We start from the raw sequence: 144,179 nt of genomic DNA on the forward strand, positions 1-144,179 counted from the left end.
AATTGTAGGAAACATAATTCTCTACAAAAATCGTCTCTTAACATTTTGCCATAGCTCGCTTCGTTTCCGAGATATTTGCAGATATATCTCAAGGGAAGGGGCCTGACCGACATATTTCGAGATATTTCTTCTTCTTGTTGTTCTTCTTCTGCACAGCTAAGCTGGAAGTGGCATTTACAGCTCGCAATAGTGCAGAGTTATCTCAAAGAAAGGGGCCACGGTGTTTCTGTATCTCTATTATGTTGGTGCGGCTTTGGAACTTTTAAATATCTGGATATATCTCGAAAACTACGCTTCTGATCAAAAAATATCATAGAACATAAATTGTAGGAAACATAATTCTCTACAAAAAAGGTCTCTTAACATTTTGCCATAGCTCGCTTCGTTTCCGAGATATTTGCAGATATATCTCAAGGGAAGGGGCCTGACGGACATATTTCGAGATATGTCTTCTTCTTGTTGTTCTTCTTCTGCACAGCTAAGCTGGAAGTGGCATTTACAGCTCGCAATAGTGCAGAGTTATCTCAAAGAGAGGGGCCACGGTGTTTCTGTATCTCTATTATGTTGGTGCGGCTTTGGAACTTTTAAATATCTCGATATATCTCGAAAACTACGCTTCTGATCAAAAAATATCATAGAACATAAATTGTAGGAAACATAATTCTCTACAAAAAAGGTCTCTTAACATTTTGCCATAGCTCGCTTCGTTTCCGAGATATTTGCAGATATATCTCAAGGGAAGGGGCCTGACGGACATATTTCGAGATATTTCTTCTTCTTGTTGCTCTTCTCCTGCACAGCTAAGCTGGAAGTGGCATTTACAGCTCGCAATACTGCTGAGTTATCTCAAAGAAAGGGGCCACGGTGTTTCTGTATCTCTATTATGTTGGTGCGGCTTCGGAACTTTTAAAAATCTCGATATATCTCGAAAACTACGCTTCTGATCAAAAAATATCATAGAACATAAATTGTAGGAAACATAATTCTCTACAAAAAACGTCTCTTAACATTTTGCCATAGCTCGCTTCGTTTCCGAGATATTTGCAGATTCAGCTCAAAGGAACTGGCCTGACGGACATATTTCGAGATATTTCTTCTTCTTGTTGTTCTTCCTCTGCACAGCTAAGCTGGAAGTGGCATTTGCAGCTCGCAATAGTGCAGAGTTATCTCAAAGAAAGGGGCCACGGTGTTTCTGTATCTCTATTATGTTGGTGCGGCTTCGGAACTTTTAAATATCTTGATATATCTCGAGAACTACGCATCTGATCAAAAAATATCATAGAACATAAAAAGTAGGAAACTGAATTCTCTACAAAAAAGGTCTCTTAACATTTTGCCATAGCTCGCTTCGTTTCCGAGATATTTGCAGATATATCTCAAGGGAAGGGGCCTGACGGACATATTTCGAGATATGTCTTCTTCTTGTTGTTCTTCTTCTGCACAGCTAAGCTGGAAGTGGCATTTACAGCTCGCAATAGTGCAGAGTTATCTCAAAGAAAGGGGCCACGGTGTTTCTGCATCTCTATTATGTTGGTGCGGCTTCGGAACTTTTAAATATCTTGATATATCTCGAGAACTACGCATCTGATCAAAAAATATCATAGAACATAAAAAGTAGGAAACTTAATTCTCTACAAAAAAGGTCTCTTAACATTTTGCCATAGCTCGCTTCGTTTCCGAGATATTTGCAGATTTATCTCAAGGGAAGGGGCCTAACGGACATATTTCGAGATATTTCTTCTTCTTGTTGTTCTTCTTCTGCACAGCTAAACTGGAAGTGGCATTTCCAGCTCGCAATAGTGCAGAGTTATCTCAAAGAGAGGGGCCACGGTGTTTCTGTATCTCTATTATGTTGGTGCGGCTTCGGAACTTTTAAATATCTTGATATATCTCGAGAACTACGCATCTGATCAAAAAATATCATAGAACATAAAAAGTAGGAAACTTAATTCTCTACAAAACGGTCTGTTAACATTTTGCCATAGCTCGCTTCGTTTCCGAGATATTTGCAGATTTATCTCAAGGGAAGGGGCCTGACGGACATATTTCGAGATATTTCTTCGTCTTGTTGTACTTCTTCTGCACAGCTAAGCTGGAAGTGGCATTTGCGGCTCGCACTAGTGCAGAGTTATCTCAAAGAAAGGGGCCACGGTGTTTCTGTATCTCTATTATGTTGGTGCGGCTTCGGAACTTTTAAATATCTTGATATATCTCGAGAACTACGCATCTGATCAGAAAATGTCATAGAAGATAAAAAGTGGGAAACTTAATTCTCTACAAAAAAGGTCTCTTAACATTTTGCCATAGCTCGCTTCGGTTCCGAGATATTTGCAGATTCAGCTCAAAGGAACTGGCCTGACGGATATATTTCGAGATATTTCTTCTTCTTGTTGTTCTTCCTCTGCACAGCTAAGCTGGAAGTGGCATTTGCAGCTCGCAATAGTGCAGAGTTATCTCAAAGAAAGGGGCCACGGTGTTTCTGTATCTCTATTATGTTGGTGCGGCTTCGGAACTTTTAAATATCTTGATATATCTCGAGAACTACGCATCTGATCAAAAAATATCATAGAACATAAAAAGTAGGAAACTTAATTCTCTACAAAAAAGGTCTCTTAACATTTTGCCATAGCTCGCTTCGTTTCCGAGATATTTGCAGATATATCTCAAGGGAAGGGGCCTGACGGACATATTTCGAGATATGTCTTCTTCTTGTTGTTCTTCTTCTGCACAGCTAAGCTGGAAGTGGCATTTACAGCTCGCAATAGTGCAGAGTTATCTCAAAGAAAGGGGCCACGGTGTTTCTGCATCTCTATTATGTTGGTGCGGCTTCGGAACTTTTAAATATCTTGATATATCTCGAGAACTACGCATCTGATCAAAAAATATCATAGAACATAAAAAGTAGGAAACTTAATTCTCTACAAAAAAGGTCTCTTAACATTTTGCCATAGCTCGCTTCGTTTCCGAGATATTTGCAGATTTATCTCAAGGGAAGGGGCCTAACGGACATATTTCGAGATATTTCTTCTTCTTGTTGTTCTTCTTCTGCACAGCTAAACTGGAAGTGGCATTTCCAGCTCGCAATAGTGCAGAGTTATCTCAAAGAGAGGGGCCACGGTGTTTCTGTATCTCTATTATGTTGGTGCGGCTTCGGAACTTTTAAATATCTTGATATATCTCGAGAACTACGCATCTGATCAAAAAATATCATAGAACATAAAAAGTAGGAAACTTAATTCTCTACAAAAAAGGTCTCTTAACATTTTGCCATAGCTCGCTTCGTTTCCGAGATATTTGCAGATTTATCTCAAGGGAAGGGGCCTGACGGACATATTTCGAGATATTTCTTCTTCTTGTTGTTCTTCTTCTGCACAGCTAAGCTGGAAGTGGCATTTACAGCTCGCAATAGTGCAGAGTTATCTCAAAGAAAGGGGCCACGGTGTTTCTGCATCTCTATTATGTTGGTGCGGCTTCGGAACTTTTAAATATCTTGATATATCTCGAGAACTACGCATCTGATCAAAAAATATCATAGAACATAAAAAGTAGGAAACTTAATTCTCTACAAAAAAGGTCTCTTAACATTTTGCCATAGCTCGCTTCGATTCCGAGATATTTGCAGATTCAGCTCAAAGGAACTGGCCTAACGGACATATTTCGAGATATTTCTTCTTCTTGTTGTTCTTCTTCTGCACAGCTAAGCTGGAAGTGGCATTTGCGGCTCGCACTAGTGCAGAGTTATCTCAAAGAAAGGGGCCACGGTGTTTCTGTATCTCTATTATGTTGGTGCGGCTTTGGAACTTTTAAATATCTCGATATATCTCGAAAACTACGCTTCTGATCAAAAAATATCATAGAACATAAATTGTAGGAAACATAATTCTCTACAAAAAAGGTCTCTTAACATTTTGCCATAGCTCGCTTCGTTTCCGAGATATTTGCAGATATATCTCAAGGGAAGGGGCCTGACGGACATATTTCGAGATATTTCTTCTTCTTGTTGCTCTTCTCCTGCACAGCTAAGCTGGAAGTGGCATTTACAGCTCGCAATACTGCTGAGTTATCTCAAAGAAAGGGGCCACGGTGTTTCTGTATCTCTATTATGTTGGTGCGGCTTCGGAACTTTTAAAAATCTCGATATATCTCGAAAACTACGCTTCTGATCAAAAAATATCATAGAACATAAATTGTAGGAAACATAATTCTCTACAAAAAACGTCTCTTAACATTTTGCCATAGCTCGCTTCGTTTCCGAGATATTTGCAGATTCAGCTCAAAGGAACTGGCCTGACGGACATATTTCGAGATATTTCTTCTTCTTGTTGTTCTTCCTCTGCACAGCTAAGCTGGAAGTGGCATTTGCAGCTCGCAATAGTGCAGAGTTATCTCAAAGAAAGGGGCCACGGTGTTTCTGTATCTCTATTATGTTGGTGCGGCTTCGGAACTTTTAAATATCTTGATATATCTCGAGAACTACGCATCTGATCAAAAAATATCATAGAACATAAAAAGTAGGAAACTGAATTCTCTACAAAAAAGGTCTCTTAACATTTTGCCATAGCTCGCTTCGTTTCCGAGATATTTGCAGATATATCTCAAGGGAAGGGGCCTGACGGACATATTTCGAGATATGTCTTCTTCTTGTTGTTCTTCTTCTGCACAGCTAAGCTGGAAGTGGCATTTACAGCTCGCAATAGTGCAGAGTTATCTCAAAGAAAGGGGCCACGGTGTTTCTGCATCTCTATTATGTTGGTGCGGCTTCGGAACTTTTAAATATCTTGATATATCTCGAGAACTACGCATCTGATCAAAAAATATCATAGAACATAAAAAGTAGGAAACTTAATTCTCTACAAAAAAGGTCTCTTAACATTTTGCCATAGCTCGCTTCGTTTCCGAGATATTTGCAGATTTATCTCAAGGGAAGGGGCCTAACGGACATATTTCGAGATATTTCTTCTTCTTGTTGTTCTTCTTCTGCACAGCTAAACTGGAAGTGGCATTTCCAGCTCGCAATAGTGCAGAGTTATCTCAAAGAGAGGGGCCACGGTGTTTCTGTATCTCTATTATGTTGGTGCGGCTTCGGAACTTTTAAATATCTTGATATATCTCGAGAACTACGCATCTGATCAAAAAATATCATAGAACATAAAAAGTAGGAAACTTAATTCTCTACAAAAAAGGTCTCTTAACATTTTGCCATAGCTCGCTTCGTTTCCGAGATATTTGCAGATTTATCTCAAGGGAAGGGGCCTGACGGACATATTTCGAGATATTTCTTCTTCTTGTTGTTCTTCTTCTGCACAGCTAAGCTGGAAGTGGCATTTACAGCTCGCAATAGTGCAGAGTTATCTCAAAGAAAGGGGCCACGGTGTTTCTGCATCTCTATTATGTTGGTGCGGCTTCGGAACTTTTAAATATCTTGATATATCTCGAGAACTACGCATCTGATCAAAAAATATCATAGAACATAAAAAGTAGGAAACTTAATTCTCTACAAAAAAGGTCTCTTAACATTTTGCCATAGCTCGCTTCGTTTCCGAGATATTTGCAGATTCAGCTCAAAGGAACTGGCCTAACGGACATATTTCGAGATATTTCTTCTTCTTGTTGTTCTTCTTCTGCACAGCTAAGCTGGAAGTGGCATTTGCGGCTCGCACTAGTGCAGAGTTATCTCAAAGAAAGGGGCCACGGTGTTTCTGTATCTCTATTATGTTGGTGCGGCTTTGGAACTTTTAAATATCTCGATATATCTCGAAAACTACGCTTCTGATCAAAAAATATCATAGAACATAAATTGTAGGAAACATAATTCTCTACAAAAAAGGTCTCTTAACATTTTGCCATAGCTCGCTTCGTTTCCGAGATATTTGCAGATATATCTCAAGGGAAGGGGCCTGACGGACATATTTCGAGATATTTCTTCTTCTTGTTGCTCTTCTCCTGCACAGCTAAGCTGGAAGTGGCATTTACAGCTCGCAATACTGCTGAGTTATCTCAAAGAAAGGGGCCACGGTGTTTCTGTATCTCTATTATGTTGGTGCGGCTTCGGAACTTTTAAAAATCTCGATATATCTCGAAAACTACGCTTCTGATCAAAAAATATCATAGAACATAAATTGTAGGAAACATAATTCTCTACAAAAAACGTCTCTTAACATTTTGCCATAGCTCGCTTCGTTTCCGAGATATTTGCAGATTCAGCTCAAAGGAACTGGCCTGACGGACATATTTCGAGATATTTCTTCTTCTTGTTGTTCTTCCTCTGCACAGCTAAGCTGGAAGTGGCATTTGCAGCTCGCAATAGTGCAGAGTTATCTCAAAGAAAGGGGCCACGGTGTTTCTGTATCTCTATTATGTTGGTGCGGCTTCGGAACTTTTAAATATCTTGATATATCTCGAGAACTACGCATCTGATCAAAAAATATCATAGAACATAAAAAGTAGGAAACTGAATTCTCTACAAAAAAGGTCTCTTAACATTTTGCCATAGCTCGCTTCGTTTCCGAGATATTTGCAGATATATCTCAAGGGAAGGGGCCTGACGGACATATTTCGAGATATGTCTTCTTCTTGTTGTTCTTCTTCTGCACAGCTAAGCTGGAAGTGGCATTTACAGCTCGCAATAGTGCAGAGTTATCTCAAAGAAAGGGGCCACGGTGTTTCTGCATCTCTATTATGTTGGTGCGGCTTCGGAACTTTTAAATATCTTGATATATCTCGAGAACTACGCATCTGATCAAAAAATATCATAGAACATAAAAAGTAGGAAACTTAATTCTCTACAAAAAAGGTCTCTTAACATTTTGCCATAGCTCGCTTCGTTTCCGAGATATTTGCAGATTTATCTCAAGGGAAGGGGCCTAACGGACATATTTCGAGATATTTCTTCTTCTTGTTGTTCTTCTTCTGCACAGCTAAACTGGAAGTGGCATTTCCAGCTCGCAATAGTGCAGAGTTATCTCAAAGAGAGGGGCCACGGTGTTTCTGTATCTCTATTATGTTGGTGCGGCTTCGGAACTTTTAAATATCTTGATATATCTCGAGAACTACGCATCTGATCAGAAAATGTCATAGAAGATAAAAAGTGGGAAACTTAATTCTCTACAAAAAAGGTCTCTTAACATTTTGCCATAGCTCGCTTCGGTTCCGAGATATTTGCAGATTCAGCTCAAAGGAACTGGCCTGACGGATATATTTCGAGATATTTCTTCTTCTTGTTGTTCTTCCTCTGCACAGCTAAGCTGGAAGTGGCATTTGCAGCTCGCAATAGTGCAGAGTTATCTCAAAGAAAGGGGCCACGGTGTTTCTGTATCTCTATTATGTTGGTGCGGCTTCGGAACTTTTAAATATCTTGATATATCTCGAGAACTACGCATCTGATCAAAAAATATCATAGAACATAAAAAGTAGGAAACTTAATTCTCTACAAAAAAGGTCTCTTAACATTTTGCCATAGCTCGCTTCGTTTCCGAGATATTTGCAGATATATCTCAAGGGAAGGGGCCTGACGGACATATTTCGAGATATGTCTTCTTCTTGTTGTTCTTCTTCTGCACAGCTAAGCTGGAAGTGGCATTTACAGCTCGCAATAGTGCAGAGTTATCTCAAAGAAAGGGGCCACGGTGTTTCTGCATCTCTATTATGTTGGTGCGGCTTCGGAACTTTTAAATATCTTGATATATCTCGAGAACTACGCATCTGATCAAAAAATATCATAGAACATAAAAAGTAGGAAACTTAATTCTCTACAAAAAAGGTCTCTTAACATTTTGCCATAGCTCGCTTCGTTTCCGAGATATTTGCAGATTTATCTCAAGGGAAGGGGCCTAACGGACATATTTCGAGATATTTCTTCTTCTTGTTGTTCTTCTTCTGCACAGCTAAACTGGAAGTGGCATTTCCAGCTCGCAATAGTGCAGAGTTATCTCAAAGAGAGGGGCCACGGTGTTTCTGTATCTCTATTATGTTGGTGCGGCTTCGGAACTTTTAAATATCTTGATATATCTCGAGAACTACGCATCTGATCAAAAAATATCATAGAACATAAAAAGTAGGAAACTTAATTCTCTACAAAAAAGGTCTCTTAACATTTTGCCATAGCTCGCTTCGTTTCCGAGATATTTGCAGATTTATCTCAAGGGAAGGGGCCTGACGGACATATTTCGAGATATTTCTTCTTCTTGTTGTTCTTCTTCTGCACAGCTAAGCTGGAAGTGGCATTTACAGCTCGCAATAGTGCAGAGTTATCTCAAAGAAAGGGGCCACGGTGTTTCTGCATCTCTATTATGTTGGTGCGGCTTCGGAACTTTTAAATATCTTGATATATCTCGAGAACTACGCATCTGATCAAAAAATATCATAGAACATAAAAAGTAGGAAACTTAATTCTCTACAAAAAAGGTCTCTTAACATTTTGCCATAGCTCGCTTCGTTTCCGAGATATTTGCAGATTCATCTCAAAGGAACTGGCCTAACGGACATATTTCGAGATATTTCTTCTTCTTGTTGTTCTTCTTCTGCACAGCTAAGCTGGAAGTGGCACTTGCGGCTCGCACTAGTGCAGAGTTATCTCAAAGAAAGGGGCCACGGTGTTTCTGTATCTCTATTATGTTGGTGCGGCTTTGGAACTTTTAAATATCTCGATATATCTCGAAAACTACGCTTCTGATCAAAAAATATCATAGAACATAAATTGTAGGAAACATAATTCTCTACAAAAAAGGTCTCTTAACATTTTGCCATAGCTCGCTTCGTTTCCGAGATATTTGCAGATATATCTCAAGGGAAGGGGCCTGACGGACATATTTCGAGATATTTCTTCTTCTTGTTGCTCTTCTCCTGCACAGCTAAGCTGGAAGTGGCATTTACAGCTCGCAATACTGCTGAGTTATCTCAAAGAAAGGGGCCACGGTGTTTCTGTATCTCTATTATGTTGGTGCGGCTTCGGAACTTTTAAAAATCTCGATATATCTCGAAAACTACGCTTCTGATCAAAAAATATCATAGAACATAAATTGTAGGAAACATAATTCTCTACAAAAAACGTCTCTTAACATTTTGCCATAGCTCGCTTCGTTTCCGAGATATTTGCAGATTCAGCTCAAAGGAACTGGCCTGACGGACATATTTCGAGATATTTCTTCTTCTTGTTGTTCTTCCTCTGCACAGCTAAGCTGGAAGTGGCATTTGCAGCTCGCAATAGTGCAGAGTTATCTCAAAGAAAGGGGCCACGGTGTTTCTGTATCTCTATTATGTTGGTGCGGCTTCGGAACTTTTAAATATCTTGATATATCTCGAGAACTACGCATCTGATCAAAAAATATCATAGAACATAAAAAGTAGGAAACTGAATTCTCTACAAAAAAGGTCTCTTAACATTTTGCCATAGCTCGCTTCGTTTCCGAGATATTTGCAGATATATCTCAAGGGAAGGGGCCTGACGGACATATTTCGAGATATGTCTTCTTCTTGTTGTTCTTCTTCTGCACAGCTAAGCTGGAAGTGGCATTTACAGCTCGCAATAGTGCAGAGTTATCTCAAAGAAAGGGGCCACGGTGTTTCTGCATCTCTATTATGTTGGTGCGGCTTCGGAACTTTTAAATATCTTGATATATCTCGAGAACTACGCATCTGATCAAAAAATATCATAGAACATAAAAAGTAGGAAACTTAATTCTCTACAAAAAAGGTCTCTTAACATTTTGCCATAGCTCGCTTCGTTTCCGAGATATTTGCAGATTTATCTCAAGGGAAGGGGCCTAACGGACATATTTCGAGATATTTCTTCTTCTTGTTGTTCTTCTTCTGCACAGCTAAACTGGAAGTGGCATTTCCAGCTCGCAATAGTGCAGAGTTATCTCAAAGAGAGGGGCCACGGTGTTTCTGTATCTCTATTATGTTGGTGCGGCTTCGGAACTTTTAAATATCTTGATATATCTCGAGAACTACGCATCTGATCAAAAAATATCATAGAACATAAAAAGTAGGAAACTTAATTCTCTACAAAACGGTCTCTTAACATTTTGCCATAGCTCGCTTCGTTTCCGAGATATTTGCAGATTTATCTCAAGGGAAGGGGCCTGACGGACATATTTCGAGATATTTCTTCGTCTTGTTGTACTTCTTCTGCACAGCTAAGCTGGAAGTGGCATTTGCGGCTCGCACTAGTGCAGAGTTATCTCAAAGAAAGGGGCCACGGTGTTTCTGTATCTCTATTATGTTGGTGCGGCTTCGGAACTTTTAAATATCTTGATATATCTCGAGAACTACGCATCTGATCAGAAAATGTCATAGAAGATAAAAAGTGGGAAACTTAATTCTCTACAAAAAAGGTCTCTTAACATTTTGCCATAGCTCGCTTCGTTTCCGAGATATTTGCAGATTTATCTCAAGGGAAGGGGCCTAACGGACATATTTCGAGATATTTCTTCTTCTTGTTGTTCTTCTTCTGCACAGCTAAACTGGAAGTGGCATTTCCAGCTCGCAATAGTGCAGAGTTATCTCAAAGAGAGGGGCCACGGTGTTTCTGTATCTCTATTATGTTGGTGCGGCTTCGGAACTTTTAAATATCTTGATATATCTCGAGAACTACGCATCTGATCAAAAAATATCATAGAACATAAAAAGTAGGAAACTTAATTCTCTACAAAAAAGGTCTCTTAACATTTTGCCATAGCTCGCTTCGTTTCCGAGATATTTGCAGATTTATCTCAAGGGAAGGGGCCTGACGGACATATTTCGAGATATTTCTTCGTCTTGTTGTACTTCTTCTGCACAGCTAAGCTGGAAGTGGCATTTGCGGCTCGCACTAGTGCAGAGTTATCTCAAAGAAAGGGGCCACGGTGTTTCTGTATCCCTATTATGTTGGTGCGGCTTCGGAACTTTTAAATATCTCGATATATCTCGAAAACTACGCTTCTGATCAAAAAATATCATAGAACATAAATTGTAGGAAACATAATTCTCTACAAAAAACTTCTCTTAACATTTTGCCATAGCTCGCTTCGTTTCCGAGATATTTGCAGATTCAGCTCAAAGGAACTGGCCTGACGGACATATTTCGAGATATTTCTTCTTCTTGTTGTTCTTCTGCTGCACAGCTAACCTGGAAGTGGCATTTGCGGCTCGCACTAGTGCAGAGTTATCTCAAAGAAAGGGGCCACGGTGTTTCTGTATCTCTATTATGTTGGTGCGGCTTCGGAACTTTTAAATATCTTGATATATCTCGAGAACTACGCATCTGATCAGAAAATGTCATAGAAGATAAAAAGTAGGAAACTTAATTCTCTACAAAAAAGGTCTCTTAACATTTTGCCATAGCTCGCTTCGTTTCCGAGATATTTGCAGATTCAGCTCAAAGGAACTGGCCTGACGGATATATTTCGAGATATTTCTTCTTCTTGTTGTTCTTCTTCTGCACAGCTACACTGGAAGTGGCATTTCCAGCTCGCAATACTGCAGAGTTATCTCAAAGAAAGGGGCCACGGTGTTTCTGTATCACTATTATGTTGGTGCGGCTTCGGAACTTTTAAATATCTTGATATATCTCGAGAACTACGCATCTGATCAAAAAATATCATAGAACATAAAAAGTAGGAAACTTAATTCTCTACAAAAAAGGTCTCTAAACATTTTGCCATAGCTCGCTTCGTTTCCGAGATATTTGCAGATTCATCTCAAGGGAAGGGGCCTAACGGACATATTTCGAGATATTTCTTCTTCTTGTTGTTCTTCTTCTGCACAGCTAAACTGGAAGTGGCATTTGCGGCTCGCACTAGTGCAGAGTTATCTCAAAGAAAGGGGCCACGGTGTTTCTGTATCCCTATTATGTTGGTGCGGCTTCGGAACTTTTAAATATCTCGATATATCTCGAAAACTACGCTTCTGATCAAAAAATATCATAGAACATAAATTGTAGGAAACATAATTCTCTACAAAAAACGTCTCTTAACATTTTGCCATAGCTCGCTTCGTTTCCGAGATATTTGCAGATTCAGCTCAAAGGAACTGGCCTGACGGACATATTTCGAGATATTTCTTCTTCTTGTTGTTCTTCCTCTGCACAGCTAAGCTGGAAGTGGCATTTGCAGCTCGCAATAGTGCAGAGTTATCTCCAAGAAAGGGGCCACGGTGTTTCTGTATCCCTATTATGTTGGTGCGGCTTCGGAACTTTTAAATATCTCGATATATCTCGAAAACTACGCTTCTGATCAAAAAATATCATAGAACATAAATTGTAGGAAACATAATTCTCTACAAAAAACGTCTCTCAACATTTTGCCATAGCTCGCTTCGTTTCCGAGATATTTGCAGATTCAGCTCAAAGGAACTGGCCTGACGGACATATTTCGAGATATTTCTTCTTCTTGTTGTTCTTCCTCTGCACAGCTAAGCTGGAAGTGGCATTTGCAGCTCGCAATAGTGCAGAGTTATCTCAAAGAAAGGGGCCACGGTGTTTCTGTATCTCTATTATGTTGGTGCGGCTTTGGAACTTTTAAATATCTCGATATATCTCGAAAACTACGCTTCTGATCAAAAAATATCATAGAACATAAATTGTAGGAAACATAATTCTCTACAAAAAAGGTCTCTTAACATTTTGCCATAGCTCGCTTCGTTTCCGAGATATTTGCAGATATATCTCAAGGGAAGGGGCCTGACGGACATATTTCGAGATATGTCTTCTTCTTGTTGTTCTTCTTCTGCACAGCTAAGCTGGAAGTGGCATTTACAGCTCGCAATAGTGCAGAGTTATCTCAAAGAAAGGGGCCACGGTGTTTCTGTATCTCTATTATGTTGGTGCGGCTTCGGAACTTTTAAATATCTTGATATATCTCGAGAACTACGCATCTGATCAGAAAATGTCATAGAAGATAAAAAGTAGGAAACTTAATTCTCTACAAAAAAGGTCTCTTAACATTTTGCCATAGCTCGCTTTGTTTCCGAGATATTTGCAGATTTATCTCAAGGGAAGGGGCCTAACGGACATATTTCGAGATATTTCTTCTTCTTGTTGTTCTTCTTCTGCACAGCTAAACTGGAAGTGGCATTTCCAGCTCGCAATAGTGCAGAGTTATCTCAAAGAGAGGGGCCACGGTGTTTCTGTATCTCTATTATGTTGGTGCGGCTTCGGAACTTTTAAATATCTTGATATATCTCGAGAACTACGCATCTGATCAAAAAATATCATAGAACATAAAAAGTAGGAAACTTAATTCTCTACACAAAAGGTCTCTTAACATTTTGCCATAGCTCGCTTCGTTTCCGAGATATTTGCAGATTTATCTCAAGGGAAGGGGCCTGACGGACATATTTCGAGATATTTCTTCTTCTTGTTGTACTTCTTCTGCACAGCTAAGCTGGAAGTGGCATTTGCGGCTCGCACTAGTGCAGAGTTATCTCAAAGAAAGGGGCCACGGTGTTTCTGTATCTCTATTATGTTGGTGCGGCTTCGGAACTTTTAAATATCTCGATATATCTCGAAAACTACGCTTCTGATCAAAAAATATCATAGAACATAAATTGTAGGAAACATAATTCTCTACAAAAAACGTCTCTTAACATTTTGCCATAGCTCGCTTCGTTTCCGAGATATTTGCAGATTCAGCTCAAAGGAACTGGCCTGACGGACATATTTCGAGATATTTCTTCTTCTTGTTGTTCTTCCTCTGCACAGCTAAGCTGGAAGTGGCATTTGCAGCTCGCAATAGTGCAGAGTTATCTCAAAGAAAGGGGCCACGGTGTTTCTGTATCTCTATTATGTTGGTGCGGCTTCGGAACTTTTAAATATCTCGATATATCTCGAAAACTACGCTTCTGATCAAAAAATATCATAGAACATAAATTGTAGGAAACATAATTCTCTACAAAAAAGGTCTCTCAACATTTTGCCATAGCTCGCTTCGTTTCCGAGATATTTGAAGATTTATCTCAAGGGAAGGGGCCTAACGGACATATTTCGAGATATTTCTTCTTCTTGTTGTTCTTCTTCTGCACAGCTAAGCTGGAAGTGGCATTTGCGGCTCGCACTAGTGCAGAGTTATCTCAAAGAAAGGGGCCACGGTGTTTCTGTATCTCTATTATGTTGGTGCTGCTTCGGAACTTTTAAATATCCCGATATATCTCGAAAACTACGCTTCTGATCAAAAAATATCATAGAACATAAATTGTAGGAAACATAATTCTCTACAAAAAACGTCTCTTAACATTTTGCCATAGCTCGCTTCGTTTCCGAGATATTTGCAGATTTATCTCAATGGAAGGGGCCTGACGGACATATTTCGAGATATTTCTTCTTCTTGTTGTTCTTCTTCTGCACAGCTAAGCTGGAAGTGGCATTTGCGGCTCGCACTAGTGCAGAGTTATCTCAAAGAAAGGGGCCACGGTGTTTCTGTATCTCTATTATGTTGGTGCTGCTTCGGAACTTTTAAATATCTCGATATATCTCGAAAACTACGCATCTGATCAAAAAATATCATAGAACATAAAAAGTAGGAAACTTAATTCTCTACAAAAAAGGTCTCTTAACATTTTGCAATAGCTCGCTTCGATTCCGAGATATTTGCAGATTTATCTCAAGGGAAGGGGCCTGACGGACATATTTCGAGATATTTCTTCTTCTTGTTGTTCTTCTTCTGCACAGCTAAGCTGGAAGTGGCATTTGCGGCTCGCACTAGTGCAGAGTTATCTCAAAGAAAGGGGCCACGGTGTTTCTGTATCTCTATTATGTTGGTGCGGCTTCGGAACTTTTAAATATCTTGATATATCTCGAGAACTACGCATCTGATCAAAAAATATCATAGAACATAAAAAGTAGGAAACTTAATTCTCTACAAAAAAGGTCTCTTAACATTTTGCCATAGCTCTCTTCGTTTCCGAGATATTTGCAGATTTATCTCAAGGGAAGGGGCCTGACGGACACATTTCGAGATATTTCTTCTTCTTGTTGTTCTTCTTCTGCACAGCTAAGCTGGAAGTGGCATTTGCGGCTCGCACTAGTGCAGAGTTATCTCAAAGAAAGGGGCCACGGTGTTTCTGTATCTCTATTATGTTGGTGCTGCTTCGGAACTTTTAAATATCCCGATATATCTCGAAAACTACGCTTCTGATCAAAAAATATCATAGAACATAAATTGTAGGAAACATAATTCTCTACAAAAAACGTCTCTTAACATTTTGCCATAGCTCGCTTCGTTTCCGAGATATTTGCAGATTTATCTCAATGGAAGGGGCCTGACGGACATATTTCGAGATATTTCTTCTTCTTGTTGTTCTTCTTCTGCACAGCTAAGCTGGAAGTGGCATTTGCGGCTCGCACTAGTGCAGAGTTATCTCAAAGAAAGGGGCCACGGTGTTTCTGTATCTCTATTATGTTGGTGCTGCTTCGGAACTTTTAAATATCTCGATATATCTCGAAAACTACGCATCTGATCAAAAAATATCATAGAACATAAAAAGTAGGAAACTTAATTCTCTACAAAAAAGGTCTCTTAACATTTTGCAATAGCTCGCTTCGATTCCGAGATATTTGCAGATTTATCTCAAGGGAAGGGGCCTGACGGACATATTTCGAGATATTTCTTCTTCTTGTTGTTCTTCTTCTGCACAGCTAAGCTGGAAGTGGCATTTGCGGCTCGCACTAGTGCAGAGTTATCTCAAAGAAAGGGGCCACGGTGTTTCTGTATCTCTATTATGTTGGTGCGGCTTCGGAACTTTTAAATATCTTGATATATCTCGAGAACTACGCATCTGATCAAAAAATATCATAGAACATAAAAAGTAGGAAACTTAATTCTCTACAAAAAAGGTCTCTTAACATTTTGCCATAGCTCTCTTCGTTTCCGAGATATTTGCAGATTTATCTCAAGGGAAGGGGCCTGACGGACACATTTCGAGATATTTCTTCTTCTTGTTGTTCTTCTTCTGCACAGCTAAGCTGGAAGTGGCATTTGCGGCTCGCACTAGTGCAGAGTTATCTCAAAGAAAGGGGCCACGGTGTTTCTGTATCTCTATTATGTTGGTGCTGCTTCGGAACTTTTAAATATCTCGATATATCTCGAAAACTACGCTTCTGATCAAAAAATATCATAGAACATAAATTGTAGGAAACATAATTCTCTACAAAAAACGTCTCTTAACATTTTGCCATAGCTCGCTTCGTTTCCGAGATATTTGTAGATTTATCTCAAGGGAAGGGGCCTGACGGACATATTTCGAGATATTTCTTCTTCTTGTTGTACTTCTTCTGCACAGCTAAGCTGGAAGTGGCATTTGCGGCTCGCACTAGTGCAGAGTTATCTCAAAGAAAGGGGCCACGGTGTTTCTGTATCCCTATTATGTTGGTGCGGCTTCGGAACTTTTAAATATCTCGATATATCTCGAAAACTACGCTACTGATCAAAAAATATCATAGAACATAAATTGTAGGAAACATAATTCTCTACAAAAAACGTCTCTTAACATTTTGCCATAGCTCGCTTCGTTTCCGAGATATTTGCAGATTCAGCTCAAAGGAACTGGCCTGACGGACATATTTCGAGATATTTCTTCTTCTTGTTGTTCTTCCTCTGCACAGCTAAGCTGGAAGTGGCATTTGCAGCTCGCAATAGTGCAGAGTTATCTCAAAGAAAGGGGCCACGGTGTTTCTGTATCTCTATTATGTTGGTGCGGCTTCGGAACTTTTAAATATCTTGATATATCTCGAGAACTACGCATCTGATCAAAAAATATGATAGAACATAAAAAGTAGGAAACTTAATTCTCTACAAAAAAGGTCTCTTAACATTTTGCCATAGCTCTCTTCGTTTCCGAGATATTTGCAGATTTATCTCAAGGGAAGGGGCCTGACGGACACATTTCGAGATATTTCTTCTTCTTGTTGTTCTTCTTCTGCACAGCTAAGCTGGAAGTGGCATTTGCAGCTCGCAATAGTGCAGAGTTATCTCAAAGAAAGGGGCCACGGTGTTTCTGTATCTCTATTATGTTGGTGCTGCTTCGGAACTTTTAAATATCTCGATATATCTCGAAAACTACGCTTCTGATCAAAAAATATCATAGAACATAAATTGTAGGAAACATAATTCTCTACAAAAAACGTCTCTTAACATTTTGCCATAGCTCGCTTCGTTTCCGAGATATTTGCAGATTCATCTCAAGGGAAGGGGCCTAACGGACATATTTCGAGATATTTCTTCTTCTTGTTGTTCTTCTTCTGCACAGCTAAACTGGAAGTGGCATTTCCAGCTCGGAATAGTACAGAGTTATCTCAAAGAAAGGGGCCACGGTGTTTCTGTATCTCTATTATGTTGGTGCGGCTTCGGAACTTTTAAATATCTTGATATATCTCGAGAACTACGCATCTGATCAAAAAATATCATAGAACATAAAAAGTAGGAAACTTAATTCTCTACAAAAAAGTCTGGTAAGATTTTGCCATAGCTCGCTTCGTTTCCGAGATATTTGCAGATTTATCTCAAGGTAAGGGGCCTGACGGACATATTTCGAGATATTTCTTCTTCTTGTTGTTCTTCTTCTGCACAGCTAAGCTGGAAGTGGCATTTACAGCTCGCAATAGTGCATAGTTATCTGAAAGAAAGGGGCCACGGTGTTTCTGTATCTCTATTATGTTGGTGCGGCTTCGGAACTTTTAAATATCTTGATATATCTCGAGAACTACGCATCTGATCAAAAAATATCATAGAACATAAATTGTAGGAAACATAATTCTCTACAAAAAACGTCTCTCAACATTTTGCCATAGCTCGCTTCGTTTCCGAGATATTTGCAGATTTATCTCAAGGGAAGGGGCCTGACGGACATATTTCGAGATATTTCTTCTTCTTGTTGTTCTTCTTCTGCACAGCTAAGCTGGAAGTGGCATTTGCGGCTCGCACTAGTGCAGAGTTATCTCAAAGAAAGGGGCCACGGTGTTTCTGTATCTCTATTATGTTGGTGCGGCTTCGGAACTTTTAAATATCTTGATATATCTCGAGAACTACGCATCTGATCAAAAAATATCATAGAACATAAAAAGTAGGAAACTTAATTCTCTACAAAAAAGGTCTCTTAACATTTTGCCATAGCTCTCTTCGTTTCCGAGATATTTGCAGATTTATCTCAAGGGAAGGGGCCTGACGGACACATTTCGAGATATTTCTTCTTCTTGTTGTTCTTCTTCTGCACAGCTAAGCTGGAAGTGGCATTTGCGGCTCGCACTAGTGCAGAGTTATCTCAAAGAAAGGGGCCACGGTGTTTCTGTATCTCTATTATGTTGGTGCTGCTTCGGAACTTTTAAATATCTCGATATATCTCGAAAACTACGCTTCTGATCAAAAAATATCATAGAACATAAATTGTAGGAAACATAATTCTCTACAAAAAACGTCTCTTAACATTTTGCCATAGCTCGCTTCGTTTCCGAGATATTTGTAGATTTATCTCAAGGGAAGGGGCCTGACGGACATATTTCGAGATATTTCTTCTTCTTGTTGTACTTCTTCTGCACAGCTAAGCTGGAAGTGGCATTTGCGGCTCGCACTAGTGCAGAGTTATCTCAAAGAAAGGGGCCACGGTGTTTCTGTATCCCTATTATGTTGGTGCGGCTTCGGAACTTTTAAATATCTCGATATATCTCGAAAACTACGCTACTGATCAAAAAATATCATAGAACATAAATTGTAGGAAACATAATTCTCTACAAAAAACGTCTCTTAACATTTTGCCATAGCTCGCTTCGTTTCCGAGATATTTGCAGATTCAGCTCAAAGGAACTGGCCTGACGGACATATTTCGAGATATTTCTTCTTCTTGTTGTTCTTCCTCTGCACAGCTAAGCTGGAAGTGGCATTTGCAGCTCGCAATAGTGCAGAGTTATCTCAAAGAAAGGGGCCACGGTGTTTCTGTATCTCTATTATGTTGGTGCGGCTTCGGAACTTTTAAATATCTTGATATATCTCGAGAACTACGCATCTGATCAAAAAATATGATAGAACATAAAAAGTAGGAAACTTAATTCTCTACAAAAAAGGTCTCTTAACATTTTGCCATAGCTCTCTTCGTTTCCGAGATATTTGCAGATTTATCTCAAGGGAAGGGGCCTGACGGACACATTTCGAGATATTTCTTCTTCTTGTTGTTCTTCTTCTGCACAGCTAAGCTGGAAGTGGCATTTGCAGCTCGCAATAGTGCAGAGTTATCTCAAAGAAAGGGGCCACGGTGTTTCTGTATCTCTATTATGTTGGTGCTGCTTCGGAACTTTTAAATATCTCGATATATCTCGAAAACTACGCTTCTGATCAAAAAATATCATAGAACATAAATTGTAGGAAACATAATTCTCTACAAAAAACGTCTCTTAACATTTTGCCATAGCTCGCTTCGTTTCCGAGATATTTGCAGATTCATCTCAAGGGAAGGGGCCTAACGGACATATTTCGAGATATTTCTTCTTCTTGTTGTTCTTCTTCTGCACAGCTAAACTGGAAGTGGCATTTCCAGCTCGCAATAGTACAGAGTTATCTCAAAGAAAGGGGCCACGGTGTTTCTGTATCTCTATTATGTTGGTGCGGCTTCGGAACTTTTAAATATCTTGATATATCTCGAGAACTACGCATCTGATCAAAAAATATCATAGAACATAAAAAGTAGGAAACTTAATTCTCTACAAAAAAGTCTGGTAAGATTTTGCCATAGCTCGCTTCGTTTCCGAGATATTTGCAGATTTATCTCAAGGTAAGGGGCCTGACGGACATATTTCGAGATATTTCTTCTTCTTGTTGTTCTTCTTCTGCACAGCTAAGCTGGAAGTGGCATTTACAGCTCGCAATAGTGCATAGTTATCTGAAAGAAAGGGGCCACGGTGTTTCTGTATCTCTATTATGTTGGTGCGGCTTCGGAACTTTTAAATATCTTGATATATCTCGAGAACTACGCATCTGATCAAAAAATATCATAGAACATAAATTGTAGGAAACATAATTCTCTACAAAAAACGTCTCTCAACATTTTGCCATAGCTCGCTTCGTTTCCGAGATATTTGCAGATTTATCTCAAGGGAAGGGGCCTAACGGACATATTTCGAGATATTTCTTCTTCTTGTTGTTCTTCTTCTGCACAGCTAAACTGGAAGTGGCATTTCCAGCTCGCAATAGTACAGAGTTATCTCAAAGAAAGGGGCCACGGTGTTTCTGTATCTCTATTATGTTGGTGCGGCTTCGGAACTTTTAAATATCTTGATATATCTCGAGAACTACGCATCTGATCAAAAAATATCATAGAACATAAAAAGTAGAAAACTTAATTCTCTACAAAAAAGGTCTCTTAACATTTTGCCATAGCTCTCTTCGTTTCCGAGATATTTGCAGATTTATCTCAAGGGAAGGGGCCTGACGGACACATTTCGAGATATTTCTTCTTCTTGTTGTTCTTCTTCTGCACGCTATGCTGGAAGTGGCATTTGCAGCTCGCAATAGTGCAGAGTTATCTCAAAGAAAGGGGCCACGGTGTTTCTGTATCTCTATTATGTTGGTGCGGCTTCGGAACTTTTAAATATCTTGATATCTCTCGAGAACTACGCATCTGATCAAAAAATATCATAGAACATAAAAAGTAGGAAACATAATTCCATACAGAAAAGGTCTCTTAACATTTTGCCATAGCTCGCTTCGTTTCCGAGATATTTGCAGATTCATCTCAAGGGAAGGGGCCTGACGGACATATTTCGAGATATTTCTTCTTCTTGTTGTTCTTCTTCTGCACAGCTAAGCTGGAAGTGGCATTTGCAGCTCGCAATAGTGCAGAGTTATCTCAAAGAAAGGGGCCACGGTGTTTCTGTATCTCTATTATGTTGGTGCGGCTTCGGAACTTTTAAATATCTTGATATATCTCGAGATCTACGCATCTGATCAAAAAATATCATAGAACATAAAAAGTAGGAAACTTAATTCTCTACAAAAAAGGTCTCTCAACATTTTGCCATAGCTCGCTTCGTTTCCGAGATACTTGCCGATTTATCTCAAGGGAAGGGGCCTGACGGACATATTTCGAGATATTTCTTCTTCTTGTTGTTCTTCTTCTGCACAGCTAAGCTGGAAGTGGCATTTGCAGCTCGCAATAGTGCAGAGTTATCTCAAAGAAAGGGGCCACGGTGTTTCTGTATCTCTATTATGTTGGTGCGGCTTCGGAACTTTTAAATATCTTGATATATCTCGAGATCTACGCATCTGATCAAAAAATATCATAGAACATAAAAAGTAGGAAACTTAATTCTCTACAAAAAAGGTCTCTCAACATTTTGCCATAGCTCGCTTCGTTTCCGAGATACTTGCCGATTTATCTCAAGGGAAGGGGCCTGACGGACATATTTCGAGATATTTCTTCTTCTTGTTGTTCTTCTTCTGCACAGCTAAGCTGGAAGTGGCATTTGCAGCTCGCAATTGTGCAGAGTTATCTCAAAGAGAGGGGCCACGGTGTTTCTGTATCTCTATTATGTTGGTGCGGCTTCGGAACTTTTAAATATCTTGATATATCTCGAGAACTACGAATCTGATCAGAAAATATCATAGAAGACAAAAAGTAGGAAACTTAATTCTCTACAAAAAAGGTCTCTTAACATTTTGCCATAGCTCGCTTCGTTTCCGAGATATTTGCAGATTTATCTCAAGGGAAGGGGCCTGACGGACATATTTCGAGATATTTCTTCTTCTTGTTGTTCTTCTTCTGCACAGCTAAGCTGGAAGTGGCATTTGCAGCTCGCAATAGTGCAGAGTTATCGCAAAGAAAGGGGCCACGGTGTTTCTGTATCTCTATTATGTTGGTGCGGCTTCGGAACTTTTAAATATCTTGATATATCTCGAGAACTACGCATCTGATCAAAAAATATCATAGAAGATAAAAAGTAGGAAACCTAATTTTCTACAAAAAAGGTCTCTTAACATTTTGCCGTAGCTGGCTTCGTTTCCGAGATATTTGCAGATTTATCTCAAGGGAAGGGGTCTGACGGACATATTTCGAGATATTTCTTCTTCTTGTTGTTCTTCTTCTGCACAGCTAAGCTGGAAGTGGCATTTGCAGCTCGCAATAGTGCAGAGTTATCTCAAAGAAAGGGGCCACGGTGTTTCTGTATCTCTATTATGTTGGTGCGGCTTCGGAACTTTTAAATATCTTGATATATCTCGAGAACTACGCATCTGATCAAAAAATATCATAGAACATAAATTGTAGGAAACATAATTCTCTACAAAAAACGTCTCTTAACATTTTGCCATAGCTCGCTTCGTTTCCGAGATATTTGCAGATTTATCTCAAGGGAAGGGGCCTAACGGACATATTTCGAGATATTTCTTCTTCTTGTTGTTCTTCTTCTGCACAGCTAAACTGGAAGTGGCATTTCCAGCTCGCAATAGTACAGAGTTATCTCAAAGAAAGGGGCCACGGTGTTTCTGTATCTCTATTATGTTGGTGCGGCTTCGGAACTTTTAAATATCTTGATATATCTCGAGAACTACGCATCTGATCAAAAAATACCATAGAACGTAAAAAGTAGGAAACTTAATTCTCTACAAAAAAGGTCTCTTAACATTTTGCCATAGCTCTCTTCGTTTCCGAGATATTTGCAGATTTATATCAAGGGAAGGGGCCTGACGGACACATTTCGAGATATTTCTTCTTCTTGTTGTTCTTCTTCTGCACAGCTAAACTGGAAGTGGCATTTCCAGCTCGCAATAGTGCAGAGTTATCTCAAAGAGAGGGGCCACGGTATTTCTGTATCTCTATTATGTTGGTGCGGCTTCGGAACTTTTAAATATCTTGATATATCTCGAGAACTACGCATCTGATCAAAAAATATCATAGAACATAAAAAGTAGGAAACTTAATTCTCTACAAAAAAGGTCTCTTAACATTTTGCCATAGCTCGCTTCGTTTCCGAGATAATTGCAGATTTATCTCAAGGGAAGGGGCCTAACGGACATATTTCCAGATATTTCTTCTTCTTGTTGTTCTTCTTCTGCACAGCTAAGCTGGAAGTGGCATTTGCGGCTCGCACTAGTGCAGAGTTATCTCAAAGAAAGGGGCCACGGTGTTTCTGTATCTCTATTATGTTGGTGCAGATTCAGAACTTTTAAATATCTTGATATATCTCGAGAACTACGCATCTGATCAAAAAATATCATAGAACATAAAAAGTAGGAAACATAATTCTCTACAGAAAAGGTCTCTTAACATTTTGCCGTAGCTCGCTTCGTTTCCGAGATATTTGCAGATTTATCTCAAGGGAAGGGGTCTGACGGACATATTTCGAGATATTTCTTCTTCTTGTTGTTCTTCTTCTGCACAGCTAAGCTGGAAGTGGCATTTGCAGCTCGCAATAGTGCAGAGTTATCTCAAAGAAAGGGGCCACGGTGTTTCTGTATCTCTATTATGTTGGTGCGGCTTCGGAACTTTTAAATATCTTGATATATCTCGAGAACTACGCATCTGATCGAAAAATATCATAGAACGTAAAAAGTAGGAAACTTAATTCTCTACAAATAAAGTCGCTTAACATTTTGCCATAGCTCGCTTCGTTTCCGAGATATTTGCAGATTTATCTCAAGGGAAGGGGCCTGACGGACATATTTCGAGATATTTCTTCTTCTTGTTGTTCTTCTTCTGCACAGCTAAGCTGGAAGTGGCATTTGCAGCTCGCAATAGTGCAGAGTTATCTCAAAGAAAGGGGCCACGGTGTTTCTGTATCTCTATTATGTTGGTGCGGCTTCGGAACTTTTAAATATTTTGATATATCTCGAGAGCTACGCATCCGATCAAAAAATATCATAGAACCTAAAAAGTAGGAAACTTAATTCTCTACAAAAAAGGTCTCTTAACATTTTGCCATAGCTCGCTTCGTTTCCGAGATATTTGCAGATTTATCTCGAGGGAAGGGGCCTGACGGACATATTTCGAGATATTTCTTCTTCTTGTTGTTCTTCTTCTGCACAGCTAAGCTGGACGTGGCATTTACAGCTCGCAATAGTGCAGAGTTATCTCAAAGAAAGGGGCCACGGTGTTTCTGTATCTCTATTATGTTGGTGCGGCTTCGGAACTTTTAAATATCTTGATATATCTCGAGAACTACGCATCTGATCAAAAAATATCATAGAACGTAAAAAGTAGGAAACCTAATTTTCTACAAAAAAGGTCTCTTAACATTTTGCCGTAGCTCGCTTCGTTTCCGAGATATTTGCAGATTTATCTCAAGGGAAGGGGCCTGACGGACATATTTCGAGATATTTCTTCTTCTTGTTGTTCTTCTTCTGCACAGCTAAACTGGAAGTGGCATTTCCAGCTCGCAGTAGTGCAGAGTTATCTCAAAGAAAGGGGCCACGGTGTTTCTGTATCTCTATTATGTTGGTGCGGCTTCGGAACTTTAAAATATCTTGATATATCTCGAGAACTACGCATCTGAGCAAAAAATATCATAGAACGTAAAAAGTAGGAAACTTAATTCTCTACAAATAAAGTCGCTTAACATTTTGCCATAGCTCGCTTCGTTTCCGAGATATTTGCAGATTTATCTCAAGGGAAGGGGCCTGACGGACATATTTCGAGATATTTCTTCTTCTTGTTGTTCTTCTTCTGCACAGCTAAGCTGGAAGTGGCATTTGCAGCTCGCAATAGTGCAGAGTTATCTCAAAGAAAGGGGCCACGGTGTTTCTGTATCTCTATTATGTTGGTGCGGCTTCGGAACTTTTAAATATCTTGATATATCTCGAGAACTACGCATCTGATCAAAAAATATCATAGAACATAAATTGTAGGAAACATAATTCTCTACAAAAAACGTCTCTTAACATTTTGCCATAGCTCGCTTCGTTTCCGAGATATTTGCAGATTTATCTCAAGGGAAGGGGCCTAACGGACATATTTCGAGATATTTCTTCTTCTTGTTGTTCTTCTTCTGCACAGCTAAACTGGAAGTGGCATTTCCAGCTCGCAATAGTACAGAGTTATCTCAAAGAAAGGGGCCACGGTGTTTCTGTATCTCTATTATGTTGGTGCGGCTTCGGAACTTTTAAAGATCTTGATATATCTCGAGAACTACGCATCTGATCAAAAAATACCATAGAACGTAAAAAGTAGGAAACTTAATTCTCTACAAAAAAGGTCTCTTAACATTTTGCCATAGCTCTCTTCGTTTCCGAGATATTTGCAGATTTATATCAAGGGAAGGGGCCTGACGGACACATTTCGAGATATTTCTTCTTCTTGTTGTTCTTCTTCTGCACAGCTAAACTGGAAGTGGCATTTCCAGCTCGCAATAGTGCAGAGTTATCTCAAAGAGAGGGGCCACGGTATTTCTGTATCTCTATTATGTTGGTGCGGCTTCGGAACTTTTAAATATCTTGATATATCTCGAGAACTACGCATCTGATCAAAAAATATCATAGAACATAAAAAGTAGGAAACTTAATTCTCTACAAAAAAGGTCTCTTAACATTTTGCCATAGCTCGCTTCGTTTCCGAGATAATTGCAGATTTATCTCAAGGGAAGGGGCCTAACGGACATATTTCCAGATATTTCTTCTTCTTGTTGTTCTTCTTCTGCACAGCTAAGCTGGAAGTGGCATTTGCGGCTCGCACTAGTGCAGAGTTATCTCAAAGAAAGGGGCCACGGTGTTTCTGTATCTCTATTATGTTGGTGCAGATTCAGAACTTTTAAATATCTTGATATATCTCGAGAACTACGCATCTGATCAAAAAATATCATAGAACATAAAAAGTAGGAAACATAATTCTCTACAGAAAAGGTCTCTTAACATTTTGCCATAGCTCGCTTCGTTTCCGAGATATTTGCAGATTTATCTCAAGGGAAGGGGCCTGACGGACATATTTCGAGATATTTCTTCTTCTTGTTGTTCTTCTTCTGCACAGCTAAGCTGGAAGTGGCATTTGCAGCTCGCAATAGTGCAGAGTTATCTCAAAGAAAGGGGCCACGGTGTTTCTGTATCTCTATTATGTTGGTGCGGCTTCGGAACTTTTAAATATCTTGATATATCTCGAGATCTACGCATCTGATCAAAAAATATCATAGAACATAAAAAGTAGGAAACTTAATTCTCCTCAAATAAGGTCTCTTAACATTTTGCCATAGCTCGCTTCGTTTCCGAGATATTTGCAGATTTATCTCAAGGGAAGGGGCCTGACGGACATATTTCGAGATATTTCTTCTTCTTGTTGGTCTTCTTCTGCACAGCTAAGCTGGAAGTGGCATTTGCAGCTCGCAATAGTGCAGAGTTATCTCAAAGAAAGGGGCCACGGTGTTTCTGTATCTCTATTATGTTGGTGCGGCTTCGGAACTTTTAAATATTTTGATATATCTCGAGAGCTACGCATCCGATCAAAAAATATCATAGAACATAAAAAGTAGGAAACTTAATTCTCTACAAAAAAGGTCTCTTAACATTTTGCCATAGCTCGCTTCGTTTCCGAGATATTTGCAGATTTATCTCGAGGGAAGGGGCCTGACGGACATATTTCGAGATATTTCTTCTTCTTGTTGTTCTTCTTCTGCACAGCTAAGCTGGACGTGGCATTTACAGCTCGCAATAGTGCAGAGTTATCTCAAAGAAAGGGGCCACGGTGTTTCTGTATCTCTATTATGTTGGTGCGGCTTCGGAACTTTTAAATATCTTGATATATCTCGAGAACTACGCATCTGATCAAAAAATATCATGGAACATAAAAAGTAGGAAACTTAATTCTCAACAAAAAAGGTGTCTTAACATTTTGCCATAGCTCGCTTCGTTTCCGAGATATTTGCAGATTTATCTCAAGGGAAGGGGCCTGACGGACATATTTCGAGATATTTCTTCTTCTTGTTGTTCTTCTTCTGCACAGCTAAACTGGAAGTGGCATTTCCAGCTCGCAATAGTGCAGAGTTATCGCAAAGAAAGGGGCCACGGTGTTTCTGTATCTCTATTATGTTGGTGCGGCTTCGGAACTTTTAAATATCTTGATATATCTCGAGAACTACGCATCTGATCAAAAAATATCATAGAACATAAAAAGTAGGAAACCTAATTTTCTACAAAAAAGGTCTCTTAACATTTTGCCGTAGCTCGCTTCGTTTCCGAGATATTTGCAGATTTATCTCAAGGGAAGGGGTCTGACGGACATATTTCGAGATATTTCTTCTTCTTGTTGTTCTTCTTCTGCACAGCTAAGCTGGAAGTGGCATTTGCAGCTCGCAATAGTGCAGAGTTATCTCAAAGAAAGGGGCCACGGTGTTTCTGTATCTCTATTATGTTGGTGCGGCTTCGGAACTTTTAAATATCTTGATATATCTCGAGAACTACGCATCTGATCGAAAAATATCATAGAACGTAAAAAGTAGGAAACTTAATTCTCTACAAATAAAGTCGCTTAACATTTTGCCATAGCTCGCTTCGTTTCCGAGATATTTGCAGATTTATCTCAAGGGAAGGGGCCTGACGGACATATTTCGAGATATTTCTTCTTCTTGTTGTTCTTCTTCTGCACAGCTAAGCTGGAAGTGGCATTTGCAGCTCGCAATAGTGCAGAGTTATCTCAAAGAAAGGGGCCACGGTGTTTCTGTATCTCTATTATGTTGGTGCGGCTTCGGAACTTTTAAATATTTTGATATATCTCGAGAGCTACGCATCCGATCAAAAAATATCATAGAACCTAAAAAGTAGGAAACTTAATTCTCTACAAAAAAGGTCTCTTAACATTTTGCCATAGCTCGCTTCGTTTCCGAGATATTTGCAGATTTATCTCGAGGGAAGGGGCCTGACGGACATATTTCGAGATATTTCTTCTTCTTGTTGTTCTTCTTCTGCACAGCTAAGCTGGACGTGGCATTTACAGCTCGCAATAGTGCAGAGTTATCTCAAAGAAAGGGGCCACGGTGTTTCTGTATCCCTATTATGTTGGTGCGGCTTCGGAACTTTTAAATATCTTGATATATCTCGAGAACTACGCATCTGATCAAAAAATATCATAGAACGTAAAAAGTAGGAAACCTAATTTTCTACAAAAAAGGTCTCTTAACATTTTGCCGTAGCTCGCTTCGTTTCCGAGATATTTGCAGATTTATCTCAAGGGAAGGGGCCTGACGGACATATTTCGAGATATTTCTTCTTCTTGTTGTTCTTCTTCTGCACAGCTAAACTGGAAGTGGCATTTCCAGCTCGCAGTAGTGCAGAGTTATCTCAAAGAAAGGGGCCACGGTGTTTCTGTATCTCTATTATGTTGGTGCGGCTTCGGAACTTTAAAATATCTTGATATATCTCGAGAACTACGCATCTGAGCAAAAAATATCATAGAACGTAAAAAGTAGGAAACTTAATTCTCTACAAATAAAGTCGCTTAACATTTTGCCATAGCTCGCTTCGTTTCCGAGATATTTGCAGATTTATCTCAAGGGAAGGGGCCTGACGGACATATTTCGAGATATTTCTTCTTCTTGTTGTTCTTCTTCTGCACAGCTAAACTGGAAGTGGCATTTCCAGCTCGCAGTAGTGCAGAGTTATCTCAAAGAAAGGGGCCACGGTGTTTCTGTATCACTATTATGTTGGTGCGGCTTCGGAACTTTAAAATATCTTGATATATCTCGAGAACTACGCATCTGATCAAAAAATATCATAGAACGTAAAAAGTAGGAAACTTAATTCTCTACAAATAAAGTCGCTTAACATTTTGCCATAGCTCGCTTCCTTTCCGAGATATTTGCAGATTTATCTCAAGGGAAGGGGCCTGACGGACATATTTCGAGATATTTCTTCTTCTTGTTGTTCTTCTTCTGCACAGCTAAGCTGGAAGTGGCATTTGCAGCTCGCAATAGTGCAGAGTTATCTCAAAGAAAGGGGCCACGGTGTTTCTGTATCTCTATTATGTTGGTGCGGCTTCGGAACTTTTAAATATCTTGATATATCTCGAGAACTACGCATCTGATCAAATAATATCATAGAACATAAAAAGTAGGAAACTTAATTCTCCACAAATAAGGTCTCTTAACATTTTGCCATAGCTCGCTTCGTTTCCGAGATATTTGCAGATTTATCTCAAGGGAAGGGGCCTGACGGACATATTTCGAGATATTTCTTCTTCTTGTTGTTCTTCTTCTGCACAGCTAAGCTGGAAGTGGCATTTGCAGCTCGCAATAGTGCAGAGTTATCTCAAAGAAAGGGGCCACGGTGTTTCTGTATCTCTATTATGTTGGTGCGGCTTCGGAACTTTTAAATATCTTGATATATGTCGAGAGTTACGCATCCGATCAAAAAATATCATAGAGCATAAAAAGGAGAAAACTTAATTCTCTACAAAAAAGGTCTCTTAACATTTTGCCATAGCTCGCTTCGTTTCCGAGATATTTGCAGATTTATCTCGAGGGAAGGGGCCTGACGGACATATTTCGAGATATTTCTTCTTCTTGTTGTTCTTCTTCTGCACAGCTAAGCTGGACGTGGCATTTACAGCTCGCAATAGTGCAGAGTTATCTCAAAGAAAGGGGCCACGGTGTTTCTGTATCTCTATTATGTTGGTGCGGCTTCGGAACTTTTAAATATCTTGATATATCTCGAGAACTACGCATCTGATCAAAAAATATCATAGAACATAAAAAGTAGGAAACTTAATTCTCTACAAATAAGGTCTCTTAACATTTTGCCATAGCTCGCTTCGTTTCCGAGATATTTGCAGATTTATCTCAAGGGAAGGGGTCTGACGGACATATTTCGAGATATCTCTTCTTCTTGTTGTTCTTCTTCTGCACAGCTAAGCTGGAAGTGGCATTTGCAGCTCGCAATAGTGCAGAGTTATCTCAAAGAAAGGGGCCACGGTGTTTCTGTATCTCTATTATGTTGGTGCGGCTTCGGAACTTTTAAATATCTTGATATATCTCGAGAACTACGCATCTGATCAAATAATATCATAGAACATGAAAAGTAGGAAACTTAATTCTCCACAAATAAGGTCTCTTAACATTTTGCCATAGCTCGCTTCGTTTCCGAGATATTTGCAGATTTATCTCAAGGGAAGGGGCCTGACGGACATATTTCGAGATATTTCTTCTTCTTGTTGGTCTTCTTCTGCACAGCTAAGCTGGAAGTGGCATTTACAGCTCGCAATAGTGCAGAGTTATCTCAAAGAAAGGGGCCACGGTGTTTCTGTATCTCTATTATGTTGGTGCGGCTTCGGAACTTTTAAATATCTTGATATATCTCGAGAACTACGCATCTGATCAAAAAATATCATAGAACATAAAAAGTAGGAAACTTAATTCTCTACAAATAAGGTCTCTTAACATTTTGCCATAGCTCGCTTCGTTTCCGAGATATTTGCAGATTTATCTCAAGGGAAGGGGCCTGACGGACATTTTTCGAGATATTTCTTCTTCTTGTTGTTCTTCTTCTGCACAGCTAAGCTGGAAGTGGCAATTGCAGCTCGCAATAGTGCAGAGTTATCTCAAAGAAAGGGGCCACGGTGTTTCTGTATCTCTATTATGTTGGTGCGGCTTCGGAACTTTTAAATATCTTGATATATCTCGAGAACTACGCATCTGATCAAATAATATCATAGAACATAAAAAGTAGGAAACTTAATTCTCCACAAATAAGGTCTCTTAACATTTTGCCATAGCTCGCTTCGTTTCCGAGATATTTGCAGATTTATCTCAAGGGAAGGGGCCTGACGGACATATTTCGAGATATTTCTTCTTCTTGTTGGTCTTCTTCTGCACAGCTAAGCTGGAAGTGGCATTTGCAGCTCGCAATAGTGCAGAGTTATCTCGAAGAAAGGGGCCACGGTGTTTCTGTATCTCTATTATGTTGGTGCGGCTTCGGATCTTTTAAATATCTCGATATATCTCGAGAACTACGCTTCTGATCAAAAAATATCATAGAACGTAAGTTGTGGGAAACATAATTCTCTACAAAAAAGGTCTCTTAACATTTTGCCATAGCTCGCTTCGTTTCCGAGATATTTGCAGATTTATCTCAAGGGAAGGGGTCTGACGGACATATTTCGAGATATCTCTTCTTCTTGTTGTTCTTCTTCTGCACAGCTAAGCTGGAAGTGGCATTTGCAGCTCGCAATAGTGCAGAGTTATCTCAAAGAAAGGGGCCACGGTGTTTCTGTATCTCTATTATGTTGGTGCGGCTTCGGAACTTTTAAATATCTTGATATATCTCGAGAACTACGCATCCGATCAAAAAATATCATAGAACATAAAAAGTAGGAACCTTAATTCTCTACAAAAAAGGTCTCTCAACATTTTGCCATAGCTCGCTTCGTTTCCGAGATATTTGCAGATTTATCTCGAGGGAAGGGGCCTGACGGACATATTTCGAGATATTTCTTCTTCTTGTTGTTCTTCTTCTGCACAGCTAAGCTGGACGTGGCATTTACAGCTCGCGATAGTGCAGAGTTATCTCAAAGAAAGGGGCCACGGTGTTTCTGTATCTCTATTATGTTGGTGCGGCTTCGGAACTTTTAAATATCTTGATATATCTCGAGAACTACGCATCTGATCAAATAATATCATAGAACGTAAAAAGTAGGAAACTTAATTCTCTACAAATAAGGTCTCTTAACATTTTGCCATAGCTCGCTTCGTTTCCGAGATATTTGCAGATTTATCTCAAGGGAAGGGGCCTGACGGACATATTTCGAGATATTTCTTCTTCTTGTTGGTCTTCTTCTGCACAGCTAAGCTGGAAGTGGCATTTGCAGCTCGCAATAGTGCAGAGTTATCTCAAAGAAAGGGGCCACGGTGTTTCTGTATCTCTATTATGTTGGTGCGGCTTCGGAACTTTTAAATATCTTGATATATCTCGAGAACTACGCATCTGATCAAAAAATATCATAGAACATCAAAAGTAGGAAACTTCATTCTCTACCAAAAAGGTCTCTTAACATTTTGCCATAGCTCGCTTCGTTTCCGAGATATATGCAGATTTATCTCAAGGGAAGGGGCCTGACGGACATATTTCGGGATATTTCTTCTTCTTGTTGTTCTTCTTCTGCACAGCTAAACAGGAAGTGGCATTTCCAGCTCGCAATAGTGCAGAGTTATCTGAAAGAAAGGGGCCACGGTGTTTCTGTATCTCTATTATGTTGGTGCGGCTTCGGAACTTTTAAATATCTTGATATATCTCGAGAACTATGCATCTGATCAAATAATATCATAGAACATAAAAAGTAGGAAACTTAATTCTCTACAAATAAGGTCTCTTAACATTTTGCCATAGCTCGCTTCGTTTCCGAGATATTTGCAGATTTATCTCAAGGGAAGGGGCCTGACGGACATATTTCGAGATATTTCTTCTTCTTGTTGGTCTTCTTCTGCACAGCTAAGCTGGAAGTGGCATTTGCAGCTCGCAATAGTGCAGAGTTATCTCGAAGAAAGGGGCCTCGGTGTTTCTGTATCTCTATTATGTTGGTGCGGCTTCGGAACTTTTAGATATCTTGATATATCTCGAGAACTACGCATCTGTTCAAAAAATATCATAGAACATAAAAAGTAGGAAACTTAATTCTCTCCAAAAAAGGTCTCTTAACATTTTGCCATAGCTCGCTTCGTTTCCGAGATATTTGCAGATTTATCTCGAGGGAAGGGGCCTGACGGACATATTTCGAGATATTTCTTCTTCTTGTTGTTCTTCTTCTGCACAGCTAAGCTGGACGTGGCATTTACAGCTCGCAATAGTGCAGAGTTATCTCAAAGAAAGGGGCCACGGTGTTTCTGTATCTCTATTATGTTGGTGCGGCTTCGGAACTTTTAAATATCTTGATATATCTCGAGAACTACGCATCTGATCAAAAAATATCACGGAACATAAAAAGTAGGAAACTTAATTCTCAACAAAAAAGGTCTCTTAACATTTTGCCATAGTTCGCTTCGTTTCCGAGATATTTGCAGATTTATCTCAAGGGTAGGGGCCTGACGGACATATTTCGAGATATTTCTTCTTCTTGTTGTTCTTCTTCTGCACAGCTAAACAGGAAGTGGCATTTCCAGCTCGCAATAGTGCAGAGTTATCTGAAAGAAAGGGGCCACGGTGTTTCTGTATCTCTATTATGTTGGTGCGGCTTCGGAACTTTTAAATATCTTGATATATCTCGAGAACTACGCATCTGATCAAAAAATATCATAGAACATAAAAAGTAGGAAACTTAATTCTCTACAAATAAGGTCTCTTAACATTTTGCCATAGCTCGCTTCGTTTCGGAGATATTTGCAGATTTATCTCAAGGGAAGGGGCCTGACGGACATTTTTCGAGATATTTCTTCTTCTTGTTGTTCTTCTTCTGCACAGCTAAGCTGGAAGTGGCATTTGCAGCTCGCAATAGTGCAGAGTTATCTCGAAGAAAGGGGCCACGGTGTTTCTGTATCTCTATTATGTTGGTGCGGCTTCGGAACTTTTAGATATCTTGATATATCTCGAGAACTACGCATCTGATCAAAAAATATCATAGAACATAAAAAGTAGGAAACTTAATTCTCTACAAAAAAGGTCTCTTACCATTTTGCCATAGCTCGCTTCGTTTCCGAGATATTTGCAGATTTATCTCAAGGGAAGGGGCCTGACGGACATTTTTCGAGATATTTCTTCTTCTTGTTGTTCTTCTTCTGCACAGCTAAGCTGGAAGTGGCATTTGCAGCTCGCAATAGTGCAGAGTCATCTCAAAGAAAGGGGCCACGGTGTTTCTGTATCTCTATTATGTTGGTGCGGCTTCGGAACTTTTAAATATCTTGATATATCTCGAGAACTACGCATCTGATCAAATAATATCATAGAACATAAAAAGTAGGAAACTTAATTCTCCACAAATAAGGTCTCTTAACATTTTGCCATAGCTCGCTTCGTTTCCGAGATATTTGCAGATTTATCTCAAGGGAAGGGGCCTGACGGACATATTTCGAGATATTTCTTCTTCTTGTTGGTCTTCTTCTGCACAGCTAAGCTGGAAGTGGCATTTGCAGCTCGCAATAGTGCAGAGTTATCTCGAAGAAAGGGGCCACGGTGTTTCTGTATCTCTATTATGTTGGTGCGGCTTCGGAACTTTTAGATATCTTGATATATCTCGAGAACTACGCATCTGATCAAAAAATATCATAGAACGTAAAAAGTAGGAAACTTAATTCTCTACAAATAAAGTCGCTTAACATTTTGCCATAGCTCGCTTCGTTTCCGAGATATTTGCAGATTTATCTCAAGGGAATGGGCCTGACGGACATATTTCGAGATATTTCTTCTTCTTGTTGTTCTTCTTCTGCACAGCTAAGCTGGAAGTGGCATTTGCAGCTCGCAATAGTGCAGAGTTATCTCAAAGAAAGGGGCCACGGTGTTTCTGTATCTCTATTATGTTGGTGCGGCTTCGGAACTTTTAAATATCTTGATATATCTCGAGAACTACGCATCTGATCAAAAAATATCATAGAACATAAAAAGTAGGAAACTTCATTCTCTACCAAAAAGGTCTCTTAACATTTTGCCATAGCTCGCTTCGTTTCCGAGATATATGCAGATTTATCTCAAGGGAAGGGGCCTGACGGACATATTTCGGGATATTTCTTCTTCTTGTTGTTCTTCTTCTGCACAGCTAAACAGGAAGTGGCATTTCCAGCTCGCAATAGTGCAGAGTTATCTGAAAGAAAGGGGCCACGGTGTTTCTGTATCTCTATTATGTTGGTGCGGCTCCGGAACTTTTAAATATCTTGATATATCTCGAGAACTACGCATCTGATCAAATAATATCATAGAACATAAAAAGTAGGAAACTTAATTCTCTACAAATAAGGTCTCTTAACATTTTGCCATAGCTCGCTTCGTTTCCGAGATATTTGCAGATTTATCTCAAGGGAAGGGGCCTGACGGACATATTTCGAGATATTTCTTCTTCTTGTTGGTCTTCTTCTGCACAGCTAAGCTGGAAGTGGCATTTGCAGCTCGCAATAGTGCAGAGTTATCTCAAAGAAAGGGGCCACGGTGTTTCTGTATCTCTATTATGTTGGTGCGGCTTCGGAACTTTTAAATATCTTGATATATCTCGAGAACTACGCATCTGATCAAAAAATATCATAGAACATAAAAAGTAGGAAACTTCATTCTCTACCAAAAAGGTCTCTAAACATTTTGCCATAGCTCGCTTCGTTTCCGAGATATATGCAGATTTATCTCAAGGGAAGGGGCCTGACGGACATATTTCGGGATATTTCTTCTTCTTGTTGTTCTTCTTCTGCACAGCTAAACAGGAAGTGGCATTTCCAGCTCGCAATAGTGCAGAGTTATCTGAAAGAAAGGGGCCACGGTGTTTCTGTATCTCTATTATGTTGGTGCGGCTCTGGAACTTTTAAATATCTTGATATATCTCGAGAACTACGCATCTGATCAAATAATATCATAGAACATAAAAAGTAGGAAACTTAATTCTCTACAAATAAGGTCTCTTAACATTTTGCCATAGCTCGCTTCGTTTCCGAGATATTTGCAGATTTATCTCAAGGGAAGGGGCCTGACGGACATATTTCGAGATATTTCTTCTTCTTGTTGGTCTTCTTCTGCACAGCTAAGCTGGAAGTGGCATTTGCAGCTCGCAATAGTGCAGAGTTATCTCAAAGAAAGGGGCCACGGTGTTTCTGTATCTCTATTATGTTGGTGCGGCTTCGGAACTTTTAAATATCTTGATATATCTCGAGAACTACGCATCTGATCAAAAAATATCATAGAACATAAAAAGTAGGAAACTTCATTCTCTACCAAAAAGGTCTCTAAACATTTTGCCATAGCTCGCTTCGTTTCCGAGATATATGCAGATTTATCTCAAGGGAAGGGGCCTGACGGACATATTTCGGGATATTTCTTCTTCTTGTTGTTCTTCTTCTGCACAGCTAAACAGGAAGTGGCATTTCCAGCTCGCAATAGTGCAGAGTTATCTGAAAGAAAGGGGCCACGGTGTTTCTGTATCTCTATTATGTTGGTGCGGCTTCGGAACTTTTAAATATCTTGATATATCTCGAGAACTACGCATCTGATCAAATAATATCATAGAACAGAAATTGTAGGAAACATAATTCTCTACAAAAAAGGTCTCTTAACATTTTGCCATAGCTCGTTTCGTTTCCGAGATATTTGCAGATTTATCTCAAGGGAAGGGGCCTGACGGACATATTTCCAGATATTTCTTCTTCTTGTTGTTCTTCTTCTGCACAGCTAAGCTGGAAGTGGCATTTGCAGCTCGCAATAGTGCAGAGTTATCTCAAAGAAAGGGGCCACGGTGTTTCTGTATCTCTATTATGTTGGTGCGGCTTCGGAACTTTTAAATATCTTGATATATCTCGAGAACTACGCATCTGATCAAATAATATCATAGAACATAAAAAGTCGGAAACTTAATTCTCCACAAATAAGGTCTCTTAACATTTTGCCATAGCTCGCTTCGTTTCCGAGATATTTGCAGATTTATCTCAAGGGAAGGGGCCTGACGGACATATTTCGGGATATTTCTTCTTCTTGTTGTTCTTCTTCTGCACAGCTAAACAGGAAGTGGCATTTCCAGCTCGCAATAGTGCAGAGTTATCTGAAAGAAAGGGGCCACGGTGTTTCTGTATCTCTATTATGTTGGTGCGGCTTCGGAACTTTTAAATATCTTGATATATCTCGAGAACTACGCATCTGATCAAATAATATCATAGAACAGAAATTGTAGGAAACATAATTCTCTACAAAAAAGGTCTCTTAACATTTTGCCATAGCTCGTTTCGTTTCCGAGATATTTGCAGATTTATCTCAAGGGAAGGGGCCTGACGGACATATTTCCAGATATTTCTTCTTCTTGTTGTTCTTCTTCTGCACAGCTAAGCTGGAAGTGGCATTTGCAGCTCGCAATAGTGCAGAGTTATCTCAAAGAAAGGGGCCACGGTGTTTCTGTATCTCTATTATGTTGGTGCGGCTTCGGAACTTTTAAATATCTTGATATATCTCGAGAACTACGCATCCGATCAAAAAATATCATAGAACATAAAAAGTAGGAAACTTAATTCTCTACAAAAAAGGTCTCTTAACATTTTGCCATAGCTCGCTTCGTTTCCGAGATATTTGCAGATTTATCTCGAGTGAAGGGGCCTGACGGACATATTTCGAGATATTTCTTCTTCTTGTTGTTCTTCTTCTGCACAGCTTAGCTGGAAGTGGCATTTGCGGCTCGCACTAGTGCACAGTTATCTCAAAGAAAGGGGCCACGGTGTTTCTGTATCTCTATTATGTTGGTGCGTCTTCGGAACTTTTAAATATCTTGCTATATCTCGAGAACTACGCTTCTGATCAAAAAATATCATAGAACGTAAATTGTAGGAAACATTATTCTCTACAAAAAAGGTCTCTTAACATTTTGCCATAGCTCGCTTCGTTTCCGAGATATTTGCAGATTCATCTCAAGGGAAGGGGTCTGACGGACATATTTCGAGATATTTCTTCTTCTTGTTGTTCTTCTTCTGCACAGCTAAGCTCGAAGTGGCATTTGCAGCTCGCAATAGTGCAGAGTTATCTCAAGGAAAGAGGCCACGGTGTTTCTGTACCTCTATTATGTTGGTGCAGCTTCGGAACTTTTAAATATCTTGATATATCTCGAGAACTACGCATCTGATCGAAAAATATCATAGAACATAAAAAGTAGGAAACTTAATTCTCTACAAAAGAGGTCTCTTAACATTTTGCCATAGCTCGCTTCGTTTCCGAGATATTTGCAGATTTATCTCAAGGGAAGGGGCCTGACGGACATATTTCGAGATATTTCTTCTTTTTGTTGTTCTTCTTCTGCACAGCTAAGCTGGAAGTGGCATTTGCAGCTCGCAATAGTGCAGAGTTATCTCAAAGAAAGGGGCCACGGTGTTTCTGTATCTCTATTATGTTAGTGCGGCTTCGGATTTTTTAAATATCTTGATATATCTCGAGAACTACGCATCCGATCAAAAAATATCATAGAGCATAAAAAGTAGGAAACTTAATTCTCTACAAAAAAGGTCTCTTAACATTTTGCCATAGCTCGCTTCGTTTCCGAGATATTTGCAGATTTATCTCGAGGGAAGGGGCCTGACGGACATATTTCGAGATATTTCTTCTTCCTGTTGTTCTTCTTCTGCACAGCTAAGCTGGAAGCGGCGTTTGCGGCTCGCACTAGTGCAGGGTTATCTCAAAGAAAGGGGCCACGGTGTTTCTGTATCTCTATTATGTAGGTGCGGCTTCGGATCTTTTGAATATCTCGATATATCTCGAAAACTACGCTTCTGATTAAAAAATATCATAGAACATAAATTGTAGGAAACATAACTCTCTACAAAAAAGGTCTCTTAACATTTTGCCATAGCTCGTTTCGTTTCCGAGATATTTGCAGATATATCTCAAGGGAACGGGCCTGACGGACATATTTCGAGATATTTCCTCTTCTTGTTGTTCTTCTTCTGCACAGCTAAACTGGAAGTGGCATTTCCAGCTCGCAATAGCGCAGAGTTATCTCAAAGAAAGGGGCCACGGTGTTTCTGTATCTCTATTATGTTGGTGCGTCTTCGGAACTTTTAAATATGTCGATATATCTCGAAAACTACGCTTCTGATCAAAAAATATCATAGAACGTAAATTGTAGGAAACATAATTCTCTACAAAAAACGTCTCTTAACATTTTGCCATAGCTCGCTTCGGTTCCGAGATATTTGCAGATACAGCTCAAAGGAACTGGCCTGACGGACATATTTCGAGATATTTTTTCTTCTTGTTGTTCTTCCTCTGCACAGCTAAGCTGGAAGTGGCATCTGCAGCTCGCAATAGTGCAGAGTTATCTCAAAGAAAGGGGCCACGGTGTTTCTGTATCTCTATTATGTTGGGGCGGCTTCGGAACTTTTAAATATCTCGATATATCTCGAAAACTACGCTTCAGATCAAAAAATATCATAGAACATAAATTGTAGGAAACATAATTCTCTACAAAAAAGGTCTCTTAACATTTTGCCATAGCTCGCTTCGTTTCCGAGATATTTGCAGATATATCTCAAGGGAAGGGGCCTGACGGACATATTTCGAGATATTTCTTCTTCTTGTTGTTCTTCTTCTGCACAGCTAAACTGGAAGTGGCATTTACAGCTCGCAATAGTGCAGAGTTATCTCAAAGAAAGGGGCCACGGTGTTTCTGTATCTCTATTATGTTGGTGCGGCTTCGGAACTTTTAAATATCTTGATATATCTCGAGAACTACGCATCTGATCAAAAAATATCATAGAACATGAAAAGTAGGAAACTTAATTCTCTACAAAAAAGGTCTCTTAACATTTTGCCATAGCTCTCTTCGTTTCCGAGATATTTGCAGATTTATCTCAAGGGAAGGGGCCTGACGGACATATTTCGAGATATTTCTTCTTCTTGTTGTTCTTCTTCTGCACAGCTTAGCTGGAAGTGGCATTTGCGGCTCGCACTAGTGCACAGTTATCTCAGAGAAAGGGGCCACGGTGTTTCTGTATCTCTATTATGTTGGTGCGTCTTCGGAACTTTTAAATATCTTGCTATATCTCGAGAACTACGCTTCTGATCAAAAAATATCATAGAACGTAAATTGTAGGAAACATTATTCTCTACAAAAAAGGTCTCTTAACATTTTGCCATAGCTCGCTTCGTTTCCGAGATATTTGCAGATTCATCTCAAGGGAAGGGGTCTGACGGACATATTTCGAGATATTTCTTCTTCTTGTTGTTCTTCTTCTGCACAGCTAAGCTCGAAGTGGCATTTGCAGCTCGCAATAGTGCAGAGTTATCTCAAGGAAAGAGGCCACGGTGTTTCTGTACCTCTATTATGTTGGTGCAGCTTCGGAACTTTTAAATATCTTGATATATCTCGAGAACTACGCATCTGATCGAAAAATATCATAGAACATAAAAAGTAGGAAACTTAATTCTCTACAAAAGAGGTCTCTTAACATTTTGCCATAGCTCGCTTCGTTTCCGAGATATTTGCAGATTTATCTCAAGGGAAGGGGCCTGACGGACATATTTCGAGATATTTCTTCTTTTTGTTGTTCTTCTTCTGCACAGCTAAGCTGGAAGTGGCATTTGCAGCTCGCAATAGTGCAGAGTTATCTCAAAGAAAGGGGCCACGGTGTTTCTGTATCTCTATTATGTTAGTGCGGCTTCGGATTTTTTAAATATCTTGATATATCTCGAGAACTACGCATCCGATCAAAAAATATCATAGAGCATAAAAAGTAGGAAACTTAATTCTCTACAAAAAAGGTCTCTTAACATTTTGCCATAGCTCGCTTCGTTTCCGAGATATTTGCAGATTTATCTCGAGGGAAGGGGCCTGACGGACATATTTCGAGATATTTCTTCTTCTTGTTGTTCTTCTTCTGCACAGCTAAGCTGGAAGCGGCGTTTGCGGCTCGCACTAGTGCAGGGTTATCTCAAAGAAAGGGGCCACGGTGTTTCTGTATCTCTATTATGTAGGTGCGGCTTCGGATCTTTTGAATATCTCGATATATCTCGAAAACTACGCTTCTGATTAAAAAATATCATAGAACATAAATTGTAGGAAACATAACTCTCTACAAAAAAGGTCTCTTAACATTTTGCCATAGCTCGTTTCGTTTCCGAGATATTTGCAGATATATCTCAAGGGAACGGGCCTGACGGACATATTTCGAGATATTTCCTCTTCTTGTTGTTCTTCTTCTGCACAGCTAAACTGGAAGTGGCATTTCCAGCTCGCAATAGCGCAGAGTTATCTCAAAGAAAGGGGCCACGGTGTTTCTGTATCTCTATTATGTTGGTGCGTCTTCGGAACTTTTAAATATGTCGATATATCTCGAAAACTACGCTTCTGATCAAAAAATATCATAGAACGTAAATTGTAGGAAACATAATTCTCTACAAAAAACGTCTCTTAACATTTTGCCATAGCTCGCTTCGGTTCCGAGATATTTGCAGATACAGCTCAAAGGAACTGGCCTGACGGACATATTTCGAGATATTTTTTCTTCTTGTTGTTCTTCCTCTGCACAGCTAAGCTGGAAGTGGCATCTGCAGCTCGCAATAGTGCAGAGTTATCTCAAAGAAAGGGGCCACGGTGTTTCTGTATCTCTATTATGTTGGGGCGGCTTCGGAACTTTTAAATATCTCGATATATCTCGAAAACTACGCTTCTGATCAAAAAATATCATAGAACATAAATTGTAGGAAACATAATTCTCTACAAAAAAGGTCTCTTAACATTTTGCCATAGCTCGCTTCGTTTCCGAGATATTTGCAGATATATCTCAAGGGAAGGGGCCTGACGGACATATTTCGAGATATTTCTTCTTCTTGTTGTTCTTCTTCTGCACAGCTAAACTGGAAGTGGCATTTACAGCTCGCAATAGTGCAGAGTTATCTCAAAGAAAGGGGCCACGGTGTTTCTGTATCTCTATTATGTTGGTGCGGCTTCGGAACTTTTAAATATCTTGATATATCTCGAGAACTACGCATCTGATCAAAAAATATCATAGAACATGAAAAGTAGGAAACTTAATTCTCTACAAAAAAGGTCTCTTAACATTTTGCCATAGCTCTCTTCGTTTCCGAGATATTTGCAGATTTATCTCAAGGGAAGGGGCCTGACGGACATATTTCGAGATATTTCTTCTTCTTGTTGTTCTTCTTCTGCACAGCTTAGCTGGAAGTGGCATTTGCGGCTCGCACTAGTGCACAGTTATCTCAGAGAAAGGGGCCACGGTGTTTCTGTATCTCTATTATGTTGGTGCGTCTTCGGAACTTTTAAATATCTTGCTATATCTCGAGAACTACGCTTCTGATCAAAAAATATCATAGAACGTAAATTGTAGGAAACATTATTCTCTACAAAAAAGGTCTCTTAACATTTTGCCATAGCTCGCTTCGTTTCCGAGATATTTGCAGATTCATCTCAAGGGAAGGGGTCTGACGGACATATTTCGAGATATTTCTTCTTCTTGTTGTTCTTCTTCTGCACAGCTAAGCTCGAAGTGGCATTTGCAGCTCGCAATAGTGCAGAGTTATCTCAAGGAAAGAGGCCACGGTGTTTCTGTACCTCTATTATGTTGGTGCAGCTTCGGAACTTTTAAATATCTTGATATATCTCGAGAACTACGCATCTGATCGAAAAATATCATAGAACATAAAAAGTAGGAAACTTAATTCTCTACAAAAGAGGTCTCTTAACATTTTGCCATAGCTCGCTTCGTTTCCGAGATATTTGCAGATTTATCTCAAGGGAAGGGGCCTGACGGACATATTTCGAGATATTTCTTCTTTTTGTTGTTCTTCTTCTGCACAGCTAAGCTGGAAGTGGCATTTGCAGCTCGCAATAGTGCAGAGTTATCTCAAAGAAAGGGGCCACGGTGTTTCTGTATCTCTACTATGTTAGTGCGGCTTCGGATTTTTTAAATATCTTGATATATCTCGAGAACTACGCATCCGACCAAAAAATATCATAGAGCATAAAAAGTAGGAAACTTAATTCTCTACAAAAAAGGTCTCTTAACATTTTGCCATAGCTCGCTTCGTTTCCGAGATATTTGCAGATTTATCTCGAGGGAAGGGGCCTGACGGACATATTTCGAGATATTTCTTCTTCTTGTTGTTCTTCTTCTGCACAGCTAAGCTGGAAGCGGCGTTTGCGGCTCGCACTAGTGCAGGGTTATCTCAAAGAAAGGGGCCACGGTGTTTCTGTATCTCTATTATGTTGGTGCGGCTTCGGATCTTTTGAATATCTCGATATATCTCGAAAACTACGCTTCTGATTAAAAAATATCATAGAACATAAATTGTAGGAAACATAATTCTCTACAAAAAAGGTCTCTTAACATTTTGCCATAGCTCGTTTCGTTTCCGAGATATTTGCAGATATATCTCAAGGGAACGGGCCTGACGGACATATTTCGAGATATTTCCTCTTCTTGTTGTTCTTCTTCTGCACAGCTAAACTGGAAGTGGCATTTCCAGCTCGCAATAGCGCAGAGTTATCTCAAAGAAAGGGGCCACGGTGTTTCTGTATCTCTATTATGTTGGTGCGTCTTCGGAACTTTTAAATATGTCGATATATCTCGAAAACTACGCTTCTGATCAAAAAATATCATAGAACGTAAATTGTAGGAAACATAATTCTCTACAAAAAACGTCTCTTAACATTTTGCCATAGCTCGCTTCGGTTCCGAGATATTTGCAGATACAGCTCAAAGGAACTGGCCTGACGGACATATTTCGAGATATTTTTTCTTCTTGTTGTTCTTCCTCTGCACAGCTAAGCTGGAAGTGGCATCTGCAGCTCGCAATAGTGCAGAGTTATCTCAAAGAAAGGGGCCACGGTGTTTCTGTATCTCTATTATGTTGGGGCGGCTTCGGAACTTTTAAATATCTCGATATATCTCGAAAACTACGCTTCTGATCAAAAAATATCATAGAACATAAATTGTAGGAAACATAATTCTCTACAAAAAAGGTCTCTTAACATTTTGCCATAGCTCGTTTCGTTTCCGAGATATTTGCAGATATATCTCAAGGGAAGGGGCCTGACGGACATATTTCGAGATATTTCCTCTTCTTGTTGTTCTTCTTCTGCACAGCTAAACTGGAAGTGGCATTTCCAGCTCGCAATAGCGCAGAGTTATCTCAAAGAAAGGGGCCACGGTGTTTCTGTATCTCTATTATGTTGGTGCGTCTTCGGAACTTTTAAATATCTCGATATATCTCGAAAACTACGCTTCTGATCAAAAAATATCATAGAACGTAAATTGTAGGAAACATAATTCTCTACAAAAAACGTCTCTTAACATTTTGCCATAGCTCGCTTCGTTTCCGAGATATTTGCAGATTCAGCTCAAAGGAACTGGCCTGACGGACATATTTCGAGATATTTTTTCTTCTTGTTGTTCTTCCTCTGCACAGCTAAGCTGGAAGTGGCATCTGCAGCTCGCAATAGTGCAGAGTTATCTCAAAGAAAGGGGCCACGGTGTTTCTGTATCTCTATTATGTTGGTGCGGCTTCGGATCTTTTAAATATCTCGATATATCTCGAAAACTACGCTTCTGATCAAAAAATATCATAGAACCTAAATTGAGGGAAATATAATTCTCTACAAAAAAGGTCTCTTAACATTTTGCCATAGCTCGCTTCGTTTCCGAGATATTTGCAGATTTATCTCGAGGGAAGGGGCCTAACGGACATATTTCGAGATATTTCTTCTTCTTGTTGTTCTTCTTCTGCACAGCTAAGCTGGAAGCGGCATTTGCGGCTCGCAATAGCGCAGAGTTATCTCAAAGAAAGGGGCCACGGTGTTTCTGTATCTCTATTATGTTGGTGCGGCTTCGGAACTTTTAAATATCTTGATATATCTCGAGAACTACGCATCTGATCAAAAAATATCATAGAACATGAAAAGTAGGAAACTTAATTCTCTACAAAAAAGGTCTCTTAACATTTTGCCATAGCTCTCTTCGTTTCCGAGATATTTGCAGATTTATCTCAAGGGAAGGGGCCTGACGGACATATTTCGAGATATTTCTTCTTCTTGTTGTTCTTCTTCTGCACAGCTTAGCTGGAAGTGGCATTTGCGGCTCGCACTAGTGCACAGTTATCTCAAAGAAAGGGGCCACGGTGTTTCTGTATCTCTATTATGTTGGTGCGTCTTCGGAACTTTTAAATATCTTGATATATCTCGAGAACTACGCTTCTGATCAAAAAATATCATAGAACGTAAATTGTAGGAAACATTATTCTCTACAAAAAAGGTCTCTTAACATTTTGCCATAGCTCGCTTCGTTTCCGAGATATTTGCAGATTCATCTCAAGGGAAGGGGTCTGACGGACATATTTCGAGATATTTCTTCTTCTTGTTGTTCTTCTTCTGCACAGCTAAGCTCGAAGTGGCATTTGCAGCTCGCAATAGTGCAGAGTTATCTCAAGGAAAGAGGCCACGGTGTTTCTGTACCTCTATTATGTTGGTGCAGCTTCGGAACTTTTAAATATCTTGATATATCTCGAGAACTACGCATCTGATCAAAAAATATCATAGAACATAAAAAGTAGGAAACTTAATTGTCTACAAAAAAGGTCTCTTAACATTTTGCCATAGCTCGCTTCGTTTCCGAGATATTTGCAGATTTATCTCAAGGGAAGGGGCCTGACGGACATATTTCGAGATATTTCTTCTTCTTGTTGTTCTTCTTCTGCACAGCTAAGCTGGAAGTGGCATTTGCAGCTCGCAATAGTGCAGAGTTATCTCAAAGAAAGGGGCCACGGTGTTTCTGTATCTCTATTATGTTGGTGCGGCTTCGGATCTTTTAAATATCTCGATATATCTCGAAAACTACGCTTCTGATCAAAAAATATCATAGAACCTAAATTGAGGGAAATATAATTCTCTACAAAAAAGGTCTCTTAACATTTTGCCATAGCTCGCTTCGTTTCCGAGATATTTGCAGATTTATCTCGAGGGAAGGGGCCTAACGGACATATTTCGAGATATTTCTTCTTCTTGTTGTTCTTCTTCTGCACAGCTAAGCTGGAAGCGGCATTTGCGGCTCGCACTAGTGCAGAGTTATCTCAAAGAAAGGGGCCACGGTGTTTCTGTATCTCTATTATGTTGGTGCAGCTTCGGATCTTTTAAATATCTCGATATATCTCGAAAACTACGCATCTGATCAAAAAATATCATAGAACATAAAAAGTAGGAAACTTAATTCTCTACAAATAAGGTCTCTTAACATTTTGCCATAGCTCGCTTCGTTTCCGAGATATTTGCAGATTTATCTCAAGGGAAGGGGCCTGACGGACATTTTTCGAGATATTTCTTCTTCTTGTTGTTCTTCTTCTGCACAGCTAAGCTGGAAGTGGCATTTGCAGCTCGCAATAGTGCAGAGTTATCTCGAAGAAAGGGGCCACGGTGTTTCTGTATCTCTATTATGTTGGTGCGGCTTCGGATCTTTTACATATCTCGATATATCTCGAAAACTACGCTTCTGATCAAAAAATATCATAAAACCTAAATTGTGGGAAATATAATTCTCTACAAAAAAGGTCTCTTAACATTTTGCCGTAACTCGCTTCGTTTCCGAGATATTTGCAGATTTATCTCAAGGGAAGGGGCCTGACGGACATATTTCCAGATATTTCTTCTTCTTGTTGTTCTTCTTCTGCACAGCTAAGCTGGAAGTGGCATTTGCAGCTCGCAATAGTGCAGAGTTATCTCAAAGAAAGGGGCCACGGTGTTTCTGTATCTCTATTATGTTGGTGCGGCTTCGGAACTTTTAAGTATCTTGATATATCTCGAGAACTACGCACCCGATCAAAAAATATCATAGAACATAAAAAGTAGGAAACTTAATTCTCTACAAAAAAGGTCTCTTATCATTTTGCCATAGCTCGCTTCGTTTCCGAGATATTTGCAGATTTATCTCGAGTGAAGGGGCCTGACGGACATATTTCGAGGTATATTTCTTCTTCTTGTTGTTCTTCTTCTGCACAGCTAAGCTGGAAGCGGCATTTGCGGCTCGCACTAGTGCATAGTTATCTCAAAGAAAGGGGCCACGGTGTTTCAGTATCTCTATTATGTTGGTGCAGCTTCGGATCTTTTAAATATCTCGATATATCTCGAAAACTACGCTTCTGATCAAAAAATATCATAGAACATAAATTGTAGGAAACATAATTCTCTACAAAAAAGGTCTCTTAACATTTTGCCATAGCTCGTTTCGTTTCCGAGATATTTGCAGATATATCTCAAGGGAAGGGGCCTGACGGACATATTTCGAGATATTTCCTCTTCTTGTTGTTCTTCTTCTGCACAGCTAAACTGGAAGTGGCATTTCCAGCTCGCAATAGCGCAGAGTTATCTCAAAGAAAGGGGCCACGGTGTTTCTGTATCTCTATTATGTTGGTGCGGCTTCGGAACTTTTAAATATCTGGATATATCTCGAGAACTACGCATCTGATCAAAAAATATCATAGAACATAAAAAGTAGGAAACTTAATTCTCTACAAATAAGGTCTCTTAACATTTTGCCATAGCTCGCTTCGTTTCCGAGATATTTGCAGATTTATCTCAAGGGAAGGGGCCTGACGGACATTTTTCGAGATATTTCTTCTTCTTGTTGTTCTTCTTCTGCACAGCTAAGCTGGAAGTGGCATTTGCAGCTCGCAATAGTGCAGAGTTATCTCGAAGAAAGGGGCCACGGTGTTTCTGTATCTCTATTATGTTGGTGCGGCTTCGGAACTTTTAGATATCTTGATATATCTCGAGAACTACGCATCTGATCAAAAAATATCATAGAACATAAAAAGTAGGAAACTTAATTCTCTACAAAAAAGGTCTCTTAACATTTTGCCATAGCTCGCTTCGTTTCCGAGATATTTGCAGATTTATCTCAAGGGAAGGGGCCTGACGGACATATTTCGAGATATTTCTTCTTCTTGTTGTTCTTCTTCTGCACAGCTAAGCTGGAAGTGGCATTTGCAGCTCGCAATAGAGCAGAGTTATCTCAAAGAAAGGGGCCACGGTGTTTCTGTATCTCTATTATGTTGGTGCGGCTTCGGATCTTTTAAATATCTCGATATATCTCGAAAACTACGCTTCTGATCAAAAAATATCATAGAACCTAAATTGAGGGAAATATAATTCTCTACAAAAAAGGTCTCTTAACATTTTGCCATAGCTCGCTTCGTTTCCGAGATATTTGCAGATTTATCTCGAGGGAAGGGGCCTAACGGACATATTTCGAGATATTTCTTCTTCTTGTTGTTCTTCTTCTGCACAGCTAAGCTGGAAGCGGCATTTGCGGCTCGCACTAGTGCAGAGTTATCTCAAAGAAAGGGGCCACGGTGTTTCTGTATCTCTATTATGTTGGTGCAGCTTCGGATCTTTTAAATATCTCGATATATCTCGAAAACTACGCATCTGATCAAAAAATATCATAGAACATAAAAAGTAGGAAACTTAATTCTCTACAAATAAGGTCTCTTAACATTTTGCCATAGCTCGCTTGGTTTCCGAGATATTTGCAGATTTATCTCAAGGGAAGGGGCCTGACGGACATTTTTCGAGATATTTCTTCTTCTTGTTGTTCTTCTTCTGCACAGCTAAGCTGGAAGTGGCATTTGCAGCTCGCAATAGTGCAGAGTTATCTCGAAGAAAGGGGCCACGGTGTTTCTGTATCTCTATTATGTTGGTGCGGCTTCGGATCTTTTAAATATCTCGATATATCTCGAAAACTACGCTTCTGATCAAAAAATATCATAGAACCTAAATTGTGGGAAATATAATTCTCTACAAAAAAGGTCTCTTAACATTTTGCCGTAACTCGCTTCGTTTCCGAGATATTTGCAGATTTATCTCAAGGGAAGGGGCCTGACGGACATATTTCCAGATATTTCTTCTTCTTGTTGTTCTTCTTCTGCACAGCTAAGCTGGAAGTGGCATTTGCAGCTCGCAATAGTGCAGAGTTATCTCAAAGAAAGGGGCCACGGTGTTTCTGTATCTCTATTATGTTGGTGCGGCTTCGGAACTTTTAAGTATCTTGATATATCTCGAGAACTACGCACCCGATCAAAAAATATCATAGAACATAAAAAGTAGGAAACTTAATTCTCTACAAAAAAGGTCTCTTATCATTTTGCCTTAGCTCGCTTCGTTTCCGAGATATTTGCAGATTTATCTCGAGTGAAGGGGCCTGACGGACATATTTCGAGGTATATTTCTTCTTCTTGTTGTTCTTCTTCTGCACAGCTAAGCTGGAAGCGGCATTTGCGGCTCGCACTAGTGCAGAGTTATCTCAAAGAAAGGGGCCACGGTGTTTCAGTATCTCTATTATGTTGGTGCAGCTTCGGATCTTTTAAATATCTCGATATATCTCGAAAACTACGCTTCTGATCAAAAAATATCATAGAACATAAATTGTAGGAAACATAATTCTCTACAAAAAAGGTCTCTTAACATTTTGCCATAGCTCGTTTCGTTTCCGAGATATTTGCAGATATATCTCAAGGGAAGGGGCCTGACGGACATATTTCGAGATATTTCCTCTTCTTGTTGTTCTTCTTCTGCACAGCTAAACTGGAAGTGGCATTTCCAGCTCGCAATAGCGCAGAGTTATCTCAAAGAAAGGGGCCACGGTGTTTCTGTATCTCTATTATGTTGGTGCGGCTTCGGAACTTTTAAATATCTGGATATATCTCGAGAACTACGCATCTGATCAAAAAATATCATAGAACATAAAAAGTAGGAAACCTAATTCTCTACAAATAAGGTCTCTTAACATTTTGCCATAGCTCGCTTCGTTTCCGAGATATTTGCAGATTTATCTCAAGGGAAGGGGCCTGACGGACATTTTTCGAGATATTTCTTCTTCTTGTTGTTCTTCTTCTGCACAGCTAAGCTGGAAGTGGCATTTGCAGCTCGCAATAGTGCAGAGTTATCTCAAAGAAAGGGGCCACGGTGTTTCTGTATCTCTATTATGTTGGTGCGGCTTCGGATCTTTTAAATATCTCGATATATCTCGAAAACTACGCTTCTGATCAAAAAATATCATAGAACATAAATTATAGGAAACATAATTCTCTAGAAAAAAGGTCTCTTAACGTTTTGCCATAGCTCGATTCGTTTCCGAGATATTTGCAGATTTATCTCAAGGGAAGGGGCCTGACGGACATATTTCGAGATATTTCTTCTTCTTGTTGTTCTTCTTCTGCACAGCTAAACTGGAAGTGGCATTTCCAGCTCGCAATAGCGCAGAGTTATCTCAAAGAAAGGGGCCGCGGTGTTTCTGTATCTCTATTATGTTGGTGCGGCTTCGGAACTTTTAAATATCTTGATATATCTCGAGAACTACGCATCTGATCAAAAAATATCATAGAACATAAAAAGTAGGAAACTTAATTCTCTACAAATAAGGTCTCTTAACATTTTGCCATAGCTCGCTTCGTTTCCGAGATATTTGCAGATTTATCTCAAGGGAAGGGCCCTGACGGACATTTTTCGAGATATTTCTTCTTCTTGTTGTTCTTCTTCTGCACAGCTAAGCTGGAAGTGGCATTTGCAGCTCGCAATAGTGCAGAGTTATCTCGAAGAAAGGGGCCACGGTGTTTCTGTATCTCTATTATGTTGGTGCGGCTTCGGAACTTTTAGATATCTTGATATATCTCGAGAACTACGCATCTGATCAAAAAATATCATAGAACATAAAAAGTAGGAAACTTAATTCTCTACAAAAAAGGTCTCTTAAGATTTTGCCATAGCTCGCTTCGTTTCCGAGATATTTGCAGATTTATCTCAAGGGAAGGGGCCTGACGGACATATTTCCAGATATTTCTTCTTCTTGTTGTTCTTCTTCTGCACAGCTAAGCTGGAAGCGGCATTTGCGGCTCGCACTAGTGCAGGGTTATCTCAAAGAAAGGGGCCACGGTGTTTCTGTATCTCTATTATGTTGGTGCAGCTTCGGATCTTTTAAATATCTCGATATATCTCGAAAACTACGCTTCTCATCAAAAAATATCATAGAACATAAAAAGTAGGAAACTTAATTCTCTACAAATAAGGTCTCTTAACATTTTGCCATAGCTCGCTTCGTTTCCGAGATATTTGCAGATTTATCTCAGGGGAAGGGGCCTGACGGACATTTTTCGAGATATTTCTTCTTCTTGTTGTTCTTCTTCTGCACAGCTAAGCTGGAAGTGGCATTTGCAGCTCGCAATAGTGCAGAGTTATCTCGAAGAAAGGGGCCACGGTGTTTCTGTATCTCTATTATGTTGGTGCGGCTTCGGAACTTTTAGATATCTTGATATATCTCGAGAACTACGCATCTGATCAAAAAATATCATAGAACATAAAAAGTAGGAAACTTAATTCTCTACAAAAAAGGTCTCTTAACATTTTGCCATAGCTCGCTTCGTTTCCGAGATATTTGCAGATTTATCTCAAGGGAAGGGGCCTGACGGACATATTTCGAGATATTTCTTCTTCTTGTTGTTCTTCTTCTGCACAGCTAAGCTGGAAGTGGCATTTGCAGCTCGCAATAGTGCAGAGTTATCTCAAAGAAAGGGGCCACGGTGTTTCTGTATCTCTATTATGTTGGTGCGGCTTCGGATCTTTTAAATATCTCGATATATCTCGAAAACTACGCTTCTGATCAAAAAATATCATAGAACCTAAATTGAGGGAAATATAATTCTCTACAAAAAAGGTCTCTTAACATTTTGCCATAGCTCGCTTCGTTTCCGAGATATTTGCAGATTTATCTCGAGGGAAGGGGCCTAACGGACATATTTCGAGATATTTCTTCTTCTTGTTGTTCTTCTTCTGCACAGCTAAGCTGGAAGCGGCATTTGCGGCTCGCACTAGTGCAGAGTTATCTCAAAGAAAGGGGCCACGGTGTTTCTGTATCTCTATTATGTTGGTGCAGCTTCGGATCTTTTAAATATCTCGATATATCTCGAAAACTACGCATCTGATCAAAAAATATCATAGAACATAAAAAGTAGGAAACTTAATTCTCTACAAATAAGGTCTCTTAACATTTTGCCATAGCTCGCTTCGTTTCCGAGATATTTGCAGATTTATCTCAAGGGAAGGGGCCTGACGGACATTTTTCGAGATATTTCTTCTTCTTGTTGTTCTTCTTCTGCACAGCTAAGCTGGAAGTGGCATTTGCAGCTCGCAATAGTGCAGAGTTATCTCGAAGAAAGGGGCCACGGTGTTTCTGTATCTCTATTATGTTGGTGCGGCTTCGGATCTTTTAAATATCTCGATATATCTCGAAAACTACGCTTCTGATCAAAAAATATCATAGAACCTAAATTGTGGGAAATATAATTCTCTACAAAAAAGGTCTCTTAACATTTTGCCGTAACTCGCTTCGTTTCCGAGATATTTGCAGATTTATCTCAAGGGAAGGGGCCTGACGGACATATTTCCAGATATTTCTTCTTCTTGTTGTTCTTCTTCTGCACAGCTAAGCTGGAAGTGGCATTTGCAGCTCGCAATAGTGCAGAGTTATCTCAAAGAAAGGGGCCACGGTGTTTCTGTATCTCTATTATGTTGGTGCGGCTTCGGAACTTTTAAGTATCTTGATATATCTCGAGAACTACGCACCCGATCAAAAAATATCATAGAACATAAAAAGTAGGAAACTTAATTCTCTACAAAAAAGGTCTCTTATCATTTTGCCTTAGCTCGCTTCGTTTCCGAGATATTTGCAGATTTATCTCGAGTGAAGGGGCCTGACGGACATATTTCGAGGTATATTTCTTCTTCTTGTTGTTCTTCTTCTGCACAGCTAAGCTGGAAGCGGCATTTGCGGCTCGCACTAGTGCAGAGTTATCTCAAAGAAAGGGGCCACGGTGTTTCAGTATCTCTATTATGTTGGTGCAGCTTCGGATCTTTTAAATATCTCGATATATCTCGAAAACTACGCTTCTGATCAAAAAATATCATAGAACATAAATTGTAGGAAACATAATTCTCTACAAAAAAGGTCTCTTAACATTTTGCCATAGCTCGTTTCGTTTCCGAGATATTTGCAGATATATCTCAAGGGAAGGGGCCTGACGGACATATTTCGAGATATTTCCTCTTCTTGTTGTTCTTCTTCTGCACAGCTAAACTGGAAGTGGCATTTCCAGCTCGCAATAGCGCAGAGTTATCTCAAAGAAAGGGGCCACGGTGTTTCTGTATCTCTATTATGTTGGTGCGGCTTCGGAACTTTTAAATATCTGGATATATCTCGAGAACTACGCATCTGATCAAAAAATATCATAGAACATAAAAAGTAGGAAACCTAATTCTCTACAAATAAGGTCTCTTAACATTTTGCCATAGCTCGCTTCGTTTCCGAGATATTTGCAGATTTATCTCAAGGGAAGGGGCCTGACGGACATTTTTCGAGATATTTCTTCTTCTTGTTGTTCTTCTTCTGCACAGCTAAGCTGGAAGTGGCATTTGCAGCTCGCAATAGTGCAGAGTTATCTCAAAGAAAGGGGCCACGGTGTTTCTGTATCTCTATTATGTTGGTGCGGCTTCGGATCTTTTAAATATCTCGATATATCTCGAAAACTACGCTTCTGATCAAAAAATATCATAGAACATAAATTATAGGAAACATAATTCTCTAGAAAAAAGGTCTCTTAACGTTTTGCCATAGCTCGATTCGTTTCCGAGATATTTGCAGATTTATCTCAAGGGAAGGGGCCTGACGGACATATTTCGAGATATTTCTTCTTCTTGTTGTTCTTCTTCTGCACAGCTAAACTGGAAGTGGCATTTCCAGCTCGCAATAGCGCAGAGTTATCTCAAAGAAAGGGGCCGCGGTGTTTCTGTATCTCTATTATGTTGGTGCGGCTTCGGAACTTTTAAATATCTTGATATATCTCGAGAACTACGCATCTGATCAAAAAATATCATAGAACATAAAAAGTAGGAAACTTAATTCTCTACAAATAAGGTCTCTTAACATTTTGCCATAGCTCGCTTCGTTTCCGAGATATTTGCAGATTTATCTCAAGGGAAGGGCCCTGACGGACATTTTTCGAGATATTTCTTCTTCTTGTTGTTCTTCTTCTGCACAGCTAAGCTGGAAGTGGCATTTGCAGCTCGCAATAGTGCAGAGTTATCTCGAAGAAAGGGGCCACGGTGTTTCTGTATCTCTATTATGTTGGTGCGGCTTCGGAACTTTTAGATATCTTGATATATCTCGAGAACTACGCATCTGATCAAAAAATATCATAGAACATAAAAAGTAGGAAACTTAATTCTCTACAAAAAAGGTCTCTTAACATTTTGCCATAGCTCGCTTCGTTTCCGAGATATTTGCAGATTTATCTCAAGGGAAGGGGCCTGACGGACATATTTCCAGATATTTCTTCTTCTTGTTGTTCTTCTTCTGCACAGCTAAGCTGGAAGCGGCATTTGCGGCTCGCACTAGTGCAGGGTTATCTCAAAGAAAGGGGCCACGGTGTTTCTGTATCTCTATTATGTTGGTGCAGCTTCGGATCTTTTAAATATCTCGATATATCTCGAAAACTACGCTTCTCATCAAAAAATATCATAGAACATAAAAAGTAGGAAACTTAATTCTCTACAAATAAGGTCTCTTAACATTTTGCCATAGCTCGCTTCGTTTCCGAGATATTTGCAGATTTATCTCAGGGGAAGGGGCCTGACGGACATTTTTCGAGATATTTCTTCTTCTTGTTGTTCTTCTTCTGCACAGCTAAGCTGGAAGTGGCATTTGCAGCTCGCAATAGTGCAGAGTTATCTCGAAGAAAGGGGCCACGGTGTTTCTGTATCTCTATTATGTTGGTGCGGCTTCGGAACTTTTAGATATCTTGATATATCTCGAGAACTACGCATCTGATCAAAAAATATCATAGAACATAAAAAGTAGGAAACTTAATTCTCTACAAAAAAGGTCTCTTAACATTTTGCCATAGCTCGCTTCGTTTCCGAGATATTTGCAGATTTATCTCAAGGGAAGGGGCCTGACGGACATATTTCGAGATATTTCTTCTTCTTGTTGTTCTTCTTCTGCACAGCTAAGCTGGAAGTGGCATTTGCAGCTCGCAATAGTGCAGAGTTATCTCAAAGAAAGGGGCCACGGTGTTTCTGTATCTCTATTATGTTGGTGCGGCTTCGGATCTTTTAAATATCTCGATATATCTCGAAAACTACGCTTCTGATCAAAAAATATCATAGAACATAAATTATAGGAAACATAATTCTCTAGAAAAAAGGTCTCTTAACGTTTTGCCATAGCTCGATTCGTTTCCGAGATATTTGCAGATTTATCTCAAGGGAAGGGGCCTGACGGACATATTTCGAGATATTTCTTCTTCTTGTTGTTCTTCTTCTGCACAGCTAAACTGGAAGTGGCATTTCCAGCTCGCAATAGCGCAGAGTTATCTCAAAGAAAGGGGCCACGGTGTTTCTGTATCTCTATTATGTTGGTGCGGCTTCGGAACTTTTAAATATCTTGATATATCTCGAGAACTACGCATCTGATCAAAAAATATCATAGAACATAAAAAGTAGGAAACTTAATTCTCTACAAATAAGGTCTCTTAACATTTTGCCATAGCTCGCTTCGTTTCCGAGATATTTGCAGATTTATCTCAAGGGAAGGGCCCTGACGGACATTTTTCGAGATATTTCTTCTTCTTGTTGTTCTTCTTCTGCACAGCTAAGCTGGAAGTGGCATTTGCAGCTCGCAATAGTGCAGAGTTATCTCGAAGAAAGGGGCCACGGTGTTTCTGTATCTCTATTATGTTGGTGCGGCTTCGGAACTTTTAGATATCTTGATATATCTCGAGAACTACGCATCTGATCAAAAAATATCATAGAACATAAAAAGTAGGAAACTTAATTCTCTACAAAAAAGGTCTCTTAACATTTTGCCATAGCTCGCTTCGTTTCCGAGATATTTGCAGATTTATCTCAAGGGAAGGGGCCTGACGGACCTATTTCCAGATATTTCTTCTTCTTGTTGTTCTTCTTCTGCACAGCTAAGCTGGAAGTGGCATTTGCAGCTCGCAATAGTGCAGAGTTATCTCAAAGAAAGGGGCCACGGTGTTTCTGTATCTCTATTATGTTGGTGCGGCTTCGGAACTTTTAAATATCTTGATATATCTCGAGAACTACGCATCCGATCAAAAAATATCATAAAACATAAAAAGTAGGAAACTTAATTCTCTACAAAAAAGGTCTCTTAACATTTTGCCATAGCTCGCTTCGTTTCCGAGATATTTGCAGATTTATCTCGAGGGAAGGGGCCTGGCGGACATATTTCGAGATATTTCTTCTTCTTGTTGTTCTTCTTCTGCACAGCTAAGCTGGAAGCGGCATTTGCGGCTCGCACTAGTGCAGAGTTATCTCAAAGAAAGGGGCCACGGTGTTTCTGTATCTCTATTATGTTGGTGCGGCTTCGGATCTTTTAAATATCTCGATATATCTCGAAAACTACGCTTCTGATCAAAAAATATCATAGAACATAAATTGTGGGAAATATAATTCTCTACAAAAAAGGTCTCTTAACATTTTGCCGTAACTCGCTTCGTTTCCGAGATATTTGCAGATTTATCTCAAGGGAAGGGGCCTGACGGACATATTTCCAGATATTTCTTCTTCTTGTTGTTCTTCTTCTGCACAGCTAAGCTGGAAGTGGCATTTGCAGCTCGCAATAGTGCAGAGTTATCTCAAAGAAAGGGGCCACGGTGTTTCTGTATCTCTATTATGTTGGTGCGGCTTCGGAACTTTTAAATATCTTGATATATCTCGAGAACTACGCATCCGATCAAAAAATATCATAGAACATAAAAAGTAGGAAACTTAATTCTCTACAAAAAAGGTCTCTTAACATTTTGCCATAGCTCGCTTCGTTTCCGAGATATTTGCAGATTTATCTCGAGTGAAGGGGCCTGACGGACATATTTCGAGATATTTCTTCTTCTTGTTGTTCTTCTTCTGCACAGCTAAGCTGGAAGCGGCATTTGCGGCTCGCACTAGTGCAGAGTTATCTCAAAGAAAGGGGCCACGGTGTTTCTGTATCTCTATTATGTTGGTGCAGCTTCGGATCTTTTAAATATCTCGATATATCTCGAAAACTACGCTTCTGATCAAAAAATATCATAGAACATAAAAAGTAGGAAACTTAATTTTCTACAAAAAAGGTCTCTTAACATTTTGCCATAGCTCGCTTCGTTTCCGAGATATTTGCAGATTTATCTCAAGGGAAGGGGCCTGACGGACATATTTCGAGATATTTCTTCTTCTTGTTGTTCTTCTTCTGCACAGCTAAGCTGGAAGTGGCATTTGCAGCTCGCAATAGCGCAGAGTTATCTCAAAGAAAGGGGCCACGGTGTTTCTGTATCTCTATTATGTTGGTGCGGCTTCGGAACTTTTAAATATCTCGATATATCTCGAGAACTACGCATCTGATCGAAAAATATCATAGAACATAAAAAGTAGGAAACTTAATTCTCTACAAAAGAGGTCTCTTAATATTTTGCCATAGCTCGCTTCGTTTCCGAGATATTTGCAGATTTATCTCAAGGGAAGGGGCCTGACGGACATATTTCGAGATATTTCTTCTTTTTGTTGTTCTTCTTCTGCACAGCTAAGCTGGAAGTGGCATTTGCAGCTCGCAATAGTGCAGAGTTATCTCAATGAAAGGGGCCACGGTGTTTCTGTATCTCTATTATGTTGGTGCGGCTTCGGATTGTTTAAATATCTTGATATATCGCGAGAACTACGCATCCGATCAAAAAATATCATAGAGCATAAACAGTAGGAAACTTAATTGTCTACAAAAAAGGTCTCTTAACATTTTGCCATAGCTCGCTTCGTTTCCGAGATATTTGCAGATTTATCTCGAGGGAAGGGGCCTGACGGACATATTTCGAGATATTTCTTCTTCTTGTTGTTCTTCTTCTGCACAGCTAAGCTGGAAGCGGCATTTGCGGCTCGCACTAGTGCAGGGTTATCTCAAAGAAAGGGGCCACGGTGTTTCTGTATCTCTATTATGTTGGTGCGGCTTCGGATCTTTTAAATATCTCGATATATCTCGAAAACTACGCTTCTGATTAAAAAATATCATAGAACATAAATTGTAGGAAACATAATTCTCTACAAAAAAGGTCTCTTAACATTTTGCCATAGCTCGCTTCGTTTCCGAGATATTTGCAGATTTATCTCAAGGGAAGGGGCCTGACGGACATATTTCGAGATATTCCTTCTTCTTGTTGTTCTTCTTCTGCACAGCTAAGCTGGAAGTGGCATTTGCAGCTCGCAATAGTGCAGAGTTATCTCAAAGAAAGGGGCCACGGTGTTTCTGTATCTCTATTATGTTGGTGCGGCTTCGGATCTTTTAAATATCTCGATATATCTCGAAAACTACGCTTCTGATCAAAAAAGATCATAGAACCCAAATTGTGGGAAATATAATTCTCTACAAAAAAGGTCTCTTAACATTTTGCCGTAGCTCGCTTCGTTTCCGAGATATTTGCAGATTTATCTCAAGGGAAGGGGCCTGACGGACATATTTCCAGATATTTCTTCTTCTTGTTGTTCTTCTTCTGCACAGCTAAGCTGGAAGTGGCATTTGCAGCTCGCAGTAGTGCAGAGTTATCTCAAAGAAAGGGGCCACGGTGTTTCTGTATCTCTATTATGTTGGTGCGGCTTCGGAACTTTTAAATATCTTGATATATCTCGAGAACTACGCATCCGATCAAAAAACATCATAGAACATAAAAAGTAGGAAACTTAATTCTCTACAAAAAAGGTCTCTTAACATTTTGCCATAGCTCGCTTCGTTTCCGAGATATTTGCAGATTTATCTCGAGGGAAGGGGCCTGACGGACATATTTCGAGATATTTCTTCTTCTTGTTGTTCTTCTTCTGCACAGCTAAGCTGGAAGTGGCATTTGCAGCTCGCAATAGTGCAGAGTTATCTCAAAGAAAGGGGCCACGGAGTTTCTGTATCTCTATTATGTTGGTGCGGCTTCGGAACTTTTAAATATCTCGATATATCTCGAGAACTACGCATCTGATCGAAAAATATCATAGAACATAAAAAGTAGGAAACTTAATTCTCTACAAAAGAGGTCTCTTAACATTTTGCCATAGCTCGCTTCGTTTCCGAGATATTTGCAGATTTATCTCAAGGGAAGGGGCCTGACGGACATATTTCGAGATATTTCCTCTTCTTGTTGTTCTTCTTCTGCACAGCTAAACTGGAAGTGGCATTTCCAGCTCGCAATAGCGCAGAGCTATCTCAAAGAAAGGGGCCACGGTGTTTCTGTATCTCTATTATGTTGGTGCGTCTTCGGAACTTTTAAATATCTCGATATATCTCGAAAACTACGCTTCTGATCAAAAAATATCATAGAAAATAGATTGTAGGAAACATAATTCTCTACAAAAAACGTCTCTTAACATTTTGCCATAGCTCGCTTCGTTTCCGAGATATTTGCAGATTCAGCTCAAAGGAACTGGCCTGACGGACATATTTCGAGATATTTCTTCTTCTTGTTGTTCTTCTTCTGCACAGCTAAGCTGGAAGCGGCATTTGCGGCTGGCACTAGTGCAGGGTTATCTCAAAGAAAGGGGCCACGGTGTTTCTGTATCTCTATTATGTTGGTGCGGCTTCGGATCTTTTAAATATCTCGATATATCTCGAAAACTACGCTTCTGATTAAAAAATATCATACAACATAAATTGTAGGAAACATAATTCTCTACAAAAAAGGTCTCTTAACATTTTGCCATAGCTCGTTTCGTTTCCGAGATATTTGCAGATATATCTCAAGGGAAGGGGCCTGACGGACATATTTCGAGATATTTCCTCTTCTTGTTGTTCTTCTTCTGCACAGCTAAACTGGAAGTGGCATTTCCAGCTCGCAATAGCGCAGAGTTATCTCAAAGAAAGGGGCCACGGTGTTTCTGTATCTCTATTATGTTGGTGCGTCTTCGGAACTTTTAAGTATCTCGATATATCTCGAAAACTACGCTTCTGATCAAAAAATATCATAGAACATAAATTGTAGGAAACATAATTCTCTACAAAAAACGTCTCTTAACATTTTGCCATAGCTCGCTTCGTTTCCCAGATATTTGCAGATTCATCTCAAAGGAACTGGCCTGACGGACATATTTCGAGATATTTCTTCTTCTTGTTGTTCTTCTTCTGCACAGCTAAGCTGGAAGTGGCATTTACAGCTCGCAATAGTGCAGAGTTATCTCAAAGAAAGGGGCCACGGTGTTTCTGTATCTCTATTATGTTGGTGCGGCTTCGGAACTTTTAAATATCTTGATATATCTCGAGAACTACGCATCTGATCAAAAAATATCATAGAACGTGAAAAGTAGGAAACTTAATTCTCTACAAAAAAGGTCTCTTAACATTTTGCCATAGCTCTCTTCGTTTCCGAGATATTTGCAGATTTATCTCAAGGGAAGGGGCCTGACGGACATATTTCGAGATATTTCTTCTTCTTGTTGTTCTTCTTCTGCACAGCTAAGCTGGAAGTGGCATTTGCAGCTCGCAATAGTGCAGAGTTATCCCAAAGAAAGGGGCCACGGTGTTTCTGTATCTCTATCATGTTGGTGCGGCTTCGGAACTTTTAAATATCTTGATATATCTCGAGAACTACGCATCTGATCAAAAAATATCATAGAACATAAAAAGTAGGAAACTTAATTCTCTACAAAAAAGGTCTCTTAACATTTTGCCATAGCTCGCTTCGTTTCCGAGATATTTGCAGATTTATCTCAAGGGAAGGGGCCTGACGGACATATTTCGAGATATTTCTTCTTCTTGTTGTTCTTCTTCTGCACAGCTAAGCTGGAAGTGGCATTTGCGGCTCGCACTAGTGCAGAGTTATCTCAACGAAAGGGGCCACGGTGTTTCTGTATCTCTATTATGTTGGTGCGGCTTCGGAACTTTTAAATATCTCGATATATCTCGAAAACTACGCTTCTGATCAAAAAATATCATAGAACATAAATTGTAGGAAGCATAATTCTCTACAAAAAAGGTCTCTCAACATTTTGCCATAGCTCGCTTCGTTTCCGAGATATTTGCAGATATATCTCAAGGGAAGGGGCCTGACGGACATATTTCGAGATATTTCTTCTTCTTGTTGTTCTTCTTCTGCACAGCTAAGCTGGAAGTGGCATTTACAGCTCGCAATAGTGCAGAGTTATCTCAAAGAAAGGGGCCACGGTGTTTCTGTATCTCTATTATGTTGGTGCGGGTTCGGAACTTTTAAATATCTTGATATATCTCGAGAACTACGCATCTGATCAAAAAATATCATAGAACATGAAAAGTAGGAAACTTAATTCTCTACAAAAAAGGTCTCTTAACATTTTGCCATAGCTCTCTTCGTTTCCGAGATATTTGCAGATTTATCTCAAGGGATGGGGCCTGACGGACATATTTCGAGATATTTCTTCTTCTTGTTGTTCTTCTTCTGCACAGCTAAGCTGGAAGTGGCATTTGCAGCTCGCAATAGTGCAGAGTTATCTCAAAGAAAGGGGCCACGGTGTTTCTGTATCTCTATTATGTTGGTGCGGCTTCGGAACTTTTAAATATCTTGATATATCTCGAGAACTACGCGTCTGATCAAAAAATATCATAGAACATAAAAAGTAGGAAACTTAATTCTCTACAAAAACGGTCTCTTAACATTTTGCCATAGCTCGCTTCGTTTCCGAGATATTTGCACATATATCTCAAGGGAAGAGGCCTGACGGACATATTTCGAGATATTTCTTCTTCTTGTTGTTCTTCTTCTGCACAGCTAAGCTGGAAGTGGCATTTGCGGCTCGCACTAGTGCACAGTTATCTCAAAGAAAGGGGCCACGGTGTTTCTGTATCTCTATTATGTTGGTGCGTCTTCGGAACTTTTAAATATCTCGATATATCTCGAAAAGTACGCATCTGATCAAAAAATATCATAGAACATAAATTGTAGGAAACATAATTCTCTACAAAAAACGTCTCTTAACATTTTGCCATAGCTCGCTTCGTTTCCGAGATATTTGCAGATTCAGCTCAAAGGAACTGGCCTGACGGACATATTTCGAGATATTTCTTCTTCTTGTTGTTCTTCCTCTGCACAGCTAAGCTGGAAGTGGCATTTGCAGCTCGCAATAGTGCAGAGTTATCTCAAAGAAAGGGGCCACGGTGTTTCTGTATCTCTATTATGTTGGTGCGGCTTCGGAACTTTTAAATATCTTGATATATCTCGAGAACTACGCATCTGATCAAAAAATATCATAGAACATAAAAGGTAGGAAACTTAATTCTCTACAAAAAAGGTCTCTTAACATTGTGCCATACCTCGCTTCGTTTCCGAGATATTTGCATATTTATCTCAAGGGAAGGGGCCTGACGGACATATTTCGAGATATTTCTTCTTCTTGTTGTTCTTCTTCTGCACAGCTAAGCTGGAAGTGGCATTTGCGGCTCGCACTAGTGCAGAGTTATCTCAAAGAGAGGGGCCACGGTGTTTCTGTATCTCTATTATGTTGGTGCGGCTTCGGAACTTTTAAATATCTCGATATATCGCGAAAACTACGCTTCTGATCAAAAAATATCATAGAACCTAAATTGTAGGAAACATAATTCTCTACAAAAAAGGTCTCTTAACATTTTGCCATAGCTCGCTTCGTTTCCGTGATATTTGCAGATATATCTCAAGGGAAGGGGCCTGACGGACATATTTCGAGATATTTCTTCTTCTTGTTGTTCTTCTTCTGCACAGCTAAGCTGGAAGTGGCATTTGCAGCTCGCAATAGTGCAGAGTTATCTCAAAGAAAGGGGCCACGGTGTTTCTGTATCTCTATTATGTTGGTGCGGCTTCGGCCCTTTTAAATATCTTGATATATCTCGAGAACTACGCATCTGATCAAAAAATATCATAGAACATAAAAAGTAGGAAACTTAATTCTCTACAAAAAAGGTCTCTTAACATTTTGCCATAGCTCGCTCCGTTTCCGAGATATTTGCGGATTTATCTCAAGGGAAGGGGCCTAACGGACATATTTCGAGATATTTCTTCTTCTTGTTGTTCTTCTTCTGCACAGCTAAACTGGAAGTGGCATTTCCAGCTCGCAATAGTGCAGAGTTATCTCAAAGAAAGGGGCCACGGTGTTTCTGTATCTCTATTATGTTGGTGCGGCTTCGGAACTTTTAAATATCTCGATATATCTCGAAAACTACGCTTCTGATCAAAAAATATCATAGAACGTAAATTGTAGGAAACATTATTCTCTACAAAAAAGGTCTCTTAACATTTTGCCATACCTCGCTTCGTTTCCGAGATATTTGCATATTTATCTCAAGGGAAGGGGCCTGACGGACATATTTCGAGATATTCCTTCTTCTTGTTGTTCTTCCTCTGCACAGCTAAGCTGGAAGTGGCATTTGCGGCTCGCACTAGTGCAGAGTTATCTCAAAGAAAGGGGCCACGGTGTTTCTGTATCTCTATTATGTTGGTGCGGCTTCGGAACTTTTAAATATCTCGATATATATCGAAAACTACGCTTCTGATCAAAAAATATCATAGAACCTAAATTGTAGGAAACATAATTCTCTACAAAAAAGGTCTCTTAACATTTTGCCATAGCTCGCTTCGTTTCCGAGATATTTGCAGATATATCTCAAGGGAAGGGGCCTGGCGGACATATTTCGAGATATTTCTTCTTCTTGTTGTTCTTCTTCTGCACAGCTAAGCTGGAAGTGGCATTTGCAGCTCGCAATAGTGCAGAGTTGTCCCAAAGAAAGGGGCCACGGTGTTTCTGTATCTCTATTATGTTGGTGCGGCTTCGGAACTTTTAAATATCTTGATATATCCCGAGAACTACGCATCTGATCAAAAAATATCATAGAACATAAAAAGTAGGAAACCTAATTCTCTACAAAAAAGTTCTCTTAACATTTTGCCATACCTCGCTTCGTTTCCGAGATATTTGCATATTTATCTCAAGGGAAGGGGCCTGACGGACATATTTCGAGATATTTCTTCTTCTTGTTGTTCTTCTTCTGCACAGCTAAGCTGGAAGTGGCATTTGCAGCTCGCAATAGTGCAGAGTTATCTCAAAGAAAGGGGCCACGGTGTTTCTGTATCTCTATTATGTTGGTGCGGCTTCGGAACTTTTAAATATCTCGATATATCTCGAAAACTACGCTTGTGATCAAAAAATATCATAGAACCTAAATTGTAGGAAACATAATTCTCTACAAAAAAGGTCTCTTAACATTTTGCCATAGCTCGCTTCGTTTCCGAGATATTTGCAGATATATCTCAAGGGAAGGGGCCTGACGGACATATTTCGAGATATTTCTTCTTCTTGTTGTTCTTCTTCTGCACAGCTAAGCTGGAAGTGGCATTTGCAGCTCGCAATAGTGCAGAGTTATCTCAAAGAAAGGGGCCACGGTGTTTCTGTATCTCTATTATGTTGGTGCGGCTTCGGAACTTTGAAATATCTTGATATATCTCGAGAACTACGCATCTGATCAAAAAATATCATAGAACATAAAAAGTAGGAAACTTAATTCTCTACAAAAAAGGTCTCTTAACATTTTGCCATAGCTCGCTTCGTTTCCGAGATATTTGCGGATTTATCTCAAGGGAAGGGGCCTAACGGACATATTTCGAGATATTTCTTCTTCTTGTTGTTCTTCTTCTGCACAGCTAAACTGGAAGTGGCATTTCCAGCTCGCAATAGTGCAGAGTTATCTCAAGGAAAGGGGCCACGGTGTTTCTGTATCTCTATTATGTTGGTGCGGCTTCGGAACTTTTAAATATCTCGATATATCTCGAAAACTACGCTTCTGATCAAAAAATATCATAGAACGTAAATTGTAGGAAACATTATTCTCTACAAAAAAGGTCTCTTAACATTTTGCCATAGCTCGCTTCGTTTCCGAGATATTTGCAGATTCATCTCAAGGGAAGGGGTCTGACGGACATATTTCGAGATATTTCTTCTTCTTGTTGTTCTTCTTCTGCACAGCTAAGCTGGAAGTGGCATTTGCAGCTCGCAATAGTGCCGAGTTATCCCAAAGAAAGGGGCCACGGTGTTTCTGTATCTCTATTATGTTGGTGCGGCTTCGGAACTTTTAAATATCTTGATATATCTCGAGAACTACGCATCTGATCAAAAAATATCATAGAACATAAAAAGTAGGAAACTTAATTCTCTACAAAAAAGGTCTCTTAACATTTTGCCATACCTCGCGTCGTTTCCGAGATATTTGCATATTTATCTCAAGGGAAGGGGCCTGACGGACATATTTCGAGATATTTCTTCTTCTTGTTGTTCTTCTTCTGCACAGCTAAGCTGGAAGTGGCATTTGCAGCTCGCAATAGTGCAGAGTTATCTCAAAGAAAGGGGCCACGGTGTTTCTGTATCTCTATTATGTTGGTGCGGCTTCGGAACTTTTAAATATCTTGATATATCTCGAGAACGACGCGTCTGATCAAAAAATATCATAGAACATAAAAAGTAGGAAACTTAATTCTCTACAAAAACGGTCTCTTAACATTTTGCCATAGCTCGCTTCGTTTCCGAGATATTTGCAGATATATCTCAAGGGAAGGGGCCTGACGGACATATTTCGAGATATTTCTTCTTCTTGTTGTTCTTCTTGTGCACAGCTAAGCTGGAAGTGGCATTTGCGGCTCGCACTAGTGCACAGTTATCTCAAAGAAAGGGGCCACGGTGTTTCTGTATCTCTATTATGTTGGTGCGTCTTCGGAACTTTTAAATATCTCGATATATCTCGAAAACTACGCTTCTGATCAAAAAATATCATAGAACATAAATTGTAGGAAACATAATTCTCTACAAAAAACGTCTCTTAACATTTTGCCATAGCTCGCTTCGTTTCCGAGATATTTGCAGATTCAGCTCAAAGGAACTGGCCTGACGGACATATTTCGAGATATTTCTTCTTCTTGTTGTTCTTCCTCTGCACAGCTAAGCTGGAAGTGGCATTTGCAGCTCGCAATAGTGCAGAGTTATCTCAAAGAAAGGGGCCACGGTGTTTCTGTATCTCTATTATGTTGGTGCGGCTTCGGAACTTTTAAATATGTTGATATATCTCGAGAACTACGCATCTGATCAAAAAATATCATAGAACATAAATTGTAGGAAACATAATTCTCTACAAAAAAGGTCTCTTAACATTTTGCCATAGCTCGCTTCGTTTCCGAGATATTTGCAGATTCAACTCAAAGGAACTGGCCTGACGGACATATTTCGAGATATTTCTTCTTCTTGTTGTTCTTCTTCTGCACAGCTAAACTGGAAGTGGCATTTCCAGCTCGCAATAGTGCAGAGTTATCTCAAAGAGAGGGGCCACGGTGTTTCTGTATCTCTATTATGTTGGTGCGGCTTCGGAACTTTTAAATATCTTGATATATCTCGAGAACTACGCATCTGATCAAAAAATATCATAGAACATAAATTGTAGGAAACATAATTCTCTACAAAAAAGGTCTCTTAACATTTTGCCATAGCTCGCTTCGTTTCCGAGATATTTGCAGATTCAACTCAAAGGAACTGGCCTGACGGACATATTTCGAGATATTTCTTCTTCTTGTTGTTCTTCCTCTGCACAGCTAAGCTGGAAGTGGCATTTGCAGCTCGCAATAGTGCAGAGTTATCTCAAAGAAAGGGGCCACGGTGTTTCTGTATCTCTATTATGTTGGTGCGGCTTCGGAACTTTTAAATATCTTGATATATCTCGAGAACTACGCATCTGATCAAAAAATATCATAGAACATAAATTGTAGGAAACATAATTCTCTACAAAAAAGGTCTCTTAACATTTTGCCATAGCTCGCTTCGTTTCCGAGATATTTGCAGATTTATCTCAAGGGAAGGGGCCTGATGGACATATTTCGAGATATTTCTTCTTCTTGTTGTTCTTCTTCTGCACAGCTAAGCTGGAAGTGGCATTTGCAGCTCGCAATAGTGCAGAGTTATCTCAAAGAAAGGGGCCACGGTGTTTCTGTATCTCTATTATGTTGGTGCGGCTTCGGAACTTTTAAATATCTTGATATATCTCGAGAACTACGCATCTGATCAAAAAATATCATAGAACATAAATTGTAGGAAACATAATTCTCTACAAAAAAGGTCTCTTAACATTTTGCCATAGCTCGCTTCGTTTCCGAGATATTTGCAGATTCAGCTCAAAGGAACTGGCCTGACGGACATATTTCGAGATATTTCTTCTTCTTGTTGTTCTTCCTCTGCACAGCTAAGCTGGAAGTGGCATTTGCAGCTCGCAATAGTGCAGAGTTATCTCAAAGAAAGGGGCCACGATGTTTCTGTATCTCTATTATGTTGGTGCGGCTTCGGAACTTTTAAATATCTTGATATATCTCGAGAACTACGCATCTGATCAAAAAATATCATAGAACATAAAAAGTAGGAAACTTAATTCTCTACAAAAAAGGTCTCTTAACATTTTGCCATAGCTCGCTTCGTTTCCGAGATATTTGCATATTTATCTCAAGGGAAGGGGCCTGACGGACATATTTCGAGATATTTCTTCTTCTTCTTGTTCTTCTTCTGCACAGCTAAGCTGGAAGTGGCATTTGCGGCTCGCACTAGTGCAGAGTTATCTCAAAGAAAGGGGCCACGGTGTTTCTGTATCTCTATTATGTTGGTGCGGCTTCGGAACTTTTAAATATCTTGATATATCTCGAGAACTACGCTTCTGATCAAAAAATATCATAGAACGTAAATTGTAGGAAACATTATTCTCTACAAAAAAGGTCTCTTAACATTTTGCCATAGCTCGCTTCGTTTCCGAGATATTTGCAGATTCATCTCAAGGGAAGGGGTCTGACGGACATATTTCGAGATATTTCTTCTTCTTGTTGTTCTTCTTCTGCACAGCTAAGCTCGAAGTGGCATTTGCAGCTCGCAATAGTGCAGAGTTATCTCAAAGAAAGAGGCCACGGTGTTTCTGTACCTCTATTATGTTGGTGCAGCTTCGGAACTTTTAAATATCTTGATATATCTCGAGAACTACGCATCTGATCAAAAAATATCATCGAACATAAAAAGTAGGAAACATAATTCTCTACAAAAAAGGTCTCTTAACATTTTGCCATAGCTCGCTTCGTTTCCGAGATATTTGCAGATTTATCTCAAGGGAAGTGGCCTGACGGACATATTTCGAGATATTTCTTCTTCTTGTTGTTCTTCTTCTGCACAGCTAAGCTGGAAGTGGCATTTGCAGCTCGCAATAGTGCAGAGTTATCCCAAAGAAAGGGGCCACGGTGTTTCTGTATCTCTACCATGTTGGTGCGGCTTCGGAACTTTTAAATATCTTGATATATCTCGAGAACTACGCATCTGATCAAAAAATATCATAGAACATAAAAAGTAGGAAACTTAATTCTCTACAAAAAAGGTCGCTTAACATTTTGCCATAGCTCGCTTCGTTTCCGAGATATTTGCAGATTTATCTCAAGGGAAGGGGCCTGACGGACATATTTCGAGATATTTCTTCTTCTTGTTGTTCTTCTTCTGCACAGCTAAGCTGGAAGTGGCATTTGCGGCTCGCACTAGTGCAGAGTTATCTCAACGAAAGGGGCCACGGTGTTTCTGTATCTCTATTATGTTGGTGCGGCTTCGGAACTTTTAAATATCTCGATATATCTCGAGAACTACGCATCTGATCAAAAAATATCATAGAACATAAATTGTAGGAAACATAATTCTCTACAAAAAAGGTCTCTTAACATTTTGCCATAGCTCGCTTCGTTTCCGAGATATTTGCAGATTCAACTCAAAGGAACTGGCCTGACGGACATATTTCGAGATATTTCTTCTTCTTGTTGTTCTTCCTCTGCACAGCTAAGCTGGAAGTGGCATTTGCAGCTCGCAATAGTGCAGAGTTATCTCAAAGAAAGGGGCCACGGTGTTTCTGTATCTCTATTATGTTGGTGCGGCTTCGGAACTTTTAAATATCTTGATATATCTCGAGAACTACGCATCTGATCAAAAAATATCATAGAACATAAAAAGTAGGAAACTTAATTCTCTACAAAAAAGGTTTCTTAACATTTTGCCATAGCTCGCTTCGTTTCCGAGATATTTGCATATTTATCTCAAGGGAAGGGGCCTGACGGACATATTTCGAGATATTTCTTCTTCTTGTTGTTCTTCTTCTGCACAGCTAAGCTGGAAGTGGCATTTGCGGCTCGCACTAGTGCAGAGTTATCTCAACGAAAGGGGCCACGGTGTTTCTGTATCTCTATTATGTTGGTGCGGCTTCGGAACTTTTAAATATCTCGATATATCTCGAAAACTACGCTTCTGATCAAAAAATATCATAGAACATAAATTGTAGGAAGCATAATTCTCTACAAAAAAGGTCTCTCAACATTTTGCCATAGCTCGCTTCGTTTCCGAGATATTTGCAGATATATCTCAAGGGAAGGGGCCTGACGGACATATTTCGAGATATTTCTTCTTCTTGTTGTTCTTCTTCTGCACAGCTAAGCTGGAAGTGGCATTTACAGCTCGCAATAGTGCAGAGTTATCTCAAAGAAAGGGGCCACGGTGTTTCTGTATCTCTATTATGTTGGTGCGGGTTCGGAACTTTTAAATATCTTGATATATCTCGAGAACTACGCATCTAATCAAAAAATATCATAGAACATGAAAAGTAGGAAACTTAATTCTCTACAAAAACGGTCTCTTAACATTTTGCCATAGCTCGCTTCGTTTCCGAGATATTTGCACATATATCTCAAGGGAAGGGGCCTGACGGACATATTTCGAGATATTTCTTCTTCTTGTTGTTCTTCTTCTGCACAGCTAAGCTGGAAGTGGCATTTGCGGCTCGCACTGGTGCACAGTTATCTCAAAGAAAGGGGCCACGGTGTTTCTGTATCTCTATTATGTTGGTGCGTCTTCGGAACTTTTAAATATCTCGATATATCTCGAAAACTACGCTTCTGATCAAAAAATATCATAGAACATAAATTGTAGGAAACATAATTCTCTACAAAAAACGTCTCTTAACATTTTGCCATAGCTCGCTTCGTTTCCGAGATATTTGCAGATTCAGCTCAAAGGAACTGGCCTGACGGACATATTTCGAGATATTTCTTCTTCTTGTTGTTCTTCCTCTGCACAGCTAAGCTGGAAGTGGCATTTGCAGCTCGCAATAGTGCAGAGTTATCTCAAAGAAAGGGGCCACGGTGTTTCTGTATCTCTATTATGTTGGTGCGGCTTCGGAACTTTAAAATATCTTTATATATCTCGAGAACTACGCATCTGATTAAAAAATATCATAGAACGGAAAAGTAGGAAACTTCATTCTCTACAAATAAAGTCGCTTAACATTTTGCCATAGCTCGCTTCGTTTCCGAGATATTTGCAGATTTATCTCAAGGGAAGGGGCCTGACGGACATATTTCGAGATATTTCTTCTTCTTGTTGTTCTTCTTCTGCACAGCTAAGCTGGAAGTGGCATTTGCAGCTCGCAATAGTGCAGAGTTATCTCAAAGAAAGGGGCCACGGTGTTTCTGTATCTCTATTATGTTGGTGCGGCTTCGGAACTTTTAAATATCTTGATATATCTCGAGAACTACGCATCTGATCAAAAAATATCATAGAAGATAAAAAGTAGGAAACTTAATTCTCTACACAAAAGGTCTCTTCACATTTTGCCATAGCTCGCTTCGTTTCCGAGTTATGTGCAGATTTATCTCAAGGGAAGGGGCCTGACGGACATATTTCGAGATATTTCTTCTTCTTGTTGTTCTTCTTCTGCACAGCTAAGCTGGAAGTGGCATTTGCGGCTCGCAATAGTGCAGAGTTATCTCAAAGAAAGTGGCCACGGTGTTTCTGTATCTCTATTATGTTGGTGCGGCTTCGGAACTTTTAAATATCTTGATATATCTCGAGAACTACGCATCTGATCAAAAAATATCATAGAACATAAAAAGTAGGAAACTTAATTCTCTACAAAAAAGCTCTCTTAACATTTTGCCATAGCTCGCTTCGTTTCCGAGATATTTGCAGATTCAACTCAAAGGAACTGGCCTGACGGACATATTTCGAGATATTTCTTCTTCTTGTTGTTCTTCCTCTGCACAGCTAAGCTGGAAGTGGCATTTGCGGCTCGCACTAGTGCAGAGTTATCTCAAAGAAAGGGGCCACGGTGTTTCTGTATCTCTATTATGTTGGTGCGGCTTCGGAACTTTTAAATATCTTGATATATCTCGAGAACTACGCTTCTGATCAAAAAATATCATAGAACGTAAATTGTAGGAAACATTATTCTCTACAAAAAAGGTCTCTTAACATTTTGCCATAGCTCGCTTCGTTTCCGAGATATTTGCAGATTCATCTCAAGGGAAGGGGTCTGACGGACATATTTCGAGATATTTCTTCTTCTTGTTGTTCTTCTTCTGCACAGCTAAGCTCGAAGTGGCATTTGCAGCTCGCAATAGTGCAGAGTTATCTCAAAGAAAGAGGCCACGGTGTTTCTGTACCTCTATTATGTTGGTGCAGCTTCGGAACTTTTAAATATCTTGATATATCTCGAGAACTACGCATCTGATCAAAAAATATCATCGAACATAAAAAGTAGGAAACATAATTCTCTACAAAAAAGGTCTCTTAACATTTTGCCATAGCTCGCTTCGTTTCCGAGATATTTGCAGATTTATCTCAAGGGAAGTGGCCTGACGGACATATTTCGAGATATTTCTTCTTCTTGTTGTTCTTCTTCTGCACAGCTAAGCTGGAAGTGGCATTTGCAGCTCGCAATAGTGCAGAGTTATCCCAAAGAAAGGGGCCACGGTGTTTCTGTATCTCTATCATGTTGGTGCGGCTTCGGAACTTTTAAATATCTTGATATATCTCGAGAACTACGCATCTGATCAAAAAATATCATAGAACATAAAGAGTAGGAAACTTAATTCTCTACAAAAAAGGTCTCTTAACATTTTGCCATAGCTCGCTTCGTTTCCGAGATATTTGCAGATTTATCTCAAGGGAAGGGGCCTGACGGACATATTTCGAGATATTTCTTCTTCTTGTTGTTCTTCTTCTGCACAGCTAAGCTGGAAGTGGCATTTGCGGCTCGCACTAGTGCAGAGTTATCCCAAAGAAAGGGGCCACGATGTTTCTGTATCTCTATCATGTTGGTGCGGCTTCGGAACTTTTAAATATCTTGATATATCTCGAGAACTACGCATCTGATCAAAAAATATTATAGAACATAAAAAGTAGGAAACTTAATTCTCTACAAAAAAGGTCTCTTAACATTTTGCCATAGCTCGCTTCGTTTCCGAGATATTTGCAGATTTATCTCAAGGGAAGGGGCCTGACGGACATATTTCGAGATATTTCTTCTTCTTGTTGTTCTTCTTCTGCACAGCTAAGCTGGAAGTGGCATTTGCGGCTCGCACTAGTGCAGAGTTATCTCAACGAAAGGGGCCACGGTGTTTCTGTATCTCTATTATGTTGGTGCGGCTTCGGAACTTTTAAATATCTCGATATATCTCGAAAACTACGCTTCTGATCAAAAAATATCATAGAACATAAATTGTAGGAAGCATAATTCTCTACAAAAAAGGTCTCTCAACATTTTGCCATAGCTCGCTTCGTTTCCGAGATATTTGCAGATATATCTCAAGGGAAGGGGCCTGACGGACATATTTCGAGATATTTCTTCTTCTTGTTGTTCTTCTTCTGCACAGCTAAGCTGGAAGTGGCATTTACAGCTCGCAATAGTGCAGAGTTATCTCAAAGAAAGGGGCCACGGTGTTTCTGTATCTCTATTATGTTGGTGCGGGTTCGGAACTTTTAAATATCTTGATATATCTCGAGAACTACGCATCTGATCAAAAAATATCATAGAACATGAAAAGTAGGATACTTAATTCTCTACAAAAAAGGTCTCTTAACATTTTGCCATAGCTCGCTTCGTTTCCGAGATATTTGCAGATTTATCTCAAGGGAAGGGGCCTGACGGACATATTTCGAGATATTTCTTCTTCTTGTTGTTCTTCTTCTGCACAGCTAAGCTGGAAGTGGCATTTGCGGCTCGCACTAGTGCAGAGTTATCTCAACGAAAGGGGCCACGGTGTTTCTGTATCTCTATTATGTTGGTGCGGCTTCGGAACTTTTAAATATCTTGATATATCTCGAGAACTACGCATCTGATCAAAAAATATCATAGAACATAAAAAGTAGGAAACTTAATTCTCTACAAAAAAGGTCTCTTAACATTTTGCCATACCTCGCTTCGTTTCCGAGATATTTGCATATTTATCTCAAGCGAAGGGGCCTGACGGACATATTTCGAGATATTTCTTCTTCTTGTTGTTCTTCTTCTGCACAGCTAAGCTGGAAGTGGCATTTGCGGCTCGCACTAGTGCAGAGTTATCTCAAAGAAAGGGGCCACGGTGTTTCTGTATCTCTATTATGTTGGTGCGGCTTCGGAACTTTTAAATATCTTGATATATCTCGAGAACTACGCATCTGATCAAAAAATATCATAGAACATAAAAAGTAGGAAACTTAATTCTCTACAAAAAAGGTCTCTTAACATTTTGCCATAGCTCGCTTCGTTTCCGAGATATTTGCACATTTATCTCAAGGGAAGGGGCCTAACGGACATATTTCGAGATATTTCTTCTTCTTGTTGTTCTTCTTCTGCACAGCTAAACTGGAAGTGGCATTTCCAGCTCGCAATAGTGCAGAGTTATCTCAAAGAGAGGGGCCACGGTGTTTCTGTATCTCTATTATGTTGGTGCGGCTTCGGAACTGTTAAATATCTTGATATATCTCGAGAACTACGCATCTGATCAAAAAATATCATAGAACATAAATTGTAGGAAACATAATTCTCTACAAAAAAGGTCTCTTAACATTTTGCCATAGCTCGCTTCGTTTCCGAGATATTTGCAGATTCAGCTCAAAGGAACTGGCCTGACGGACATATTTCGAGATATTTCTTCTTCTTGTTGTTCTTCCTCTGCACAGCTAAGCTGGAAGTGGCATTTGCAGCTCGCAATAGTGCAGAGTTATCTCAAAGAAAGGGGCCACGGTGTTTCTGTATCTCTATTATGTTGGTGCGGCTTCGGAACTTTTAAATATCTTGATATATCTCGAGAACTACGCATCTGATCAAAAAATATCATAGAACATAAATTGTAGGAAACATAATTCTCTACAAAAAAGGTCTCTTAGCATTTTGCCATCGCTCGCTTCGTTTCCGAGATATTTGCAGATTCAACTCAAAGGAACTGGCCTGACGGACATATTTCGAGATATTTCTTCTTCTTGTTGTTCTTCCTCTGCACAGCTAAGCTGGAAGTGGCATTTGCAGCTCGCAATAGTGCAGAGTTATCTCAAAGAAAGGGGCCATGATGTTTCTGTATCTCTATTATGTTGGTGCGGCTTCGGAACTTTTAAATATCTTGATATATCTCGAGAACTACGCATCTGATCAAAAAATATCATAGAACATAAAAAGTAGGAAACTTAATTCTCTACAAAAAAGGTCTCTTAACATTTTGCCATAGCTCGCTTCGTTTCCGAGATATTTGCATATTTATCTCAAGGGAAGGGGCCTGACGGACATATTTCGAGATATTTCTTCTTCTTGTTGTTCTTCTTCTGCACAGCTAAGCTGGAAGTGGCATTTGCGGCTCGCACTAGTGCAGAGTTATCTCAAAGAAAGGGGCCACGGTGTTTCTGTATCTCTATTATGTTGGTGCGGCTTCGGAACTTTTAAATATCTTGATATATCTCGAGAACTACGCTTCTGATCAAAAAATATCATAGAACGTAAATTGTAGGAAACATTATTCTCTACAAAAAAGGTCTCTTAACATTTTGCCATAGCTCGCTTCGTTTCCGAGATATTTGCAGATTCATCTCAAGGGAAGGGGTCTGACGGACATATTTCGAGATATTTCTTCTTCTTGTTGTTCTTCTTCTGCACAGCTAAGCTCGAAGTGGCATTTGCAGCTCGCAATAGTGCAGAGTTATCTCAAAGAAAGAGGCCACGGTGTTTCTGTACCTCTATTATGTTGGTGCAGCTTCGGAACTTTTAAATATCTTGATATATCTCGAGAACTACGCATCTGATCAAAAAATATCATCGAACATAAAAAGTAGGAAACATAATTCTCTACAAAAAAGGTCTCTTAACATTTTGCCATAGCTCGCTTCGTTTCCGAGATATTTGCAGATTTATCTCAAGGGAAGTGGCCTGACGGACATATTTCGAGATATTTCTTCTTCTTGTTGTTCTTCTTCTGCACAGCTAAGCTGGAAGTGGCATTTGCAGCTCGCAATAGTGCAGAGTTATCCCAAAGAAAGGGGCCACGGTGTTTCTGTATCTCTATTATGTTGGTGCGGCTTCGGAACTTTTAAATATCTTGATATATCTCGAGAACTACGCATCTGATCAAAAAATATCATAGAACATAAAAAGTAGGAAACTTAATTCTCTACAAAAAAGGTTTCTTAACATTTTGCCATAGCTCGCTTCGTTTCCGAGATATTTGCATATTTATCTCAAGGGAAGGGGCCTGACGGACATATTTCGAGATATTTCTTCTTCTTGTTGTTCTTCTTCTGCACAGCTAAGCTGGAAGTGGCATTTGCGGCTCGCACTAGTGCAGAGTTATCTCAACGAAAGGGGCCACGGTGTTTCTGTATCTCTATTATGTTGGTGCGGCTTCGGAACTTTTAAATATCTCGATATATCTCGAAAACTACGCTTCTGATCAAAAAATATCATAGAACATAAATTGTAGGAAGCATAATTCTCTACAAAAAAGGTCTCTCAACATTTTGCCATAGCTCGCTTCGTTTCCGAGATATTTGCAGATATATCTCAAGGGAAGGGGCCTGACGGACATATTTCGAGATATTTCTTCTTCTTGTTGTTCTTCTTCTGCACAGCTAAGCTGGAAGTGGCATTTACAGCTCGCAATAGTGCAGAGTTATCTCAAAGAAAGGGGCCACGGTGTTTCTGTATCTCTATTATGTTGGTGCGGGTTCGGAACTTTTAAATATCTTGATATATCTCGAGAACTACGCATCTGATCAAAAAATATCATAGAACATGAAAAGTAGGAAACTTAATTCTCTACAAAAACGGTCTCTTAACATTTTGCCATAGCTCGCTTCGTTTCCGAGATATTTGCAGATTCAACTCAAAGGAACTGGCCTGACGGACATATTTCGAGATATTTCTTCTTCTTGTTGTTCTTCCTCTGCACAGCTAAGCTGGAAGTGGCATTTGCAGCTCGCAATAGTGCAGAGTTATCTCAAAGAAAGGGGCCACGGTGTTTCTGTATCTCTATTATGTTGGTGCGGCTTCGGAACTTTTAAATATCTTGATATATCTCGAGAACTACGCATCTGATCAAAAAATATCATAGAACATAAAAAGTAGGAAACTTAATTCTCTACAAAAAAGGTTTCTTAACATTTTGCCATAGCTCGCTTCGTTTCCGAGATATTTGCATATTTATCTCAAGGGAAGGGGCCTGACGGACATATTTCGAGATATTTCTTCTTCTTGTTGTTCTTCTTCTGCACAGCTAAGCTGGAAGTGGCATTTGCGGCTCGCACTAGTGCAGAGTTATCTCAACGAAAGGGGCCACGGTGTTTCTGTATCTCTATTATGTTGGTGCGGCTTCGGAACTTTTAAATATCTCGATATATCTCGAAAACTACGCTTCTGATCAAAAAATATCATAGAACATAAATTGTAGGAAGCATAATTCTCTACAAAAAAGGTCTCTCAACATTTTGCCATAGCTCGCTTCGTTTCCGAGATATTTGCAGATATATCTCAAGGGAAGGGGCCTGACGGACATATTTCGAGATATTTCTTCTTCTTGTTGTTCTTCTTCTGCACAGCTAAGCTGGAAGTGGCATTTACAGCTCGCAATAGTGCAGAGTTATCTCAAAGAAAGGGGCCACGGTGTTTCTGTATCTCTATTATGTTGGTGCGGGTTCGGAACTTTTAAATATCTTGATATATCTCGAGAACTACGCATCTAATCAAAAAATATCATAGAACATGAAAAGTAGGAAACTTAATTCTCTACAAAAACGGTCTCTTAACATTTTGCCATAGCTCGCTTCGTTTCCGAGATATTTGCACATATATCTCAAGGGAAGGGGCCTGACGGACATATTTCGAGATATTTCTTCTTCTTGTTGTTCTTCTTCTGCACAGCTAAGCTGGAAGTGGCATTTGCAGCTCGCAATAGTGCAGAGTTATCTCAAAGAAAGGGGCCACGGTGTTTCTGTATCTCTATTATGTTGGTGCGGCTTCGGAACTTTTAAATATCTTGATATATCTCGAGAACTACGCATCTGATCAAAAAATATCATAGAACATAAAAAGTAGGAAACTTAATTCTCTACAAAAAAGGTCTCTTAACATTTTGCCATAGCTCGCTTCGTTTCCGAGATATTTGCATATTTATCTCAAGGGAAGGGGCCTGACGGACATATTTCGAGATATTTCTTCTTCTTGTTGTTCTTCTTCTGCACAGCTAAGCTGGAAGTGGCATTTGCGGCTCGCACTAGTGCAGAGTTATCTCAAAGAAAGGGGCCACGGTGTTTCTGTATCTCTATTATGTTGGTGCGGCTTCGGAACTTTTAAATATCTTGATATATCTCGAGAACTACGCTTCTGATCAAAAAATATCATAGAACGTAAATTGTAGGAAACATTATTCTCTACAAAAAAGGTCTCTTAACATTTTGCCATAGCTCGCTTCGTTTCCGAGATATTTGCAGATTCATCTCAAGGGAAGGGGTCTGACGGACATATTTCGAGATATTTCTTCTTCTTGTTGTTCTTCTTCTGCACAGCTAAGCTCGAAGTGGCATTTGCAGCTCGCAATAGTGCAGAGTTATCTCAAAGAAAGAGGCCACGGTGTTTCTGTACCTCTATTATGTTGGTGCAGCTTCGGAACTTTTAAATATCTTGATATATCTCGAGAACTACGCATCTGATCAAAAAATATCATCGAACATAAAAAGTAGGAAACATAATTCTCTACAAAAAAGGTCTCTTAACATTTTGCCATAGCTCGCTTCGTTTCCGAGATATTTGCAGATTTATCTCAAGGGAAGTGGCCTGACGGACATATTTCGAGATATTTCTTCTTCTTGTTGTTCTTCTTCTGCACAGCTAAGCTGGAAGTGGCATTTGCAGCTCGCAATAGTGCAGAGTTATCCCAAAGAAAGGGGCCACGGTGTTTCTGTATCTCTATCATGTTGGTGCGGCTTCGGAACTTTTAAATATCTTGATATATCTCGAGAACTACGCATCTGATCAAAAAATATCATAGAACATAAAAAGTAGGAAACTTAATTCTCTACAAAAAAGGTCGCTTAACATTTTGCCATAGCTCGCTTCGTTTCCGAGATATTTGCAGATTTATCTCAAGGGAAGGGGCCTGACGGACATATTTCGAGATATTTCTTCTTCTTGTTGTTCTTCTTCTGCACAGCTAAGCTGGAAGTGGCATTTGCGGCTCGCACTAGTGCAGAGTTATCTCAACGAAAGGGGCCACGGTGTTTCTGTATCTCTATTATGTTGGTGCGGCTTCGGAACTTTTAAATATCTCGATATATCTCGAGAACTACGCATCTGATCAAAAAATATCATAGAACATAAATTGTAGGAAACATAATTCTCTACAAAAAAGGTCTCTTAACATTTTGCCATAGCTCGCTTCGTTTCCGAGATATTTGCAGATTCAACTCAAAGGAACTGGCCTGACGGACATATTTCGAGATATTTCTTCTTCTTGTTGTTCTTCCTCTGCACAGCTAAGCTGGAAGTGGCATTTGCAGCTCGCAATAGTGCAGAGTTATCTCAAAGAAAGGGGCCACGGTGTTTCTGTATCTCTATTATGTTGGTGCGGCTTCGGAACTTTTAAATATCTTGATATATCTCGAGAACTACGCATCTGATCAAAAAATATCATAGAACATAAAAAGTAGGAAACTTAATTCTCTACAAAAAAGGTTTCTTAACATTTTGCCATAGCTCGCTTCGTTTCCGAGATATTTGCATATTTATCTCAAGGGAAGGGGCCTGACGGACATATTTCGAGATATTTCTTCTTCTTGTTGTTCTTCTTCTGCACAGCTAAGCTGGAAGTGGCATTTGCGGCTCGCACTAGTGCAGAGTTATCTCAACGAAAGGGGCCACGGTGTTTCTGTATCTCTATTATGTTGGTGCGGCTTCGGAACTTTTAAATATCTCGATATATCTCGAAAACTACGCTTCTGATCAAAAAATATCATAGAACATAAATTGTAGGAAGCATAATTCTCTACAAAAAAGGTCTCTCAACATTTTGCCATAGCTCGCTTCGTTTCCGAGATATTTGCAGATATATCTCAAGGGAAGGGGCCTGACGGACATATTTCGAGATATTTCTTCTTCTTGTTGTTCTTCTTCTGCACAGCTAAGCTGGAAGTGGCATTTACAGCTCGCAATAGTGCAGAGTTATCTCAAAGAAAGGGGCCACGGTGTTTCTGTATCTCTATTATGTTGGTGCGGGTTCGGAACTTTTAAATATCTTGATATATCTCGAGAACTACGCATCTAATCAAAAAATATCATAGAACATGAAAAGTAGGAAACTTAATTCTCTACAAAAACGGTCTCTTAACATTTTGCCATAGCTCGCTTCGTTTCCGAGATATTTGCACATATATCTCAAGGGAAGGGGCCTGACGGACATATTTCGAGATATTTCTTCTTCTTGTTGTTCTTCTTCTGCACAGCTAAGCTGGAAGTGGCATTTGCGGCTCGCACTGGTGCACAGTTATCTCAAAGAAAGGGGCCACGGTGTTTCTGTATCTCTATTATGTTGGTGCGTCTTCGGAACTTTTAAATATCTCGATATATCTCGAAAACTACGCTTCTGATCAAAAAATATCATACAACATAAATTGTAGGAAACATAATTCTCTACAAAAAACGTCTCTTAACATTTTGCCATAGCTCGCTTCGTTTCCGAGATATTTGCAGATTCAGCTCAAAGGAACTGGCCTGACGGACATATTTCGAGATATTTCTTCTTCTTGTTGTTCTTCCTCTGCACAGCTAAGCTGGAAGTGGCATTTGCAGCTCGCAATAGTGCAGAGTTATCTCAAAGAAAGGGGCCACGGTGTTTCTGTATCTCTATTATGTTGGTGCGGCTTCGGAACTTTAAAATATCTTTATATATCTCGAGAACTACGCATCTGATTAAAAAATATCATAGAACGGAAAAGTAGGAAACTTCATTCTCTACAAATAAAGTCGCTTAACATTTTGCCATAGCTCGCTTCGTTTCCGAGATATTTGCAGATTTATCTCAAGGGAAGGGGCCTGACGGACATATTTCGAGATATTTCTTCTTCTTGTTGTTCTTCTTCTGCACAGCTAAGCTGGAAGTGGCATTTGCAGCTCGCAATAGTGCAGAGTTATCTCAAAGAAAGGGGCCACGGTGTTTCTGTATCTCTATTATGTTGGTGCGGCTTCGGAACTTTTAAATATCTTGATATATCTCGAGAACTACGCATCTGATCAAAAAATATCATAGAAGATAAAAAGTAGGAAACTTAATTCTCTACACAAAAGGTCTCTTCACATTTTGCCATAGCTCGCTTCGTTTCCGAGTTATGTGCAGATTTATCTCAAGGGAAGGGGCCTGACGGACATATTTCGAGATATTTCTTCTTCTTGTTGTTCTTCTTCTGCACAGCTAAGCTGGAAGTGGCATTTGCGGCTCGCAATAGTGCAGAGTTATCTCAAAGAAAGTGGCCACGGTGTTTCTGTATCTCTATTATGTTGGTGCGGCTTCGGAACTTTTAAATATCTTGATATATCTCGAGAACTACGCATCTGATCAAAAAATATCATAGAACATAAAAAGTAGGAAACTTAATTCTCTACAAAAAAGCTCTCTTAACATTTTGCCATAGCTCGCTTCGTTTCCGAGATATTTGCAGATTCAACTCAAAGGAACTGGCCTGACGGACATATTTCGAGATATTTCTTCTTCTTGTTGTTCTTCCTCTGCACAGCTAAGCTGGAAGTGGCATTTGCGGCTCGCACTAGTGCAGAGTTATCTCAAAGAAAGGGGCCACGGTGTTTCTGTATCTCTATTATGTTGGTGCGGCTTCGGAACTTTTAAATATCTTGATATATCTCGAGAACTACGCTTCTGATCAAAAAATATCATAGAACGTAAATTGTAGGAAACATTATTCTCTACAAAAAAGGTCTCTTAACATTTTGCCATAGCTCGCTTCGTTTCCGAGATATTTGCAGATTCATCTCAAGGGAAGGGGTCTGACGGACATATTTCGAGATATTTCTTCTTCTTGTTGTTCTTCTTCTGCACAGCTAAGCTCGAAGTGGCATTTGCAGCTCGCAATAGTGCAGAGTTATCTCAAAGAAAGAGGCCACGGTGTTTCTGTACCTCTATTATGTTGGTGCAGCTTCGGAACTTTTAAATATCTTGATATATCTCGAGAACTACGCATCTGATCAAAAAATATCATCGAACATAAAAAGTAGGAAACATAATTCTCTACAAAAAAGGTCTCTTAACATTTTGCCATAGCTCGCTTCGTTTCCGAGATATTTGCAGATTTATCTCAAGGGAAGTGGCCTGACGGACATATTTCGAGATATTTCTTCTTCTTGTTGTTCTTCCTCTGCACAGCTAAGCTGGAAGTGGCATTTGCAGCTCGCAATAGTGAAGAGTTATCCCAAAGAAAGGGGCCACGATGTTTCTGTATCTCTATCATGTTGGTGCGGCTTCGGAACTTTTAAATATCTTGATATATCTCGAGAACTACGCATCTGATCAAAAAATATTATAGAACATAAAAAGTAGGAAACTTAATTCTCTACAAAAAAGGTCTCTTAACATTTTGCCATAGCTCGCTTCGTTTCCGAGATATTTGCAGATTTATCTCAAGGGAAGGGGCCTGACGGACATATTTCGAGATATTTCTTCTTCTTGTTGTTCTTCTTCTGCACAGCTAAGCTGGAAGTGGCATTTGCGGCTCGCACTAGTGCAGAGTTATCTCAACGAAAGGGGCCACGGTGTTTCTGTATCTCTATTATGTTGGTGCGGCTTCGGAACTTTTAAATATCTCGATATATCTCGAAAACTACGCTTCTGATCAAAAAATATCATAGAACATAAATTGTAGGAAGCATAATTCTCTACAAAAAAGGTCTCTCAACATTTTGCCATAGCTCGCTTCGTTTCCGAGATATTTGCAGATATATCTCAAGGGAAGGGGCCTGACGGACATATTTCGAGATATTTCTTCTTCTTGTTGTTCTTCTTCTGCACAGCTAAGCTGGAAGTGGCATTTACAGCTCGCAATAGTGCAGAGTTATCTCAAAGAAAGGGGCCACGGTGTTTCTGTATCTCTATTATGTTGGTGCGGGTTCGGAACTTTTAAATATCTTGATATATCTCGAGAACTACGCATCTGATCAAAAAATATCATAGAACATGAAAAGTAGGATACTTAATTCTCTACAAAAAAGGTCTCTTAACATTTTGCCATAGCTCGCTTCGTTTCCGAGATATTTGCAGATTTATCTCAAGGGAAGGGGCCTGACGGACATATTTCGAGATATTTCTTCTTCTTGTTGTTCTTCTTCTGCACAGCTAAGCTGGAAGTGGCATTTGCGGCTCGCACTAGTGCAGAGTTATCTCAACGAAAGGGGCCACGGTGTTTCTGTATCTCTATTATGTTGGTGCGGCTTCGGAACTTTTAAATATCTTGATATATCTCGAGAACTACGCATCTGATCAAAAAATATCATAGAACATAAAAAGTAGGAAACTTAATTCTCTACAAAAAAGGTCTCTTAACATTTTGCCATACCTCGCTTCGTTTCCGAGATATTTGCATATTTATCTCAAGCGAAGGGGCCTGACGGACATATTTCGAGATATTTCTTCTTCTTGTTGTTCTTCTTCTGCACAGCTAAGCTGGAAGTGGCATTTGCGGCTCGCACTAGTGCAGAGTTATCTCAAAGAAAGGGGCCACGGTGTTTCTGTATCTCTATTATGTTGGTGCGGCTTCGGAACTTTTAAATATCTTGATATATCTCGAGAACTACGCATCTGATCAAAAAATATCATAGAACATAAAAAGTAGGAAACTTAATTCTCTACAAAAAAGGTCTCTTAACATTTTGCCATAGCTCGCTTCGTTTCCGAGATATTTGCACATTTATCTCAAGGGAAGGGGCCTAACGGACATATTTCGAGATATTTCTTCTTCTTGTTGTTCTTCTTCTGCACAGCTAAACTGGAAGTGGCATTTCCAGCTCGCAATAGTGCAGAGTTATCTCAAAGAGAGGGGCCACGGTGTTTCTGTATCTCTATTATGTTGGTGCGGCTTCGGAACTGTTAAATATCTTGATATATCTCGAGAACTACGCATCTGATCAAAAAATATCATAGAACATAAATTGTAGGAAACATAATTCTCTACAAAAAAGGTCTCTTAACATTTTGTCATAGCTCGCTTCGTTTCCGAGATATTTGCAGATTCAGCTCAAAGGAACTGGCCTGACGGACATATTTCGAGATATTTCTTCTTCTTGTTGTTCTTCCTCTGCACAGCTAAGCTGGAAGTGGCATTTGCAGCTCGCAATAGTGCAGAGTTATCTCAAAGAAAGGGGCCACGGTGTTTCTGTATCTCTATTATGTTGGTGCGGCTTCGGAACTTTTAAATATCTTGATATATCTCGAGAACTACGCATCTGATCAAAAAATATCATAGAACATAAATTGTAGGAAACATAATTCTCTACAAAAAAGGTCTCTTAGCATTTTGCCATCGCTCGCTTCGTTTCCGAGATATTTGCAGATTCAACTCAAAGGAACTGGCCTGACGGACATATTTCGAGATATTTCTTCTTCTTGTTGTTCTTCCTCTGCACAGCTAAGCTGGAAGTGGCATTTGCAGCTCGCAATAGTGCAGAGTTATCTCAAAGAAAGGGGCCATGATGTTTCTGTATCTCTATTATGTTGGTGCGGCTTCGGAACTTTTAAATATCTTGATATATCTCGAGAACTACGCATCTGATCAAAAAATATCATAGAACATAAAAAGTAGGAAACTTAATTCTCTACAAAAAAGGTCTCTTAACATTTTGCCATAGCTCGCTTCGTTTCCGAGATATTTGCATATTTATCTCAAGGGAAGGGGCCTGACGGACATATTTCGAGATATTTCTTCTTCTTGTTGTTCTTCTTCTGCACAGCTAAGCTGGAAGTGGCATTTGCGGCTCGCACTAGTGCAGAGTTATCTCAAAGAAAGGGGCCACGGTGTTTCTGTATCTCTATTATGTTGGTGCGGCTTCGGAACTTTTAAATATCTTGATATATCTCGAGAACTACGCTTCTGATCAAAAAATATCATAGAACGTAAATTGTAGGAAACATTATTCTCTACAAAAAAGGTCTCTTAACATTTTGCCATAGCTCGCTTCGTTTCCGAGATATTTGCAGATTCATCTCAAGGGAAGGGGTCTGACGGACATATTTCGAGATATTTCTTCTTCTTGTTGTTCTTCTTCTGCACAGCTAAGCTCGAAGTGGCATTTGCAGCTCGCAATAGTGCAGAGTTATCTCAAAGAAAGAGGCCACGGTGTTTCTGTACCTCTATTATGTTGGTGCAGCTTCGGAACTTTTAAATATCTTGATATATCTCGAGAACTACGCATCTGATCAAAAAATATCATCGAACATAAAAAGTAGGAAACATAATTCTCTACAAAAAAGGTCTCTTAACATTTTGCCATAGCTCGCTTCGTTTCCGAGATATTTGCAGATTTATCTCAAGGGAAGTGGCCTGACGGACATATTTCGAGATATTTCTTCTTCTTGTTGTTCTTCTTCTGCACAGCTAAGCTGGAAGTGGCATTTGCAGCTCGCAATAGTGCAGAGTTATCCCAAAGAAAGGGGCCACGGTGTTTCTGTATCTCTATTATGTTGGTGCGGCTTCGGAACTTTTAAATATCTTGATATATCTCGAGAACTACGCATCTGATCAAAAAATATCATAGAACATAAAAAGTAGGAAACTTAATTCTCTACAAAAAAGGTTTCTTAACATTTTGCCATAGCTCGCTTCGTTTCCGAGATATTTGCATATTTATCTCAAGGGAAGGGGCCTGACGGACATATTTCGAGATATTTCTTCTTCTTGTTGTTCTTCTTCTGCACAGCTAAGCTGGAAGTGGCATTTGCGGCTCGCACTAGTGCAGAGTTATCTCAACGAAAGGGGCCACGGTGTTTCTGTATCTCTATTATGTTGGTGCGGCTTCGGAACTTTTAAATATCTCGATATATCTCGAAAACTACGCTTCTGATCAAAAAATATCATAGAACATAAATTGTAGGAAGCATAATTCTCTACAAAAAAGGTCTCTCAACATTTTGCCATAGCTCGCTTCGTTTCCGAGATATTTGCAGATATATCTCAAGGGAAGGGGCCTGACGGACATATTTCGAGATATTTCTTCTTCTTGTTGTTCTTCTTCTGCACAGCTAAGCTGGAAGTGGCATTTACAGCTCGCAATAGTGCAGAGTTATCTCAAAGAAAGGGGCCACGGTGTTTCTGTATCTCTATTATGTTGGTGCGGGTTCGGAACTTTTAAATATCTTGATATATCTCGAGAACTACGCATCTGATCAAAAAATATCATAGAACATGAAAAGTAGGAAACTTAATTCTCTACAAAAACGGTCTCTTAACATTTTGCCATAGCTCGCTTCGTTTCCGAGATATTTGCAGATTCAACTCAAAGGAACTGGCCTGACGGACATATTTCGAGATATTTCTTCTTCTTGTTGTTCTTCCTCTGCACAGCTAAGCTGGAAGTGGCATTTGCAGCTCGCAATAGTGCAGAGTTATCTCAAAGAAAGGGGCCACGGTGTTTCTGTATCTCTATTATGTTGGTGCGGCTTCGGAACTTTTAAATATCTTGATATATCTCGAGAACTACGCATCTGATCAAAAAATATCATAGAACATAAAAAGTAGGAAACTTAATTCTCTACAAAAAAGGTTTCTTAACATTTTGCCATAGCTCGCTTCGTTTCCGAGATATTTGCATATTTATCTCAAGGGAAGGGGCCTGACGGACATATTTCGAGATATTTCTTCTTCTTGTTGTTCTTCTTCTGCACAGCTAAGCTGGAAGTGGCATTTGCGGCTCGCACTAGTGCAGAGTTATCTCAACGAAAGGGGCCACGGTGTTTCTGTATCTCTATTATGTTGGTGCGGCTTCGGAACTTTTAAATATCTCGATATATCTCGAAAACTACGCTTCTGATCAAAAAATATCATAGAACATAAATTGTAGGAAGCATAATTCTCTACAAAAAAGGTCTCTCAACATTTTGCCATAGCTCGCTTCGTTTCCGAGATATTTGCAGATATATCTCAAGGGAAGGGGCCTGACGGACATATTTCGAGATATTTCTTCTTCTTGTTGTTCTTCTTCTGCACAGCTAAGCTGGAAGTGGCATTTACAGCTCGCAATAGTGCAGAGTTATCTCAAAGAAAGGGGCCACGGTGTTTCTGTATCTCTATTATGTTGGTGCGGGTTCGGAACTTTTAAATATCTTGATATATCTCGAGAACTACGCATCTAATCAAAAAATATCATAGAACATGAAAAGTAGGAAACTTAATTCTCTACAAAAACGGTCTCTTAACATTTTGCCATAGCTCGCTTCGTTTCCGAGATATTTGCACATATATCTCAAGGGAAGGGGCCTGACGGACATATTTCGAGATATTTCTTCTTCTTGTTGTTCTTCTTCTGCACAGCTAAGCTGGAAGTGGCATTTGCAGCTCGCAATAGTGCAGAGTTATCTCAAAGAAAGGGGCCACGGTGTTTCTGTATCTCTATTATGTTGGTGCGGCTTCGGAACTTTTAAATATCTTGATATATCTCGAGAACTACGCATCTGATCAAAAAATATCATAGAACATAAAAAGTAGGAAACTTAATTCTCTACAAAAAAGGTCTCTTAACATTTTGCCATAGCTCGCTTCGTTTCCGAGATATTTGCATATTTATCTCAAGGGAAGGGGCCTGACGGACATATTTCGAGATATTTCTTCTTCTTGTTGTTCTTCTTCTGCACAGCTAAGCTGGAAGTGGCATTTGCGGCTCGCACTAGTGCAGAGTTATCTCAAAGAAAGGGGCCACGGTGTTTCTGTATCTCTATTATGTTGGTGCGGCTTCGGAACTTTTAAATATCTTGATATATCTCGAGAACTACGCTTCTGATCAAAAAATATCATAGAACGTAAATTGTAGGAAACATTATTCTCTACAAAAAAGGTCTCTTAACATTTTGCCATAGCTCGCTTCGTTTCCGAGATATTTGCAGATTCATCTCAAGGGAAGGGGTCTGACGGACATATTTCGAGATATTTCTTCTTCTTGTTGTTCTTCTTCTGCACAGCTAAGCTCGAAGTGGCATTTGCAGCTCGCAATAGTGCAGAGTTATCTCAAAGAAAGAGGCCACGGTGTTTCTGTACCTCTATTATGTTGGTGCAGCTTCGGAACTTTTAAATATCTTGATATATCTCGAGAACTACGCATCTGATCAAAAAATATCATCGAACATAAAAAGTAGGAAACATAATTCTCTACAAAAAAGGTCTCTTAACATTTTGCCATAGCTCGCTTCGTTTCCGAGATATTTGCAGATTTATCTCAAGGGAAGTGGCCTGACGGACATATTTCGAGATATTTCTTCTTCTTGTTGTTCTTCTTCTGCACAGCTAAGCTGGAAGTGGCATTTGCAGCTCGCAATAGTGCAGAGTTATCCCAAAGAAAGGGGCCACGGTGTTTCTGTATCTCTATCATGTTGGTGCGGCTTCGGAACTTTTAAATATCTTGATATATCTCGAGAACTACGCATCTGATCAAAAAATATCATAGAACATAAAAAGTAGGAAACTTAATTCTCTACAAAAAAGGTCGCTTAACATTTTGCCATAGCTCGCTTCGTTTCCGAGATATTTGCAGATTTATCTCAAGGGAAGGGGCCTGACGGACATATTTCGAGATATTTCTTCTTCTTGTTGTTCTTCTTCTGCACAGCTAAGCTGGAAGTGGCATTTGCGGCTCGCACTAGTGCAGAGTTATCTCAACGAAAGGGGCCACGGTGTTTCTGTATCTCTATTATGTTGGTGCGGCTTCGGAACTTTTAAATATCTCGATATATCTCGAGAACTACGCATCTGATCAAAAAATATCATAGAACATAAATTGTAGGAAACATAATTCTCTACAAAAAAGGTCTCTTAACATTTTGCCATAGCTCGCTTCGTTTCCGAGATATTTGCAGATTCAACTCAAAGGAACTGGCCTGACGGACATATTTCGAGATATTTCTTCTTCTTGTTGTTCTTCCTCTGCACAGCTAAGCTGGAAGTGGCATTTGCAGCTCGCAATAGTGCAGAGTTATCTCAAAGAAAGGGGCCACGGTGTTTCTGTATCTCTATTATGTTGGTGCGGCTTCGGAACTTTTAAATATCTTGATATATCTCGAGAACTACGCATCTGATCAAAAAATATCATAGAACATAAAAAGTAGGAAACTTAATTCTCTACAAAAAAGGTTTCTTAACATTTTGCCATAGCTCGCTTCGTTTCCGAGATATTTGCATATTTATCTCAAGGGAAGGGGCCTGACGGACATATTTCGAGATATTTCTTCTTCTTGTTGTTCTTCTTCTGCACAGCTAAGCTGGAAGTGGCATTTGCGGCTCGCACTAGTGCAGAGTTATCTCAACGAAAGGGGCCACGGTGTTTCTGTATCTCTATTATGTTGGTGCGGCTTCGGAACTTTTAAATATCTCGATATATCTCGAAAACTACGCTTCTGATCAAAAAATATCATAGAACATAAATTGTAGGAAGCATAATTCTCTACAAAAAAGGTCTCTCAACATTTTGCCATAGCTCGCTTCGTTTCCGAGATATTTGCAGATATATCTCAAGGGAAGGGGCCTGACGGACATATTTCGAGATATTTCTTCTTCTTGTTGTTCTTCTTCTGCACAGCTAAGCTGGAAGTGGCATTTACAGCTCGCAATAGTGCAGAGTTATCTCAAAGAAAGGGGCCACGGTGTTTCTGTATCTCTATTATGTTGGTGCGGGTTCGGAACTTTTAAATATCTTGATATATCTCGAGAACTACGCATCTAATCAAAAAATATCATAGAACATGAAAAGTAGGAAACTTAATTCTCTACAAAAACGGTCTCTTAACATTTTGCCATAGCTCGCTTCGTTTCCGAGATATTTGCACATATATCTCAAGGGAAGGGGCCTGACGGACATATTTCGAGATATTTCTTCTTCTTGTTGTTCTTCTTCTGCACAGCTAAGCTGGAAGTGGCATTTGCGGCTCGCACTGGTGCACAGTTATCTCAAAGAAAGGGGCCACGGTGTTTCTGTATCTCTATTATGTTGGTGCGTCTTCGGAACTTTTAAATATCTCGATATATCTCGAAAACTACGCTTCTGATCAAAAAATATCATACAACATAAATTGTAGGAAACATAATTCTCTACAAAAAACGTCTCTTAACATTTTGCCATAGCTCGCTTCGTTTCCGAGATATTTGCAGATTCAGCTCAAAGGAACTGGCCTGACGGACATATTTCGAGATATTTCTTCTTCTTGTTGTTCTTCCTCTGCACAGCTAAGCTGGAAGTGGCATTTGCAGCTCGCAATAGTGCAGAGTTATCTCAAAGAAAGGGGCCACGGTGTTTCTGTATCTCTATTATGTTGGTGCGGCTTCGGAACTTTAAAATATCTTTATATATCTCGAGAACTACGCATCTGATTAAAAAATATCATAGAACGGAAAAGTAGGAAACTTCATTCTCTACAAATAAAGTCGCTTAACATTTTGCCATAGCTCGCTTCGTTTCCGAGATATTTGCAGATTTATCTCAAGGGAAGGGGCCTGACGGACATATTTCGAGATATTTCTTCTTCTTGTTGTTCTTCTTCTGCACAGCTAAGCTGGAAGTGGCATTTGCAGCTCGCAATAGTGCAGAGTTATCTCAAAGAAAGGGGCCACGGTGTTTCTGTATCTCTATTATGTTGGTGCGGCTTCGGAACTTTTAAATATCTTGATATATCTCGAGAACTACGCATCTGATCAAAAAATATCATAGAAGATAAAAAGTAGGAAACTTAATTCTCTACACAAAAGGTCTCTTCACATTTTGCCATAGCTCGCTTCGTTTCCGAGTTATGTGCAGATTTATCTCAAGGGAAGGGGCCTGACGGACATATTTCGAGATATTTCTTCTTCTTGTTGTTCTTCTTCTGCACAGCTAAGCTGGAAGTGGCATTTGCGGCTCGCAATAGTGCAGAGTTATCTCAAAGAAAGTGGCCACGGTGTTTCTGTATCTCTATTATGTTGGTGCGGCTTCGGAACTTTTAAATATCTTGATATATCTCGAGAACTACGCATCTGATCAAAAAATATCATAGAACATAAAAAGTAGGAAACTTAATTCTCTACAAAAAAGCTCTCTTAACATTTTGCCATAGCTCGCTTCGTTTCCGAGATATTTGCAGATTCAACTCAAAGGAACTGGCCTGACGGACATATTTCGAGATATTTCTTCTTCTTGTTGTTCTTCCTCTGCACAGCTAAGCTGGAAGTGGCATTTGCGGCTCGCACTAGTGCAGAGTTATCTCAAAGAAAGGGGCCACGGTGTTTCTGTATCTCTATTATGTTGGTGCGGCTTCGGAACTTTTAAATATCTTGATATATCTCGAGAACTACGCTTCTGATCAAAAAATATCATAGAACGTAAATTGTAGGAAACATTATTCTCTACAAAAAAGGTCTCTTAACATTTTGCCATAGCTCGCTTCGTTTCCGAGATATTTGCAGATTCATCTCAAGGGAAGGGGTCTGACGGACATATTTCGAGATATTTCTTCTTCTTGTTGTTCTTCTTCTGCACAGCTAAGCTCGAAGTGGCATTTGCAGCTCGCAATAGTGCAGAGTTATCTCAAAGAAAGAGGCCACGGTGTTTCTGTACCTCTATTATGTTGGTGCAGCTTCGGAACTTTTAAATATCTTGATATATCTCGAGAACTACGCATCTGATCAAAAAATATCATCGAACATAAAAAGTAGGAAACATAATTCTCTACAAAAAAGGTCTGTTAACATTTTGCCATAGCTCGCTTCGTTTCCGAGATATTTGCAGATTTATCTCAAGGGAAGTGGCCTGACGGACATATTTCGAGATATTTCTTCTTCTTGTTGTTCTTCTTCTGCACAGCTAAGCTGGAAGTGGCATTTGCAGCTCGCAATAGTGCAGAGTTATCCCAAAGAAAGGGGCCACGGTGTTTCTGTATCTCTATCATGTTGGTGCGGCTTCGGAACTTTTAAATATCTTGATATATCTCGAGAACTACGCATCTGATCAAAAAATATCATAGAACATAAAGAGTAGGAAACTTAATTCTCTACAAAAAAGGTCTCTTAACATTTTGCCATAGCTCGCTTCGTTTCCGAGATATTTGCAGATTTATCTCAAGGGAAGGGGCCTGACGGACATATTTCGAGATATTTCTTCTTCTTGTTGTTCTTCTTCTGCACAGCTAAGCTGGAAGTGGCATTTGCGGCTCGCACTAGTGCAGAGTTATCTCAACGAAAGGGGCCACGGTGTTTCTGTATCTCTATTATGTTGGTGCGGCTTCGGAACTTTTAAATATCTCGATATATCTCGAGAACTACGCATCTGATCAAAAAATATCATAGAACATAAATTGTAGGAAACATAATTCTCTACAAAAAAGGTCTCTTAACATTTTGCCATAGCTCGCTTCGTTTCCGAGATATTTGCAGATTCAACTCAAAGGAACTGGCCTGACGGACATATTTCGAGATATTTCTTCTTCTTGTTGTTCTTCCTCTGCACAGCTAAGCTGGAAGTGGCATTTGCAGCTCGCAATAGTGCAGAGTTATCTCAAAGAAAGGGGCCACGGTGTTTCTGTATCTCTATTATGTTGGTGCGGCTTCGGAACTTTTAAATATCTTGATATATCTCGAGAACTACGCATCTGATCAAAAAATATCATAGAACATAAAAAGTAGGAAACTTAATTCTCTACAAAAAAGGTCTCTTAACATTTTGCCATAGCTCGCTTCGTTTCCGAGATATTTGCATATTTATCTCAAGGGAAGGGGCCTGACGGACATATTTCGAGATATTTCTTCTTCTTGTTGTTCTTCTTCTGCACAGCTAAGCTGGAAGTGGCATTTGCGGCTCGCACTAGTGCAGAGTTATCTCAAAGAAAGGGGCCACGGTGTTTCTGTATCTCTATTATGTTGGTGCGGCTTCGGAACTTTTAAATATCTTGATATATCTCGAGAACTACGCTTCTGATCAAAAAATATCATAGAACGTAAATTGTAGGAAACATTATTCTCTACAAAAAAGGTCTCTTAACATTTTGCCATAGCTCGCTTCCTTTCCGAGATATTTGCAGATTCATCTCAAGGGAAGTGGCCTGACGGACATATTTCGAGATATTTCTTCTTCTTGTTGTTCTTCTTCTGCACAGCTAAGCTGGAAGTGGCATTTGCAGCTCGCAATAGTGCAGAGTTATCCCAAAGAAAGGGGCCACGATGTTTCTGTATCTCTATCATGTTGGTGCGGCTTCGGAACTTTTAAATATCTTGATATATCTCGAGAACTACGCATCTGATCAAAAAATATTATAGAACATAAAAAGTAGGAAACTTAATTCTCTACAAAAAAGGTCTCTTAACATTTTGCCATAGCTCGCTTCGTTTCCGAGATATTTGCAGATATATCTCAAGGGAAGGGGCCTGACGGACATATTTCGAGATATTTCTTCTTCTTGTTGTTCTTCTTCTGCACAGCTAAGCTGGAAGTGGCATTTACAGCTCGCAATAGTGCAGAGTTATCTCAAAGAAAGGGGCCACGGTGTTTCTGTATCTCTATTATGTTGGTGCGGGTTCGGAACTTTTAAATATCTTGATATATCTCGAGAACTACGCATCTGATCAAAAAATATCATAGAACATGAAAAGTAGGATACTTAATTCTCTACAAAAAAGGTCTCTTAACATTTTGCCATAGCTCGCTTCGTTTCCGAGATATTTGCAGATTTATCTCAAGGGAAGGGGCCTGACGGACATATTTCGAGATATTTCTTCTTCTTGTTGTTCTTCTTCTGCACAGCTAAGCTGGAAGTGGCATTTGCGGCTCGCACTAATGCAGAGTTATCTCAACGAAAGGGGCCACGGTGTTTCTGTATCTCTATTATGTTGGTGCGGCTTCGGAACTTTTAAATATCTTGATATATCTCGAGAACTACGCATCTGATCAAAAAATATCATAGAACATAAAAAGTAGGAAACTTAATTCTCTACAAAAAAGGTCTCTTAACATTTTGCCATACCTCGCTTCGTTTCCGAGATATTTGCATATTTATCTCAAGGGAAGGGGCCTGACGGACATATTTCGAGATATTTCTTCTTCTTGTTGTTCTTCTTCTGCACAGCTAAGCTGGAAGTGGCATTTGCGGCTCGCACTAGTGCAGAGTTATCTCAAAGAAAGGGGCCACGGTGTTTCTGTATCTCTATTATGTTGGTGCGGCTTCGGAACTTTTAAATATCTTGATATATCTCGAGAACTACGCATCTGATCAAAAAATATCATAGAACATAAAAAGTAGGAAACTTAATTCTCTACAAAAAAGGTCTCTTAACATTTTGCCATAGCTCGCTTCGTTTCCGAGATATTTGCACATTTATCTCAAGGGAAGGGGCCTAACGGACATATTTCGAGATATTTCTTCTTCTTGTTGTTCTTCTTCTGCACAGCTAAACTGGAAGTGGCATTTCCAGCTCGCAATAGTGCAGAGTTATCTCAAAGAGAGGGGCCACGGTGTTTCTGTATCTCTATTATGTTGGTGCGGCTTCGGAACTTTTAAATATCTTGATATATCTCGAGAACTACGCATCTGATCAAAAAATATCATAGAACATAAATTGTAGGAAACATAATTCTCTACAAAAAAGGTCTCTTAACATTTTGCCATAGCTCGCTTCGTTTCCGAGATATTTGCAGATTCAGCTCAAAGGAACTGGCCTGACGGACATATTTCGAGATATTTCTTCTTCTTGTTGTTCTTCCTCTGCACAGCTAAGCTGGAAGTGGCATTTGCAGCTCGCAATAGTGCAGAGTTATCTCAAAGAAAGGGGCCACGGTGTTTCTGTATCTCTATTATGTTGGTGCGGCTTCGGAACTTTTAAATATCTTGATATATCTCGAGAACTACGCATCTGATCAAAAAATATCATAGAACATAAATTGTAGGAAACATAATTCTCTACAAAAAAGGTCTCTTAGCATTTTGCCATCGCTCGCTTCGTTTCCGAGATATTTGCAGATTCAACTCAAAGGAACTGGCCTGACGGACATATTTCGAGATATTTCTTCTTCTTGTTGTTCTTCCTCTGCACAGCTAAGCTGGAAGTGGCATTTGCAGCTCGCAATAGTGCAGAGTTATCTCAAAGAATGGGGCCACGATGTTTCTGTATCTCTATTATGTTGGTGCGGCTTCGGAACTTTTAAATATCTTGATATATCTCGAGAACTACGCATCTGATCAAAAAATATCATAGAACATAAAAAGTAGGAAACTTAATTCTCTACAAAAAAGGTCTCTTAACATTTTGCCATAGCTCGCTTCGTTTCCGAGATATTTGCATATTTATCTCAAGGGAAGGGGCCTGACGGACATATTTCGAGATATTTCTTCTTCTTGTTGTTCTTCTTCTGCACAGCTAAGCTGGAAGTGGCATTTGCGGCTCGCACTAGTGCAGAGTTATCTCAAAGAAAGGGGCCACGGTGTTTCTGTATCTCTATTATGTTGGTGCGGCTTCGGAACTTTTAAATATCTTGATATATCTCGAGAACTACGCTTCTGATCAAAAAATATCATAGAACGTAAATTGTAGGAAACATTATTCTCTACAAAAAAGGTCTCTTAACATTTTGCCATAGCTCGCTTCGTTTCCGAGATATTTGCAGATTCATCTCAAGGGAAGGGGTCTGACGGACATATTTCGAGATATTTCTTCTTCTTGTTGTTCTTCTTCTGCACAGCTAAGCTCGAAGTGGCATTTGCAGCTCGCAATAGTGCAGAGTTATCTCAAAGAAAGAGGCCACGGTGTTTCTGTACCTCTATTATGTTGGTGCAGCTTCGGAACTTTTAAATATCTTGATATATCTCGAGAACTACGCATCTGATCAAAAAATATCATCGAACATAAAAAGTAGGAAACATAATTCTCTACAAAAAAGGTCTCTTAACATTTTGCCATAGCTCGCTTCGTTTCCGAGATATTTGCAGATTTATCTCAAGGGAAGTGGCCTGACGGACATATTTCGAGATATTTCTTCTTCTTGTTGTTCTTCTTCTGCACAGCTAAGCTGGAAGTGGCATTTGCAGCTCGCAATAGTGCAGAGTTATCCCAAAGAAAGGGGCCACGGTGTTTCTGTATCTCTATTATGTTGGTGCGGCTTCGGAACTTTTAAATATCTTGATATATCTCGAGAACTACGCATCTGATCAAAAAATATCATAGAACATAAAAAGTAGGAAACTTAATTCTCTACAAAAAAGGTTTCTTAACATTTTGCCATAGCTCGCTTCGTTTCCGAGATATTTGCATATTTATCTCAAGGGAAGGGGCCTGACGGACATATTTCGAGATATTTCTTCTTCTTGTTGTTCTTCTTCTGCACAGCTAAGCTGGAAGTGGCATTTGCGGCTCGCACTAGTGCAGAGTTATCTCAACGAAAGGGGCCACGGTGTTTCTGTATCTCTATTATGTTGGTGCGGCTTCGGAACTTTTAAATATCTCGATATATCTCGAAAACTACGCTTCTGATCAAAAAATATCATAGAACATAAATTGTAGGAAGCATAATTCTCTACAAAAAAGGTCTCTCAACATTTTGCCATAGCTCGCTTCGTTTCCGAGATATTTGCAGATATATCTCAAGGGAAGGGGCCTGACGGACATATTTCGAGATATTTCTTCTTCTTGTTGTTCTTCTTCTGCACAGCTAAGCTGGAAGTGGCATTTACAGCTCGCAATAGTGCAGAGTTATCTCAAAGAAAGGGGCCACGGTGTTTCTGTATCTCTATTATGTTGGTGCGGGTTCGGAACTTTTAAATATCTTGATATATCTCGAGAACTACGCATCTGATCAAAAAATATCATAGAACATGAAAAGTAGGAAACTTAATTCTCTACAAAAACCGTCTCTTAACATTTTGCCATAGCTCGCTTCGTTTCCGAGATATTTGCACATATATCTCAAGGGAAGGGGCCTGACGGACATATTTCGAGATATTTCTTCTTCTTGTTGTTCTTCTTCTGCACAGCTAAGCTGGAAGTGGCATTTGCGGCTCGCACTGGTGCACAGTTATCTCAAAGAAAGGGGCCACGGTGTTTCTGTATCTCTATTATGTTGGTGCGTCTTCGGAACTTTTAAATATCTCGATATATCTCGAAAACTACGCTTCTGATCAAAAAATATCATAGAACATAAATTGTAGGAAACATAATTCTCTACAAAAAACGTCTCTTAACATTTTGCCATAGCTCGCTTCGTTTCCGAGATATTTGCAGATTCATCTCAAGGGAAGGGGTCTGACGGACATATTTCGAGATATTTCTTCTTCTTGTTGTTCTTCTTCTGCACAGCTAAGCTGGAAGTGGCATTTACAGCTCGCAATAGTGCAGAGTTATCTCAAAGAAAGGGGCCACGGTGTTTCTGTATCTCTATTATGTTGGTGCGGGTTCGGTACTTTTAAATATCTTGATATATCTCGAGAACTACGCATCTGATCAAAAAATATCATAGAACATGAAAAGTAGGAAACTTAATTCTCTACAAAAAAGGTCTCTTAACATTTTGCCATAGCTCTCTTCGTTTCCGAGATATTTGCAGATTTATCTCAAGGGATGGGGCCTGACGGACATATTTCGAGATATTTCTTCTTCTTGTTGTTCTTCTTCTGCACAGCTAAGCTGGAAGTGGCATTTGCAGCTCGCAATAGTGCAGAGTTATCTCAAAGAAAGGGGTTACGGTGTTTCTGTATCTCTATTATGTTGGTGCGGCTTCGGAACTTTTAAATATCTTGATATATCTCGAGAACTACGCGTCTGATCAAAAAATATCATAGAACATAAAAAGTAGGAAACTTAATTCTCTACAAAAACGGTCTCTTAACATTTTGCCATAGCTCGCTTCGTTTCCGAGATATTTGCACATATATCTCAAGGGAAGGGGCCTGACGGACATATTTCGAGATATTTCTTCTTCTTGTTGTTCTTCTTCTGCACAGCTAAGCTGGAAGTGGCATTTGCGGCTCGCACTAGTGCACAGTTATCTCAAAGAAAGGGGCCACGGTGTTTCTGTATCTCTATTATGTTGGTGCGTCTTCGGAACTTTTAAATATCTCGATATATCTCGAAAACTACGCTTCTGATCAAAAAATATCATAGAACATAAATTGTAGGAAACATAATTCTCTACAAAAAACGTCTCTTAACATTTTGCCATAGCTCGCTTCGTTTCCGAGATATTTGCAGATTCAGCTCAAAGGAACTGGCCTGACGGACATATTTCGAGATATTTCTTCTTCTTGTTGTTCTTCCTCTGCACAGCTAAGCTGGAAGTGGCATTTGCGGCTCGCACTAGTGCACAGTTATCTCAAAGAAAGGGGCCACGGTGTTTCTGTATCTCTATTATGTTGGTGCGTCTTCGGAACTTTTAAATATCTCGATATATCTCGAAAACTACGCTTCTGATCAAAAAATATCATAGAACATAAATTGTAGGAAACATAATTCGCTACAAAAAACGTCTCTTCACATTTTGCGATAGCTCGCTTCGTTTCCGAGATATTTGCAGATTCAGCTCAAAGGAACTGGCCTGACGGACATATTTCGAGATATTTCTTCTTCTTGTTGTTCTTCCTCTGCACAGCTAAGCTGGAAGTGGCATTTGCAGCTCGCAATAGTGCAGAGTTATCTCAAAGAAAGGGGCCACGGTGTTTCTGTATCTCTATTATGTTGGTGCGGCTTCGGAACTTTTAAATATCTTGATATATCTCGAGAACTACGCATCTGATCAAAAAATATCATAGAACATAAAAAGTAGGAAACTTAATTCTCTACAAAAAAGGTCTCTTAACATTTTGCCATACCTCGCTTCGTTTCCGAGATATTTGCATATTTATCTCAAGGGAAGGGGCCTGACGGACATATTTCGAGATATTTCTTCTTCTTGTTGTTCTTCTTCTGCACAGCTAAGCTGGAAGTGGCATTTGCGGCTCGCACTAGTGCAGAGTTATCTCAAAGAAAGGGGCCACGGTGTTTCTGTATCTCTATTATGTTGGTGCGGCTTCGGAACTTTTAAATATCTCGATATATCTCGAAAACTACGCTTCTGATCAAAAAATATCATAGAACATAAAAAGGAGGAAACTTAATTCTCTACAAAAAAGGTCTCTTAACATTTTGCCATAGCTCGCTTCGTTTCCGAGATATTTGCAGATTTATCTCAAGGGAAGGGGCCTAACGGACATATTTCGAGATATTTCTTCTTCTTGTTGTTCTTCTTCTGCACAGCTAAACTGGAAGTGGCATTTCCAGCTCGCAATAGTGGAGAGTTATCTCAAAGAAAGGGGCCACGGTGTTTCTGTATCTCTATTATGTTGGTGCGGCTTCGGAACTTTTAAATATCTTGATATATCTCGAGAACTACGCATCTGATCAAAAAATATCATACAACATAAAAAGTAGGAAACTTAATTCTCTACAAAAAAGGTCTCTTAACATTTTGCCATAGCTCGCTTCGTTTCCGAGATATTTGCAGATTTATCTCAAGGGAAGGGGCCTGACGGACATATTTCGAGATACTTCTTCTTCTTGTTGTTCTTCTTCTGCACAGCTGAGCTGGAAGTGGCATTTGCAGGTCGCAATAGTGCAGAGTTATCTCAAAGAAAGGGGCCATGGTGTTTCTGTATCTCTATTATGTTGGTGCGGCTTCGGAACTTTTAAATATCTTGATATATCTCGAGAACTACGCATCTGATCAAAAAATATCATAGAACATAAAAAGTAGGAAACTTAATTCTCTACAAAAAAGGTCTCTTAACATTTTGCCATACCTCGCTTCGTTTCCGAGATATTTGCATATTTATCTCAAGGGAACGGGCCTGACGGACATATTTCGAGATATTTCTTCTTCTTGTTGTTCTTCTTCTGCACAGCTAAGCTGGAAGTGGCATTTGCGGCTCGCACTAGTGCAGAGCTATCTCAAAGAAAGGGGCCACGGTGTTTCTGTATCTCTATTATGTTTGTGCGGCTTCGGAACTTTTAAATATCTTGATATATCTCGAGAACTACGCATCTGATCAAAAAATATCATAGAACATAAAAAGTAGGAAACTTAATTCTCTACAAAAAAGGTCTCTTAACATTTTGCCATACCTCGCTTCGTTTCCGAGATATTTGCATATTTATCTCAAGGGAAGGGGCCTGACGGACATATTTCGAGATATTTCTTCTTCTTGTTGTTCTTCTTCTGCACAGCTAAGCTGGAAGTGGCATTTGCGGCTCGCACTAGTGCAGAGTTATCTCAAAGAAAGGGGCCACGGTGTTTCTGTATCTCTATTATGTTGGTGCGGCTTCGGAACTTTTAAATATCTCGATATATCTCGAAAACTACGCTTCTGATCAAAAAATATCATAGAACATAAAAAGTAGGAAACTTAATTCTCTACAAAAAAGGTCTCTTAACATTTTGCCATAGCTCGCTTCGTTTCCGAGATATTTGCAGATTTATCTCAAGGGAAGGGGCCTAACGGACATATTTCGGGATATTTCTTCTTCTTGTTGTTCTTCTTCTGCACAGCTAAACTGGAAGTGGCATTTCCAGCTCGCAATAGTGGAGAGTTATCTCAAAGAAAGGGGCCACGGTGTTTCTGTATCTCTATTATGTTGGTGCGGCTTCGGAACTTTTAAATATCTTGATATATCTCGAGAACTACGCATCTGATCAAAAAATATCATACAACATAAAAAGTAGGAAACTTAATTCTCTACAAAAAAGGTCTGTTAACATTTTGCCATAGCTCGCTTCGTTTCCGAGATATTTGCAGATTTATCTCAAGGGAAGGGGCCTGACGGACATATTTCGAGATACTTCTTCTTCTTGTTGTTCTTCTTCTGCACAGCTGAGCTGGAAGTGGCATTTGCAGGTCGCAATAGTGCAGAGTTATCTCAAAGAAAGGGGCCACGGTGTTTCTGTATCTCTACTATGTTGGTGCGGCTTCGGAACTTTTAAATATATCGATATATCTCGAAAACTACGCTTCTGATCAAAAAATATCATAGAACGTAAATTGTAGGAAACATTATTCTCTACAAAAAAGGTCTCTTAACATTTTGCCATAGCTCGCTTCGTTTCCGAGATATTTGCAGATTCAGCTCAAAGGAACTGGCCTGACGGACATATTTCGAGATATTTCTTCTTCTTGTTGTTCTTCCTCTGCACAGCTAAGCTGGAAGTGGCATTTGCAGCTCGCAATAGTGCAGAGTTATCTCAAAGAAAGGGGCCACGGTGTTTCTGTATCTCTATTATGTTGGTGCGGCTTCGGAACTTTTAAATATCTTGATATATCTCGAGAACTACGCATCTGATCAAAAAATATCATAGAACATAAAAAGTAGGAAACTTAATTCTCTACAAAAAAGGTCTCTTAACATTTTGCCATACCTCGCTTCGTTTCCGAGATATTTGCATATTTATCTCAAGGGAAGGGGCCTGACGGACATATTTCGAGATATTTCTTCTTCTTGTTGTTCTTCTTCTGCACAGCTAAGCTGGAAGTGGCATTTGCGGCTCGCACTAGTGCAGAGTTATCTCAAAGAAAGGGGCCACGGTGTTTCTGTATCTCTATTATGTTGGTGCGGCTTCGGAACTTTTAAATATCTCGATATATCTCGAAAACTACGCTTCTGATCAAAAAATATCATAGAACATAAAAAGTAGGAAACTTAATTCTCTACAAAAAAGGTCTCTTAACATTTTGCCATAGCTCGCTTCGTTTCAGAGATATTTGCAGATTTATCTCAAGGGAAGGGGCCTAACGGACATATTTCGAGATATTTCTTCTTCTTGTTGTTCTTCTTCTGCACAGCTAAACTGGAAGTGGCATTTCCAGCTCGCAATAGTGGAGAGTTATCTCAAAGAAAGGGGCCACGGTGTTTCTGTATCTCTATTATGTTGGTGCGGCTTCGGAACTTTTAAATATCTTGATATATCTCGAGAACTACGCATCTGATCAAAAAATATCATACAACATAAAAAGTACGAAACTTAATTCTCTACAAAAAAGGTCTCTTAACATTTTGCCATAGCTCGCTTCGTTTCCGAGATATTTGCAGATTTATCTCAAGGGAAGGGGCCTGACGGACATATTTCGAGATACTTCTTCTTCTTGTTGTTCTTCTTCTGCACAGCTGAGCTGGAAGTGGCATTTGCAGGTCGCAATAGTGCAGAGTTATCTCAAAGAAAGGGGCCACGGTGTTTCTGTATCTCTATTATGTTGGTGCGGCTTCGGAACTTTTAAATATCTTGATATATCTCGAGAACTACGCATCTGATCAAAAAATATCATAGAACATAAAAAGTAGGAAACTTAATTCTCTACAAAAAAGGTCTCTTAACATTTTGCCATACCTCGCTTCGTTTCCGAGATATTTGCATATTTATCTCAAGGGAAGGGGCCTGACGGACATATTTCGAGATATTTCTTCTTCTTGTTGTTCTTCTTCAGCACAGCTAAGCTGGAAGTGGCATTTGCGGCTCGCACTAGTGCAGAGTTATCTCAAAGAAAGGGGCCACGGTGTTTCTGTATCTCTATTATGTTGGTGCGGCTTCGGAACTTTTAAATATCTCGATATATCTCGAAAACTACGCTTCTGATCAAAAAATATCATAGAACATAAAAAGTAGGAAACTTAATTCTCTACAAAAAAGGTCTCTTAACATTTTGCCATAGCTCGCTTCGTTTCCGAGATATTTGCAGATTTATCTCAAGTGAAGGGGCCTGACGGACATATTTCGAGATATTTCTTCTTCTTGTTGTTCTTCTTCTGCACAGCTAAGCTGGAAGTGGCATTTGCAGCGCGCAATAGTGCAGAGTCATCTCAAAGAAAGGGGCCACGGTGTTTCTGTATCTCTATTATGTTGGTGCGACTTCGGAACTTTTAAATATCTCGATGTATCTCGAAAACTACGCTTCTGATCAAAAAATATCATAGAACATAAGTTGTAGGAAACATAATTCTCTACAAAAAAGGTCTCTTAACATTTTGCCATAGCTCGCTTCGTTTCCGAGATATTTGCAGATATATCTCAAGGGAAGGGGCCTGACGGACATATTTCGAGATATTTCTTCTTCTTGTTGTTCTTCTTCTGCACAGCTAAGCTGGAAGTGGCATTTACAGCTCGCAATAGTGCAGAGTTATCTCAAAGAAAGGGGCCACGGTGTTTCTGTATCTCTATTATGTTGGTGCGGCTTCGGAACTTTTAAATATCTTGATATATCTCGAGAACTACGCATCTGATCAAAAAATATCATAGAACATAAAAAGTAGGAAACTTAATTCTCTACAAAAAAGGTCTCTTAACATTTTGCCATAGCTCGCTTCGTTTCCGAGATATTTGCAGATTTATCTCAAGGGAAGGGGCCTGACGGACATATTTCGAGATATTTCTTCTTCTTGTTGTTCTTCTTCTGCACAGCTAAGCTGGAAGTGGCATTTGCGGCTCGCACTAGTGCAGAGTTATCTCAAAGAAAGGGGCCACGGTGTTTCTGTATCCCTATTATGTTGGTGCGGCTTCGGAACTTTTAAATATCTCGATATATCTCGAAAACTACGCTTCTGATCAAAAAATATCATAGAACATAAATTGTAGCAAACATAATTCTCTATAAAAAACGTCTCTTAACATTTTGTCATTGCTCGCTTCGTTTCCGAGATATTTGCAGATATATCTCAAGGGAAGGGGCCTGACGGACATATTTCGAGATATTTCTTCTTCTTGTTGTTCTTCTTCTGCACAGCTAAGCTGGAAGTGGCATTTACAGCTCGCAATAGTGCAGAGTTATCTCAAAGAAAGGGGCCACGGTGTTTCTCTATCTCTATTATGTTGGTGCGGCTTCGGAACTTTTAAATATCTTGATATATCTCGAGAACTACGCATCTGATCAAAAAATATCATAGAACATAAGAAGTAGGAAACTTAATTCTCTACAAAAAAGCTCTCTTAACATGTTGCCATAGCTCGCTTCGTTTCCGAGATATTTGCAGATTTATCTCAAGGGAAGGGGCCTGACGGACATATTTCGAGATATTTCTTCTTCTTGTTGTTCTTCTTCTGCACAGCTAAGCTGGAAGTGGCATTTGCCGCTCGCACTAGTGCAGAGTTATCTCAAAGAAAGGGGCCACGGTGTTTCTGTATCTCTATTATGTTGGTGAGGCTTCGGAACTTTTAAATATCTCGATATATCTCGAAAACTACGCTTCTGATCAAAAAATATCATAGAACATAAATTGTAGGAAACAGAATTCTCTACAAAAAAGGTCTCTTAACATTTTGCCATAGCTCGCTTCGTTTCCGAGATATTTGCAGATTTATCTCAAGGGAAGGGTCCTGATGGACATATTTCGAGATATTTCTTCTTCTTGTTGTTCTTCTTCTGCACAGCTAAACTGGAAGTGGCATTTCCAGCTCGCAATCGTGCAGAGTTATCTCAAAGAAAGGGGCCACGGTGTTTCTGTATCTCTATTATGTTGGTGCGGCTTCGGAACTTTTAAATATCTTGATATATCTCGAGAACTACGCATCTGATCAAAAAATATCATAGAACATAAAAAGTAGGAAACTTAATTCTCTACAAAAAAGGTCTCTTAACATTTTGCCATAGCTCGCTTCGTTTCCGAGATATTTGCAGATTTATCTCAAGGGAAGGGGCCTGACGGACATATTTCGAGATATTTCTTCTTCTTGTTGTTCTTCTTCTGCACAGCTAAGCTGGAAGTGGCATTTGCGGCTCGCACTAGTGCAGAGTTATCTCAAAGAAAGGGGCCACGGTGTTTCTGTATCCCTATTATGTTGGTGCGGCTTCGGAACTTTTAAATATCTCGATATATCTCGAAAACTACGCTTCTGATCAAAAAATATCATAGAACATAAATTGTAGGAAACATAATTCTCTATAAAAAACGTCTCTTAACATTTTGTCATTGCTCGCTTCGTTTCCGAGATATTTGCAGATATATCTCAAGGGAAGGGGCCTGACGGACATATTTCGAGATATTTCTTCTTCTTGTTGTTCTTCTTCTGCACAGCTAAGCTGGAAGTGGCATTTACAGCTCGCAATAGTGCAGAGTTATCTCAAAGAAAGGGGCCACGGTGTTTCTGTATCTCTATTATGTTGGTGCGGCTTCGGAACTTTTAAATATCTTGATATATCTCGAGAACTACGCATCTGATCAAAAAATATCATAGAACATAAAAAGTAGGAAACTTAATTCTCTACAAAAAAGGTCTCTTAACATTTTGCCATAGCTCGCTTCGTTTCCGAAATATTTGCAGATTTATCTCAAGGGAAGGGGCCTGACGGACATATTTCGAGATATTTCTTCTTCTTGTTGTTCTTCTTCTGCACAGCTAAGCTGGAAGTGGCATTTGCGGCTCGCACTAGTGCAGAGTTATCTCAAAGAAAGGGGCCACGGTGTTTCTGTATCCCTATTATGTTGGTGCGGCTTCGGAACTTTTAAATATCTCGATATATCTCGTAAAAACTACGCTTCTGATCAAAAAATATCATAGAACATAAATTGTAGGAAACATAATTCTCTATAAAAAACGTCTCTTAACATTTTGTCATAGCTCGCTTCGTTTCCGAGATATTTGCAGATTCAGCTCAAAGGAACTGGCCTGACGGACATATTTCGAGATATTTCTTCTTCTTGTTGTTCTTCCTCTGCACAGCTAAGCTGGAAGTGGCATTTGCAGCTCGCAATAGTGCAGAGTTATCTCAAAGAAAGGGGCCACGGTGTTTCTGTATCTCTATTATGTTGGTGCGGCTTCGGAACTTTTAAATATCTTGATATATCTCGAGAACTACGCCTCTGATCGAAAAATATCATAGAACATAAAAAGTAGGAAACTTAATTCTCTACAAAAAAGGTCTCTTAACATTTTGCCATAGCTCGCTTCGTTTCCGAGAGATTTGCAGATTTATCTCAAGGGAAGGGGCCTGACGGACATATTTCGAGATATTTCTTCTTCTTGTTGTTCTTCTTCTGCACAGCTAAGCTGGAAGTGGCATTTGCAGCGCGCAATAGTGCAGAGTCATCTCAAAGAAAGGGGCCACGGTGTTTCTGTATCTCTATTATGTTGGTGCGACTTCGGAACTTTTAAATATCTCGATGTATCTCGAAAACTACGCTTCTGATCAAAAAATATCATAGAACATAAATTGTAGGAAACATAATTCTCTACAAAAAAGGTGTCTTAACATTTTGCCATAGCTCGCTTCGTTTCCGAGATATTTGCAGATATATCTCAAGGGAAGGGGCCTGACGGACATATTTCGAGATATTTCTTCTTCTTGTTGTTCTTCTTCTGCACAGCTAAGCTGGAAGTGGCATTTACAGCTCGCAATAGTGCAGAGTTATCTCAAAGAAAGGGGCCACGGTGTTTCTGTATCTCTATTATGTTGGTGCGGCTTCGGAACTTTTAAATATCTTGATATATCTCGAGAACTACGCATCTGATCAAAAAATATCATAGAACATAAAAAGTAGGAAACTTAATTCTCTACAAAAAAGGTCTCTTAACATTTTGCCATAGCTCGCTTCGTTTCCGAGATATTTGCAGATTTATCTCAAGGGAAGGGGCCTGACGGACATATTTCGAGATATTTCTTCTTCTTGTTGTTCTTCTTCTGCACAGCTAAGCTGGAAGTGGCATTTGCGGCTCGCACTAGTGCAGAGTTATCTCAAAGAAAGGGGCCACGGTGTTTCTGTATCCCTATTATGTTGGTGCGGCTTCGGAACTTTTAAATATCTCGATATATCTCGAAAACTACGCTTCTGATCAAAAAATATCATAGAACATAAATTGTAGGAAACATAATTCTCTATAAAAAACGTCTCTTAACATTTTGTCATTGCTCGCTTCGTTTCCGAGATATTTGCAGATATATCTCAAGGGAAGGGGCCTGACGGACATATTTCGAGATATTTCTTCTTCTTGTTGTTCTTCTTCTGCACAGCTAAGCTGGAAGTGGCATTTACAGCTCGCAATAGTGCAGAGTTATCTCAAAGAAAGGGGCCACGGTGTTTCTGTATCCCTATTATGTTGGTGCGGCTTCGGAACTTTTAAATATCTCGATATATCTCGTAAAAACTACGCTTCTGATCAAAAAATATCATAGAACATAAATTGTAGGAAACATAATTCTCTATAAAAAACGTCTCTTAACATTTTGTCATAGCTCGCTTCGTTTCCGAGATATTTGCAGATTCAGCTCAAAGGAACTGGCCTGACGGACATATTTCGAGATATTTCTTCTTCTTGTTGTTCTTCCTCTGCACAGCTAAGCTGGAAGTGGCATTTGCAGCTCGCAATAGTGCAGAGTTATCTCAAAGAAAGGGGCCACGGTGTTTCTGTATCTCTATTATGTTGGTGCGGCTTCGGAACTTTTAAATATCTTGATATACCTCGAGAACTACGCATCTGATCAAAAAATATCATAGAACATAAAAAGTAGGAAACTTAAATCTCTACAAAAAAGGTCTCTCAACATTTTGCCATAGCTCTCTTCGTTTCCGAGATATTTGCAGATTTATCTCATGGGAAGGGGCCTGACGGACATATTTCGAGATATTTCTTCTTCTTGTTGTTCTTCTTCTGCACAGCTAAGCTGGAAGTGGCATTTGCAGCTCGCAATAGTGCAGAGTTATCTCAAAGAAAGGGGCCACGGTGTTTCTGTATCTCTATTATGTTGGTGCGGCTTCGGAACATTTAAATATCTTGATATATCTCGAGAACTACGCCTCTGATCAAAAAATATCATAGAACATAAAAAGTAGGAAACTTAATTCTCTACAAAAAAGGTCTCTTAACATTTTGCCATAGCTCGCTTCGTTTCCGAGATATTTGCAGATTTATCTCAAGGGAAGGGGCCTAACGGACATGTTTCGAGATATTTCTTCTTCTTGTTGTTCTTCTTCTGCACAGCTAAACTGGAAGTGGCATTTCCAGCTCGCAATAGTGCAGAGTTATCTCAAAGAAAGGGGCCACGGTGTTTCTGTATCTCTATTATGTTGGTGCGGCTTCGGAACATTTAAATATCTTGATATATCTCGAGAACTACGCCTCTGATCAAAAAATATCATAGAACATAAAAAGTAGGAAACTTAATTCTCTACAAAAAAGGTCTCTTAACATTTTGCCATAGCTCGCTTCGTTTCCGAGATATTTGCAGATTTATCTCAAGGGAAGGGGCCTAACGGACATGTTTCGAGATATTTCTTCTTCTTGTTGTTCTTCTTCTGCACAGCTAAACTGGAAGTGGCATTTCCAGCTCGCAATAGTGCAGAGTTATCTCAAAGAAAGGGGCCACGGTGTTTCTGTATCTCTATTATGTTGGTGCGGCTTCGGAACTTTTAAATATCTTGATATACCTCGAGAACTACGCATCTGATCAAAAAATATCATAGAAGATAAAAAGTAGGAAACTTAATTCTCTACAAAAAAGGTCTCTTAACATTTTGCCATAGCTCGCTTCGTTTCCGAGATATTTGCAGATTTATCTCAAGGGAAGGGGCCTGACGGACATATTTCGAGATATTTCTTCTTCTTGTTGTTCTTCTTCTGCACAGCTAAGCTGGAAGTGGCATTTGCGGCTCGCACTAGTGCAGAGTTATCTCAAAGAAAGGGGCCACGGTGTTTCTGTATCCCTATTATGTTGGTGCGGCTTCGGAACTTTTAAATATCTCGATATATCTCGAAAACTACGCTTCTGATCAAAAAATATCATAGAACATAAATTGTAGGAAACATAATTCTCTATAAAAAACGTCTCTTAACATTTTGTCATTGCTCGCTTCGTTTCCGAGATATTTGCAGATATATCTCAAGGGAAGGGGCCTGACGGACATATTTCGAGATATTTCTTCTTCTTGTTGTTCTTCTTCTGCACAGCTAAGCTGGAAGTGGCATTTACAGCTCGCAATAGTGCAGAGTTATCTCAAAGAAAGGGGCCACGGTGTTTCTGTATCCCTATTATGTTGGTGCGGCTTCGGAACTTTTAAATATCTCGATATATCTCGTAAAAACTACGCTTCTGATCAAAAAATATCATAGAACATAAATTGTAGGAAACATAATTCTCTATAAAAAACGTCTCTTAACATTTTGTCATAGCTCGCTTCGTTTCCGAGATATTTGCAGATTCAGCTCAAAGGAACTGGCCTGACGGACATATTTCGAGATATTTCTTCTTCTTGTTGTTCTTCCTCTGCACAGCTAAGCTGGAAGTGGCATTTGCAGCTCGCAATAGTGCAGAGTTATCTCAAAGAAAGGGGCCACGGTGTTTCTGTATCTCTATTATGTTGGTGCGGCTTCGGAACTTTTAAATATCTTGATATACCTCGAGAACTACGCATCTGATCAAAAAATATCATAGAACATAAAAAGTAGGAAACTTAAATCTCTACAAAAAAGGTCTCTCAACATTTTGCCATAGCTCTCTTCGTTTCCGAGATATTTGCAGATTTATCTCATGGGAAGGGGCCTGACGGACATATTTCGAGATATTTCTTCTTCTTGTTGTTCTTCTTCTGCACAGCTAAGCTGGAAGTGGCATTTGCAGCTCGCAATAGTGCAGAGTTATCTCAAAGAAAGGGGCCACGGTGTTTCTGTATCTCTATTATGTTGGTGCGGCTTCGGAACATTTAAATATCTTGATATATCTCGAGAACTACGCCTCTGATCAAAAAATATCATAGAACATAAAAAGTAGGAAACTTAATTCTCTACAAAAAAGGTCTCTTAACATTTTGCCATAGCTCGCTTCGTTTCCGAGATATTTGCAGATTTATCTCAAGGGAAGGGGCCTAACGGACATGTTTCGAGATATTTCTTCTTCTTGTTGTTCTTCTTCTGCACAGCTAAACTGGAAGTGGCATTTCCAGCTCGCAATAGTGCAGAGTTATCTCAAAGAAAGGGGCCACGGTGTTTCTGTATCTCTATTATGTTGGTGCGGCTTCGGAACATTTAAATATCTTGATATATCTCGAGAACTACGCCTCTGATCAAAAAATATCATAGAACATAAAAAGTAGGAAACTTAATTCTCTACAAAAAAGGTCTCTTAACATTTTGCCATAGCTCGCTTCGTTTCCGAGATATTTGCAGATTTATCTCAAGGGAAGGGGCCTAACGGACATGTTTCGAGATATTTCTTCTTCTTGTTGTTCTTCTTCTGCACAGCTAAACTGGAAGTGGCATTTCCAGCTCGCAATAGTGCAGAGTTATCTCAAAGAAAGGGGCCACGGTGTTTCTGTATCTCTATTATGTTGGTGCGGCTTCGGAACTTTTAAATATCTTGATATACCTCGAGAACTACGCATCTGATCAAAAAATATCATAGAAGATAAAAAGTAGGAAACTTAATTCTCTACAAAAAAGGTCTCTTAACATTTTGCCATAGCTCGCTTCGTTTCCGAGATATTTGCAGATTTATCTCAAGGGAAGGGGCCTTACGGACATATTTCGAGATATTTCTTCTTCTTGTTGTTCTTCTTCTGCACAGCTAAGCTGGAAGTGGCATTTGCAGCTCGCAATAGTGCAGAGTTATCTCAAAGAAAGGGGCCACGGTGTTTCTGTATCTCTATTATGTTGGTGCGGCTTCGGAACTTTTAAATATCTCGATATATCTCGAAAACTACGCTTCTGATCAGAAAATATCATAGAACATAAATTGTAGGAAACATAATTCTCTACAAAAAACGTCTCTAAACATTTTGCCATAGCTCGCTTCGTTTCCGAGATATTTGCAGATTTATCTCAAGGGAAGGGGCCTTACGGACATATTTCGAGATATTTCTTCTTCTTGTTGTTCTTCTTCTGCACAGCTAAACTGGAAGTGGCATTTCCAGCTCGCAATAGTACAGAGTTATCTCAAAGAGAGGGGCCACGGTGTTTCTGTATCTCTATTATGCTGGTGCGGCTTCGGAACTTTTAAATATCTTGATATATCTCGAGAACTACGCATCTGATCAAAAAATATCATAGAAGATAAAAAGTAGGAAACTTAATTCTCTACAAAAAAGGTCTCTTAACATTTTGCCATAGCTCGCTTCGTTTCCGAGATATTTGCAGATTTATCTCAAGGGAAGGGGCCTGACGGACATATTTCGAGATATTTCTTCTTCTTGTTGTTCTTCTTCTGCACAGCTAAACTGGAAGTGGCATTTCCAGCTCGCAATAGTGCAGAGTTATCTCAAAGAAAGGGGCCACGGTGTTTCTGTATCTCTATTATGTTGGTGCGGCTTCGGAACTTTTAAATATCTTGATATACCTCGAGAACTACGCATCTGATCAAAAAATATCATAGAACATAAAAAGTAGGAAACTTAAATCTCTACAAAAAAGGTCTCTTAACATTTTGTCATAGCTCTCTTCGTTTCCGAGATATTTGCAGATTTATCTCAAGGGAAGGGGCCTGACGGACATATTTCGAGATATTTCTTCTTCTTGTTGTTCTTCTTCTGCACAGCTAAGCTGGAAGTGGCATTTGCGGCTCGCACTAGTGCAAAGTTATATCAAAGAAAGGGGCCACGGTGTTTCTGTATCTCTATTATGTTGGTGCGGCTTCGGAACTTTTAAATATCTCGATATATCTCGAAAACTACGCTTCTGATCAAAAAATATCATAGAACATAAATTGTAGGAAACATAATTCTCTACAAAAAATGTCTCTTAACATTTTGCCATAGCTCGCTTCGTTTCCGAGATATTTGCAGATTCAGCTCAAAGGAACTGGCCTGACGGACATATTTCGAGATATTTCTTCTTCTTGTTGTTCTTCCTCTGCACAGCTAAGCTGGAAGTGGCATCTGCAGCTCGCAATAGTGCAGAGTTATCTCAAAGAAAGGGGCCACGGTGTTTCTGTATCTCTATTATGTTGGTGCGGCTTCGGAACTTTTAAATATCTTGATATATCTCGAGAACTACGCATCTGATCAAAAAATATCATAGAACATAAATAGTAGGAAACTTAATTCTCTACAAAAAAGGTCTCTCAACATTTTGCCATACCTCGCTTCGTTTCCGAGATATTTGCAGATTTATCTCAAGGGAAGGGGCCTAACGGACATATTTCGAGATATTTCTTCTTCTTGTTGTTCTTCTTCTGCACAGCTAAACTGGAAGTGGCATTTCCAGCTCGCAATAGTGCAGAGTTATCTCAAAGAAAGGGGCCACGGTGTTTCTGTATCTCTATTATGTTGGTGCGGCTTCGGAACTTTTAAATATCTTGATATATCTCGAGAACTACGCATCTGATCAAAAAATATTATAGAACATAAAAAGTAGGAAACTTAATTCTCTACAAAAAAGGTCTCTTAACATTTTGCCATAGCTCGCTTCGTTTCCGAGATATTTGCAGATTTATCTCAAGGGAAGGGGCCTGACGGACATATTTCGAGATATTTCTTCTTCTTGTTGTTGTTCTTCTGCACAGCTAAGCTGGAAGTGGCATTTGCAGCTCGCAATAGTGCAGAGTTATCTCAAAGAAAGGGTCCACGGTGTTTCTGTATCTCTATTATGTTGGTGCGGCTTCGGAACTTTTAAATATCTTGATATATCTCGAGAACTACGCATCTGATCAAAAAATATCATAGAACATAAAAAGTAGGAAACTTAATTCTCTACAAAAAAGGTCTCTTAACATTTTGCCATAGCTCTCTTCGTTTCCGAGATATTTGCAGATTTATCTCAAGGGAAGGGGCCTGACGGACATATTTCGAGATATTTCTTCTTCTTGTTGTTCTTCTTCTGCACAGCTAAGCTGGAAGTGGCATTTGCAGCTCGCAATAGTGCAGAGTTATCTCAAAGAGAGGGTCCACGGTGTTTCTGTATCTCTATTATGTTGGTGCGGCTTCGGAACTTTTAAATATCTTGATATATCTCGAGAACTACGCATCTGATCAAAAAATATCATAGAACATAAATAGTAGGAAACTTAATTCTCTACAAAAAAGGTCTCTCAACATTTGGCCATAGCTCGCTTCGTTTCCGAGATATTTGCAGATTTATCTCAAGGGAAGGGGCCTAACGGACATATTTCGAGATATTTCTTCTTCTTGTTGTTCTTCTTCTGCACAGCTAAACTGGAAGTGGCATTTCCAGCTCGCAATAGTGCAGAGTTATCTCAAAGAGAGGGGCCACGGTGTTTCTGTATCTCTATTATGTTGGTGCGGCTTCGGAACTTTTAAATAGCTTGATATACCTCGAGAACTACGCATCTGATCAAAAAATATCATAGAACATAAAAAGTAGGAAACTTAAATCTCTACAAAAAAGGTGTCTTAACATTTTGCCATAGCTCTCTTCGTTTCCGAGATATTTGCAGATTTATCTCAAGGGAAGAGGCCTGCCGGACATATTTCGAGATATTTCTTCTTCTTGTTGTTCTTCTTCTGCACAGCTAAGCTGGAAGTGGCATTTGCAGCTCGCAATAGTGCAGAGTTATCTCAAAGAAAGGGGCCACGGTGTTTCTGTATCTCTATTATGTTGGTGCGGCTTCGGAACTTTTAAATATCTTGATATACCTCGAGAACTACGCATCTGATCAAAAAATATCATAGAACATAAAAAGTAGGAAACTTAAATCTCTACAAAAAAGGTCTCTCAACATTTTGCCATACCTCTCTTCGTTTCCGAGATATTTGCAGATTTATCTCATGGGAAGGGGCCTGACGGACATATTTCGAGATATTTCTTCTTCTTGTTGTTCTTCTTCTGCACAGCTAAGCTGGAAGTGGCATTTGCAGCTCGCAATAGTGCAGAGTTATCTCAAAGAAAGGGGCCACGGTGTTTCTGTATCTCTATTATGTTGGTGCGGCTTCGGAACATTTAAATATCTTGATATATCTCGAGAACTACGCCTCTGATCAAAAAATATCATAGAACATAAAAAGTAGGAAACTTAATTCTCTACAAAAAAGGTCTCTTAACATTTTGCCATAGCTCGCTTCGTTTCCGAGATATTTGCAGATTTATCTCAAGGGAAGGGGCCTAACGGACATGTTTCGAGATATTTCTTCTTCTTGTTGTTCTTCTTCTGCACAGCTAAACTGGAAGTGGCATTTCCAGCTCGCAATAGTGCAGAGTTATCTCAAAGAAAGGGGCCACGGTGTTTCTGTATCTCTATTATGTTGGTGCGGCTTCGGAACTTTTAAATATCTTGATATACCTCGAGAACTACGCATCTGATCAAAAAATATCATAGAAGATAAAAAGTAGGAAACTTAATTCTCTACAAAAAAGGTCTCTTAACATTTTGCCATAGCTCGCTTCGTTTCCGAGATATTTGCAGATTTATCTCAAGGGAAGGGGCCTGACGGACATATTTCGAGATATTTCTTCTTCTTGTTGTTCTTCTTCTGCACAGCTAAGCTGGAAGTGGCATTTGCATCTCGCAATAGTGCAGAGTTATCTCAAAGAAAGGGGCCACGGTGTTTCTGTATCTCTATTATGTTGGTGCGGCTTCGGAACTTTTAAATATCTCGATATATCTCGAAAACTACGCCTCTGATCAAAAAATATCATAGAACATAAAAAGTAGGAAACTTAATTCTCTACAAAAAAGGTCTCTTAACATTTTGCCATAGCTCGCTTCGTTTCCGAGATATTTGCAGATTTATCTCAAGGGAAGGGGCCTGACGGATATATTTCGAGATATTTCTTCTTCTTGTTGTTCTTCTTCTGCACAGCTAAGCTGGAAGTGGCATTTGCAGCTCGCAATAGTGCAGAGTTATCTCAAAGAAAGGGGCCACGGTGTTTCTGTATCTCTATTATGTTGGTGCGGCTTCGGAACTTTTAAATATCTTGATATACCTCGAGAACTACGCATCTGATCAAAAAATATCATAGAAGATAAAAAGTAGGAAACTTAATTCTCTACAAAAAAGGTCTCTTAACATTTTGCCATAGCTCGCTTCGTTTCCGAGATATTTGCAGATTTATCTCAAGGGAAGGGGCCTGACGGACATATTTCGAGATATTTCTTCTTCTTGTTGTTCTTCTTCTGCACAGCTAAGCTGGAAGTGGCATTTGCATCTCGCAATAGTGCAGAGTTATCTCAAAGAAAGGGGCCACGGTGTTTCTGTATCTCTATTATGTTGGTGCGGCTTCGGAACTTTTAAATATCTCGATATATCTCGAAAACTACGCCTCTGATCAAAAAATATTATAGAACATAAAAAGTAGGAAACTTAATTCTCTACAAAAAAGGTCTCTTAACATTTTGCCATAGCTCGCTTCGTTTCCGAGATATTTGCAGATTTATCTCAAGGGAAGGGGCCTGACGGATATATTTCGAGATATTTCTTCTTCTTGTTGTTCTTCTTCTGCACAGCTAAGCTGGAAGTGGCATTTGCAGCTCGCAATAGTGCAGAGTTATCTCAAAGAAAGGGGCCACGGTGTTTCTGTATCTCTATTATGTTGGTGCGGCTTCGGAACTTTTAAATATCTTGATATACCTCGAGAACTACGCATCTGATCAAAAAATATCATAGAAGATAAAAAGTAGGAAACTTAATTCTCTACAAAAAAGGTCTCTTAACATTTTGCCATAGCTCGCTTCGTTTCCGAGATATTTGCAGATTTATCTCAAGGGAAGGGGCCTGACGGACATATTTCGAGATATTTCTTCTTCTTGTTGTTCTTCTTCTGCACACCTAAACTGGAAGTGGCATTTCCAGCTCGCAATAGTGCAGAGTTATCTCAAAGAAAGGGGCCACGGTGTTTCTGTATCTCTATTATGTTGGTGCGGCTTCGCAACTTTTAAATATCTCGATATATCTCGAAAACTACGCCTCTGATCAAAAAATATCATAGAACATAAAAAGTGGGAAACTTAATTCTCTACAAAAAAGGTCTCTTAACATTTTGCCATAGCTCGCTTCGTTTCCGAGATATTTGCAGATTCATCTCAAGGGAAGGGGCCTTACGGACATATTTCGAGATATTTCTTCTTCTTGTTGTTCTTCTTCTGCACAGCTAAGCTGGAAGTGGCATTTGCAGCTCGCAATAGTGCAGAGTTATCTCAAAGAAAGGGGCCACGGTGTTTCTGTATCTCTATTATGTTGGTGCGGCTTCGGAACTTTTAAATATCTCGATATATCTCGAAAACTACGCTTCTGATCAAAAAATATCATAGAACATAAATTGTAGGAAACATAATTCTCTACAAAAAACGTCTCTAAACATTTTGCCATAACTCGCTTCGTTTCCGAGATATTTGCAGATTTATCTCAAGGGAAGGGGCCTGACGGACATGTTTCGAGATATTTCTTCTTCTTGTTGTTCTTCTTCTGCACAGCTAAACTGGAAGTGGCATTTCCAGCTCGCAATAGTACAGAGTTATCTCAAAGAGAGGGGCCACGGTGTTTCTGTATCTCTATTATGTTGGTGCGGCTTCGGAACTTTTAAATATCTTGATATATCTCGAGAACTACGCATCTGATCAAAAAATATCATAGAAGATAAAAAGTAGGAAACTTAATTCTCTACAAAAAAGGTCTCTTAACATTTTGCCATAGCTCGCTTCGTTTCCGAGATATTTGCAGATTTATCTCAAGGGAAGGGGCCTGACGGACATATTTCGAGATATTTCTTCTTCTTGTTGTTCTTCTTCTGCACAGCTAAACTGGAAGTGGCATTTCCAGCTCGCAATAGTGCAGAGTTATCTCAAAGAAAGGGGCCACGGTGTTTCTGTATCTCTATTATGTTGGTGCGGCTTCGGAACTTTTAAATATCTTGATATACCTCGAGAACTACGCATCTGATCAAAAAATATCATAGAACATAAAAAGTAGGAAACTTAAATCTCTACAAAAAAGGTCTCTTAACATTTTGTCATAGCTCTCTTCGTTTCCGAGATATTTGCAGGTTTATCTCAAGGGAAGGGGCCTGACGGACATATTTCGAGATATTTCTTCTTCTTGTTGTTCTTCTTCTGCACAGCTAAGCTGGAAGTGGCATTTGCAGCTCGCAATAGTGCAGAGTTATCTCAAAGAAAGGGGCCACGGTGTTTCTGTATCTCTATTATGTTGGTGCGGCTTCGGAACTTTTAAATATCTCGATATATCTCGAAAACTACGCTTCTGATTAAAAAATATCATAGAACATAAATTGTAGGAAACATAATTCTCTACAAAAAACGTCTCTTAACATTTTGCCATAGCTCGCTTCGTTTCCGAGATATTTGCAGATTCAGCTCAAAGGAACTGGCCTGACGGACATATTTCGAGATATTTCTTCTTCTTGTTGTTCTTCCTCTGCACAGCTAAGCTGGAAGTGGCATTTGCAGCTCGTAATATCGCAGAGTTATCTCAAAGAAAGGGGCCACGGTGTTTCTGTATCTCTATTATGTTGGTGCGGCTTCGGAACTTTTAAATATCTTGATATATCTCGAGAACTACGCATCTGATCAAAAAATATCATAGAACATAAAAAGTAGGAAACTTAATTCTCTACAAATAAGGTCTCTTAACATTTTGCCATAGCTCGCTTCGTTTCCGAGATATTTGCAGATTTATCTCAAGGGAAGGGGCCTTACGGACATATTTCGAGATATTTCTTCTTCTTGTTGTTCTTCTTCTGCACAGCTAAGCTGGAAGTGGCATTTGCAGCTCGCAATAGTGCAGAGTTATCTCAAAGAAAGGGGCCACGGTGTTTCTGTATCTCTATTATGTTGGTGCGGCTTCGGAACTTTTAAATATCTCGATATATCTCGAAAACTACGCTTCTGATCAAAAAATATCATAGAACATAAATTGTAGGAAACATAATTCTCTACAAAAAACGTCTCTGAACATTTTGCCATAGCTCGCTTCGTTTCCGAGATATTTGCAGATTTATCTCAAGGGAAGGGGCCTGACGGACATATTTCGAGATATTTGTTCTTCTTGTTGTTCTTCTTCTGCACAGCTAAGCTGGAAGTGGCATTTGCGGCTCGCACTAGTGCAGAGTTATCTCAAAGAAAGGGGCCACGGTGTTTCTGTATCTCTATTATGTTGGTGCGGCTTCGGAACTTTTAAATATCTCGATATATCTCGAAAACTACGCTTCTGATCAAAAAATATCATAGATCGTAAATTGTAGGAAACATAATTCTCTACAAAAAAGGTCTCTTAACATTTTGCCATAGCTCGCGTCGTTTCCGAGATATTTGCAGATATATCTCAAGGGAAGGGACCTGACGGACATATTTCGAGATATTTCTTCTTCTTGTTGTTCTTCTTCTGCACAGCTAAGCTGGAAGTGGCATTTACAGTTCGCAATAGTGCAGAGTTATCTCAAAGAAAGGGGCCACGGTGTTTCTGTATCTCTATTATGTTGGTGCGGCTTCGGAACTTTTAAATATCTCGATATATCTCGAGAACTACGCATCTGATCGAAAAATATCATAGAACATAAAAAGTAGGAAACTTAATTCTCTACAAACAAGGTCTCTTAACATTTTGCCATAGCTCGCTTCGTTTCCGAGATATTTGCAGATTTATCTCAAGGGAAGGGGCCTTACGGACATATTTCGAGATATTTCTTCTTCTTGTTGTTCTTCTTCTGCACAGCTAAGCTGGAAGTGGCATTTGCAGCTCGCAATAGTGCAGAGTTATCTCAAAGAAAGGGGCCACGGTGTTTCTGTATCTCTATTATGTTGGTGCGGCTTCGGAACTTTTAAATATCTCGATATATCTCGAAAACTACGCTTCTGATCAAAAAATATCATAGAACATAAATTGTAGGAAACATAATTTTCTACAAAAAACGTCTCTGAACATTTTGCCATAGCTCGCTTCGTTTCCGAGATATTTGCAGATTTATCTCAAGGGAAGGGGCCTGACGGACATATTTCGAGATATTTGTTCTTCTTGTTGTTCTTCTTCTGCACAGCTAAGCTGGAAGTGGCATTTGCGGCTCGCACTAGTGCAGAGTTATCTCAAAGAAAGGGGCCACGGTGTTTCTGTATCTCTATTATGTTGGTGCGGCTTCGGAACTTTTAAATATCTCGATATATCTCGAAAACTACGCTTCTGATCAAAAAATATCATAGATCGTAAATTGTAGGAAACATAATTCTCTACAAAAAAGGTCTCTTAACATTTTGCCATAGCTCGCGTCGTTTCCGAGATATTTGCAGATATATCTCAAGGGAAGGGACCTGACGGACATATTTCGAGATATTTCTTCTTCTTGTTGTTCTTCTTCTGCACAGCTAAGCTGGAAGTGGCATTTACAGCTCGCAATAGTGCAGAGTTATCTCAAAGAAAGGGGCCACGGTGTTTCTGTATCTCTATTATGTTGGTATGGCTTCGGAACTTTTAAATATCTTGATATATCTCGAGAACTACGCATCTGATCAAAAAATATCATAGAGCATAAATAGTAGGAAACTTAATTCTCTACAAAAAAGGTCTCTTAACATTTTGCCATAGCTCGCTTCGTTTCCGAGATATTTGCAGATTTATCTCAAGGGAAGGGGCCTGACGGACATATTTCGAGATATTTCTTCTTCTTGTTGTTCTTCTTCTGCACAGCTAAGCTGGAAGTGGCATTTGCAGCTCGCAGTAGTGCAGAGTTATCTCAAAGAAAGGGGCCACGGTGTTTCTGTATCTCTATTATGTTGGTGCGGCTTCGGAACTTTTAAATATCTCGATATATCTCGAGAACTACGGATCTGATCACAAAATATCATACAACATAAAAAGTAGGAAACTTAATTCTCTACAAATAAGGTCTCTTAACATCTTGCCATAGCTCGCTTCGTTTCCGAGATATTTGCAGATTTATCTCAAGGGAAGGGGCCTTACGGACATATTTCGAGATATTTCTTCTTCTTGTTGTTCTTCTTCTGCACAGCTAAGCTGGAAGTGGCATTTGCAGCTCGCAATAGTGCAGAGTTATCTCAAAGAAGGGGGCCACGGTGTTTCTGTATCTCTATTATGTTGGTGCGGCTTCGGAACTTTTAAATATCTTGATATATCTCGAGAACTACGCATCTGATCAAAAAATATCATAGAACATAAAAAGTAGGAAACTTAATTCTCTACAAATAAGGTCTCTTAACATTTTGCCATAGCTCGCTTCGTTTCCGAGATATTTGCAGATTTATCTCAAGGGAAGGGGCCTGACGGACATATTTCGAGATATTTCTTCTTCTTGTTGTTCTTCTTCTGCACAGCTAAGCTGGAAGTGGCATTTGCAGCTCGCAATAGTGCAGAGTTATCTCAAAGAAAGGGGCCACGGTGTTTCTGTATCTCTATTATGTTGGTGCGGCTTCGGAACTTTTAAATATCTTGACACATCTCGAGAACTACGCATCTGATCAAAAAATATCATAGAACATAAAAAGTAGGAAACTTAATTCTCTACAAGAAAGGTCTCTTAACATTTTGCCATAGCTCGCTTCGTTTCCGAGATGTTTGCAGATTTATCTCAAGGGAAGGGGCCTAACGGACATATTTCGAGATATTTCTTCTTCTTGTTGTTCTTCTTCTTCACAGCTAAGCTGGAAGTGGCATTTGCAGCTCGCAATAGTGCAGAGTTATCTCAAAGAAAGGGGCCACTGTGTTTCTGTATCTCTATTATGTTGGTGCGGCTTCGGAACTTTTAAATATCTCGATATATCTCGAAAACTACGCTTCTGATCAAAAAATATCATAGAACATAAATTGTAGGAAACATAATTCTCTACAAAAAAGGTCTCTTAACATTTTGCCATAGCTCGCTTCGTTTCCGAGATATTTGCAGATACATCTCAAGGGAAGGGGCCTGACGGACATATTTCGAGATATTTCTTCTTCTTGTTGTTCTTCTTCTGCACAGCTAAGCTGGAAGTTGCATTTCCAGCTCGCAATAGTGCAGAGTTATCTGAAAGAGAGGGGCCACGGTGTCTCTGTATCTCTATTATGTTGGTGCGGCTTCGGAACTTTTAAATATCTCGATATATCTCGAAAACTACGCTTCTGATCAAAAAATATCATAGAACATGAAAAAGTAGGAAACTTAATTCTCTACAAATAAAATCTCTTAACATTTTGCCATAGCTCGCTTCGTTTCCGAGATATTTGCAGATTTATCCCAAGGGAAGGGGTCTGACGGACATATTTCGAGATATTTCTTCTTCTTGTTGTTCTTCTTCTGCACAGCTAAACTGGAAGTGGCATTTCCAGCTCGCAATAGTGCAGAGTTATCTCAAAGAGAGGGGCCACGGTGTTTCTGTATCTCTATTATGTTGGTGCGGCTTCGGAACTTTTAAATATCTTGATATATCTTGAGAACTACGCATCTGATCAAAAAATATCATAGAAGATAAAAAGTAGGAAACTTAATTCTCTACAAAAAAGGTCTCTTAACATTTTGCCATAGCTCGCTTCGTTTCCGAGATATTTGCAGATTTATCTCAAGGGAAGGGGCCTGACGGACATATTTCGAGATATTTCTTCTTCTTGTTGTTCTTCTTCTGCACAGCTAAGCTGGAAGTGGCATTTGCAGCTCGCAATAGTGCAGAGTTATCTCAAAGAAAGGGGCCACGGTGTTTCTGTATCTCTATTATGTTGGTGCGGCTTCGAAACTTTTAAATATCTTGATATATCTCGAGAACTACGCATCTGATCAAAAAATATCATAGAACATAAATTGTAGGAAACATAATTCTCTACAAAAAACGTCTCTTAACATTTTGCCATAGCTCGCTTCGTTTCCGAGATATTTGCAGATTCAGCTCAAAGGAACGGGCCTGACGGACATATTTCTAGATATTTCTTCTTCTTGTTGTTCTTCCTCTGCACAGCTATGCTGGAAGTGGCATTTGCAGCTCGCAATAGTGCAGAGTTATCTGAAAGAAAGGGGCCACGGTGTTTCTGTATCTCTATTATGTTGGTGCGGCTTCGGAACTTTTAAATATCTTGATATATCTCGAGAACTACGCATCTGATCAAAAAATATCATAGAAGATAAAAAGTAGGAAACTTAATTCTCTACAAAAAAGGTCTCTTAACATTTTGCCATAGCTCGCTTCGTTTCCGAGATATTTGCAGATTTATCTCAAGGGAAGGGGCCTGACGGACATATTTCGAGATATTTCTTCTTCTTGTTGTTCTTCTTCTGCACAGCTAAGCTGGAAGTGGCATTTGCGGCTCGCACTAGTGCAGAGTTATCTCAAAGAAAGGGGCCACGGTGTTTCTGTATCTCTATTATGTTGGTGCGGCTTCGGAACTTTTAAATATCTTGATATATCTCGAGAACTACACATCTGATCAAAAAATATCATAGAACATAAAAGGTAGGAAACTTAATTCTCTACAAAAAAGGTCTCTTAACATTTTGCCATAGCTCGCTTCGTTTCCGAGATATTTGCAGATGCATCTCAAGAGATGGGACCTGACGGACATATTTCGAGATATTTCTTCTTCTTGTTGTTCTTCCTCTGCACAGCTAAACTGGAAGTGGCATTTCCAGCTCGCAATAGTGCAGAGTTATCTCAAAGAAAGGGGCCACGGTGTTTCTGTATCTCTATTATGTTGGTGCGGCTTCGGAACTTTTAAATATCTTGATATATCTCGAGAACTACGAATCTGATCAAAAAATATCATAGAACATAAAAAGTAGGAAACTTAATTCTCTACAAAAAAGGTCTCTTAACATTTTGCCATAGCTCGCTTCGTTTCCGAGATATTTGCAGATTTATCTCGAGGGAAGGGGCCTGACGGACATATTTCGAGATATTTCTTCTTCTTGTTGTTCTTCTTCTGCACAGCTAAGCTGGAAGTGGCATTTGCGGCTCGCACTAGTGCAGAGTTATCTCAAAGAAAGGGGCCACGGTGTTTCTGTATCTCTATTATGTTGGTGCGGCTTCGGAACTTTTAAATATCTCGATATATCTCGAAAACTACGCTTCTGATCAAAAAATATCATAGAACATAAATTGTAGGAAACATAATTCTCTAGAAAAAAGGTCTCTCAACATTTTGCCATAGCTCGCTTCGTTTCCGAGATATATGCAGATATATCTCAAGGGAAGGGGCCTGACGGACATATTTCGAGATATTTCTTCATCTTGTTGTTCTTCTTCTGCACAGCTAAACTGGAAGTGGCATTTCCAGCTCGCAATAGTGCAGAGTTATCTGAAAGAAAGCGGCCACGGTGTTTCTGTATCTCTATGATGTTGGTGCGGCTTCGGAACTTTTAAATATCTCGATATATCTCGAAAACTACGCTTCTGATCAAAAAATATCATAGAACATAGATTGTAGGAAACATAATTCTCTACAAAAAAGGTCTCTTAACATTTTGCCATAGCTCGCTTCGTTTCCGAGATATTTGCAGATATATCTCAAGGGAAGGGGCCTGACGGACATATTTCGAGATATTTCTTCTTCTTGTTGTTCTTCTTCTGCACAGCTAAGCTGGAAGTGGCATTTGCAGCTCGCAATAGTGCAGAGTTATCTCAAAGAAAGGGGCCACGGTGTTTCTGTATCTCTATTATGTTGGTGCGGCTTCGGAACTTTTAAATATCTTGATATATCTCGAGAACTACGCATCTGATCAAAAAATATCATAGAACATAAAAAGTAGGAAACTTAATTCTCTACAAAAAAGGTCTCTTAACATTTTGCCATAGCTCGCTTCGTTTCCGAGATATTTGCAGATTTATCTCAAGGGAAGGGGCCTGACGGACATATTTCGAGATATTTCTTCTTCTTGTTGTTCTTCTTCTGCACAGCTAAACTGGAAGTGGCATTTCCAGCTCGCAGTAGTGCAGAGTTATCTCAAAGAAAGGGGCCACGGTGTTTCTGTATCTCTATTATGTTGGTGCGGCTTCGGAACTTTTAAATATCTTGATATATCTCGAGAACTACGCATCTGATCAAAAAATATCATAGAACATAAATTGTAGGAAACATAATTCTCTACAAAAAAGGTCTCTTAACATTTTGCCATAGCTCGTTTCGTTTCCGAGATATTTGCAGATATATCTCAAGGGAAGGGGCCTGACGGACATATTTCGAGATATTTCTTCTTCTTGTTGTTCTTCTTCTGCACAGCTAAACTGGAAGTGGCATTTCCAGCTCGCAGTAGTGCAGAGTTATCTCAAAGAAAGGGGCCACGGTGTTTCTGTATCTCTATTATGTTGGTGCGGCTTCGGAACTTTAAAATATCTTGATATATCTCGAGAACTACGCATCTGATCAAAAAATATCATAGAACGTAAAAAGTAGGACACTTCATTCTCTACCAAAAAGGTCTCTTAACATTTTGCCATAGCTCGCTTCGTTTCCGAGATATATGCAGATTTATCTCAAGGGAAGGGGCCTGACGGACATATTTCGAGATATTTCTTCTTCTTGTTGTTCTTCTTCTGCACAGCTAAGCTGGAAGTGGCATTTGCAGCTCGCAATAGTGCAGAGTTATCTCAAAGAAAGGGGCCACGGTGTTTCTGTATCTCTATTATGTTGGTGCGGCTTCGGAACTTTTAAATATCTCGATATATCTCGAAAACTACGCTTCTGATCAAAAAATATCATAGAACATAGATTGTAGGAAACATAATTCTCTACAAAAAAGGTCTCTTAACATTTTGCCATAGCTCGTTTCGTTTCCGAGATATTTGCAGATATATCTCAAGGGAAGGGGCCTGACGGACATATTTCGAGATATTTCTTCTTCTTGTTGTTCTTCTTCTGCACAGCTAAACTGGAAGTGGCATTTCCAGCTCGCAATAGCGCAGAGTTATCTCAAAGAAAGGGGCCACGGTGTTTCTGTATCTCTATTATGTCGGTGCGGCTTCGGAACTTTTAAATATCTTGATACATCTCGAGAACTACGCATCTGATCAAAAAATATCATAGAACATAAAAAGTAGGAAACTTAATTCTCTACAAAAAAGGTCTCTTAACATTTTGCCATAGCTCGCTTTGTTTCCGAGATATTTGCAGATTTATCTCAAGGGAAGGGGCCTGACGGACATATTTCGAGATATTTCTTCTTCTTGTTGTTCTTCTTCTGCACAGCTAAACTGGAAGTGGCACTTGCAGCTCGCAATAGTGCAGAGTTATCTCAAAGAAAGAGGCCACGGTGTTTCTGTACCTCTATTATGTTGGTGCAGCTTCGGAACTTTTAAATATCTTGATATATCTCGAGAACTACGCATCTGATCAAAAAATATCATAGAACATAAATTGTAGGAAACATAATTCTCTACAAAAAAGGTCTCTTAACATTTTGCCATAGCTCGCTTCGTTTCCGAGATATATGCAGATTTATCTCAAGGGAAGGGGCCTGACGGACATATTTCGAGATATTTCTTCTTCTTGTTGTTCTTCTTCTGCACAGCTAAACTGGAAGTGGCATTTCCAGCTCGCAGTAGTGCAGAGTTATCTCAAAGAAAGGGGCCACGGTGTTTCTGTATCTCTATTATGTTGGTGCGGCTTCGGAACTTTAAAATATCTTGATATATCTCGAGAACTACGCATCTGATCAAAAAATATCATAAAACGTAAAAAGTAGGAAACTTCATTCTCTACCAAAAAGGTCTCTTAACATTTTGCCATAGCTCGCTTCGTTTCCGAGATATATGCAGATTTATCTCAAGGGAAGGGGCCTGACGGACGTATTTCGAGATATTTCTTCTTCTTGTTGTTCTTCTTCTGCACAGCTAAGCTGGAAGTGGCATTTGCAGCTCGCAATAGTGCAGAGTTATCTCAAAGAAAGGGGCCACGGTGTTTCTGTATCTCTATTATGTTGGTGCGGCATCGGAACTTTAAAATATCTTGATATATCTCGGGAACTACGCATCTGATCAAAAAATATCATAGAACGTAGAAAGTAGGAAACTTCATTCTCTACCAAAAAGGTCTCTTAACATTTTGCCATAGCTCGCTTCGTTTCCGAGATATATGCAGATTTATCTCAAGGGAAGGGGCCTGACGGACATATTTCGAGATATTTCTTCTTCTTGTTGTTCTTCTTCTGCACAGCTAAGCTGGAAGTGGCATTTGCAGCTCGCAATAGTGCAGAGTTATCTCAAAGAAAGAGGCCACGGTGTTTCTGTACCTCTATTATGTTGGTGCGGCTTCGGAACTTTTAAATATCTGGATATATCTCGAGAACTACGCATCTGATCAAATAATATCATAGAACATAAAAAGTAGGAAACTTAATTCTCTACAAAAAACGTCTCTTAACATTTTGCCATAGCACGCTTCGTTTCCGAGATATTTGCAGATTCAGCTCAAAGGAACTGGCCTGACGGACATATTTCGAGATATTTCTTCTGCTTGTTGTTCTTCCTCTGCACAGCTAAGCTGGAAGTGGCATTTGCAGCTCGCAATAGTGCAGAGTTATCTCAAAGAAAGGGGCCACGGTGTTTCTGTATCTCTATTATGTTGGTGCGGCTTCGGAACTTTTAAATATCTTGATATATCTCGAGAACTACGCATCTGATCAAATAATATCATAGAACATAAAAAGTAGGAAACTTAATTCTCTACAAAAAACGTCTCTTAACATTTTGCCATAGCACGCTTCGTTTCCGAGATATTTGCAGATTCAGCTCAAAGGAACTGGCCTGACGGACATATTTCGAGATATTTCTTCTGCTTGTTGTTCTTCCTCTGCACAGCTAAGCTGGAAGTGGCATTTGCAGCTCGCAATAGTGCAGAGTTATCTCAAAGAAAGGGGCCACGGTGTTTCTGTATCTCTATTATGTTGGTGCGGCTTCGGAACTTTTAAATATCTTGATATATCTCGAGAACTACGCATCTGATCAAATAATATCATAGAACATAAAAAGTAGGAAACTTAATTCTCTACAAATAAGGTCTCTTAACATTTTGCCATAGCTCGCTTCGTTTCCGAGATATTTGCAGATTTATCTCAAGGGAAGGGGCCTGACGGACATATTTCGAGATATTTCTTCTTCTTGTTGTTCTTCTTCTGCACAGCTAAGCTGGAAGTGGCATTTGCAGCTCGCAATAGTGCAGAGTTATCTCAAAGAAAGGGGCCACGGTGTTTCTGTATCTCTATTATGTTGGTGCGGCTTCGGAACTTTTAAATATCTTGATATATCTCGAGAACTACGCATCTGATCGAAAAATATCATAGAACATAAAAAGTAGGAAACTTAATTGTCTACAAAAAAGGTCTCTCAACATTTTGCCATAGCTCGCTTCGTTTCCGAGATATTTGCAGATTTATCTCAAGGGAAGGGTCCTGACGGACATATTTCGGGATATTTCTTCTTCTTGTTGTTCTTCTTCTGCACAGCTAAACTGGAAGTGGCATTTCCAGCTCGCAGTAGTGCAGAGTTATCTCAAAGAAAGGGGCCACGGTGTTTCTGTACCTCTATTATGTTGGTGCGGCTTCGGAACTTTTAAATATCTGGATATATCTCGAGAACTACGCATCTGATCAAATAATATCATAGAACATAAAAAGTAGGAAACTTAATTCTCTACAAAAAACGTCTCTTAACATTTTGCCATAGCACGCTTCGTTTCCGAGATATTTGCAGATTCAGCTCAAAGGAACTGGCCTGACGGACATATTTCGAGATATTTCTTCTGCTTGTTGTTCTTCCTCTGCACAGCTAAGCTGGAAGTGGCATTTGCAGCTCGCAATAGTGCAGAGTTATCTCAAAGAAAGGGGCCACGGTGTTTCTGTATCTCTATTATGTTGGTGCGGCTTCGGAACTTTTAAATATCTTGATATATCTCGAGAACTACGCATCTGATCGAAAAATATCATAGAACATAAAAAGTAGGAAACTTAATTGTCTACAAAAAACGTCTCTCAACATTTTGCCATAGCTCGCTTCGTTTCCGAGATATTTGCAGATTTATCTCAAGGGAAGGGTCCTGACGGACATATTTCGGGATATTTCTTCTTCTTGTTGTTCTTCTTCTGCACAGCTAAACTGGAAGTGGCATTTCCAGCTCGCAGTAGTGCAGAGTTATCTCAAAGAAAGGGGCCACGGTGTTTCTGTATCTCTATTATGTTGGTGCGGCTTCGGAACTTTTAAATATCTTGATATATCTCGAGAACTACGCATCTGATCAAAAAATGTCATAGAACATAAAAAGTAGGAAACTTAATTCTCTACAAAAAAGGTCTCTTAACATTTTGCCATAGCTCGCTTTGTTTCCGAGATATGTGCAGATTTATCTCAAGGGAAGGGGCCTGACGGACATATTTCGAGATATTTCTTCTTCTTGTTGTTCTTCTTCTGCACAGCTAAACTGGAAGTGGCATTTCCAGCTCGCAGTAGTGCAGAGTTATCTCAAAGAAAGGGGCCACGGTGTTTCTGTATCTCTATTATGTTGGTGCGGCTTCGGAACTTTAAAATATCTTGATATATCTCGAGAACTACGCATCTGATCAAAAAATATCATAGAACGTAAAAAGTAGGAAACTTCATTCTCTACCAAAAAGGTCTCTTAACATTTTGCCATAGCTCGCTTCGTTTCCGAGATATTTGCAGATTTATCTCAAGGGAAGGGTCCTAACGGACATATTTCGAGGTATTTCTTCTTCTTGTTGTTCTTCTTCTGCACAGCTCAGCTGGAAGTGGCATTTGCAGCTCGCAATAGTGCAGAGTTATCTCAAAGAAAGGGGCCACGGTGTTTCTGTATCTCTATTATGTTGGTGCGGCTTCGGAACTTTTAAATATCTTGATATATCTCGAGAACTACGCATCTGATCAAATAATATCATAGAACATAAAAAGTAGGAAACTTAATTCTCTACAAATAAGGTCTCTTAACATTTTGCCATAGCTCGCTTCGTTTCCGAGATATTTGCAGATTTATCTCAAGGGAAGGGGCCTGACGGTCATATTTCGAGATATTTCTTCTTCTTGTTGTTCTTCTTCTGCACAGCTAAGCTGGAAGTGGCATTTGCAGCTCGCAATAGGTCAGAGTTATCTCAAAGAAAGGGGCCACGGTGTTTCTGTATCTCTACTATGTTGGTGCGGCTTCGGAACTTTTAAATATCTTGATATATCTCGAGAACTACGCATCTGATCGAAAAATGTCATAGAACATAAAAAGTAGGAAACTTAATTGTCTACAAAAAAGGTCTCTCAACATTTTGCCATAGCTCGCTTCGTTTCCGAGATATTTGCAGATTTATCTCAAGGGAAGGGTCCTGACGGACATATTGCGGGATATTTCTTCTTCTTGTTGTTCTTCTTCTGCACAGCTAAGCTGGAAGTGGCATTTGCAGCTCGCAAGAGTGCAGAGTTATCTCAAAGAAAGGGGCCACGGTGTTTCTGTATCTCTATTATGTTGTTGCGGCTTCGGAACTTTTAAATATCTCGATATATCTCGAGAACTACGCATCTGATCGAAAAATATCATACAACATAAAAAGTAGCAAACTTAATTGTCTACAAAAAAGGTCTCTCAACATTTTGCCATAGCTCGCTTCGTTTCCGAGATATTTGCTGATTTATCTCAAGGGAAGGGTCCAGACGGACATATTTCGGGATGTTTCTTCTTCTTGTTGTTCTTCTTCTGCACAGCTAAGCTGGAAGTGGCATTTGCAGCTCGCAATAGTGCAGAGTTATCTCAAAGAAAGGGGCCACGGTGTTTCTGTATCTCTATTATGTTGGTGCGGCTTCGGAACTTTTAAATATCTGGATATATCTCGAGAACTACGCATCTGATCAAATAATATCATAGAACATAAAAAGTAGGAAACTTAATTCTCTACAAAAAAGGTCTCTTAACATTTTGCCATAGCTCGCTTCGTTTCCGAGATATTTGCAGATTTATCTCAAGGGAAGGGGCCTGACGGACATATTTCGAGATATTTCTTCTTCTTGTTGTTCTTCTCCTGCACAGCTAAGCTGGAAGTGGCATTTGCAGCTCGCAATAGTGCAGAGTTATCTCAAAGAAAGGGGCCACGGTGTTTCTGTATCTCTATTATGTTGGTGCGGCTTCGGAACTTTTAAATATCTCTATATATATCGAAAACTACGCTTCTGATCAAAAAATATCATAGAACATCAATTGTAGGAAACATAATTCTCTACAAAAAAGGTCTCTTAACATTTTGCCATAGCTCGCTTCGTTTCCGAGATATATGCAGATTTATCTCAAGGGAAGGGGCCTGACGGACATATTTCGAGATATTTCTTCTTCTTGTTGTTCTTCTTCTGCACAGCTAAGCTGGAAGTGGCATTTGCAGCTCGCAATAGTGCAGAGTTATCTCAAAGAAAGGGGCCACGGTGTTTCTGTATCTCTATTATGTTGGTGCGGCTTCGGAACTTTTAAATATCTTGATATATCTCGAGAACTACGCATCTGATCAAATAATATCATAGAACATAAAAAGTAGGAAACTTAATTCTCTACAAAAAACGACTCTTAACATTTTGCCATAGCACGCTTCGTTTCCGAGATATTTGCAGATTCAGCTCAAAGGAACTGGCCTGACGGACATATTTCGAGATATTTCTTCTTCTTGTCGTTCTTCCTCTGCACAGCTAAGCTGGAAGTGGCATTTGCAGCTCGCAATAGTGCAGAGTTATCTCAAAGAAAGGGGCCACGGTGTTTCTGTATCTCTATTATGTTGGTGCGGCTTCGGAACTTTTAAATATCTTGATATATCTCGAGAACTACGCATCTGATCAAATAATATCATAGAACATAAAAAGTAGGAAACTTAATTCTCTACAAATAAGGTCTCTTAACATTTTGCCATAGCTCGCTTCGTTTCCGAGATATTTGCAGATTTATCTCAAGGGAAGGGGCCTGACGGACATATTTCGAGATATTTCTTCTTCTTGTTGTTCTTCTTCTGCACAGCTAAGCTGGAAGTGGCATTTGCAGCTCGCAATAGTGCAGAGTTATCTCAAAGAAAGGGGCCACGGTGTTTCTGTATCTCTATTATGTTGGTGCGGCTTCGGAACCTTTAAATATCTTGATATATCTCGAGAACTACGCATCTGATCAAAAAATATCATAGAACATAAAAAGTAGGAAACTTGATTCTCTACAAAAAAGGTCGCTTAAGATTTTGCCATAGCTCGCTTCGTTTCCGAGATATATGCAGATTTATCTCAAGGGAAGGGGCCTGACGGACATATTTCGAGATACTTCTTCTTCTTGTTGTTCTTCTTCTGCACAGCTAAGCTGGAAGTGGCATTTGCAGCTCGCAATAGTGCAGAGTTATCTCAAAGAAAGGGGCCACGGTGTTTCTGTATCTCTATTATGTTGGTGCGGCTTCGGAACTTTTAAATATCTTGATATATCTCGAGAACTACGCATCTGATCAAATAATATCATAGAACATAAAAAGTAGGAAACCTAATTCTCTACAAATAAGGTCTCTTAACATTTTGCCATAGCTCGCTTCGTTTCCGAGATATGTGCAGATTTATCTCAAGGGAAGGGGCCTGACGGACATATTTCGAGATATTTCTTCTTCTTGTTGTTCTTCTTCTGCACAGCTAAGCTGGAAGTGGCATTTCCAGCTCGCAATAGTGCAGAGTGATCTCAAAGAAAGGGGCCACGGTGTTTCTGTATCTCTATTATGTTGGTGCGGCTTCGGAACTTTTAAATATCTCGATATATATCGAAAACTACGCTTCTGATCAAAAAATATCATAGAACATAAATTGTAGGAAACATAATTCTCTACAAAAAAGGTCACTTAAAATTTTGCCATAGCACGCTTCGTTTCCGAGATATATGCAGATTTATCTCAAGGGAAGGGGCCTGACGGACATATTTCGAGATATTTCTTCTTCTTGTTGTTCTTCTTCTGCACAGCTAAGCTGGAAGTGGCATTTGCAGCTCGCAATAGTGCAGAGTTATCTCAAAGAAAGGGGCCACGGTGTTTCTGTATCTCTATTATGTTGGTGCGGCTTCGGAACTTTTAAATATCTTGATATATCTCGAGAACTACGCATCTGATCAAATAATATCATAGAACATAAAAAGTAGCAAACTTAATTGTCTACAAAAAAGGTCTCTCAACATTTTGCCATAGCTCGCTTCGTTTCCGAGATATTTGCTGATTTATCTCAAGGGAAGGGTCCTGACGGACATATTTCGGGATATTTCTTCTTCTTGTTGTTCTTCTTCTGCACAGCTAAGCTGGAAGTGGCATTTGCAGCTCGCAATAGTGCAGAGTTATCTCAAAGAAAGGGGCCACGGTGTTTCTGTATCTCTATTATGTTGGTGCGGCTTCGGAACTTTTAAATATCTCGATATATCTCGAAAACTACGCATCTGATCAAAAAATATCATAGAACGTAAAAAGTAGGAAACTTCATTCTCTACCAAAAAGGTCTCTTAACATTTTGCCATAGCTCGCTTCGTTTCCGAGATATTTGCAGATTTATCTCAAGGGAAGGGGCCTGACGGACATATTTCGAGATATTTCTTCTTCTTGTTGTTCTTCTTCTGCACAGCTAAGCTGGAAGTGGCATTTGCAGCTCGCAATAGTGCAGAGTTATCTCAAAGAAAGAGGCCACGGTGTTTCTGTACCTCTATTATGTTGGTGCAGCTTCGGAACTTTTAAATATCTTGATATATCTCGAGAACTACGCATCTGATCAAAAAATATCATAGAACATAAATTGTAGGAAACATAATTCTCTACAATAAAGGTCTCTTAACATTTTGCCATAGCTCGCTTCGTTTCCGAGATATATGCAGATTTATCTCAAGGGAAGGGGCCTGACGGACATATTTCGAGATATTTCTTCTTCTTGTTGTTCTTCTTCTGCACAGCTAAGCTGGAAGTGGCATTTGCAGCTCGCAATAGTGCAGAGTTATCTCAAAGAAAGGGGCCACGGTGTTTCTGTATCTCTATTATGTTGGTGCGGCTTCGGAACTTTTAAATATCTGGATATATCTCGAGAACTACGCATCTGATCAAATAATATCATAGAAGATAAAAAGTAGGAAACTTAATTCTCTACAAAAAAGGTCTCTTAACATTTTGCCATAGCTCGCTTCGTTTCCGAGATATTTGCAGATTTATCTCAAGGGAAGGGGCCTGACGGACATATTTCGAGATATGTCTTCTTCTTGTTGTTCTTCTTCTGCACAGCTAAGCTGGAAGTGGCATTTGCAGCTCGCAATAGTGCAGAGTTATCTCAAAGAACGGGGCCACGGTGTTTCTGTAACTCTATTATGTTGGTGCGGCTTCGGAACTTTTAAATATCTTGATATATCTCGAGAACTACGCATCTGATCAAAAAATATCATAGAACATAAATTGTAGGAAACATAATTCTCTACAATAAAGGTCTCTTAACATTTTGCCATAGCTCGCTTCGTTTCCGAGATATATGCAGATTTATATCAAGGGAAGGGGCCTGACGGACATATTTCGAGATATTTCTTCTTCTTGTTGTTCTTCTTCTGCACAGCTAAGCTGGAAGTGGCATTTGCAGCTCGCAATAGTGCAGAGTTATCTCAAAGAAAGGGGCCACGGTGTTTCTGTATCTCTATTATGTTGGTGCGGCTTCGGAACTTTTAAATATCTCGTTATATCTCGAAAACTACGCATCTGATCGAAAAATATCATCGAACATAAAAAGTAGGAAACTTAATTGTCTACAAAAAAGGTCTCTGAACATTTTGCCATAGCTCGCTTCGTTTCCGAGATATTTGCAGATTTATCTCAAGGGAAGGGGCCTGACGGACATATTTCGAGATATTTCTTCTTCTTGTTGTTCTTCTTCTGCACAGCTAAGCTGGAAGTGGCATTTGCAGCTCGCAATAGTGCAGAGTTATCTCAAAGAAAGGGGCCACGGTGTTTCTGTATCTCTATTATGTTGGTGCGGCTTCGGAACTTTTAAATATCTGGATATATCTCGAGAACTACGCATCTGATCAAATAATATCATAGAAGATAAAAAGTAGGAAACTTAATTCTCTACAAAAAAGGTCTCTTAACATTTTGCCATAGCTCGCTTCGTTTCCGAGATATTTGCAGATTTATCTCAAGGGAAGGGGCCTGACGGACATATTTCGAGATATGTCTTCTTCTTGTTGTTCTTCTTCTGCACAGCTAAGCTGGAAGTGGCATTTGCAGCTCGCAATAGTGCAGAGTTATCTCAAAGAACGGGGCCACGGTGTTTCTGTAACTCTATTATGTTGGTGCGGCTTCGGAACTTTTAAATATCTTGATATATCTCGAGAACTACGCATCTGATCAAAAAATATCATAGAACATAAATTGTAGGAAACATAATTCTCTACAATAAAGGTCTCTTAACATTTTGCCATAGCTCGCTTCGTTTCCGAGATATATGCAGATTTATCTCAAGGGAAGGGGCCTGACGGACATATTTCGAGATATTTCTTCTTCTTGTTGTTCTTCTTCTGCACAGCTAAGCTGGAAGTGGCATTTGCAGCTCGCAATAGTGCAGAGTTATCTCAAAGAAAGAGGCCACGGTGTTTCTGTACCTCTATTATGTTGGTGCAGCTTCGGAACTTTTAAATATCTTGATATATCTCGAGAACTACGCATCTGATCAAAAAATATCATAGAACATAAATTGTAGGAAACATAATTCTCTACAATAAAGGTCTCTTAACATTTTGCCATAGCTCGCTTCGTTTCCGAGATATATGCAGATTTATCTCAAGGGAAGGGGCCTGACGGACATATTTCGAGATATTTCTTCTTCTTGTTGTTCTTCTTCTGCACAGCTAAGCTGGAAGTGGCATTTGCAGCTCGCAATAGTGCAGAGTTATCTCAAAGAAAGGGGCCACGGTGTTTCTGTATCTCTATTATGTTGGTGCGGCTTCGGAACTTTTAAATATCTCGTTATATCTCGAAAACTACGCATCTGATCGAAAAATATCATAGAACATAAAAAGTAGGAAACTTAATTGTCTACAAAAAAGGTCTCTCAACATTTTGCCATAGCTCGCTTCGTTTCCGAGATATTTGCAGATTTATCTCAAGGGAAGGGGCCTGACGGACATATTTCGAGATATTTCTTCTTCTTGTTGTTCTTCTTCTGCACAGCTAAGCTGGAAGTGGCATTTGCAGCTCGCAATAGTGCAGAGTTATCTCAAAGAAAGGGGCCACGGTGTTTCTGTATCTCTATTATGTTGGTGCGGCTTCGGAACTTTTAAATATCTGGATATATCTCGAGAACTACGCATCTGATCAAATAATATCATAGAAGATAAAAAGTAGGAAACTTAATTCTCTACAAAAAAGGTCTCTTAACATTTTGCCATAGCTCGCTTCGTTTCCGAGATATTTGCAGATTTATCTCAAGGGAAGGGGCCTGACGGACATATTTCGAGATATGTCTTCTTCTTGTTATTCTTCTTCTGCACAGCTAAGCTGGAAGTGGCATTTGCAGCTCGCAATAGTGCAGAGTTATCTCAAAGAACGGGGCCACGGTGTTTCTGTAACTCTATTATGTTGGTGCGGCTTCGGAACTTTTAAATATCTTGATATATCTCGAGAACTACGCATCTGATCGAAAAATGTCATAGAACATAAAAAGTAGGAAACTTAAATGTCTACAAAAAAGGTCTCTCAACATTTTGCCATAGCTCGCTTCGTTTCCGAGATATTTGCAGATTTATCTCAAGGGAAGGGTCCTGACGGACATATTGCGGGATATTTCTTCTTCTTGTTGTTCTTCTTCTGCACAGCTAAGCTGGAAGTGGCATTTGCAGCTCGCAAGAGTGCAGAGTTATCTCAAAGAAAGGGGCCACGGTGTTTCTGTATCTCTATTATGTTGTTGCGGCTTCGGAACTTTTAAATATCTCGATATATCTCGAGAACTACGCATCTGATCGAAAAATATCATACAACATAAAAAGTAGCAAACTTAATTGTCTACAAAAAAGGTCTCTCAACATTTTGCCATAGCTCGCTTCGTTTCCGAGATATTTGCTGATTTATCTCAAGGGAAGGGTCCTGACGGACATATTTCGGGATGTTTCTTCTTCTTGTTGTTCTTCTTCTGCACAGCTAAGCTGGAAGTGGCATTTGCAGCTCGCAATAGTGCAGAGTTATCTCAAAGAAAGGGGCCACGGTGTTTCTGTATCTCTATTATGTTGGTGCGGCTTCGGAACTTTTAAATATCTGGATATATCTCGAGAACTACGCATCTGATCAAATAATATCATAGAACATAAAAAGTAGGAAACTTAATTCTCTACAAAAAAGGTCTCTTAACATTTTGCCATAGCTCGCTTCGTTTCCGAGATATTTGCAGATTTATCTCAAGGGAAGGGGCCTGACGGACATATTTCGAGATATGTCTTCTTCTTGTTGTTCTTCTTCTGCACAGCTAAGCTGGAAGTGGCATTTGCAGCTCGCAATAGTGCAGAGTTATCTCAAAGAAAGGGGCCACGGTGTTTCTGTATCTCTATTATGTTGGTGCGGCTTCGGAACTTTTAAATATCTCGTTATATCTCGAAAACTACGCATCTGATCGAAAAATATCATAGAACATAAAAAGTAGGAAACTTAATTGTCTACAAAAAAGGTCTCTCAACATTTTGCCATAGCTCGCTTCGTTTCCGAGATATTTGCAGATTTATCTCAAGGGAAGGGGCCTGACGGACATATTTCGAGATATTTCTTCTTCTTGTTGTTCTTCTTCTGCACAGCTAAGCTGGAAGTGGCATTTGCAGCTCGCAATAGTGCAGAGTTATCTCAAAGAAAGGGGCCACGGTGTTTCTGTATCTCTATTATGTTGGTGCGGCTTCGGAACTTTTAAATATCTGGATATATCTCGAGAACTACATATCTGATCAAATAATATCATAGAAGATAAAAAGTAGGAAACTTAATTCTCTACAAAAAAGGTCTGTTAACATTTTGCCATAGCTCGCTTCGTTTCCGAGATATTTGCAGATTTATCTCAAGGGAAGGGGCCTGACGGACATATTTCGAGATATTTCTTCTTCTTGTTGTTCTTCTCCTGCACAGCTAAGCTGGAAGTGGCATTTGCAGCTCGCAATAGTGCAGAGTTATCTCAAAGAAAGGGGCCACGGTGTTTCTGTATCTCTATTATGTTGGTGCGGCTTCGGAACTTTTAAATATCTCTATATATATCGAAAACTACGCTTCTGATCAAAAAATATCATAGAACATCAATTGTAGGAAACATAATTCTCTACAAAAAAGGTCTCTTAACATTTTGCCATAGCTCGCTTCGTTTCCGAGATATATGCAGATTTATCTCAAGGGAAGGGGCCTGACGGACATATTTCGAGATATTTCTTCTTCTTGTTGTTCTTCTTCTGCACAGCTAAGCTGGAAGTGGCATTTGCAGCTCGCAATAGTGCAGAGTTATCTCAAAGAAAGGGGCCACGGTGTTTCTGTATCTCTATTATGTTGGTGCGGCTTCGGAACTTTTAAATATCTTGATATATCTCGAGAACTACGCATCTGATCAAATAATATCATAGAACATAAAAAGTAGGAAACTTAATTCTCTACAAAAAACGACTCTTAACATTTTGCCATAGCACGCTTCGTTTCCGAGATATTTGCAGATTCAGCTCAAAGGAACTGGCCTGACGGACATATTTCGAGATATTTCTTCTTCTTGTCGTTCTTCCTCTGCACAGCTAAGCTGGAAGTGGCATTTGCAGCTCGCAATAGTGCAGAGTTATCTCAAAGAAAGGGGCCACGGTGTTTCTGTATCTCTATTATGTTGGTGCGGCTTCGGAACTTTTAAATATCTTGATATATCTCGAGAACTACGCATCTGATCAAATAATATCATAGAACATAAAAAGTAGGAAACTTAATTCTCTACAAATAAGGTCTCTTAACATTTTGCCATAGCTCGCTTCGTTTCCGAGATATTTGCAGATTTATCTCAAGGGAAGGGGCCTGACGGACATATTTCGAGATATTTCTTCTTCTTGTTGTTCTTCTTCTGCACAGCTAAGCTGGAAGTGGCATTTGCAGCTCGCAATAGTGCAGAGTTATCTCAAAGAAAGGGGCCACGGTGTTTCTGTATCTCTATTATGTTGGTGCGGCTTCGGAACCTTTAAATATCTTGATATATCTCGAGAACTACGCATCTGATCAAAAAATATCATAGAACATAAAAAGTAGGAAACTTGATTCTCTACAAAAAAGGTCGCTTAAGATTTTGCCATAGCTCGCTTCGTTTCCGAGATATATGCAGATTTATCTCAAGGGAAGGGGCCTGACGGACATATTTCGAGATACTTCTTCTTCTTGTTGTTCTTCTTCTGCACAGCTAAGCTGGAAGTGGCATTTGCAGCTCGCAATAGTGCAGAGTTATCTCAAAGAAAGGGGCCACGGTGTTTCTGTATCTCTATTATGTTGGTGCGGCTTCGGAACTTTTAAATATCTTGATATATCTCGAGAACTACGCATCTGATCAAATAATATCATAGAACATAAAAAGTAGGAAACCTAATTCTCTACAAATAAGGTCTCTTAACATTTTGCCATAGCTCGCTTCGTTTCCGAGATATTTGCAGATTTATCTCAAGGGAAGGGGCCTGACGGACATATTTCGAGATATTTCTTCTTCTTGTTGTTCTTCTTCTGCACAGCTAAGCTGGAAGTGGCATTTGCAGCTCGCAATAGTGCAGAGTTATCTCAAAGAAAGGGGACACGGTGTTTCTGTATCTCTATTATGTTGGTGCGGCTTCGGAACTTTTAAATATCTTGATATATCTCGAGAACTACACATCTGATCAAAAAATATCATAGAACATAAAAAGTAGGAAACTTGATTCTCTACAAAAAAGGTCTCTTAACATTTTGCCATAGCTCGCTTCGTTTCCGAGATATGTGCAGATTTATATCAAGGGAAGGGGCCTGACGGACATATTTCGAGATATTTCTTCTTCTTGTTGTTCTTCTTCTGCACAGCTAAGCTGGAAGTGGCATTTCCAGCTCGCAATAGTGCAGAGTGATCTCAAAGAAAGGGGCCACGGTGTTTCTGTATCTCTATTATGTTGGTGCGGCTTCGGAACTTTTAAATATCTCGATATATATCGAAAACTACGCTTCTGATCAAAAAATATCATAGAACATAAATTGTAGGAAACATAATTCTCTACAAAAAAGGTCACTTAAAATTTTGCCATAGCACGCTTCGTTTCCGAGATATATGCAGATTTATCTCAAGGGAAGGGGCCTGACGGACATATTTCGAGATATTTCTTCTTCTTGTTGTTCTTCTTCTGCACAGCTAAGCTGGAAGTGGCATTTGCAGCTCGCAATAGTGCAGAGTTATCTCAAAGAAAGGGGCCACGGTGTTTCTGTATCTCTATTATGTTGGTGCGGCTTCGGAACTTTTAAATATCTTGATATATCTCGAGAACTACGCATCTGATCAAATAATATCATAGAACATAAAAAGTAGCAAACTTAATTGTCTACAAAAAAGGTCTCTCAACATTTTGCCATAGCTCGCTTCGTTTCCGAGATATTTGCTGATTTATCTCAAGGGAAGGGTCCTGACGGACATATTTCGGGATATTTCTTCTTCTTGTTGTTCTTCTTCTGCACAGCTAAGCTGGAAGTGGCATTTGCAGCTCGCAATAGTGCAGAGTTATCTCAAAGAAAGGGGCCACGGTGTTTCTGTATCTCTATTATGTTGGTGCGGCTTCGGAACTTTTAAATATCTCGATATATCTCGAAAACTACGCATCTGATCAAAAAATATCATAGAACGTAAAAAGTAGGAAACTTCATTCTCTACCAAAAAGGTCTCTTAACATTTTGCCATAGCTCGCTTCGTTTCCGAGATATTTGCAGATTTATCTCAAGGGAAGGGGCCTGACGGACATATTTCGAGATATTTCTTCTTCTTGTTGTTCTTCTTCTGCACAGCTAAGCTGGAAGTGGCATTTGCAGCTCGCAATAGTGCAGAGTTATCTCAAAGAAAGAGGCCACGGTGTTTCTGTACCTCTATTATGTTGGTGCAGCTTCGGAACTTTTAAATATCTTGATATATCTCGAGAACTACGCATCTGATCAAAAAATATCATAGAACATAAATTGTAGGAAACATAATTCTCTACAATAAAGGTCTCTTAACATTTTGCCATAGCTCGCTTCGTTTCCGAGATATATGCAGATTTATCTCAAGGGAAGGGGCCTGACGGACATATTTCGAGATATTTCTTCTTCTTGTTGTTCTTCTTCTGCACAGCTAAGCTGGAAGTGGCATTTGCAGCTCGCAATAGTGCAGAGTTATCTCAAAGAAAGGGGCCACGGTGTTTCTGTATCTCTATTATGTTGGTGCGGCTTCGGAACTTTTAAATATCTGGATATATCTCGAGAACTACGCATCTGATCAAATAATATCATAGAAGATAAAAAGTAGGAAACTTAATTCTCTACAAAAAAGGTCTCTTAACATTTTGCCATAGCTCGCTTCGTTTCCGAGATATTTGCAGATTTATCTCAAGGGAAGGGGCCTGACGGACATATTTCGAGATATGTCTTCTTCTTGTTGTTCTTCTTCTGCACAGCTAAGCTGGAAGTGGCATTTGCAGCTCGCAATAGTGCAGAGTTATCTCAAAGAACGGGGCCACGGTGTTTCTGTAACTCTATTATGTTGGTGCGGCTTCGGAACTTTTAAATATCTTGATATATCTCGAGAACTACGCATCTGATCAAAAAATATCATAGAACATAAATTGTAGGAAACATAATTCTCTACAATAAAGGTCTCTTAACATTTTGCCATAGCTCGCTTCGTTTCCGAGATATATGCAGATTTATATCAAGGGAAGGGGCCTGACGGACATATTTCGAGATATTTCTTCTTCTTGTTGTTCTTCTTCTGCACAGCTAAGCTGGAAGTGGCATTTGCAGCTCGCAATAGTGCAGAGTTATCTCAAAGAAAGGGGCCACGGTGTTTGTGTATCTCTATTATGTTGGTGCGGCTTCGGAACTTTTAAATATCTCGTTATATCTCGAAAACTACGCATCTGATCGAAAAATATCATCGAACATAAAAAGTAGGAAACTTAATTGTCTACAAAAAAGGTCTCTCAACATTTTGCCATAGCTCGCTTCGTTTCCGAGATATTTGCAGATTTATCTCAAGGGAAGGGGCCTGACGGACATATTTCGAGATATTTCTTCTTCTTGTTGTTCTTCTTCTGCACAGCTAAGCTGGAAGTGGCATTTGCAGCTCGCAATAGTGCAGAGTTATCTCAAAGAAAGGGGCCACGGTGTTTCTGTATCTCTATTATGTTGGTGCGGCTTCGGAACTTTTAAATATCTGGATATATCTCGAGAACTACGCATCTGATCAAATAATATCATAGAAGATAAAAAGTAGGAAACTTAATTCTCTACAAAAAAGGTCTCTTAACATTTTGCCATAGCTCGCTTCGTTTCCGAGATATTTGCAGATTTATCTCAAGGGAAGGGGCCTGACGGACATATTTCGAGATATGTCTTCTTCTTGTTGTTCTTCTTCTGCACAGCTAAGCTGGAAGTGGCATTTGCAGCTCGCAATAGTGCAGAGTTATCTCAAAGAACGGGGCCACGGTGTTTCTGTAACTCTATTATGTTGGTGCGGCTTCGGAACTTTTAAATATCTTGATATATCTCGAGAACTACGCATCTGATCAAAAAATATCATAGAACATAAATTGTAGGAAACATAATTCTCTACAATAAAGGTCTCTTAACATTTTGCCATAGCTCGCTTCGTTTCCGAGATATATGCAGATTTATCTCAAGGGAAGGGGCCTGACGGACATATTTCGAGATATTTCTTCTTCTTGTTGTTCTTCTTCTGCACAGCTAAGCTGGAAGTGGCATTTGCAGCTCGCAATAGTGCAGAGTTATCTCAAAGAAAGGGGCCACGGTGTTTCTGTATCTCTATTATGTTGGTGCGGCTTCGGAACTTTTAAATATCTCGTTATATCTCGAAAACTACGCATCTGATCGAAAAATATCATAGAACATAAAAAGTAGGAAACTTAATTGTCTACAAAAAAGGTCTCTCAACATTTTGCCATAGCTCGCTTCGTTTCCGAGATATTTGCAGATTTATCTCAAGGGAAGGGGCCTGACGGACATATTTCGAGATATTTCTTCTTCTTGTTGTTCTTCTTCTGCACAGCTAAGCTGGAAGTGGCATTTGCAGCTCGCAATAGTGCAGAGTTATCTCAAAGAAAGGGGCCACGGTGTTTCTGTATCTCTATTATGTTGGTGCGGCTTCGGAACTTTTAAATATCTGGATATATCTCGAGAACTACGCATCTGATCAAATAATATCATAGAAGATAAAAAGTAGGAAACTTAATTCTCTACAAAAAAGGTCTCTTAACATTTTGCCATAGCTCGCTTCGTTTCCGAGATATTTGCAGATTTATCTCAAGGGAAGGGGCCTGACGGACATATTTCGAGATATGTCTTCTTCTTGTTATTCTTCTTCTGCACAGCTAAGCTGGAAGTGGCATTTGCAGCTCGCAATAGTGCAGAGTTATCTCAAAGAACGGGGCCACGGTGTTTCTGTAACTCTATTATGTTGGTGCGGCTTCGGAACTTTTAAATATCTTGATATATCTCGAGAACTACGCATCTGATCAAAAAATATCATAGAACATAAATTGTAGGAAACATAATTCTCTACAATAAAGGTCTCTTAACATTTTGCCATAGCTCGCTTCGTTTCCGAGATATATGCAGATTTATCTCAAGGGAAGGGGCCTGACGGACATATTTCGAGATATTTCTTCTTCTTGTTGTTCTTCTTCTGCACAGCTAAGCTGGAAGTGGCATTTGCAGCTCGCAATAGTGCAGAGTTATCTCAAAGAAAGGGGCCACGGTGTTTCTGTATCTCTATTATGTTGGTGCGGCTTCGGAACTTTTAAATATCTTGATATATCTCGAGAACTACGCATCTGATCAAAAAATATCATAGAACATAAAAAGTAGGAAACTTAATTCTCTACAAAAAAGGTCTCTTAACATTTTGCCATAGCTCGCTTCGTTTCCGAGATATTTGCGGATTTATCTCAAGGGAAGGGGCCTGACGGACATATTTCGAGATATTTCTTCTTCTTGTTGTTCTTCTTCTGCACAGCTAAGCTGAAGTGGCATTTACAGCTCGCAATAGTGCAGAGTTATCTCAAAGAAAGGGGCCACGGTGTTTCTGTATCTCTATTATGTTGGTGCGGCTTCGGAACTTTTAAATATCTTGATATATCTCGAGAACTACGCATCTGATCAAAAAATATCATAGAACATAAAAAGTAGTAAACTTAATTCTCTACAAATAAAGTCTCTTAACATTTTGCCATAGCTCGCTTCGTTTCCGAGATATTTGCGGATTTATCTCAAGGGAAGGGGCCTGACGGACATATTTCGAGATATTTCTTCTTCTTGTTGTTCTTCTTCTGCACAGCTAAGCTGGAAGTGGCATCTGCAGCTCGCAATAGTGCAGGGTTATCTCAAAGAAAGGGGCCACTGTGTTTCTGTATCTCTATTATGTTGGTGCGGCTTCGGAACTTTTAAATATCTTGATATATCTCGAGAACTACGCATCTGCTCAAAAAATATCATAGAACATAAAAAGTAGGAAACTTAATTCTCTACAAAAAAGGTCTCTTAACATTTTGCCATAGCTCGCTTCGTTTCCGAGATATTTGCAGATTTATCTCAAGGGAAGGGGCCTGACGGACATATTTCGAGATATTTCTTCTTCTTGTTGTTCTTCTTCTGCACAGCTAAGCTGGAAGTGGCATTTGCAGCTCGCAATAGTGCAGAGTTATCTCACAGAAGGGGGCCACGGTGTTTCTGTATCTCTATTATGTTGGTGCGGCTTCGGAACTTTTAAATATCTTGATATATCTCGAGAACTACGCATCTGATCAAATAATATCATAGAACATAAAAAGTAGGAAACTCAATTCTCTACAAATAAGGTCTCTTAACATTTTGCCATAGCTCGCTTCGTTTCCGAGATATTTGCAGATTTATCTCAAGGGAAGGGGCCTGACGGTCATATTTCGAGATATTTCTTCTTCTTGTTGTTCTTCTTCTGCACAGCTAAGCTGGGAGTGGCATTTGCAGCTCGCAATAGTGCAGAGTTATCTCAAAGAAAGGGGCCACGGTGTTTCTGTATCTCTATTATGTTGGTGCGGCTTCGGAACTTTTAAATATCTTGATATATCTCGAGAACTACGCATCTGATCAAATAATATCATAGAACATAAAAAGTAGGAAACTTAATTCTCTACAAAAAACGACTCTTAACATTTTGCCATAGCACGCTTCGTTTCCGAGATATTTGCAGATTCAGCTCAAAGGAACTGGCCTGACGGACATATTTCGAGATATTTCTTCTTCTTGTCGTTCTTCCTCTGCACAGCTAAGCTGGAAGTGGCATTTGCAGCTCGCAATAGTGCAGAGTTATCTCAAAGAAAGGGGCCACGGTGTTTCTGTATCTCTATTATGTTGGTGCGGCTTCGGAACTTTTAAATATCTTGATATATCTCGAGAACTACGCATCTGATCAAATAATATCATAGAACATAAAAAGTAGGAAACTTAATTCTCTACAAATAAGGTCTCTTAACATTTTGCCATAGCTCGCTTCGTTTCCGAGATATTTGCAGATTTATCTCAAGGGAAGGGGCCTGACGGTCATATTTCGAGATATTTCTTCTTCTTGTTGTTCTTCTTCTGCACAGCTAAGCTGGAAGTGGCATTTGCAGCTCGCAATAGTGCAGAGTTATCTCAAAGAAAGGGGCCACGGTGTTTCTGTATCTCTATTATGTTGGTGCGGCTTCGGAACCTTTAAATATCTTGATATATCTCGAGAACTACGCATCTGATCAAAAAATATCATAGAACATAAAAAGTAGGAAACTTGATTCTCTACAAAAAAGGTCGCTTAAGATTTTGCCATAGCTCGCTTCGTTTCCGAGATATATGCAGATTTATCTCAAGGGAAGGGGCCTGACGGACATATTTCGAGATACTTCTTCTTCTTGTTGTTCTTCTTCTGCACAGCTAAGCTGGAAGTGGCATTTGCAGCTCGCAATAGTGCAGAGTTATCTCAAAGAAAGGGGCCACGGTGTTTCTGTATCTCTATTAT

Source organism: Osmia lignaria, unplaced genomic scaffold (genome assembly GCF_051020975.1).
Source record: "Osmia lignaria lignaria isolate PbOS001 unplaced genomic scaffold, iyOsmLign1 scaffold0006, whole genome shotgun sequence".
Taxonomy (NCBI): Eukaryota; Metazoa; Arthropoda; class Insecta; order Hymenoptera; family Megachilidae; genus Osmia; species Osmia lignaria.